Here is a 144179-nt window from a genome sequence, read left to right on the forward strand (position 1 = left end):
AAACTTTACTGCTCCTTCCCTGGACTGCTTCCTACATTCCTATTACAGGCTCCCCCTTATATCAGGACATGTGACTGGAGGTTTCCTCACTACTCTATTGCCAGCTCCCGGCTTTATAGAAGCCCTGCCTGTTTCTGCCCATGTGAGCTTCATCCCCAATTAAGCATCATTGCATCCTAGTTCCCCTCCAGGTGCAGCTTATGACTAATTGGCCTCTCTTGCCTCCAAGGCTAGTTTGGGTAAAACACTCCATCACAGGGCCTTGGAGATTAAGATGCTCAATGGAAGTCCAAAGAAATTGATCACTTAACTCCCTTTGAAAATCCTGTCCTAGAAGGGTAGCTGTACAGTACCATGTAAGTCTTGGTGTTACCTGTATAAATCTGGAGTGTGAATTCACTTACAGTGGTGAATAGGAAGGGCTTGGATGCAAAACTACATGTTTGTTAATTTTATGTTCACCTTCCGACTTTGGGGTGAATCTCTGCAATAGGGTTTGCCAACAGTATGGGTGTGTTGTTGTCACAGTTTCAAGGTAACTGCAACTTTGTCTCCCTCTCAATGGTCCACTCTAGGAGTGCCTAGTCAGGTCTCAAGTCTCTAGCCATCCCCTGTCTCTGGGCAGGGACCTTGTCCCACTCCCTTCTGACCAGAGGGCTTAAGGGTGGTCAGCTCCCAACTTTACACTATGATCTCCAGCAAGCCAGTCTGCCTAAAGGTGAGCACCTGTGTGCTGCTTTCTCTCCAAGGGCTATGAACTGTGTATTGCCAGCAGTTTTCAGTTGCCACACAGTTCTTTCTGAGCAAGCACATTTATTCTTTATGTATGAACATTACAGAGAAAACATATAAAACCAATAGAAGTTCCTATATGCATACTAAAAGCTCACCAGATGTCACCCATCAGTCTTATGTGGCCCTAGTAGTCCAGCCTTTCTAACCCTTCTGCAAGAATTGGGCCCCCTTTGGACAGAAGATCCTGTCCAATTGCTGGACCAGAAAGGAGGACCTGAGGCAGTTTAACTGCAGCTTTTTTATGTCAAATGCCCTTTCTTTGTCTGTTGGTCTCCAAAAATCCCAGTTTGAACGAGTCTATGCAAGCCCTCTCGGGGGTGCTACCTCTCTGAATGAACTCACACAGAAAAATGATAAAAGACAAAAACACCATATCACCCATGGGTGAACACTTTTCACCTCTCAGTCCTCGTCCTCAAATAAAACCTGCACAACACCTTCACAAGATGAGTCTGGGAGTTTAAATTTGTCACTTTACTAGACACTAAAAATCATGTTCTCAATAAAGACATTGGATTTATGGCTTATTACAACAATCCGTAACCCACTAGCCTCACGTTTTTGTCCTAAGCCTTTTAATAGGCAACTTCACTTATGATATGTGTGAACTATTTATGCTAAACAACCTGTTCCACCTTGTATATAGCAGTGACACTCTGAATACCTTTCCCAGACCTGGAGAAAATCTCTATGTAGCTCAAAAGCTTGTCTCTTTCATCAACAGAAATTGATCCAATAAAAGATATTACCTCACCCACCTTGTCTCTTTACAAACTATATGATTCACCTTAATCATCTCCCACTATATTTGGTTCCTGAAGGAGTTGTGGTAACCATTCCAATGGAGTTGCATACGATCTGTGCCCCACAGAGATATATGAACTTAATGCAATATGGTCCCCAAAGATATTGCATGGGATTGCAATATCTTCCACAATGATCACATTTATCTCTTTATTCAGTTCAAAAACAGTTGGATCAGGATTTTCCCCCTAACAAACATGTACATTTGCAGCATAGTACAATTTGCCTCAATGTCATATGATTTCAAGCTTTACCAAAATGGCCCTTGATTATGGGTGCTATTCTATCCTATCTAAATTCTCATCATAAATTACAATAAAAGAAGTTCAGATGTAAATGTAAGATTTACCATTAGCTTGTCTTAGAGATGACAGAACAAATTAAAATATGTTAAACCCATATGAATTTATGGGATAAAAATATACAGCAAGAATTAAAACTTTTAAAAGGCATCATTTGAAATACATAAATAAAATGCATCTCAAATAAAATAAAATGCATCTCAACCCATACCACCTTGGGCTGTTATCTCAGCAGATCTTCCAAGATAAGCAAGTCCAGGTCTGGGACCTAATCCTTCCTTGGGATATGCTAGCAAAGACCACTCTGTTAACCCATATGTCCTGGACAAATTCCTGTAGTTTGGGGATAACCTGGGATGAAAGGCAACCTAACTATAAGATAATATTATTTAAGATGCAATGGTGTGCCCCCAAATAATCCCCAGAAGAGTAGAGAAGTATTTCTTCTACTCTACCCAGTGAGAGACTTCTGAGGAAAAAGGTTTATTATTTGTAGAAGATAGCAGCCTCAAAGAGTACGACTCACACGAGGAAAGGGCAAGAACAACAGTTGTAGAGGACAATAAATGGAAATTGGTAGCAGGATGCTTGTGAGTATTATTTTCCATACTAGCCACCTAGAAAATAGTTTAAAAAAATCTGTGGCCCAGCTCTTTTGAAGTGACTAGTGATTTTGCATTCCTCAGTTCTGGGGCACCCAACTTGATACACCTTAAAGGGGCCTGATTTTCAGAAAGGGGGTGCCCGTTCTAAAAATTAGGCCTCTTTAAGGGGTCTCAAGTTGGACACCTAAAGCAGAGGCATTCAGATCTCTAGTTTATTTGGAAAATCTTGGCTTCTATATCTATACCATCTGTACCTAGCTATACCTACGGAGTAGTAATCTGGGGGAAGAAAGAGATCTCCTTTCCACTTTGTGATTTTTGTCATCTTTTCCTCTCACTTCTCCTGTAATTTTAGTTCTTCAGTCCTTTCTCAACCATGCTAAATTCCCCTTCATTGTGCACGCGCACACACATACATACACACACACATACACCCACCACACACACGTGTTTCTGGTCTTCTTTGTATTCCCTTCCCCATTTTGTTTTTAAAAACTGTTTTTCTCTAAATTATATACATTGAGTTTTATTATGTGCTTTTGCAACACTGCTTTCTAAAACAACCATGCTTTCTATATGTATTACAGCTCTCCATCCATTAATCGCATCATAAAACCAAAGGGCTGGATTGTGGCAAACAGCCATGACCCCACTTTGGGGGTGTGCCAGGAGCTAGGAGAGTCATTGTTTGTGAGACATGTACAAGGCCTGTCAGAGCTTAAAGGAGTGCAGGGTGACTGTGGTCTCTGCACCCCCTAGGAGATGCATCATTTCTTTCCTCTGCGTACCCCCAGGGCCAGCTCCATTTGTTCTGGCTAATTGTTCCCAGCTCAGAGCCATGCACACACACACACATCTCCAAGAAACTACTGAGTTGAGCAGATCCATGTCCCTGCATGCAATCACGTATGTGTGTGTATGTAGGTGACTAGTTTTCTGGTTTGTTGTAGTACCATTTTCAGCTGAATACTGGCTTTGATGGGCATGGAGCTCCCATTGATTCCAGCCTCTGAAGGCTTAATGTGGCCCCATATCAGGTGTGGAAAAGTGGCATCCCATATGCCCAATGGAACCCATGGAGCCAGTGCAATTTGTGGTCAACTCTGCCTGTAAGAGAGAAATGCAGCCCATGGAGACAATGGGTCCCAGCATGTGATGCTTAATTTGGGTGTAGATGGAGGACATAGAATGACCCACTCTATTAAGGGTGAGGGCAGTAGCTGCAATCTGTTGCATTTTATACCACATACCTGTGTCCCTTGACATCTTGGAAAGTTGCCACTGCAGTCCCAATCTTGGCAAAAGATGAGTATTCTTGGAGCCTGATTTTAGGAAGTTCAAGTCAATAGGAGCTTCAGATGCTCAACCCCTCTGAAAATCAGGGTGTGTGTGTGTGTGTGTGTGTGTGTTTCTTGCCAAAGAAACAAAAACCACCTAAATTGTTGTGATTCCTCCTCTCACACACACCCCAGCAGTGACAACAAGTTCTGGGCATTTGCAGCCTGCTTTTCCATTTTTTCAGGAAGCTGAAACCATCTGTCCAAGGTACTAACTATTGGAAGACAAAAGAGGGAAATTATTTCTTATCAACAAACTTCATCATGTTTTAAAACCACAAAAATGCAAAGAATTAGCCAACATAGAAACAGTATGAAAAGAAATATTCAAAATAAAAACAGTTATGTCTGCTCTTTAATCCTTCCGTGATAATTTTTCATGAAATATATTGCTTCTTGCATACTTCTCTTTTGAGTATTTGGTAGAGGGACCTGTGACTTATAATGTCAACTATGTGGCAATGTTTCCGAGATGCATCCTATAAGCATTAGATAATATACTTTGTAGCACAGTTGGGCGGATACCACACATCATTGTCTGTGAGTTCTTGCTTGCATTTTAAAATACATGTGCATCAGCCGTGCTCATACCCTTTTTGTGTTTGGTTTCTACAAACGTTGGAGAGATCAAGGCTTATTTGTGTGCATGGTTGTGAAAATCAAATTGTAAGTGTGTTCATTTGCTCATGGACGATGGCACAAATGGTAACTTATGATGATAAACTTATGATGGTGATAATATTGGGACTATTTGTTTGTGTGTGCCTATAACTGTAACGTGTCTCTTGAAGGAAAAATGTATCTGTCTTCTGCTGTTATAAATATGCCTCTACATTTTGTGCTGTTCATCAGTAAAGGTAATTAATAGATCCCATACAAACTTAACACCGAGAAAGGCAAGAGGATTCCCAGTATTCCTTATCTGAGACCTGTCACAGAGGCAGGAAATGAGTCACACAGGCACTTGACTGCAGCCTTCATAACTAGGGCCACAAATGCACACACACTTGCTTTGTTTCCAGCTTCTGTCTTGAACATTAATATCACCTGAAGTCAACACTGTTCATACTGAGTCAGATTCTGCCACTCTTTTTCATGTAGTATCACTTTGTGGGCAGTTTTGTTGATTTCAATGGGACTGCATAACTAGTAAGATGCTAGTGATCGTTCCCCTCTATTCGACACTGGTGAGGCCTCATCTGGAGTACTGTGTCCAGTTCTGGGCCCCACACTACAGGAAGGATGTGGATAAATTGGAAAGAGTACAACGAAGGGCAACGAAAATGATTAGGGGTCTAGAGCACATGACTTATGAGGAGAGGCTGAGGGAGCTGGGATTGTTTAGTCTGCAGAAGAGAAGAATGAGGGGGGATTTGATAGCTGCTTTCAACTACCTGAAAGGGGGTTTCAAAGAGGATGGCTCTAGACTGTTCTCAATGGTAGCAGATGACAGAACGAGGAGTAATGGTCTCAAGTTGCAATGGGGGAGGTTTAGATTGGATATTAGGAAAAACTTTTTCACTAAGAGGGTGGTGAAACACTGGAATGCGTTACCTAGGGAGGTGGTAGAATCTCCTTCCTTAGAGGTTTTTAAGGTCAGGCTTGACAAAGCCCTGGCTGGGATGATTTAACTGGGACTTGGTCCTGCTTTGAGCAGGGGGTTGGACTAGATGACCTTCTGGGGTCCCTTCCAACCCTGATATTCTATGATTCTATGATTCTATGCTACTCTACATGAGTAAGAGTAGCAGAATCCAGACAATTAGAGATGATGACCTATAGATAAGGTTGCATGACAGTGACCATTATAAAACCCTGTTTTCATTTGCTTATAATTTTGGCAAATTTTAACAATTCTATCTGAAATTTTCCATGGTGGCTTGAGCTGTTTTTCTTTCTTTTTGTTTGTTTGTTGTTTTTTAATTCAGCATAAATGGTTCAGCTATTTTACAGGATGAGGTTAGGGAAAAAATATGTTGTATGGTCCATGATAAACAACTCTTACAGCCATTTTGTTGAAAAGCCCTACCATCTCCATGCTTTGGAGCAGGAGCTTAAAATTTGTCAGGGGAATCACTCTTGTGTCATGGATGTGCTTTTTGCACCAATTCTCCAGGACATCATTCGGTTGCCTTAGAAACAAGAGCATCCTTTCTCTTCCTGCAGTTTCCTGTCTCATTCACTAGACACCTTCCAACTTCTACAGCAAATGTGGCAGAGTCCTACAGACAACAGCCTCCTTCACTACACAACTCTGATTAATTTCCTATGCACTGAATGAGGCAGGGGTCCTGTAGAAAAAAATAGCATGTGATCATGTAATTAAAGACTGTATCATAAGGCGTAAGCACAAAAGGAGTCAAATTAGTGTTGCAAGGACAACCTTAATTCCAGCATTTCATAACTTTTGATTGATTGACTTTGTGAACCTAATGTTCTTTTAATGTAGCTTTTTGTATGTAATTATTATCATGATGATAGCTATTTAAAATTAGCATTGTATGGGGGGGGGGGGGTTGGGTCATTCTACTCTCTCAGATTTAGCTTTCAGCTAAGACCAAACACACCTGTGTGGTATGTCAGCCCAAAAAGATTTTTTTGTGAAAATTATAAAATGAAAATAGGAACTGCACAAGGTAACTAGAAACGTGGGGTCCTGTCTCACCTGCGCTCTCAATGGTTCCCTTCTGAGGCCCAGGCAGTATTGAGGAGAAAGGTGCCTGATGCACATGCAGAGAGGACAAGAGGCACATGGAGTGGTGGGGAGAAGGAGTACATTGGGATAAGGAGCCTAATGGAAGCGGGGAGACAGCAACTGGAAGCTGATGCGGGGGATAGAGAGAGAGAAACGGGGACTGAGAGCTAAGGCAGAGCGACAGAGGGGCTGGGCAAGAAGATGGAGATGGGAATGGAGGAGACAAAGACTGAGAGCTGAGGGACACTGGATTGCTTGCATAAGGAGACTGGGACTGAGTGGCTAGGAGGGAGATGCTTGGAGTGTCTGGGTAAGGAGACTGGGACAGAGAGCTGGGGAGAGATGAGGGCTGAGAGCAGGGTGAGGAGAAAGGGGAAGCTGGGACTGATTGGACAAGGAGACTGGGAGCCAGGAAGGGAAACAAGGAGGGAAGACTGGGAGCCTGTTGGGGGCAAAGAGCTGAGACTGGGTATTGGGGGCAACTGGGAATGGCTGGACAAGGAGACTGGGACTGAGAACCAGCAGGGGTGAACAGAGCTATGGGAAGACAAGACATATCTGGCAGGGAGCCAGGGTTCAAGGGGAGAACTGTGACTGGCTGGGCAAACACACTGAGACAAGGAGCTAGAGAAGGTGTGGGGAGAGACTGAGATGGGATGAGGGGCCCAGTGCAGGATACTTGGACTGGCTGGGCAAAGAGTCTGGGACAGAGATGAGAAGCTGAGGATGGATGGGGAGCTGAGCCACAGCGGCCCAGATCCTCAAAGGTATTTCGGTATTTAATTTCAATGGAAGTTGGGATCCTAAATACCTCTGAGGATCTGGGCCAGAGAGATTAAAGTCAAATGTGACCACTAATTTGGGGTGCCCAACCTGAGTCTCTTAAGACCTGCTTCTTCACAGTATTTAACTTTCTCTAGCACTTGCTATGTGCAAAGCATAGCCCCCACTGACTTCAGTTGCAGCCGCGAGTGTTCAGCTCTTCTGCAAAACAGATCTCAGGGTCTCAAGTTGGGTACCCAGAAAATACGGAACAGACAATTAGTGACCACTTTTGAAAAGTTTGGTTTCATGACTTGCCCAGCATCCCATGAGAACTCTGTGGCAGAAATTGGGATAGAATCCAATTCTGCAGGGCAGCATTCATCTGTCATAAGCCTGAGGACCCCCACCACTACCATCACCACTACCACCACCCCTCTAATATGTTATGTCTATGAAGTATTGTCTGCTTTTGTAATGTCTGGCCTTGTGGCTTTGATCAGTTGTAAAACAGCATAATTGTCTAATTCTATTGGATATCCTGTGAAATGTGTGAGATTTGGAAACATATACAAGCTGTAAATCATTTAACTTTTTGTACTTTTCATTGTCTATTTCTCAGTGAAGACTATTACAAAATTAATCACACCCACACAAAAAAGCATGTATATATATATACACTCCATATGTATCTATATTAAAAATATGATCTAGATTATTCTGATTTTCAGAGTATATGTGCATGTGTATGCATGTATACACACACATCCTCTGTATCTATTTTTATAAAAAAAATACAATCTATTGGTTTGATTTTCAGAAGTGCTGAGGACTCAAAACGCTATTTGAAGACAATGAAAGCCAGAGATGCACACTGCCTCTAAAATTCAGATTCATACTGTATGTGTGTGAAGTTGCATTTTATAATGTATTTATTAGCATGTGTTTTAGATGTTTTCATAAAATCTGAAAATTATTTTTGCTTTCCCATCTAGTCAAGACTTTGAGAAATTTATAGGATGCAGTTAAAAGTCACTTAACTGAAAGCCTATGTAGACATGCTGCTTGATATCCTTTTACTATTTTCTGGGCTTTTTCTTGTGTTTTGCATATTGCACTCTGTGGTCACTTGTGCTCAAAGAAACAAGCACCTTCAACTTGATATTTCTGTCATCCCTGTTCTGAGAAGAATCCTGTTGCTGGTTAATAACATCAATCACTTGGGCCATAAATCTTTGCAGTGGATATGGTCATTTAAATCTCCACCTGCACAAACAACAAGCAGGCACAGAAAATAAGAAAGCTCATAAATCTCCATGCTGGTGATTAGTAATTTTTGGATCTTTAACAAGGATGTTATAAAGAAAGAAATCCTAATTCATTAATTAGAGCTGATATGCTGACAATTTGTTTAGTTTATAGCACAGAGAAAACACAAACAGGGCACAGTTAACATAACATGACGTTAGAGGTTAGTGAATTCCCAACAGATCCCAGAGCTTGAAGATATGATATCTTAATGTACTTATCCTATTCTGAGGAGGGGGTGTTATCTTGCAGCCAATTGGCAAGGACTGGTTTAAAGTTTAGATCTGCACTTCTTTTTCTGGCTTATACAACTAAGGGAAAATATAAATGGATGAAAAGGTAAGAGATACTTTCATTGCTTATTAAAATCTATATTCAATAATATTTTGTTCATCTATAAAAACTCTCATCGGAAGATCTCATACCACTATACCACCATTTACTAAGTTAGCATCACCATATCCCCTAAATGTTATGTTGGTTTGGGAGGAGGGTTTTAGGAGTGTGGACAAAGGGCCTGATGCAGTGCCCACAAAAGCTAATGGGAGCCTTTCTCTTGGTTTCAAGGAGCTTTCAATCAGGCCTGGTGCAATTAAGTTACACATTGTGATTAAGTCTCTTAAGTAATTGTTTTCCCTGGGGACCAGATTGTACGTTCCGCATATACACAGAGGGCACCACCCATATGTGGATCTGCTTCCCTGTAGTCCTGTTCTCTCCTCCCACACATATGTACAACCCAATCTCCAGAGAGATTTATTTTTGGTCCAAGATCTATGTATGGGGAGGGGACAAGATAGGGAAGGAAATACAACACGCTGCATTTACTTTTCTATGGCCCTCCCGCTACACTTGGTTCCAGGGGCAGAGGCATTTAACCATTGACTTCAGTGGAAGCAGAGTTAGGCCAACGATGGGAACTTTTGAAAACTCTACTATATATATTTCAGAAAAAGCTTTACATGGGTCTTAATAACCTACCAGATTACATTTACACATTATGGTTGGGATTATGAAAACACTCAGTATTGACCTAACTCTGCACTCATTAAAAACAGTGGTAAAATTCCTATTGACTTCAATGGCAGCAGAATTAGGCCAAAGCTGAGTTCTTTTGAAATTCCTACTCTATGGGCCACTCCATGCTGTATTTACTCAGACAAACCTCGCAGCCGGTCTTTGGTAATGGATCATGCAGTAAACTGAATATAGACAAATAGACATATTTTTAGAATATAAATGAACAAAATAAATATTAACATAAGTTCCAAAATCTTTGAAATAAATATATGTATTTAAACTGATGTTTTATTTAAAGACAACTTTTTATGCAAACTTTGCAACATTTGGTAAATATTTTTCCTGATTTCATTTCAATTTGCAGGTATATATTTTTATTCTATTTGTTATCTATTTATTCTATTTGTTAAGTGCTTTGCAGATGAAATAAGTTGCACAACATACCTGAGAATTAGGGAAGAATTAATTATTAATTATATTTATTATTGTTGTTATTAGTATAGTATTACTATTATTGTTGTTGTTGTTGTTATTCCCATTTACAGATGGGTAAACTCAAACACAGAGAAATTAAGGTGCTTAGCCAAAGGTCACACAGGAAGCCTATAACTGAATTCAGATCTCCTGGGTTCAATCTCTGTGCTTTCACGAGGGGAGCCAGCTTCTGTGTTTCAGAGTATATCCTAATAGGATGCATTCTCAAACCATCATCCACAAATTTCTTTCAGATGAGCTTACAGGACACAGTTCAGAAGCTATGTGTTAAAAATCCATGGTCAAGTCGGCTGCCTGGTAGATCGGCTGGGCACCCTGATCAGGAGGCATTTTAGCTTTCATCAGGAGTCATGGACAAGGATGACACCAGACGCCTGGGTCATCTAGCAGGCAGGAGGAAGGGCCATGCAGAGTTCCAAGGGGCAGAGGAGGGGGGAGTTGCCTTGCTCCCGTTGGGAAGATTTAACTTACAAGGTTGAGATCACTGGAACTCTTCTTTGGTGCCTGTTTTCCCCTCCTGCTCTTGAGCAGAGGTTTGTGAATGTGGTGAGCAGCAGCAGGCAGTGGCCGGACAGGGCCCCTCCCCTGGGCTGCAGCTGGATCCGCCTCTCTATTCCCCAGATAAATTACTAGTGTCCTCAACAAATTCCTCAGCTTTCTCTCTCACTCAAACACGGGCAACAAGCGGGGGTGGGGAGGGGATCCTCTGTTGACTGCAAACCTATCACACCCCAGGGCGAGGGGAAACGTCTTCTCAACCTGAGCTATTCACCCAACGCCTGCCCCTGAGGAAGCTTTGATCCCTGTGCATCTCTCAGACCATGTCCACTGGCTCGCTCAGCGATGTGGAAGACCTTCAGGAGGTGGAAATGCTGGAATGCGATGGCCTGAAAATGGATTCTAACAAAGAGTTTGGGACGTCGAACGAGAGCAACGAAGAGGGCTCCAATTGCGAGAACGCGTCCCCCCAAAAGGGGAGAGGCGCCTCAGGCAAGAGGAAAAAGGCTCCCACCAAAAAGAACCCTTTAAATGGAGTGAGCCAGGAGGGGAAGCAAGTCCAGAGAAACGCTGCCAATGCCCGGGAGAGAGCGAGGATGAGGGTACTCAGCAAAGCTTTCTCGAGGCTTAAGACCACTTTGCCCTGGGTACCTCCAGACACCAAGCTTTCCAAACTGGACACCTTGAGGCTGGCATCCAGCTACATTGCTCACCTGAGACAGATCCTGGCCAATGACAAGTACGAAAATGGTTACATTCACCCAGTCAATCTGGTAAGTTCCAGCCTGGGCGCGTTTAATAGTTCATCAATACACTTGATGACTGAGGTGAAGGGAGGGGGAAATCAACATGTGTTGTACCCTTCAGACAAGACTGCTGGCAGATCCACTGAGAGTATTTGGGGCGTTGAGTTATTGCGTTTATTAGAATAAAACAGACGCCTTCCGAGTCACCTCCCTCCCCAAACGCTGTTAGTTGAAATCTTAAAAGATCTTAACATTATAATGGCACTAGCTTTTTCTGTGTTCATCTGCTCGAAAGAGGGTGACAGGTCAAAAGCGCTGCAACTGTGCAAATCGATTCAGTACCATCTTTTACACACACCCTGTTGGGAGAGAGACGACGTCCCTAAAAAACCTGTGTAACAAGTTCATTATACACGCAGTATTTATACAAACAGGGTTTCTCGTTCAATGAAGTACTTTAACGTTGTGCAGTATATAGGAACAGGTCCGATTTCTTAACGAATGAGTCAGTCTTCATGTCTTCTTTATTTTCTGGTGTTTACTGATGTAAAATAGCACACACACACACACACAAAACCCCTTGCTTTTTAAAAACATCACCATAGATCTATTCTTTCATTACCTCGGATTTACTGGTCTCGGGATGTTTCTTTTATAAATGAGAACTTTAGAGTAGAAAAAACCCCTCTAAATCCTAGGCGAGAGTCCTCTAATTTCACCACGGATTTAAAAGATGTATTAGGTAATTGTAGCTATTACTTTAGAGTTGGAAGTACAGTAAAGATAAGTGAAACACAAGTTCTCCCTCATATATATGTTTGTGTAATTCATTCTTGCTGTACTGCCAACCGTATCCATAATAGTAATAATTCAAACCACTACAAGGATTGAATACATTTTCCAAAATCGGTGGTTAAAATAGATCATTCTTACTCTTCATTTAGCGTTTAAATTTTAATACATGTTTGGACATTGCATGATAAATGAATTTCATAAAACACTGCGGCTGTTCAATGGGGTGATCTTCTTTTGAGCTGCTTTTCAAACGTTTGGACTCAGCAGGAAAAGAGCCGGCAGTTTGCTATGCACGAGGTGATTTGATAAGGGCTTGAGCTATTTATTTTTTAAATAATTGCATCTTCACTCGTGGGTAGACACAGCAAGCTAACAAGCGGGCAGACTGCAGTCTGAGGGCAACCCTTTTGTACTCCTTGCCAAATGTTTTCGGGGATGCAGCTTTTTATTGCTAAGGCTATGGAAGGAGGCTGCTCTTCCTGCAGCGGCAAAACGAGGGGAAAATAATAATAAAATTTAAATTATGGGTCTAACCCGGCACTCTTTACTCAGCTAAACCTCCCCTTAACCTCAGTGTGACTTTTACCTGAGTAAGAACAGCAGGAGTTGGCCTTCTAATAGAATTACAGTAATCGGTCGGTACAGAATGCTGAGACAGCAAATGGATTTCATTTTAAAAACAAAGGAGCAACATATGAGAGCGGTGCCTTGACATTACCCAGTTTAGGAAGACCGGTGTTGATCTGTCTTCACTCGTACTAATTATGTGCTCATGAAAACGCTATCCCTTATCTAAAAAGCGACAGAGAGTGGTTTCTGGGATGGCTAGAACACGATTCATCACTCGGAGGGCTATATATAATCACAAGGGAGAGAGACGAATGGCTTTGGGAGGTTAAGCGTTTTTATGTGCGTTGCCCCTGAGTACAATCCAATCGCTGGAAATGGCTAACCCAGCACCTGGTTGCCTAGCTCAACCGCTTTTTATTGCTGGTAAACATTTGGAGAGGCTATTCTGCTCGTGTGTTCTGGTGTACCACAGTCGCACTAGACACTTGTAATATCACAGTGATAACCCCATTTTTTTTATCCCCTTGCCCATCCCATGTCATTTCCTGCTACAGACTTGGCCTTTTATGGTGGCTGGCAAACCAGAGAGTGACCTGAAAGAAGTGGTGAACACAAATCGCCTGTGTGGACCTACAGCATCCTGACCAACCTCAAGCCTAGGAGACCATCTTCAGTGTGTGTGTAAGGCGGGGGAGATGGAGAGGGAAGCTGGAGACTCCCCGCTAAGGAACACTTTATAGAGACGAGGAGATTCAGCCTCACTAAAGAGGAGACCAAATGTACATCAGTAAAGACTCCACCCCAAAGATCCCATATATTTAACTTTATTAACGCGTGTACAGTTGGTTGTCCTGCAAAGCAGCCTTGCTGGTTCAAGTGCTAATAGCGAGGAAGATCAAACACAACGTACCAAAATGTGTATCTTTTGTATGATACATTGTGACATATGTAGATTCATAGAATAATTGACTTTGATAGTCACATCTATAAAGTAATTCACGTTAAAGATATATAGATATATTTTCTTCAAACAGGTTTTGCTATATTTCTGTGAATAAATCTTCCTTTCTATTGAAAATAAATACAGAGCGGTCTAATTTTCATTTCAGCGCTGGAGCGTTTTGTGGAATGACACCACGTTCTCGGTTCTCCTGAAAGCAACCACATTTATGTGGGATGATAGATCCGGGAACAAAACTCTTTGACCCCAGATTATAAAGTGTTTATTTTCCTAATTAAGAAGATTTAGACCATATCCTTTGGGGGTCGGGGGATGATGGTGTTTGGGGCCTGATTGCCAGTTCGCACTTCTTTATATTTTGTGGAGAAAGAGAATTACTTCTGAAGTGCGATAATAACCTGGCAGATTGGGGATTCCAGCATTTCTAAAGCAGCCTCCTGCAATTTGAAACTGACCAGCAACAAAATTCGTAGCCTGCTGCTCCATATGTGGTGCTAGAGTTTTCATAGCACGGCCTTATTGCGAAGTACACATTAATATCGATTGTCAAGGCTAACTCCTTATTCTAACTTTAAAAAGACTAACTTTTAGTAACTACGGGGGGAGGAAAATCCAAGGCCTGATCAATTCTGGAAGCAGTTTTCCTCCCCTACAATTTAATTTCGGGGGGAAGGAGTGTTACTTAATGAGTTTCAGAGTAGCAGCCGTGTTAGTCTGTATTCGCAAAAAGAAAAGGAGGACTTGTGGCACCTTAGAGACTAACAAATTTATGTGAGCTCACGAAAGCTTATGCTCAAATAAATTTGTTAGTCTCCAAGGTGCCACAAGTCCTCCTTTTCTTTTTAATGAGTTAGTTATTGATGAAGTGCAGCTAGAGAAAGGATTCCCCCTGGGCCCAGGTTCGTGGTGCCTAGAATTTTTAATTTAAACATCTTCCTCTCTATTGATCAGATAGTCTGTGGGAGATTAAAGTTGAGATAAACAGAGCCCGCCGGGCTCTTTCCCCTGCGCCAGCGGAGTCCACAGGCAGCTGATGTGCCAGATCCCACCGAACTGTTTAATGTTTCAGGGTTATGACCGCACTGTTTACAAGATGTCTTCGGTTATTTATACTGTTATTATTAGCAGAGGGGCTTTAAATTTCCGCTTCACTTGCTATTTCAATATTTTTTTCAGTTCAATTTGATACCTGGCTATTTTCTTTTTTCTTTACGAAAATAGACAATATTGGCTTTCTGGTCGCTGCCTTGTACTGTCTCTGTCTCCGCCAGGAAGAGTTTACCAGGAAACGGGAAATGCACAAGAACAAAAATCAAATCAAAACAAAACAACAACCGCTGTAATGCAAGTTAACGGTCTCATGGGAACCTTAAGGGTTTGGTTTGAGGGAGTCAGGGGAAGACAAGACCGCGCAGAAATATAGCTGATTTACACTAGAGGCTAGGTGGTGATCCGATTCGATATCACTGGGAAGACGGCTAAAAAAATCTAGGGCCAGAACTTTCAGAGTTAGTGGTTTAAAATTAGGCACCTACATTCATATTTCTGGCCTGATCTTGCATGCACGTTTGCCCCTGACTAACTTTGTGCATTCCAAGGCCAGTGAGACCCCTGGACTAAGTCAAGTTAGGTGCAAAAGTTTTTGTAGGACCGGGTTTTCAGCTATCTAATGACCTAATTTTCATCTACAAGCCAATTGAAGTCAATGGGAGCTGCGGACGCTCCGAACCTGTGGGAAACAGACTACTTCTTTCAGTGCCAAACATTAGTTACCTAAGGTTCAATCCTGAACCCTTTAAGTCAACGGCAAAACTCCCCTTGACATCAGACATCTACATCGGTTCATTTTGGTCAAGATAAATAAATTAGATAGTAGCCAATAGAAGTTTTGCTCCAGTGAGGACTGCGAGATTGGGGCCCAGGTATATATTTCTGATTTTGTATCTCCAAACCCTGCGCACTTTCTTCTTTTTCTAGTGATGTTTTGTTAACGTTTCTTCTCTTTGCTCTAGGCTCCATCACACTGTCATTTCCTCCATTTCATTTCTGATGTCTCCGTGTAAGTCTGATCTACGATCCTTATTCAGACAAAATCCCTCTTGAAGAAAGGCGGGTAGGATCCTGCCCTGTTTTACATAAACACAATCCGGACTCAAATGGGAAGGAGTGGTGAGGTCACAGACTCTGTATTATTAGATGAATGCTAATAATAACTTAGGATAATAGCTTTTTGCAGATCGGTTTCCTGATTTGTCCAATATATCAGTGTAGCGAGTTACTGATTATATTTTTATTTTACTAACTTCTGATTTAATTTTACATTTAGATTCACAAATTATTTAGTCTCTCAAGTTTCAGAGTAGCAGCCGTGTTAGTCTGTATTCGCAAAAAGAAAAGGAGTACTTGTGGCACCTTAGAGACTAACAAATTTATTAGAGCATAAGCTTTCGTGAGCTACAGCTCACTTCATCGGATGATGAAGTGAGCTGTAGCTCACGAAAGCTTATGCTCTAATAAATTTGTTAGTCTCTAAGGTGCCACAAGTACTCCTTTTCTTTTAGTCTCTCAAGTGACTCAAATCCACAAATCCAGATTACAAGAGAACTGTGATCTAGTAAATTCATGTAACTAACACTAAACTGATAAACACATTATGGTCTCATAAATACAGCTAAAGAAAATAACTACTTATAACATGTTTCAGAGTAGCAGCCGTGTTAGTATGTATTCGCAAAAAGAAAAGGAGTACTTGTGGCACCTTAGAGACTAACAAATTTATTAGAGCATAAGCTTTCGTGAGCTACAGCTCACTTCATCGGATGCTTATGCTCTAATAAATTTGTTAGTCTCTAAGGTGCCACAAGTACTCCTTTTCTTTTTGCGAATACTGACTAACACGGCTGCTACTCTGAAACCTGTCATTATGCAAGGCACTGAATTTAGCCATATAGAGTGGAAATCTGTCAACTTCATGAAAAAACTCGTAGGCATCCGATGAAGTGAGCTGTAGCTCACGAAAGCTTATGCTCTAATAAATTTGTTAGTCTCTAAGGTGCCACAAGTACTCCTTTTCTTTTTACTTATATATGTTTGTGTAGGATATATATGTATATATATAACCTCACTGTGTGTGTGAATTTAAAGTAATTGTTCTAATACTTTTTAATCATAGTGCTATTTAATTTAACTTTCTTCACATCTTTAACTTAACAGTTGGTGAAATTAAAAACCCAGAGACACATCCCCATCTGGGGCAAACTAACAATCTCCTTGTCTTCAGTGGAGCTATGCCACTTTAAAACACCTGAAGATCTGGTCCTGAATATTTTACTTATTATAGGGTAATTATAAATTGGTCAATCCTGAAGTTTTTGCACACCTAAAGATGATGGGAACCTTGCCTGAATAAAAATTGCAGAACCAGAGGCATGCTCTTACTTCCACAGAATCAACTGGAGTTTTACCATTCCCTTCAAGAGGAACAGAATCAGGTCCCATGACCTTAAACTAGGTGTACTTTATAATCAAGGATCCCTTGAGAGTCACATTTTTATGTTACTGAATGAAACAGAAAAATAATTTTATTGATACTTAAAATCATTAATTGGGTCAATATTAACTACTGCTTGCTAAAGAATTGAAACCAAGTGCTGTTCTCTTTTCACATCTTGAAGTCAATGGGAGTTTTGGGTGTACAAAAAATGCAGGATTGGACCCCAGATTTCCTACATAAACAGGTTCCATTTTTTTACCACTCCAGTTCTCAACAATGACTAAATTCAGTCAATACTTTTCTGCTCCTTTTTTAATCTGGTGATATTAATAGTTCATTAGGCATCAGACATCTACATCGGATCAAAGCTAGGATTTCAAGGGATATTTGCCACTTTAAATATACAAGAATAGGGTGGTGAAAAAGGAAATAATCTCAAATGGAAATATGAGAAATGTAATTGCAATCATGGATAAAAGCCTGCATTGAAAACAAAGTGGAGACTTCACAGACACATAGTAGATACAAGGAGACAGATTCTGCCACCTTTACTTTCTTTGGGTAACACCTTATTCTGCAAGTAGTCCCATTCAAGGCTACTTGTGAAGTAAGGTACTTCTCAAAATGAGTAAAGGCACTGGAATGTGGCCCAGTGAGACCAATTGTGCAGCAAACAAAAAAGCAAATGGTTTTACTTAGATTGAAAAAAATGAACAAAATGTTTTTCTTTACATGTATTTAAGAGATAACGGTTGACATTTTCAAAAACTTCTAAGTGACTTGCAAGTCTGAGTCCCATTTTCAAAAGTGACTCAAGCACTTAAGAGTCTAATTCCCATTAACTCTCACTGAATTGTGGAGTCCTGAGTGCCAAAGTCTCCTTTGAAAATGGGATTTAGGATCCTAAATCTAGTCTTCAACTATTGAACCAGTCCTCAGCCATGCTGCAGGGCTTCGTGTTCAGAGTGTATTTGCCAGCAGCAGTATTTGCCTTCATGAAGCAAGGAGGACTGGACAGCAAATGCTTGTCTTCATTTAAGCCTATGCTGTCATCTCTGTTACTCTGTATGATGGAACCACCAGCCCACAAAACACCAGTAGTATTGTTGCTAGCATACATGGGCAGGGAAGCCACAAATGGTGGCTGCATTACTTCCCCTATGGAAAGGAAGACAGATAGCCTATTGCAGCACAGTCTGTTATTCCAGGTTAGAGCCTGAATTAAGTTTTCTGCAGTGGGACACCTGCGGTTCACAGCTGCAGAGCAAGGAGGTATAAAGGAGTGGGGTTTGAGACAGAAAACATCTCTCTCCACCCAAGGTCAGTCCATTTTTCCTTCTGCAGTCAGGTGCACTTGCTTGCTGTATAGTGCAATCCACAGATGTGTAATGAATATGGAGTTGTGTTTATTCCATGTAAACCCATTGACTTGGAAGCACTGCCTTCTTTTGGAAATTGCACAGCAGCCATTGCCATACATCTCAGGAACAAAGTGGGATAATTTGAACCATTAAACATCACAGAAATTATGTATCTCAATCTTCCAAACCCCCAATACTATTATTGTATTTTTCTGCTATAAAAATATTTCCCCTCACCCTTCTGCCCTACCTGATTTCCCTTTCATCATTCATATCCTTCATGAAAACATGCTTCTTCTGTGGAGCCTTTGTACTGTAGTCTAGACTCAATAATCCAGATGTTTATTAAAACATACGGAGCAGTCTTATTAGACTGTACCCTCAACCTATGCATCACGTGTGTGAAATTTGCTATCTATATCTGAATTAGACTGAGAACTGAGGATAGGGACTGTGTTTTTACAGCACTGATAATCAATAACACCAATGAGATCTAAGGACCAGGTTTTTTTCTTTTTGGAAAATAGGTATTATAAAGAATATGACAGCAATGGCATTGGTGAAGTCACATGCAAGCACATGTTCCTAGGCAGTCAGTCACAAGTGTGGGATCAAAAATGTTCATGCTTCAAACAAATACAATATTTTGCAGTGTCTGATCACAGTATATTGGTTTCACATGGTCCTTTCCCACAGATGAAAAACCTTAGGCCTGGTCTGCACAGTTTTTGTACTGATTTAATTATGGCATTCAGAGGTGTGATTTTTCCACTGAAATAGTTAAATCAATGCAACCCCTCTGTGGATGCAGTTATACCCAAATGAAGGTGCCCATACATTTACAAGAGCAAGCTATATCTGCATAACTATGACCACACAAGGGGTGCACCACTTTAACTATACAGGTTTCAAATGGATATAGCTAAAGCAGTCCAAAAACTCCTTGTGACGAAGCCCTTACTGTCAGAACAGTCTTGAAATTAGGCATTCTTGTGACTTGTAGTTTTGTTCTGAAATTTGAACTTCTAAACTTACTAAAGAAACATTAATACGTGTGTGATGTGTGTACAAATAGGCACAGGCACCAACTGAGGAATTTGAAGTGTCCCTGGTGAGAAAGACATTTGAAAACTATCCCTCCTGATTCCTTAAAGTATGTGAGGTAATTTTCACCAAAAGAGTGACAAAGACAAGCAGATCTGTAGGACACTACACTCTTTTGCATAAACCGTAACCAAGTCCATTTCCCAGCTATAAATATGGATTAACTGTTTACTAGATTCATAGGTTACTAGACCAGAATGGACCACTGTGACCATCTAAACTGACTGGCTGTATAGCACATGCTATAGAACTCCCTCAAAATAATTCCTAAGGCATATCTTTTAGAAAAGTCCTTTTTGGGTTATTTGGCTGTTGTTTAGAACAATGTAGGTGAGGTAATATCTTTTATTGGACTAACAGAAGTTGTTCCAATAAAAAAATATTACCCCATTCACCTTGTCTCTCTAGAATCCTGGGACCAACATGGTTACAACAACACTGCAAACAACGTCATTCCAGATCAGAGAGGCTGGGAGAGGTAGCAAGTTAGCTCCCAGAAGGAGCCTCTGATTGTGTAGCTACCCAAAGAGGAGTCAACAGTAAAGTTGAATGAACAGCCATAGAATGATCTCTCTTCCTCCAGCTACTGCTCAGTCCTTCAAAAGGGAGGGGGAGGAAACATCAGCATCTAGATCACAAAAGGGCGGAGTCAGACCACCAAAGAGAAAGGAAACTTAGCTGAGTGAGCCTGAGAACTGCCGCTGCCTTTGTCTACTCCGGGAAGAACATCTGTGAAATTCTGGACTACAGCAGCAAGGAAGAGGAGGAGGCAGAGACAATGCACGTTCCCAGGGATGGAGCACACACACAGAGATAACTGTTCAACTGGACGGCAGCCCAGATTGCTACAGCTATATACCTCTAACCCTTCAAACATATATGAGACAAAAGCCAGTGTATGACAAACGACCAGAATGACTGTGTTACCCCTGGCTTTTGGGTTTGTGCCTATTGTGACATATTTAATCATCAAGGCAATATTTTTCTTCATTGAAACAACAACAATAATATGCAGTGTCTTTTATACAAACAAAATAAGAGATTGCAGAATAACACCACCACCACTTACATATAGTGCTTTTCACGTTTCTTCTATACTTAATGTTCTCCCAGAGGCAAGATAAAACATTAGTTAACAATGCTTGTTGGGTGAAAATTAATGTAGAAATAGAAAAACACAGTCAGCAACCCATCTACACTAGGGCTCCCAACATTGCTAACACTGGTGGAACGGAACTGGTAATAGCAATTAAAACATTTGTACAATTTCCTTAGTGAGGACAAGGCTTTTGTATTTTCAGAGGAGTACAGCCATTGGGAGTTGAGAGTATTCAGCACCTCTGTGCAAAAAGAATTCAGCATTTGCAGGATCAGGCCCTGGAGAAACTGATGATAGAAATACAGAATCTGAAACTGAGTGAGTGATTCTGAAGAATATAGGAAGAAACTAGAAAAAAACAGAAACATAATCATTTCCCTTTTTCTCCATTTTATCCCACACCACAATCCAGCCACTTTATCAGTGGAAAGCAGAAGCCAAATCTGTGACAATTTAGTGTGCTCAGCATCTCACAAGAGTCATTCAACACCTCTTATGTTCTAGGCCCTGGTTAATATTCTGTTGCTCTTTTAATTTTATTATTCATCTCTTTATTTCCTTGGAATTGCCAACAGAGTCTTTTTGTGCTAAGGATATGATCTGAATGTTTGATTCAAACCCAGCCTGCTGTAAAGTTACTAAAGGAGAATCTTGTCGATAGCTCTTTATTTTTTCCATTTTCTTTTTGGTATAGCACTTCTCTACATTTTTTTCCTGCATAAGGTTGTAAAATAACCTTTTGTTTGCTTGAGTATAAATGGCACTGTTGAGCTGTTTTTACTATTTACACCAGACATATAATCATATGATTGAATACACCGAATGAGAGTTATCATACGGCACATAAAGGAATATCTATCTCAGAAGCATATGAGTATACTGAAGGCAAGGGCAGCAGATAAGCCAGAGTGTTTATACTATTTACAATAGCTATACTCAACAACCAGTGGGTGCCTTCACTTACAAGCCTCTTCCCAGGTGTGTCTTTCTCCCTAGTGGCTGCTGCCTTCTGAGAGCTCCTCAACAATCCCTGAGACACTCAATATAAGCAAAAAGAAAAGGAGGACTTGCGGCACCTTAGAGACTAACAAATTTATTTGAGCATAAGCTTTCGTGAGCTACAGCTCACTTCATCGGATGCATGCGAATACAGACTAACATGGCTGCTACTCTGAAACTCAATATAAGCTCTCTCTTGATGATGATCTCCCCAATAAGACGTTGTTGCCTCCACTTTAAGATTTGGTGCAGGATCTGATTGTCTCTAGATAACTATTATTAAAACAGAGTGCTCACTAGCTCTTTCAGCATAGTCTGGGATACTTAGTTAACTAGCAAGTCCATTATGAAACAAAAAAGAACTGGAGGTGCTTAGGTCTCAATTATAATTATTTTCATTATCATAGCACCTAGGGGCCAAATTTGAGAACAGGGCCCTATTGTACTGTACAAACATAGTAAGAGACTGCCCCACCCCCCAAAAGCTTACCATCTAATAGACAACACAAATGGTGGAAGAGGAAACAGAGGCAGAGAGATTGAAGTGACTTGTCCAAAGTCACACAGCTGATCAATGATAGAGGCAGGAATAGGAACCAGGTCTCCCAAGTTGCAATTCAGGGCACTATCCACTGGATCAAAAAGATAGCAATAGCTAGCCCATGCACTAGATCTTCAAAGGAAAGTGAGAGGGAGCATACAACCTATAGAGAATTACAGGGAGGCAGGAAAGAATTAGTTGTGTGTTGGAAGAAGAAGCAGCCACAGTCCAATTTAGAATGCTGTAGGCGAGCGCAAGTGATCCAAGGTCTTGTAGAGAAGAAACAGGGAAAGATGGCTGTGGGAGAGCATAGGGAAGAGTTTCAAGATATCTGGTTAAACATCTAAACTTTTTACCTAGTTTCTAATTGTGTGCAAGCATTTGCTTACACAACTGCCAAATTTGCATGCAAACTTATCAATCACAGAATTTGTATGCACAATTGTCTGTTTGCACATGCAAATACAATAGCTGTATATGCACCTGCCTGAGTATACTTATGTGGACAAGTAGAGACCGTGTCTTGAAAATACAGCCCAGTATGAATGAGGAACAAGTGGTAAACAGATAGTTGTAAGCTCAAAATAGTATGGGATTAATTTCTTTAAAATACAAAAATATGTTTATAACATCAGGATCATGACTAAGCATCTGTATGGAAGTAACACTAGAAGAAGTAAGGACTTGAAAAAGTAACAGTAGGTTTGTGGAAAATAAATACATTTACAGAGACACTGTTTGTAACACCGGGCATTTAATAACATGCTAAAAAGCAGGGCATTAAAGCCAAAAGTTTAGCTAAAGTGCACTTTATCTTTTTTTCATAACATGAATGCCTAGTTACTCACAAATGGACCACAGATCTCCAGAGATCCTCAGGCATCCTTTGGGATGGTATATATAGCATCCCAGAGGAACTGCCAAGTTCCACAGGAGCACTATAGGAATCTGTTTAATGGCTAAGAGATCTTTTGTAACATCTGAGGTGACTTAGCAGACCACAGACAAGGAATGAAAAGTAACATGATGCACCCCAGAAAACTGCTAGAGATTCCCTGGGGTGTCACTCAATTACAGGATATGAGCGGTTGCTCTAAACTTATAAGAATTCCTTCTTTCAAAGAGTTTCTTCAATTTACTGTGTTTCTTTCATGTACGTTTCTTGCAGTTGCATCCGATGAAGTGAGCTGTAGCTCACGAAAGCTTATGCTCTAATAAATTTGTTAGTCTCTAAGGTGCCACGGGTACTCCTTTTCTTTTTGCGAATACAGACTAACACGGCTTCTACTCTGAAACCTGTTTCTTGCAGTGTGATTGTAGCCATGTTGGTTCCAGGATATTAAAGAGACAAGGTTGGTGAGCTACTATTTTTACTGAACCAACTTCTGTTGGTGAGAGAGACATTCTTTTGAGCTATACAGAGCTCTTCTTCAGTAATGGGAAAGATACTCTGTCTTTCATCAAAGGCAATTCGTCCAATAACAGATATCTCCTCACCTCCCTCTTTAAGCCCTACGCTACCAGCACTCCCACCTATCTTTGAGACTTCACTGACTTCCTGAGGAAACTATAATCCATCGGTGATCTTCCTGAAAACACCATCCTAGCCTCTATGGATGTAGAAGCCCTCTACACCAACATTCCACATGAAGATGGACTACAAGCCATCAGGAACAGTATCCCCGATAATGTCACACTAAACCTGATGGCTGAACTTTGTGACTTTGTCCTCACTCATAACTATTTCACACTTGGGGACAATATATACCTTCAAATCAGGGTCAGTGCTATGGGTACTCGCATGGCCCCACAGTATGCCAACATCTTTATGGCTGACTTAGAACAACGCTTCCTCAGCTCTCATCTCCTAATGCTCCTACTCTACTTGAGCTACATTGATGACATCTTCATCATTTGGACCCATGGAAAAGAAGCCCTTGAGGAATTCCACCATGATTTCAACAATTTCCATCCCTCCATCAATCTCAGCCTGGACCAGTCCACACAAGAGATCCACTTCCTGGACACTATGGTGCTAATAAGCGATGGTCACATAACCACCACCATGTACCGGAAACCTCCTGACCACTATGCCTACCTACATGCCTCCAGCTTTCATCCAGACCACATCACACGATCCATTGGCTACAGCCAAACTCTACAATACAACCGCATTTGCTCCAACCCCTCAGACAGAGACAAACACCTACAGGACCTCTATCAAGTGTTCTTACAACTACAATACCCACCTGCTGAAGTGAAGAAACAGATTGACAGAGCCATAAGAGTACCCAGAAGTCACCTACTACAGGACAGGCCCAAAAAAGAAAATAACAGAAACGCCACTAGCCATCACCTTCAGCCCCCAACTGAAACCTCTCCAATGCATCATCAAAGCTCTACAACCTATCCTGAAGGACGACCCATGACTCTCACAGATCTTGGAAGACAGGCCAGTCCTTGCTTACAGACAGCCCCCCAACCTGAAGCAAATACTCACCAGCAACCGCACACCACACAACAAAACCACTAACCCAGGAACCTATCCTTGCAACAAAGCCCGTTGCCAACTGTATCCACATATCTATTCGGGGACACCATCATGGGGCCGAATCACATCAGCCACACTATCAGAGGCTCGTTCACCTGCACATCTACCAATGTGATATATGCCATCATGTGCCAGAAATGCCCCTCTGCCATGTACATTGGTCAAACTGGACAGTCTCTACATAAAAGAATAAATGGACATAAATTAGACGTCAAGAATTATAACATTTAAAAACCAGTCGGCGAACACTTCAATCTCATTGGTCACTCGATTACAGACCTAAAAGTGGCAATTCTTCAACAAAAAAAACTTCAAAAACAGACTCCAATGAGAGACTGCTGAATTGGAATTAATTTGCAAACTGGATACAATTAACTTAGGCTTGAATAAAGAATGGGAGTGGATGTGTCATTACACGACATAAAACTATTTCCCCATGTTTATTTCCCCCCCCATACTGTTCCTCACATGTTCTTGTCAACTGCTGGAAATGGCCCACCTTGATTATCACTACAAAAGGTTCCCCTCCCCCTGCTCTCCTGCTGGTAATAGCTCACCTTACCTGATCACTTTTGTTACAGTGTGCACAGTAACACACATTCTTTCATGTTCTCTGTGTATATAAATCTCCCCACTGTATTTTCCACTGAATGCATCCGATGAAGTGAGCTGTAGCTCACGAAAGCTTATGCTCAAATAAATTTGGTAGTCTCCAAGGTGCCACAAGTACTCCTTTTCTTTTCACCTCACCTTATGTAAGTTTCTGTCCATTTCATGAGCCACAAGGTGGCAGTCCTGTTGCACATAAGCATTAAGACAGGGCAGAAGATGTAATGTTTCCAATGCTGCAAAAAAGTAAAAATTGCTATAAGAAGCAGTGCTATTCTTAATATTCTCCTAGAGGCTAGAGAAAATATTTGAAGTGGGGAAATCTGCAAAAATTGCTCCTAATCAATTCCTATTTTTGGGGTGAAAATTAATGTGGATGTAGAAAAAGTTGTCCCAATGCTGAAAGAGTTTTTAAAGTAACAATGTTAAATCAGTTTCACTTGTCCTATACACAATCAGTACTCGCAAAAAGAAAAGGAGTAATTGTGGCACCTTAGAGACTAACAAATTTATTAGAGCATAAGCTTTCGTGAGCTAGCTGTAGCTCACGAAAGCTTATGCTCTAATAAATTTGTTAGTCTCTAAGGTGCCACAAGTACTCCTTTTCTTTTTGCGAATACAGACTAACACGGCTGCTACTCTGAAAACAATCAGTACTATTTCACTTAATTTCTTACATAAAAAGTACTAATTTATAGAACAAAAGCTTCAGAAAACCTTAAATAAGAGCAATACATTGCACTGTATAGTACCTTTCAGACAAGGTTCTCGACTCCGCTATGAAGTAGTATCATCTCCGTATTATGAGGAGGTAATTTAAGATACAGAGAGGCTAAGTGATTTTTTTGCCAGGCTCACATTTCAAGTCCGTATCAGAACTAGGAACAAAATCCAGGAGTCTTGACTCCCAAGTTTTCTAACCACTACACCTTAATCACATGTAGCCCCCTGCCAACAGACATTATTGTAATGCTCCTATTAATCTAGTTTTTCTGCTATTACATGTTCTTAAATTATATTTGAAAGAGCAATGTATGGGACTGAAACTGTATGTTTTGGGAGACTGCATATTGAATATAGCGCAATCACACTCTTTATGTGCATAGGACCACAGGACCATTTCTTTCACAATAGTGAAGCCTGTCAGGCTGTAAGCAGTAACATTTTCTGCTAGCTGCAGTCACCTGTAGACCTCTTAGAAGTTCCACTTTCCAGATGCTTTTCTTGACCAGATAAACTTAAAAACAAACAAAATAAAATATAATCCAGTCTCTTCTTTATCCTCTCTCTCATGTTACTTTGGTGTCAATCTAAACCAGATCTGGAAGTCAGAGAGACAGGGTGGGTGAGGTAATATATTTCATTGGACCAACTTCCGGTGAGAGACCAGCTTTTGAGCTTGACCTGATGAAGGGCTCTGAGTGGCTCAAAAGCTGGTCTCTCTCACCAACAGAAGTTGGTCCAATAAAAGATATTCCCTCACCCACCTTGTCTCTCTAATATCCTGGGACCAACAACGCAGCATACAAATTTGGAAATGACCCTGAAGTTAAAAGGGCAGTGGCAAACCCGTTGGACAAAACCACTTTGCAAAATACCTGGAACAAGCAAAGGCAGCGGGTGGCCAGGCTGGGACAGATGCAGCCCGCCAGACTATAACCCAGCTGGGGGGGAGCAAACAGCTGCACCCCAAGTGACTTGCACTGCATTGCCCTCGCAGGCTGCTGAGCAGCGCGTGGAGCCTGGGGGCTCGCCCGGGCCGCCACTAGCAACCCAGGGGCAGCTCAGGCCGCAGAAGGGGGTAAAGAGGCTCGAGCCCGCCCTGTCCCGAACCCCGCAGCGTCCCCACGCGCAGCCGGCTCTGGGCAGTTTAGCGCGACGGGAAGGGAGGAGGAGGAGAGAAAAACCGGAAGCGCGCGCACAGCGCGGCCCTCGTGGCACTTCCGCCGGCCGTTCTATCCGGAGCCGCCTCTATGGCCGCCGCGTTTTGCGATGTTTATTGTCGCGGGGACAGGGCCCGGGACCCGGAACAACAAAGAGCGAGAGCGACGGGGCGCGTAGCAACCGGGCCGCGCGCGGCGGAGCCGGGGACACTCAACCGCCGGCCCACGCGGTAACTGCAGCCGCCGCCGCCCACCCGCGGCGCTGGCCGGGGAGGGGAGGGCGCCGGGGGGCAGGGGCGCGGCGGGGGGCCGGGCAGGCAGGCAGGTGCGGGACGGGGGACCCGGTCGCTCCGAGACCCCTTCCCCGCCCCACAGTCTGGGCCCGATCCCGCAAGAGCGAGCGCTGAGCCGCCCGCGGCCTCTCTGTCGCCCCCCACCCTAATAAAGGCGCCTCTGGGCGCTGGCGCGGGGCTCGGGCTTCTCAGCCCCGTGGCGCTCCCGCCCCTGCTCTCGCCGACTGGTTCCTTCCTGGGCGGTGTGGGGCAGAGATCAGAGCAATGTGTGGGCCCTGCCCTCCCCTCCCCTCGTCCCAGCAGCTAGTGTGCTGCGGAAATAACGGTGTGTGCACAGGACGGTGTGTGTTCAAGCCCTTGGCCAACCTCCCCCCCGCCCTCTCCCTGTCCCTTTCCATGGGAAGGGGAAAGTGAGGAGGAGGAGAACGAGACAAGAACAGCCTCCATGGGAAACGCTGTTTCCTGGCAACCAGTAGAGACTCCTCAAGATGGCAAATACTTAACCAACCCTTCTTCCCCCCCGCCCCCCACTTCCCCCAAAGGATGATTTTTGTAAGTTCCTAAAATAACATTTGTTGGTTAGATTAACCCTGGGTGGTGGCATGTTAAATGAGATACAGAATCTATCCCAGGTGATCCGCGTTGTGAAATGGAAACTGTCAAATGATTTAGGCCTGAATGCTTTGTAGTTTAACAAAAGTTCAGTAAAAATCTAACATGCATGTTTCCATGAAAAGATTTTGGCTAAGTTTTTAAAAAACAAATCATTGCTAAAAACATTGTTTACTTTTGTCTATTTATGTTGTTCATTTGTGTTTTGTACTTCATTCAATTTGTTCCAAAACACGATCTAGTTAGTTTTATTTTTTGGTTCTGATGCAGCAGCATAATCCAACCTAGACGTTGCCGCAACTACTGCAAAGGAATGTTTAACACAACTTTTATAAAAGGCTTTCAAAGCTATTTTGTATATATTTAATGAAAATATTTCTATAAATATTAGGTTTTATAAAGCCTCCTTTCCCTCCAAAACCTAGAGTGGGGCTCTAAAGTGCCTGACAGTGTCCCTAAGAAGAATATCAATGGAACATGTTAACAATTTTGTGCTGCTAAGTAAGTGCTCCGTAAAAGGGAAAATTAACCTCCGAGCAAGTGGTCTCGGATGCAGTGAGTTTCCTAAAGTGTGAACCTGTAGAGAATCACCAGCTGAAAAGAGGAAATACACTGGACTCTCACTAGAACATGGGATTTGAGATCCATGTGCATTAATATGGGGGCCACGTTAAAATGAATTGCAATTACAGTAATTAAATTTGGGATCCATGGCTGCGACTACGTTATATGCGAATTCGCGCTATGTAGACGCGCATTCTAGTGCGGGTCCAGTGTACTTTCTTGACAGTGGATACAAGCAATAATAGTTATATGCAGCAGCACTTAAAGGCCTCAGTAGGAACCAATGCCCCTGTGTGGTAGGTGCTGTACAAATACACAGGCTTTGCCCTAAAAGCTTACAATCTATAAAAAACAAAAATCTAAATAAACACAACACACCAAACACAAGGGGGGGAAATGAGATACAGTGCAAACAAAATATTGCTTTAGGCATTATAATGGCCATCTTTGATCAGGGGGAAAAATTTTCCTCTGCCCAGTTTGACAGCCATATCACGTGATGGTTATGATATTGAGAGACAACATATCTATCATCTGGTATCCTAAGGTAAGGGTGGTACTTTCTTCCTGGCTGACTGACAGTCATCTAATTCGGAAACTAAGAGGAACCTCTGCATGACGACTCTCTCTCTCTCTCTCTCTCTGTGTGAGTGAGAGAGATTGAGATATACAGATTACATATACGTGCACAAAAACATACATCAGACCCAGCAGACAACCAATCAGGTGAAGGGAAAGGTTCATCCTCTTCTTCTAAAGTCTGTTTTTAGTGTTCAAGAAATTGGACTCTTAAATCCTCTCCCCACTGAGACTATAGAAGCATTACACAAGTGCTACTGGAAGTTCTAGGAGTAGGGCCCTACCAAATTCATGGTCTGTTTTGGTCAATATAATGGACGTAAGATTTTAAAAATCGTAAATTTCATGATTTCAGCTATTTAAATCTGAAATTTCACAGTGTTGTAATTGTAGGGGTCCTGACCCAAAAAGGAGTTGTGCAAAGTGTCACAAAGTTATTGTAGGGGGGGTTCCGGTACTGCTACTGTTACTTCTGCGCTGCTGCTGGTGGGGTGCTGCCTTCAGAGCAGTGTGCTTGGCCAACAGCTGTTGCCTTGAGGCCACCCAGCTCTGAAGTCAGCACTGAAGTAAGGGCGGGAAACCAGGACATGCCCCCCCCAAACCTCCCGCCTCCCCCAACAACCTTGTAACTTCCCTGTAACTCCCTTTCGGGTCTGGACCACCAATTTGAGAAGCGCTGGTCTCCCCCATGAAATCTGTATAGTATAGGGTAAAAGCATACAAAAGACCAGATTTCACAGGCGAGACCAGATTTCATGGTCTGACGCATTTTTCATGGCCGTGAATTTGGTAGGGCCCTACCTATGAGCTACGCAGCATTGGTGAGGGATTGATGTTTCCTAAGATTTGAGAGCTGCAAGCTTACTAGTTGGTTGGGAAGCTCTCTGCCCAGAGTAGCTTCCCAACTTTCTGCTACAGAGCTAGAGGTTTAGGGAGTTTATGTGGGTTTTTTTCTTGTGGCAAGCTAACCTTTCCTTTAAATAAAACAGACTATTGTGAAGTCAACATCTGCATCCCCCAAGGCTTACTGAGGTCAGGAATGTTTTCTGTTGAATTCAGACCATCAATTATGTTTTAAGGAACACCTCAGCATTTAGGTAAAATAGTGTCCAAGTAGAGCTTAAGTCTTTGTTTACAAAAGAAAGCAAACATAAAGCATTCTATTACAGCTTTATTTCTATCATACAAAATAAGTGTTGTAGTTTTAATCATTTCATCACATGGATGTTGATACAATAGAATGGCAGTACCACTATTAGCTAACAGCATATGAAGGCCCTAGTTCTGCAGTCAGAGCTGCATGGGTGAACTTTGCAACTACACAGTGGTCTTCCCACACAGATCCAATTGTGGGACTGAGGCCAAAGTGGTTTGCAGAGCAAGACTAGTATCTCCATAAAAGTAAGCGTATGCCATTAAGTCTTTCATTAAAAGACTCTGGTAACACCATAAACCATGAGTAGTTATTCCCTTACATCAGCTAATTCCCTCGCAGTACTTTATAGCATCAAGATTCAGATGCCGAAAGACCTTAAGGCTCATAATCAGTAAACCTATGACAGGTTCCATGTATTACAGACTGGTTTGAACTTTTATTAATTAATTGTTTCTAGCTATCTTAAGGTAGTAGCTTTATCAGTTAAAATGACATGTCAGGTTAAATATTATTTAAAATGTTTCTATGCATGTGCTACTAATATTTTAGGTTATTAAAAGTGAAAAACATAATATCGAATTTGCTTCCCCCCAGATAGGCTGTTTACCTTTGGCATTTTTCTAAGCTAGGACAATAAAAAGCACACTAACTAGTGCTTCTCAAGCACTGGCACAATGTTGCAATACTCTTTAAGTTGACAAAAAGAAAAGGAGTACTTGCGGCACCTTAGAGACTAACAAATTTATTTGAGCATAAGCTTTCATGAGCTACAGCTCACTTCATCGGATGCATTCATGAAGTGATCTGTAGCTCACAAAAGCTTATGCTCAAATAAATTTGTTAGTCTCTAAGGTGCCACAAATGCTCCTTTTCTTTTTGCGAATACAGACTAACACGGCTGCTACTCTGAAACCTTTAAGTTGACAGTATCTTTTTAATACTTTTAGGTCGGAAAGTTCATGAACAAAACTAATCAACAAAATCTAGTGGAGTCTAATAGGGTAGATTTAGGAATTTGGCCTGTTATTATAATAATAATAATTAATTAATAATAAATGCACAATTTATAAAGAACTGGAAACTTTTTCATTCTTGTCCCATTGCTTTACAAGTATAGTTCCTACATCTGAAGTGATAGTAGTGAGCCCTATAAATCTATTTGTTGAGTGATCTCAAAAAGTGCTTTACCAAAGGTACATAAGCACTTTTATCCTCCATTTTAAAGACAGAAAAGCTGAGGTACAGTGATTAAGTGATTTGCCCAAGGTCATATAGCAAATCAGTGGCAGAGTTAGAGTTAGATAGTAGAGGTGAATCATTGACTTCACTGGGGCCAGGATTTTACTCTATCGTGTCCTGCCCCATGTCAGTACCATGTTCACTGGACCATGCTGCCTTGCAAATATGTTATATATAATTTAAAGAACAGTTATATATAAACTCTGAATATATTTTTGCATCTTTCCTCTTGTTAATATTGTTGATTTGCCCTTTTGTTAAAAAGGAATAACCATGAAGCTGAATCTGTATTTCTATCTTGAAGGACGGTGGCCTACCACACTTCATTTCCCCGGAATCTTTTCATTGTTCTAAGTATAATGTTATACTGTACTAAAATGAATGTCTGAAGATTTTGTTTTAGATTTCCTCCTTTATCCAACTTCTTGGACTGTTACTAAGACAATGACAGCTCTCCCCCCCACGCTTTTTACACCACAAAAGGGAACTCCCTTGTTTTATTCAATGTCATTAGATCATGTAATGAAAGACGTTATTATTATGCATATGTAAGAAAGGGTGAACAAGAACTCCAACTATGAAATTCCTGTCTCTTGTGGCTTCATATTCTGAAAGAACACTAAAGTAATAATGTTTTGTATTAAATAGATTGTTCAACATGCTGTTGTTAATGAGGAAACTTAAATCAGTATTATACATCTGAAGTAGTTTACTGTGTAAACACTCAACATTGAAATATTAAATGTTCAAGTTTGTTTGTTTTTTCAACCAGTGGAAGGTGGTTTTAGTCTTTTACATTGAGCTCAGATATTGCTTGTATAACAAATGTCACTTTTTACCAAGTAACTGTCACAAGCTGTAGACTACAATTATAAAGTTATAGTTAAAATTCATTTTCAAATTTCCAGTTATGTGCTTTACATCATCTGAACTTTCAGATTATTACTGATGAAAATAGGTGCATTACTGTTACAATATAAAACTTCAGCTTGCCAAAATCTGCACATTTAAATTGTTCTTGATAATATTCTTGTGGATGAAATCACTCTGACTGGGCCCCACAGTATATTAGTGGTGTTACTGGTAATTTTCAGCTCCCACATTGAGCTTGTGGGATTGTTTGTTTTTGTGATCTCGCCACCTTGTATCCACTGTTCTTAACCACTTCTATTGTATAGCTGGCATTTATCTCTAAAAGATGGGTGTTTTGTGATAAAAAGTTGGAGGCATCTCCCAGGAAAGCAGTTATATTATTTAACAGCTGCTGTGGTGTGGTTAAGTAAGCATTATACTGTAATAGGCCATCAAAAACAGACATGATAGGGCATTAGGAAGCTTAGGGATATGTATAGTTCTCAGTAGAAAAATATTAGTTACCATTTTTCTTCTCCACATCCTATATCATCTTCTGTGCTTTCTCACTATTCTTTTGACTTCGCTTTGATTCTTTTACTCTCTCTCCTCTGCCTCCTTTTGCCTCTGTCTGACAAGCCAAGAGCTATGACATAATGTTTCAGATATGGAGCCAGCTGCAGAGTGAAATAGACAATGATCACACAGCAGCCAGTTCCATATGTAAAACACATCTGTATTTCAATGTGTCACTACTATATGATGGTTGCTGCTTCTCTTTTAGAAAAGAAGTACTTGTGGCACCTTAGAGACTAACAAATTTGTCTGAGCATAAGCTTTCGTGAGCTACAGCTCACTTCAGGTGCCACAAGTACTCCTTTTCTTTTTGCAGATACAGACTAACACAGCTGCTACTCTGAAACCTGCTTCTCTTTTGTTATCCAGCTGTAGTCCTCCATTCAAGGTGTGTCTGAGAAGACTATTGGTCAGAAGTTTGTGGCAGGGTGCCATGCGATAGGAGGCCAAGAATGCATGCCAAATTAACATTAAAAGTGCTTAGGTGAAAAGTTGATACTAACAATCTTGGTTTCCTTCTTGCTTATTTCTCATAAATATTTTGATCTTGCCTCTGTAGTTCATTTAGCAAGGGAATATATGTGATGGGCTTCTTTTGCATGTGGCAGTTTCTTGTCTCCTGGCCGCCTGCTTTTTTGATAACATGAATCAGTGTAGAGAATTTATCTTAAGGCTGACAGCTTTTCTTTCATTATACTCTTTGCTGTTTGTTGTGTTCATTCAGTATGGGGTGTTACTGGATTTTCAGCTAATGAATCAACAGTGTTTGATGTACTATGGCTAAGGCTTACAAGTCTGTCGAGGAGGTCACGGATTCCGTGATTTTTTCGTTACCGCCGCAACTTCAGGACTTGGGCTATCAGTCCCCGGTGGTGAGGCTCAGTCTGTCATCTCTGTGCTGGAAGGCTCCAGCTTCCATGAATTCTTGTTTATTGCCTGTGACCTGTATGTGACTTTTGCTAAAAATAACCTTGACAAAATCTTAACCTTAACTGTGTCCTCCATCTCTTGAGTTGTGGTCCACTTTAGCTTTTGAATCTTTCCTTGCCAAATTCTTGCCCATTTTGCCAGCCAGTAATTTTTCAAGGATTTTCCTAACAAGCAGCATTAAAATTTTTACTTTTCTATATTTTCTGGGAAAAAGTTACGAAAATAAATTGCAGTGCTTCAGTGAGACCCTTAGTGTGCGTCTACACTGCAGCTGGGGGCATGCTTCCCAGCCTTGATAGACAAAGATGTGCTAGCTCCACTCAAGCTAGCACACTGACTAGCAGTGCAGACTTTGTGACAGTGACTGTCACCCAAGCTCAGACACTCCTGATCTCCTGAGTCTGAGTTCAGTGGATAGCATGCTAAAAATAGCAGTGGAGACATCGTTGTGGCACTGGCTAGTCACCTGACCTTGGACCTGAAGGATTAGGCATGCCTAGGCTCAGGTGGTTAGCCGATGCCATAGTGGCAACACCGCAATTATTAGCAGGCTAGCTGAAGTGGAGCTAGCTCTTATCTGTCTACTGAGACTGGAAGGTATGGTCCCAAATACAGTGTAGATATACCCTTAGATATATATCTTCTCTCTTCCTTCCCCTGCCTCCTCTCTGCTTCAAAAAACAAAACTAAAAACACCCCCACAAAACCAAAGGAGCTGACTTTCCTATCCAGTTTTAGGGAGGAGGGTGTATGCTGGTAAAAATGACAAAAAACATCGAAGCTGTTATTACATAGTTCTATTTGAATTTTAATTGTTAGTGGCAATATTGTGTTGAAATAATTTGTTTTAAAAAAACAAATCTGAAGTGGGGAGTGAAAGTTCAGTGTATTACTAGTAGAGCACTTGAACTCAGGGATGTTTCAGAGTCAATTTATTTTAGTTGTGTTGATCTGATTTTTCACAAATGAGAAACTGAACAATCCTTAAGTATGACAGAAGTTGGTCTAATAAAAGATGTTATCTCACTCACATTATCCAATATGCCAGTATTTGGTGTTTGTAGGAGAGAAGAATTCTGAAGTAGTTTCTGGCATATAACTGGAACTACTTTTAACCATCAAATGGTGAAAGTTTCTTTTTATATTGTAGACCAGGGGTGGGCAAACTACGGCCCACGAACCACAGCCGGCCCATCCAACCATTTAATCTGGTCCTCAGCTCCCGCCAGGGAGTGGGGTCATGGGGTTGCCCCACTCCGGCCGGGGAGTAGGGTTGGGGGCTTGCTCTGCTCCACGCGGCTCCCAGGAAGCAGTCGGCATATCCCCCCTCCGGCTCCTATGTAGTACGCGGAGGTTTGGCCAGGCAGTTCTACGCGCTGCCCCATCCACAGGCGCTGCCCCCACAGCTCCCATTGGCTGTGGTTCCTGGCCAATGGGAGCTGCAGGGTTAGCGCCTGCGGACGGGGCAGTGCGCAGAGCCGCCTGGCCACACCTTGGAGCCGGAGGGGGGACTTGATTCTGGGAGCAGCTTGCAGTAAGTGGCAACTGGAGCCTACACCCCGAGCCCCTCCCCCCCGTGCCCCAATCTCCTGCCACAGCCCTATTTCCCCTCCCACCCTCTGTACCCCTCAATCCCAGCCCAGAGCCCCCTCTTGTACCCCAAGTCCCCCAGCCCCATCCCAGAGCCCGCACCCCCAGCCAGAGCCTTCATCCACGCCCCAGTGCCCCAATATCTTGCCCCATCCCTGATCCCCCTCCTGCCCTCTGAACCCATTGGTCCCAGCCCAGAGCACCCTCCTGCACCCCAAACCCCTATTGCGGCCACACCCCAGAACCCATTGGTCCCAGCCCGGAGTACCCTCCTGAACCCCAAACCCCTAATCCCAGCCCCACCCTAGCTGGAGCCCTCACACTCCTCCCCTGTACCCCAAACCTGTGTCCCAGCCCTGATCCCTCTCCCATCCTCCAAACCCCTCGGTCCCAGCCTGGAGCCCCCTCCTTCACCCCAAACCCCTCATTCCCAGCCCTTCTCAGTCCTCACCCCCCCCACACACACACACCCCAACCCGGAGCCTCCTCCTGCACCCTGAACTCCTCATTTCTGGTCCCACCCCAGAGCCCTCACCCCATTCCGCAACCCTACCCCCAATTTTGTGAGCATTCATGGCCCGCCGTACAATTTCCATACCCCGATGTGGTCCTCAGGCCAAAAAGTTTGCCCACCCATGTTGTAGTCTTACATTATACTGAAACACAATGTTAAGAATATAATAGAATGGCATAGTGTAAGCGAGTGCCTCTCCTCCGAGTTCATTCATAGCATTAACTATACACAGGAAAACTAATTTAAGGATAAAAAATACTTTTCAAAGTCAGTTTATTCTTTTAATGTATTCATGTTTTGTGCATATCTTACAGTTTCAAAGACAATGAGAAGGCTTATAGTTCCAAAGCATAAACTTTGGCAAATATTTGATCCTTATATTTGGAATTAAATTTCATCCGTGTAATCATCATTAACCAAAACAGTCAAGAGAAACAAATTTTTCCTTATGTTTAATTTTATCCTGCACTGACTTGAGGAAGGAATTGAGGAAAGATTATCATTTATAGGTGCTATAAAGCTTTTCCTTTGTTTCATAGAAATACTAATCCATCTTCATATTCAGCTTTTAAAAATATTTTTGTTGAATGAACAGCATAGTATAATTAAGGTATCTTATTCCTTTAATTTTTTTCCCAGTTTTATATCTAATTAGTTCTTTCATGACAATTTCTGACAATTATAAGTTGGTTTCACTGTATTGAAATATCAGTGTTAATAAGCAATAGGTTTCCTGTTTCCTGAGAGACAGGATGCAAAACTTCGTGGTTAACACAGACCATAAATGAGTTAGAATGGCATACAATTTATTCTTCAGTTCCAGATTCTAAAACTGTCTCAATTAAGGAACTAAGGTACATGAAAGGGATGGTTTTAGACAACTGTGTGACATAGTATTTTTAATTGTACCGTTTTCTTTTTCAGAATGTGATCTTCTTCATGATATGCTGGTGGGGAATCTGAGTTTTCAACCACCCCAATGGATGCAGACGGTGATGTTGCATTGGACATTTTAATCACAAATGTAGTATGTGTTTTTAGAACAAGATGTCATTTAAACTTGAGGAAGATTGCATTAGAGGGAGCAAATGTAATCTACAAGCGTGATGTTGGGGTAAGAAATTTAATGTATCTCAAATGCCAAACTAGACTAACTTTTATACATGTTTATCAAACTAGAGCTCTGTCAATATCCATATGTTGGATATAGTTGGTAGTGTGAATTCCAAATCAATGTAGCAGAACTGTGTTTAGAATGACTGGATTCTCATCTCTTTCACTTCTTCCAGTTTCTTTCTTGTTCAGGTTTGCCAGGCTTGTATCTGTTCTTGGATACAAATTTGAGGAGACAAATATTGCAGTACTTTGAAGCCATAAGAAATGTTGTGAAATTAAATCTATGCAGTTTGTTTCTGGTGCATTCTTGCCCAATATTAAAGTAAACAGGGAGAAAGTCTTGTTCATCTAGTCCATTGTTTCTCAAATTTTTTGATCCCAGGGACCAGCTTGCTGCCTTTCTATATTGTGTCAATGAAGTTTCAGGGACAGGCACAAGTCCATGGACTGGTCGTTGAGAAGATCTAGATCTAGATCCACTGATCTAGTCCATCTTCCTGTCCATGCAGGGTTAGTTGGGTTGGCGAGAAAAATACCCGTTCTGACATGCCAAAAATTTGGCTTGAATCTTATTTATTTATATAGCCCCCTATTGTAGATGTGCACATATCTGTGCAGGAATAAAGTAAGACTCAGATCACTGCCTTGAGAAACTTAATCTAATGTGTACAGCTAGCTCCAATGTATAGAGGAACACCTTGTTAGAAAGGTATTATACAATCTTGTGTTTATTAATTCTGGCATGGTCGAGCATGAGTGGTAGCAGGAAAGTGCCCAAGTGGTGATCAATGTTGAATGCTAGTCAAAGAACAAGTTTTGAGGTGGGATTTTGAAGCAAGATAGGGAGGTTGCTAGGTATACTGGAGTAGGGAAGCTATTCCAGGTATAAGTGATGGTGTGAAAGTATGGGCAGCTTCACAGGGTAGAGAAGGAGACAAACACAGTGAGAAATCAAGAGGGAATTAGCAGAAGAAGGATGCTTGGGGAAGCAAAAGAAAATGAGATCTGAAATGTAGACAAAGTGAAGTTGTGTAAAACTTTGCAGATGAGATCAAAGAGTTTGAATTTGTGCAGAAGGAGACAGTGGAAAGAATCAGAACAGTGATGTAGTCCTAGTGACAGGCAAAGATGATGATAGCACAATACTACCAGCCTTAAAAAAGTTTATTTAAATAATTTCTGTTCACTTGAGCCACCAGCCAGCCTGTTACTTTAATACTTGCTCATTGGCTAAGATACGTCAGATTTATTTTGCTCTTTTCAGGAGTTGATATTGATTTAACTTCGGAAGGCAAGGAAGGAAGTCCTCAAGGCTAAAATAGAATAAAAGGATTTTATTAGTATAACACTTGTTTTTTCTGTATCAGATCGCACATATACTAAAACCTATTTTTCTTCTAATTCTTTCAGAAAGTATTAATGAAGCTTAGGAAACCTAGGATTACGGCCACGATTTGGTCCTCAGGAAAAGTTATTTGCACAGGAGCCACAAGGTAAATTCCTTCTTTTGAAGGAGAGGGAAAAAATTGTTCCTGGATGAAACTCTTGTATACGACATTGGAAAATTCCACTTATTGTCATGAAATCTATTGCATATATCATTGGCAGTTCCGGTACAACTACCTATTATGAAGGTTGCATGACAGTTCCCATTATAAGAGCCTGTTTACAGTTGCTTATAATTTTGCCAAACTTTAACCCTTTGGGCAGAATTTTTTGTGCTGAATGTCTGCTTCAGGCTGAATTTTTTTGAAAATTTCAACTAAAACAGTTCAACCATTATTTCTGAGAATGACACTAGGGAAAAATACATTGTTTTACCCACATTTAAAAAAAAAAAAAAGAGAGTCTGGCAACCTTTTCTTTGAAATACTCTAGCATCTCCATGCTTTGGAGCAATGACTTGAAATTGGAGTGTGGAGAAGTGGGGTACTTTGTGTCAGGGAAGTATTCTTTGCTGTCCCTGTGAAAATCCATCCCAGTTTGGTCAAGTTCTAAACCCTGGGGGGGGGAAAAAATCTCCATTTGCACATTCTCAATAGAGCCTTTTTCAATTTTAGCAGCTACATTCCCTGAAGAGTTGGTCTCCACTTGGCATACTCCAGCTCAGAACTGAGCAGGACTTTCCCTGCAATTGCTGGGTTGCTGTGGGCTGTGCCAGGTCTGGGTCCTGGCACCTGAACTGGGAGCCTGTCTCTCTTGTGTTTTCCATGACCACCTGCAGCGTGGAGCAGGTTGCTGCATGGCTGCAACGCAGAGGGGACAAGGGACTAGATTGGGACAAAGAGTCAGAGGGAGGGTGGGAGGGAGAGTGGAACTGCAGGCTGGTGGAGGGGAGGGGTGGAATCTGGGTCTTGGGACAGGGAGGATAGACTGGCTGAAGAAGGGGACTGAAATGAAGCAGGGTTCTACAGACAACAGTCCCCTTCAATACACAACCCAGATTTATCCCCAGAGCAGGTCCATTCTGTGAACTGAATGAAGCAAGGGTCTTGTGGAAAACATAGTACTGATCGTGTAATTGAAGACTGTAACATAATACAGTGGTTCCCAGACTTTTTACTAAGGCAACCCATCAAATGCATTTTGTCTTTTTGGGGGACCTACCATTACCCCCTCACCTCCCTTTCTCAGCCCTCCAACTTCCTACTCCCCCCCTCCCTCCAGCCTCTTGCTCAGCTCCCTCTTGTTCCCTTGCTCTTGCTTTCCCTGCCTTGCCCCATCCTGCAGCCCCAGCTGGTCCCTCTCTCCCTCGGCTGGGCCGTGATCACTGATGATGATGGGCGTTCGCTCGTTACCAAGTATGATCATCTTCCATGGGAATTATGGATCCTCAAATGACTAATAAGGCCTGTCCTTGAATCACAAATTCTGTTACAATGAAGACAGATGTTTTTGGGCTCGGCAGGAGGCTGTTGACCATGACTGGAAGCCAGTCTCTCCTTCCTCCTGCGCCTCTCGTCTTCAGCTTGTCAGCGAGCAAGTTCAAACTGCAGGAGACCAGCATGTAGGACTTCACTCCATTTTAAGCGATCCTGGGCAAGTGTCTCCCAAGTATCAATGTCAATATTACACTTTTTTAGGTTGTCCTTCAGCAAGTCCTTATAACACTTCTGTTGTCCACCCACGTTACGGTACTCTTCTTTCAGCTGAGAGAACAGGACCTTTTTTGGGAGGCAATGATCTGGCATCCGGACAGTGTGACCAGGAATTGTTAACGGATGATCATTGCCTCGATACTGGTGGTCTTTGCCTCTTCTAGAACACTAATATTGGTGCTCCTGTCTTCCCCTTTGATCTTCAGAATCATACGCAGGCAGCATTGATGGTGCCTCTCAAGGACTTTCAAGTGGTGTCTATAGGTTGTCCAAGTTTCGGATCCATACAACAGTGTTGGGAGAATAACGGCTTGATTAAATAAGAAGCTTGGTGTCTGTTCGAATGTCGTGATTTTCAAAATCCCTGTGCCGTAAATGAAAAAAATCTACGCTGGCACAGCTCAGGTGATGTTGAATTTCTGCATCAATATTTGCCTTTGCTGAAAGATGACTTCCAAGGTAGAGGAAATGATCGACATTCTCCAGGGCCACTCCCTTGATTTTGATAGATGGAGCAGGTAATACCTCATTTGGAGAGGGCTGATAGAGCACTTTAGTCTTCTTGATATTAAGAGTGAAACCAAGACAAGAGTAAGCATCGGCAAACACATTCAAGATAGTTTGAAGATCTTTCTCAGAGTGGGCAAAGATTGCGTTGTCATCAGCATACTGAAGTTCCATAATAGATGTTATGGAAATCTTATTCTTGGCTTTCAGCCTGCTAAGCCTCAACAGCTTTCCATCCATTCTGTAAATGGATTTCAATGCCAGGTGTAAACTTCCCAGCAATTAGGTAAAGAATGATGGCAATAAAAACCGCAGACATGGTTGGAGCGATGATACAGCCCTGTTTGACTTCTATTTGTACTCTGAAAGATTCGCTTTGGTAGCCAGTGCTGCTCAGAACATCGCTTTCATGTTATCATGAAGCAATTTTAGGACATTAATGTATTTATCAGGACATCCAGTCTTAGAAAGTACAGTCCAGAGGGCACGGTGATTCACTGAATCAAAGGCTTTAGTTAGATCAATAAAAGCCATGTGCAGTGGTTGGTTTTGCTCCTGATACTTTTCTTGCAGCTGCTGTGCTGTGAAGATCATATCCACAGTTCCACGACATGGTCGAAACCACTCTGTGACTCTGGTAAAATTTCTTCTGACGGGCAGAAGGCGGGTTGCAAGGATCCACGCCAGAACTTTGCCTGCAATGGCTAGGAGGGAGATACCACAACAATTTCCACAATCCACTTTATCCCCTTTTTAAGAGGGTGACAATCAGGGAATCCCTCATTTCACTGGGCATCTCCTCCTTTATCCAGATTTTAAGGGTAAGCAGGTAAAGCTGCCAAATTAGCTCTGGTCCACCGTCTTTGAAGATTTCAGTGGGGATTCCATCTAGACCTGCTGCCTTGTTCTTCTTCATCTACTTGGTGGCATTGTGTACCTCATAAAAATTGGGAGGGTCTCAGAGCTCATCCCTAAATAGTCATTGAGGGATTTGCTCAAGGACTTCATCTGCAACCATTGAATTATAGTTAAGGAGATCTTCAAAACGTTCTTTCCAGTGAGAATTGATGGCTTCGTTGTCCTTCAGAAATGTGGTTCCGTCCTTAGAGTAAAGAGGATTCATACCATGATGAATTGGTCCATAAACAGCTTTGGTGGCACTAAAGAAACCACATGTATTGTGCATGTCCAAGAGATGTTGGAGTTCTTGTGCTTTCTCAGTCCACCATTTGTTCTTGAGTTCTTTGGTTTTATGTTGGACTTCCGGTCTCGCCTTGGGATGGGCTTCTCTCTTTGTATTATGATTTATGTCGTTCTGCCAAGCATGAAATTTCATTCTCTTCTCATTGATGAGTTGCTCAATTTCAGCATAATTATCGTCAAACCAGTCCTGAAGTTTTCTGGTTTGGTAGCCTATGGTTTCCTCACAGGCATTGATGATTACTGCTTTCAACTGGCTCCAGTGTTCCTCAGTTTCTTCTGGAAACTCTGATGGGAGCTTTTCTTCTAAGACTGCTTGGAGGTGGTCACGTTTAATAGAGTCCTTTAAATCTTGAACCTTCAACTTGCACCTGACCTGCTTCTTTCGCAGCCTCCATTTGGGAGCGATCTTTATTTTCATTTTGGATCAAATAAGGGTATGATCAGTCCAACAGTCATCAGCAGTTGTCATTGCTCTTGTGCGAAGTACATTACTACGATCTCGGGCACGAACTATGACGTAGTTGAGGAGATGCCAGTGCTTTGACCGTGGGTGTCTCCAAGATGTTTTGAACTTTTCCTTGTGTCAGAAAACAGTGTTCATAATAATAATTTCATGTTCAACACACTTGGTCAAGAGCAGAATTCCATTTGAATTGCTTTTGCCAACTCCTTCTTTCCCGATTGTTCCTTTCCACAGGTCTGAGTCTCATCCAACACTTGCATTGAAATCCCCCAGAAGGATGATCTTATCTTCTGTAGGGGTCTCCAATAAAATGGTTTCCAACTGAGAATAAAAATCTTCCTTTACATTCTCATTGTTGGTGCACAGGCGCTCGCAATAGTTGCCTGTTGATTTTTGGTGAGATTCAATCCGAGTGTCATAAACTGCTCATTGATGCCAATTGGTACCTCAGAGAGGCACCTTACGAGTTTGTTCTTTATAGCAAAGCCCACTTCATGAAATCGGGGTTCATCTATAGATTTTCCCTTCCAGAAGTAGGTGTATCCTCCTTTTTCCTCTCTCACCTGTCCTTCATCAGCTCTTCTCGTTTCGGACAAAGCAGCAATATCAATGTTAAACCGACTCAATTCACGAGCAATAATGGCTGTACGTTACTCTGGTCGGTCGCTGTTTGAATTGTCCATCAAGGGACGTATGTTCCAAGTCCCAAAGTTGAAAAGTTTCTTACGTTTTCGACGGCTGAGGTGGTGATCCTGCTGGATGCGGCTGTCCAACCAGGAAAAAACAGAGGCAAGACTATTTTTAGGGTACCTTTTCTAACCCCCCTCCGCATGTGGGGTGAGCAGAGTGGATTCGAAAAAGGACTGCTCAGTTGTGGGTGCAGCTGCAGAGATGCTCAACTCACCTCAGTCCTCAAGCAAGATGACTGTATCACACACCCACTGCCTGTGTGTCAATCTGTGAGCAGGAACATCCAGATTTCACTGTCCTGTTCCCATCACCACTCGCCGATTGCGACTGGACTTTTGACTTGTGCAATGTTTTCCCAAAAGCTGGAAGATGCCTGTGCGGGACTTCCTTTAAGATGGGGAGACTGGTGCACAACAATCACCACACTATCCTTGACAGATAGAGGACTTGAAATCAATGGCATGGACACCATGACGATTGGAGATTCTCTGTCTGCTGCAGCCTTCATCCACCTTCACAGCCATTGTAACATTACACAACAGTTTCACCTCCATTACACAACAGTTACACCTCCGTCTGCTCTGCTGTTAGGGACTTCTTGGATCATACTTTGTCTGGAACCTCGCCCTTGACAGTTCTGCATGGGTGACCATGACTCCAGGCAGCATCGCTCTCGGGGTCATTCAGACACGCAAGCCTTTCCATGACTATAAGGGTGCTGACTGTACAATCACACAATCACTACCAGGCTGCTGACTGTCCAATTCTGGCTTCAGCTGCTTCCTCCCTGCTGCTGCTGCCCAAATCCCTCTCACTACATTGCTGCCTTCCAGGGGAAGTGAGATTGCAGGTGGGGAGAGCACCTCTGGGCCACAAGTGACCCACCTAGATGCTTTCCAAGACTCACTGGTGGGTCAGGACCTGCTGTTTGGAAAACACTGTCATAATGCATATGCTCAAGGGGACTGATTTCATATGTACAGGCTATCTTAATGCTGGCACTTCTTCACTTGATTTTGTATTTTAATGTTCTTTTAATATAGTTTTTGGTGTGATTACATATGTAAGTATGTGAACGTGTGTATGTATACATCTTAAAATTTTAGTTTTATTGCAGTAACTATTTGTAAAGCTAGTCGCTTATCATCTCTCTCCTTTAAATTATAGTGAAGAAGAAGCTAAATTTGGTGCCAGACGATTAGCTCGTACTTTGCAGAAACTAGGTTTTCAGGTAATGATCCTTTTGATAATAACCTTCTCTTTTAGGGGTGAACAATAGTGTATGTATGTATTGTTATTGATAGGGAATAGCATGTTTGGACCTTTCAGAACTGATGGTCAGCAGAAGAGGTGCTATAAGAATTTCATAACCAGCATTTTCTCACTCAAATTCTCATTGTGTAGCAATGCAAGTTATCTGGATCTGATTTACCTAGATTTCAGTAAGGCATTTGATACCGTGCCACATGGGGAATTATTAGTTAAATTGGAGAAGATGGGGATCAATATGAACATCAAAAGGTGGATAAGGAATTGGTTAAAGGGGAGACTGCAACGGGTCCTACTGAAAGGCGAACTGTTAGGCTGGAGGGAGGTTACCAGTGGAGTTCCTCAGGGATCGGTTTTGGGACAAATCTTATTTAATCTTTTTATTACTGACCTTGGCACAAAAAGTGGGAGTGTGCTAATAAAGTTTGCAGATGATACAAAGCTGGGAGGTATTGCCAATTCGGAGAAGGATCGGGATATTATACAGGAGGATCTGGATGACCTTGTAAACTGGAGTAATAGTAATAGGATGAAATTTAATAGTGAGAAGTGTAAGGTTATGCATTTATTGATTAATAAGAATTTTAGTTATAAATTGGGGACGCATCAATTAGAAGTAACGGAAGAGGAGAAGGACCTTGGAGTATTGGTTGATCATAGGATGACTATGAGCTGCCAATGTGATATGGCTGTGAAAAAAGCTAATGCGGTTTTGGGATGCATCAGGAGAGGCATTTCCAGTAGGGATAAGGAGGTTTTAGTACCGTTATACAAGGCACTGGTGAGACCTCACCTAGAATACTGTGTGCAGTTCTGGTCTCCCATGTTTAAAAAGGATGAATTCAAGCTGGAGCAGGTACAGAGAAGGGCTACTAGGTTGATCCGAGGAATGGAAAACTTGTCTTATGAAAGGAGACTTAAGGAGCTTGGCTTGTTTAGCCTAACTAAAAGAAGGTTGAGGGGAGATATGATTGCTCTCTATAAATATATCAGAGGGATAAATACAGGAGAGGGAGAGGAATTATTCAGCTCAGCACCAATGTGGACACAAGAACAAATGGGTATAAACTGGCCACCAGGAAGTTTAGACTTGAAATCAGACGAAGGTTTTTAACCATCAGAGGAGTGAAGTTTTGGAATAGCCTTCCAAGGGAAGCAGTGGGGGCAAAAGATCTATCTGGTTTTAAGATTCTACTCGATAAGTTTATGGAGGAGATGGTATGATGGGATAATGGGATTTTGGTAAGTAATTGATCTTTAAATATTCAGGGTAAATAGGTCAAATCCCCTGAGATGGGATATTAGATGGATGGGATCTGAGTTACCCAGGAAAGAATTTTCTGCAGTATGTGGCTGGTGAATGTTGCCCATATGCTCAGGGTTTAGCTGATCGCCATATTTGGGGTCGGGAAGGAATTTTCCTCCAGGGCAGATTGGAGAGGTCCTGGAGGTTTTTCGCCTTCCTCTGTAGCATGGGGCATGGTTGACTTGAGGGAGGCTTCTCTGCTCCTTGAAGTCTTTAAACCATGATTTAAGGACTTCAACAGCTCAGACATGGGTGAGGTTTTTCATAGGAGTGGGTGGGTGAGATTCTGTGGCCTGCACTGTGCAGGAGGTCGGACTAGATGATCAGAATGGTCCCTTCTGACCTTAGTATCTATGAATCTTGCAATTGTATTTATTTTAGTGTATTTGGGGCTCTCACTTGGTAGTTCAGCACCATGCTTCCTTATCAGCTAATGAACAGAAATTTGTTTCAGGAGGTTGGGTAAATTAACCACCTGCATATATAAATATACAATATATAATGCCCTCCTTATACTCAAAATCTCTAAAAGGATTGCATTGAAGAAAAGTAGAAATTTGCCCCATCCATTTGTAAAATATTCTGAATGGCATAAATATGGTTGTCATACAAACAGACACATTTTCCCAATGGATCTTGTTTTAGGATAGTCATTATGGTAAACAATTCCTAACTGCTACAAGTTTGATTTTTTTTTTTAAATTAAACTAAAGCAAGTTGCTATAGTCTAGTTAGCCAGACTGCACTGCAACCAGGATTTACTCCTAAACTAGAACTTAAAAAGTGGAACTCCTCCTTGCCTGAGCTTGGATCAGTTGCATCTACCAGTAAGTTGCAAGGTCTGCTCCTGTAAATGACTTAGATGTGGCTGATAGAACCATTCAGTTTGGTGTTTGTTCCTTGAGCAGAAGGGCATATAATGACATTTTAGAACTATCATGCAAGCAATTGCTCTAATTTAATTAAATAAACCATACATTTACTATCAGGCAAGTAGCTAGACATCAGAGTGATGATATGAAAGTAAGAATGGCCTACTTCCAAGGTTGTTTAACATATAAAATGACCACCAAATTTTAGAGGTGGGCAACCAGCCCACAGCAACTCTTACTATCCTGAGTGCATTAAATCAAACTGAAAAACTGAGTGATGGGGCTATTAAATACTGGATATCATGTAAAAGTGAAAATGATGGAGCAGAATGTTAAATTAAGTCAGATGAAATGTATACCCTGGTAAAGCTTTAGTAATGGCTTTATAGGATAAAAACTGGTTCATTTAGGTGCAGAAACAGATTAATGTGGCCTAACTTTATTGTAAGAGTGAACGTTATAGGCAGAGCACATGTTGATGTCTAATTAATATTGCACAAGCATTTCCATTCTAAGGGGTCATTTTCATCTGCTTGTAATTTAACTGTTCAAACTGAAATTTGGTAGACTCATTCTCAGGCTGCAAATTATTTTTTTTTTAAGTTTGTGCAAAAATGGGTCTTCATTGGCCATGTCTGTGTTAACAGCTTCAGAAAATCTCCCACCATTGCATTGACTTTGCTGGTAATTCGCCACAAGCATTTTACCACCATATTGTAGCATTTTGTGGCTGTGGATAAAAGGCTATTGGAAGCCAGCAGTTTAGCTTTTTGTTTCAAAAAGAGAAAGGAAATGGCTTTCTGTGAACTAGCTACTGGAGAAAAAACAAACAAGCAGTTTTCTCTCATTTTCTTTTTTATTCTTAACTCTGGGAGCAATTGTTAAATAAAATAATGATAAGCTGTTAATATGAACTGATTATGTAACACCTTGGTGGGGTCTAGTGACACTACAAACCAAGCTTTCTTCATGTCATTCATTTTGGTGTTTCATGAATAATTTGGTTTAGTTAATTTTTAACTTATTTACACATGCTTAGTACAGTAATATAGACCATATATGTTCATTCTAAATGTAATTGAATCTACATGAGAAGGCAATTGTGTGTTTGGTTGGTTTTTTTTGCTAGACAAGTTATTGGATTACAAATATAGTTCAGAACTAAGTTAGGTATTTAAAAATCTACCCTAGTTCTGTTTGGATTCCTACTCTTATCAGCTTTGTGTTAAACACAAGGTTTTATTGATTGAAATAATCAAATTATTGTCAGAAGATATCTTTTTCATATCAGATATCATAACCTTTCTTATTCTTGTTCTCTTTCTCTCCCCAAAAGGTAATTTTCACAGATTTTAAGGTTGTCAATGTTTTAGCAGTATGCAACATGCCCTTTGAAATCAGATTGCCAGAATTTACGAAGAATAATAGACCTCATGCTAGGTAAGTAGGTCTTAAGAGAATTCTTATCTTTTTCTTCAGTGTATCAGCTTTTTATTAGCAAATATAGAAGTATCTTTGACAATCTTTTCTGTTTTCTAGTTATGAACCAGAGCTTCATCCTGCAGTGTGCTACAGAATAAAACCTCTCAGAGCTACCTTACAGATTTTTTCAACAGGAAGTATCACAGTAACGGGTACTTTATGATGCCAAAATAAATATTTAACTTACTTTTTTTCATGGGAATTCAGTTAGACTTTCAAAGCAACAGAGAGACAGGCATGTGAGATTTCATTTGTACTTAATGCTGCCAGATAATTTGTCTTTCAGTGAAAATACTTGAATAACTGTGGGAGAATGCAACAAAATACCTTTGTTTTATACACGTGGACGTAGTCAGTTTCTGGGGAGATGAGGCATATGAGGAAACTGAGCTAAATACCAGAGACTGAGAATATTTGCTTGTTTAATTACAAATTGTAAAACTTTAACCTTCCTTCTCATTTTTCTTCTGTTCAGTCCCATAAACTACTGCTGTTTAAGCAATAGTTACTATCGCAGGCATGCACCTTGAGACGAGAGAGGCACAGCCAGTATAACATGGCAACATCATCCTTTGACCAACAACTAGGAGGTGTTAGAGATTGCCCTATTTCAGGTTTTAGTTCTAGTCTGTCAAATGCTTGGGTAAACTTCCTCTTGCCCCTTTTGGATGGAAAAATTACACACAACCTTGGCTGGAAACTTAAAATGAAACAAACAATTAAAACAGTTGTGGGGAAACCTCTTCCTAGATACCAGACATCTAATGGATTTCCTCAGTGATTGGAACTTTTTTGTTGACTTTGGTCCTGAAATAAAATAAATGTATATGTATGTATATGTGTATTGTGACGGGGCAAGGCCAGATGGCTATAGAAACGTAGTGGGAGATAGATATATTAGCTCCAGGCTAAACAAATCCCTGGTACCATGTTAAGTGAAATGGAAGCTGCTCCAGGTCAATTAAGACACCTGGGACCAATTAAGTACTTTCCAGAAGGCAGGGAGAAGGCTAAGTTGATTGGGACACCTGACGCCAATCAGGGGCTGGCTGAAACTAGTTAAAAGCCTCCCAGTCAGTCAGGTGGGGGTGCATGTCGGGAGCTGTGGGAAGAAGTTGCGCTGTCGGAGAGGCTGAGTAATACACACCATATCAGGCACAAGGAAGGAGGCCCTGAGGAAGTGAGGGCTGCTGTGGGGGAAGTAGCCCAGGGAATTGTACATATCATGTTTCTAAAAGGTCAGCTACCATAGCTAATACTATTAGGGTCCCTGGGCTGGAGCCTGGAGTAGAGGGTGGGCCCAGGCTCCATCCCCTACCTTTGCCCCCTGTTTAATCACTGAGACTGTGCAAGGAAGGATAACTTCTCCTCACCTCCCTCGCTGGCTTATGATGAAAATGGCTCAGACTGTGACCCTTGTCTCTAGAGAAAGAAGGGTGACGTGGTGGGCCACAGTGAGCCTCTGAGGCTAGCGAAATCCGCCAGGAAACGCGAGACCCACGGAGGCAAGGACAGAGCTTTGTCACAGTACATATATCTTTTCTTGGAGGCTTTGTGCCACCTTTCCCACTCCCCTTTATTCCTACTCAGCATCCTCTGCCCCGTATCTCAAGAAGGACTTTACCATGTTTCCCAGATAAGCACAAACATCAGCTGAGAGCAAATACACCACCTGCTAAAATGGGGAAAAACATGAATAAAAAAGATTCAAAAACTGTGGGAAATTAAAATAGAACTCCAACACACATGATCTGGAATTAGCCCATGCTAAATTTCTGTTGATTGGAAATGACAGACAAGATCATGCTTAGGGACACTTGTATTCGGGACGGGGGGAGGATATGGGATCCTTACAAATACCTAACATTTTATACAATACATTTTTTTAACTGCAATAATTATAGCTAAAACCCACAAACATCCAAAATGGAAACCTACCAAAAATGTAAATGTTCCTGAAAGCTAATTTGAACTAGTGGCAGCCAAAGATAGAAGAAAAATTACTTTTCAAATAAATGAGAAGCTTGAATGTTCCCCAGAAATGCAGCCAACTTATTGAACTGTGATTTAACTATTTATATTTTGTAACTAAAAATCTCTATTAAAATTCAGGAGAAATACTTTTTTTTAAAAAATGACGTGTGTGGGGAGAGTTACAGGCTTGATGAAGAGAGAAAAAGAAATGAGGAAGCTGATGGCAGTGTCATCAACTCCAGCTTTCCTTCCCCTAAAATGCGTGTTAGGTTTCCTCAACTTCTGTGTCTCTCTCTCTCTCTCTCTCCCTGTGCTAACCTCCACAATCCTCTGTCTTGCTGTGGAGGTTCCCCTCCAGGTCTTCAACCTTGGGAGAATCACTACTATCCTTGCAAGACCCATGTACCTACTCATGCTCTTTCTGCTTTCCACAGCCTGCTGGATGTTACTGGGCGTTGCTCTCTAGAACTTATCATTTCTGTGGTAGCAGACAAATTGGAGGGAGGTGCAGTGCATTCAGTAGTGCCTGCCTGGAAAGCAGAGCATGTTGACTGATAGGCCTCGTATAATCCTCACAAGATTTGAAAATATGAGAAGGATCCTCTTCCTGGTCCATTTTCTTATTTTCATAAATGTACAAAAAAGCACTAAAATTATGTTTCCTGAAATTTGCATATAAATAGAATATACAATGATTTGTGATCTCTTTAAAGATCACTACATTAGGAAGAAACTTCTGAAGTCCTCTTCTCCTTCCTGGTGGAAACCATTAGTTCATTAAGTCTGGTATCCTGTCTCTGACAGTGGTCAATAGCTGGTGCTTTACAAGAAGGCAGAAAGCCCTCCCCAAATTCACACAACCAAACTGGCAGTGTTATCCATGAGGCAGAGAGGGACCACAGCAGTAATCAGTGTATGCCATGAAACATGTGACTTGGTTACCCTTGTCCTAGTTTTCATTTATACAAATTTTGTAAATGGTTTTTAAATTATGCAGGCCATTAAAAATCCAATTGTGATATTTGATACTGACTTTGAGAGGCAGTGAATTATATAAATTGTCTGAAATATTATTGTACTTATCTTTATTTTGCCTAAAAATACTGGCTTTTTTCATTGGGTGACCCAGAAGGCTTTATGGGTTGCAAAATTTTGAATAAATTAATGAATTCCTTTCTAACTCTTTTCTCTTCTGGGGTACGTAATCCTAGTTTTTCCATCTACATGATCCAAAATACCTTTAGGAAGGGATAAAGGGCAGGCATCATCTTAACTGAGAAAGTCCACAGACACAGTCTCAGGTCACCAAAAGTTGGCAGTACTATAAATGGGGGCATGCTAGCATTTGATACAATTTTAGTTGTATTTTCTGCATTTTCTACACTTTTTAAAAACACTGCTGCAAATTAGGCAGACCCTTTTTACTGAGCCTCCAAAGTAGTTTTCCTCAGAGGAAATCACAAGTTCACACACTATCAGTATGGATGAAAAGTTGACTATTTTGGTCAATACATCACTATACTCCAAGATTAATTTTGTCATTCTGCTCAGTCATTTCAACCTTCATAATTTGTTACACAGTGACTTAGTGCCACCAGCAGACACCACCGACTCACTCTCCATTTCTGTCTCCAAAGCAAAAGTAAATTAGTTTAGATCAGTGGTTCTTAACCTTTACTGCAGCCTGCATGCCTTTGGTTCTCAAAATATGTTCTCGCACCCCTTATAAAAAATCGTTGAAGTAGGTCAGTTCTTTAAACCTAGATATATTTTTGTTTGTATATTACAATAATTGTTAAAAAATGTATAATGTTAATAAACACATAGGTTTGATGAAACAAAGTAGTTGTACTTATGTGCCTGTGCTTAATTTGTGTTTTCGATGATTTACCTTCTAAAAAAATCTGGCATGTCTCGCACCCCCAGGGGGTGCGTGCACCCGAAGTTAAGAACCACTGGTTTAGATGATAATTTGAGGATTCTTCACGTTTGAGGAGATAACTGTTAGCCCAAAATCTGGTTGTGTCCTGAGATTGATGGCAGAGGTATTAAATAAGCCAAACTACAAAGTTACAGACCCATCAAGTTTTTGTTATACTGAACTATCGAATAACTATGAGACAGAAGTTAAAATCCATCACTTACAAATAGTTTCCTTGGTTAGCTCAATGAAATGAGAAATTGAAGTGGCCATCCTTTGCTGTGGGTATACAGGTTCTGAGGACAGTAGCAAATCAGAAAGCAAATGGTATGCTTTCTAACCCCATTCTTGCTGGGATTCTTCTATTCCAGTGTACTAGACAGTATATAATTTCTTATGAGATAAAAGTGACAGATGTAGAGTTATTATTTTCTAATCTAGTCGACAACCAGTTCAAATGTCATTACGGGCACTAGAAGTTGCATATTATTTTCTTCCTCTAAGTACTTAGTAGCTTTCTTGAATATGAAAAAAGTTGTGTCTACAGTATAAAGTTGTGCTAGCTAATATACTCTGAATGGTTTTTGAGGTACTGTTACATTCTTGCTTTTTTAATGCCCTGACTTTTTCTCCCTCTTCTCTCTATTTTTTTTAAACGTCTCAGGGCCAAACGTAAAGGCTGTTGCCAGTGCTGTGGAACAGATTTATCCATTCGTGTTTGAAAGCAGGAAAGAAATTTTATAATTCACCACTTAATGGTTAGGTTCCCTAACCAAGCACCTTTAAAGACTGCTGCACATTGGACTAAAAGCAAAAAATGGAAAACTGGACCAACAATAGCTGAGGAAATACAGACTCTTTTACTTGTTCATGGCCACAGTGTAAACTCCAGTCCCTTTGGATTTTATTTTGAACAGTGCTGTATTGTAAAAACGAAAGTTTACAAGATATGAAATTGCTGCTTTTAAAAAGACGTTCTATTTATTTTTGCAGTAATTTCTGTGTATTCATAAGCAAACCTGTCACGATGTGCACTACCTTTCAAACATTTTTTTAGTTTGAGCTTGTGTTTTATTTTGTGAATAGTCTTTTACATTTTTGTATGCTGAATATTGGGCACCAAAGAAGCTGTAAAAGTTATCTTTTTCACTTGATGAATGTGCACAAATAAAAATTTGGAAAATATCTCTCAATACCTGTTGTTATATTCCTTTCCCCTTTTTCTATTGCAATTAAAATTGTATAGTTGCAGATTAATTTGGAAACAATGTAAGTGTAGCCTTTTGCTGATATTTTTGTTCCTACTTGTAGTGTGTGGGTCTAAAGTAATATGCAGAGGGCTAGACTGAAATCAGTGGTAGTTGCATACGTGTATCAGAGGGTAGAATTTGGTTTGTTATACTCTTAGTTTTCAACTAAATGCCAGATTTTAACAGTTTTCTTGCTGTCGTGTTGAAGAGAATATGCTTCGAAGCATAATGGCCGATGAGCTTTCATCTTTTGGTGACGGAAAAAGCTTACATTCGAAGAAACCTCAGTAGAAAAAACAAGGAGCCCTTGTCTACTGGGTGGATGTGAAAAAGGAGCCTTCACATGGGCTTGTTCCTGGTGACTGACCATGAGGGAAAGATCATCTTCTTGGAGATGAAGTGAAGCAATGTAATTACCATGCTAAGCCAGTCCTAGGCTATTTCTGAAGGACTAACCAAGTCCTGTGTCATATTGGTACTGTATAATAGTATTATCCTGACAAGAACTGCCAACAAGCAACAAAGCTTGGCTCTAGCATGTAATTTCATTGGTATTAATTTTGGACTTGAAAGCCAGTATTAGTCCTGTTAATACATGCACGTGTGGAACACAGGAGGGGTGAATACTTTAAGTAAATGAAAATGTTACTTTTAAAAGTTACAATAAATATGTATATATGGTCTATTTCCCCCTGTCTGAACCCTCAGAAATTAACACAAAGTGCATATTCGGTGCCGCAGGTCGTGTACAACCTTAACTTAAGTCATAAAAAATATATACTGTGAACTTCCATAGTACATGAAATCCATAAATGTGAACAAAAATAGAGCACCCTAAAGAAATCCTAGCTAACACACAGCAGCCTACCCTTTATCCTGCATGTGGGGAAGAAATGGAGGGAGTTGGGAACAGCCACTGTGTCTTCATGTGGAAATGGTAGAGGAAGGGAAACAAACAGTAAATATAAAGTCAAGGTTGGTAGAGGAAAAGAATATCCAGCTGTCAAAAGGCAGAATGAATTACTGGTGGCCAAAAGCATTAAGTGAAATAAGAATAGTTTTTATAGTTGTATCAAGGAAAGTGTGTGTGAGGATAGAGAGCATGTCTGGCCTTCAATAAATGTGGGAAACTAAACTGAGTCTAAAAATCACAGAAATGTTTTTTTTTAAAATGTATCTTTAAGCAAATGAAAAGAGAAATATGTCTGTACAGATGTTGATTAAAAGGAAGTTAAAGGAATACTTGCTAATACAAATTGGCATGTTTGTATAATATCTTATGATTCTAGAGTGTCCTGAACCACTGCGAATTATTTGAAAAATCATGGAGAACAACAGCGGTAACAAAATAAGGGAGGAAGGGGGAAGCAAATGTGGTAGCCAGTCTTGTTCGTTACTGTTAAGTCAATGTGCCTAATAAAATTATGTATCTGTCTTAAGTATTTATATTGAATTTATCATATTAAGAAATTAAGCAGCTCTATATCTGTCTGAAGTACTTACCTGGTCCCCAACACCATAAGCATTTGAGTGCCTCACAATTCTTACTTATCTTCACAACACCCCTGTGAGCCAGAGAAGTGCTGTTATCCACATCTTACAAATAAAGGAACTTATGCATGTAACTGCCTCTCTAGGCACCTAAGTCTAACATTTCACAAAACCACTGCTGAGCTGCCACCTAACTCTGTAGGTACCCAAGTCCCCATATATGCCAGCAGGAATGTACAGAGCTGTCTTGCTGCCACACACAAACCTCCCCCCACCACCTAATGAGCTGCCGGGAGCATCAACACCTAAGCCTCAGCAGAATTTTCAAATGAGGTTTTTCACCCACATCACCTGTTGGGCCTATTGGGTAGGTGTACTCAGAGCATTACTAGCCCCAACAAAACAGCTGGGACTGAGGAGGTTGGGAATTTGTGTGTCCCTTACCAAGTACCCAATAGCCTGGTCATTGGATACTTACCTGGAGTGAGAGGAGACTCAGATTTGAATTCCCACTCTGCCTGATTTGGAGCAAAGACTTGAATCCAGGTCACCCGAATCCTATGCGAGTGCCCAAACTACCAGCTTATTAGTATTTGGGGTGGATTTCTCTCAGTCTCTCCTGTTGAAGATTGGTATAAATAGTTAACTATTGGAGAAGGGACTTGAACCCAACTCTCCCATAGCCCATGTGAGTACTCTAACCACTGGACTATAAAATTAGCCTCTTGTGTTTTGTTGCCCAGTGACTAATTATTTATCCATCGTCAACAGAAGAGAGTGAGAGATACCCACATCAGAATTCCTTATAATGTGGTCTGCACACTCACCTGGAATCAGGCAGGCCTGGGTTCAAGTTCCTGCTCTATAGCAGAGCAGGTAAATACTGTAGCCACTGGGATATTGGCTATAATGGGGTAAGGAGGCCAAATCCCAAGTGGACATAGGTTCTAACCTCCAACCTGTCACTCAGGCACTTAAGGCCTACCTCAATCAGAATTAGTGCTGAGGTATGTTTGTGGCTCAGGGCCTTCAGCTCCACCCCTTTCTTTCCTCTGCATTTCAGTGCTGGCTAAGTTAGACATCTTGCTGGATTCTGAGCCTCTCCTTAGGCGCTTGACTCTACAAGTATAGGGAGCCTGGATGCCTACCTTGGGACTGTGAATTCCATAAGATGGCAGAAGACCTAGGACTTAGGTGTTGGTCCACTTTGTGAATCTATCCTTAAGTGACTTGCCCAGGGTCATACAGAGAAAATGTGGCAGAGGAAGGACATGAACCCAGGACTCCCCTGTCCCAGGCTTTTTCCCTGATCACTGAACCAATTGTTCATTACTGAAAAATAACTTATAGGGACAATTTTTTAACTCTATAATTTCTAAAACAGTTTATGTAAAATGTGTCATTAAAGAAAAGCATGATGGTATAAAGTTTTTAGTGGTGCTAGTTTGGAGGAGCTGCATAATTCACTTTCAGGTTCAGTGTGTGCGAGGAATGCAGCAATTCTGAATTCATGTTGATTAAATAACAGGACAATGAGCAGTAAATATGATGAGTTTCTAAAGAACAAAATCATGGTATAAAATCTGGGTTGTGATCCTTCAGTCCTTAACTGCTGAAGGAGAGTTTGGGGTACACAATTGCAAGAGGTGGCTTTGTTTGCTTCTTTTGTATCAATTAATAAAACAACTGGGTGCAGTCAGTGAAATATTTCTGGATTTTCATTAAAATTCATTTGAGGAAAAATACTGGCTTGGATATTAGTAGTTACTTGAAGTGAAAGCTGCCTGATGGAGTTTGAATGAAGGATAAAGAAATATAGCAATGTATCAAGATGGGAGAAGGCATATGGTGGGCTGCTTCAGTGATCCATGTTCATTTTATTTAATATCTTTATTAAAAATCTGGAAGAGGGGACAAAATGTGTGATAGTTAAACTTCCTGATAATTGCAAATTGGGAGGTTGTGTTAAGACAGAAATAATACAAAAGGCCCCTATGATTAGATGTATAGATCCTTATTTTCCCCTCCACTTCCATCCCAAAAGGGACCCTACTTAGGTGGACCATGGAGATGGAAATGCCAGTTCTGTGCCATCATATATCATTCACTGTGACCTTGTGTAAATCCCCCTACTGGAGCTCCAGGGGGATGGGGCTGTATAGAGCTTTGCCCAAAAAAAGGAATGCCACAGTCTACATTATCTCATTTTGGAGATGTTGGATGTCCAGTTAGATAGCTGCAGCAAAGTTAATGGTGGCTTTGTGCCCGCACCCAGAGAATTTATTTATTTATTTATTTATTTTGCCAGCTGCCCAGTCAATGGGGAATGTGAGGTGAGAGCTGGAGCACAAACGTGTCTAGTCCTTCGTGAGAATGGGTTGGGAGTAACTGTCATAGGATTTTCTCAGCCAATTGTCTTTTTTTCTGGGAACACTTGCAGGATATAACACCAATATTCAGTGGCAGACATCTATTTAGAAAATAGTAATACTGCAAAGGACCAATTGGTTGATAATGGAAAGTAAATTACACGAGACCTGTAAAAAGAAGATAGTATGGTGCTAATAATAAACCAATACAGCTTCAGACTACCTGCATAGAGGTATCGTGAAGCTATGGAGGCACAAATCTGGAAGCTGATGGTCTCCTGCCAAATGCTATTGCTAAGACTATACCAACTTAAGAATGCTGCATTCATTCCTGGGCACTTCTTAGTAATGGAAAAATGTTGACAAATTGGCAGCAAATCATCCATCAAGTAACAAGAATGATTGAAGGACTGAAGTGAATGACTTGGGGGAAAAAATAATTTGTCCAAAGCTGCCTGACTGGAATATGATACTGATAATTCTCTACAAGTGTAACCATGAAGAGGGCTTAGAGGTCTGTCTGGGTAGAGCTCAGTGCAGGATCAGTGCCTGTCAAAGGCTAGCTGGCCCTTTGAGGGGGTCAGCTCAGCTGCACCTGTGATGCAGTAACTATTCTCCTGCTGATCCTGACTGGTGGCTTGATTGCAACTATTAGACAGCTGGAAAAGGAAGGCTGACAGACAGAGAGATTGGGGGAACGCACCTAGAAGATTGAGAGTTCCCTCTCTTTGAACTAAGTCTGTTAGAAGTTAGGTAGCAGGATAACTGGGAGAAAGCTGTACGAGGGAGGTAGCTTCTGTGGTGGGTCTTGAAATAGGAGTTAGAGTCTAAGAGAGGTAGCCTTGGGACTCCATGTTCAGCTAAGGAATGGTGCCTAGGGGTAATGTAAGAGGGATGAAAAATTGAGCCTAAGGGAGATAGAAGCAGTTTAAGTTAGTGGTGTTAGTTGGAATTTGTCGGGAATTCTAGAGTAGACACCTGGAAGCCCCTTCCTTGAAAAAAGGGTGAACCTAGAGAGGCCAGGGAACATGGGAAGGTAGAGACGTTCTGAGGCTCTGAGACAAGGAGTGTAAGGATGACAGAGACCAGAGTCAGAGGCTGAAGACCTAACACAAGGTCACGGAATAATGTATTGGTAGGACTTCCTGTTACCCCTGGAAGGGGAGGGACTATAAGTGGCTAGAGAGCTGATTCATGAGAAAAAGTAGGCCATAGTAGGGCTGGAGTGGTGTTTGGCAGTGGGTTCCAGGTGATGAGAGCCTGCTACCCAATCCTGAGCCATGAGGGGGTCTGCTGACTGAGGAATCACTCTCCTCCAGTTCCAAAAAGATAGAAATGAGAAAAGTAGTTGCACGTGGAAGTCCAGAGAACAGTCTCATATAAATAATAGAACACTGTTGCATTACATGTGGCCCAAACCTTCTTTTCTAAAAGTACATTTGTGTAAATGTCTAGGAGCAACAGGAATATTCTGTGACTTTGTTTAATTTCACTGTATTTTTTTAACACTGCAGTGTTTGCAGCCCTAGCACAATATTTTGCTAATGCATGAGAAAATGAATCTGTCTCTTTTTGCTTTTCTGTCTGGTGTGTGTTTAACACACAAACAAAACATAAAACATAACAGCCTAGATTCTTTATTATCCAAGTGGTGAGAAACACAAAATAAACATGGCATAAACAGTACACTATAAACTTTAATATTCTTCTATTTCAATAGTCCAAAGTGAAGAATTTAATATAGGGAAAGACACTAGTATTTTTAAATTATTAACCCGCCTATACTGCCTTAAGGGAAGGAAAATTCAGGCTGAGTTACAGTATGGCCAACCCTAAGAATTTGAAAATCATGAGTCTGAACCAAAAATTTCCTGAGACTTTCAAAAGGTGAATAAATTATGGGTTTTGGTCTGCTTTCTGGCTTTTGCCCACCCCCTTGCCATCTTCAAAGTGTGTATAACAATGGCAGGTTGTAAATTCAAACTGAAATGCACAGAAAATGTATGTGTGCACACACATCCTGCTGTCCTGGATTCCACTCTTCTCTAGCCCTCCCACTTCTTAGCGTCTCACTGCCAAACTCCAGCTGTCCCACAATTCCTCCCCTCTAGGCTCCAACAGCTGCCTTCCGGCTCCAGCCTGCAGGTGAGGTTCCTACCTCTATTAACTCCTCCTTCCTGAAATGTAGCGCTGTTGGAGGGAAAGGGGGAGTTTGAGGAAGCTGCTGCCGAGCTCAATAGAAGGGATGGGTTCACCCTGTTGTGCTGTACCTGCTCTGGGGCTCTGCCCCACTCAGAGAGCACAGCAATACCTCTATTCTCAGCAGTGACTATAGCTCTAGTCAAAAAGGGAAACTGCAGATGACTCAGGCAAAATTCTTGATCTGTCTGATTGATCAGGATTCAGCCCAAAACTGACACAGTAATGTGAATATTGACAACAGCAGTGTCAGGAAAAAATGGTCAACCATAAGATCTTATCAGTCTCTGGAGCAATGATCTAATGGATTTGCTGGAAGCTCCAGGGCCTGTGTCTTTAAAACAAGGAACGCTCTGGAAAATATCATGGTATTAAAACTCCAGTGTTGGCAGGAGGATGGACTACAGCTGATACTTCCTGTACAAAAAGGTTGGGTAGGGTTTTGATGTCAATTCTCTTAGAGATCAGGCTGTAGCCCTCCATAGTGTGCAGGATAAGGTGAAGCTCTGATCAGTAGGCTCACATCCCGAGGTAGCTAAATTCCTAATAGCTGCTAGTAAATTGTATCTTTGACTATTCTCTAGCTTTTCTATGGGATTTGAACTTAGTATTCAATTCTTTAATATATGCACTTCTTGAACCCTTAATGGAAAGCTTAATTGCTTTAGAACCTATATCCTGAATAGGCCTATAGCTTTGGCCAGATGGCTCAGAAAATTACAGTTCCTCTTGTGCAAAAAAAATCTGTTTTTTCAATGAGATGAGAGTAGTTAAAGCAGTGCCACATTTTTTGCCCAAAGTTGCATTACAATATCAACTGAAGGTATCATTTCTGATTCCTTGACTAAATCCTGGTCATGAGGAGAAGAGATTCCGCTGTATGGTTGCAGTGAGCCGTCAGGATTTCCCTAAAATAAAAGACTTGATACCCATCTGTTTGGGTGACTTATTTTTCTTCTAAGAGCTCACTCTACAAGAACATTAATGACCTTCTAGGCAAAGAGAGTAGAAGTCTCTCCACTTGAGCAGTTCAGGGTAAATCACCATGTCCACTCCATATACTTTTGTTGAGTACTGGAGGCTGCATTTGGTGACAGCTACAGCTTGACATTTCTAAGCAGTTCAGCCAGTTAATTATGGTCACCACTGAATACAGATTGAAATCCTATGTGTCTCAGCATGTAAGAGGGCACTGGAAAATGGCAATTTGTGTTCTGCTGATTTGCTTTTTCCAAGTACTCCTTTAGCAGGTACCAGCCCAGATAGCATCTCAAGTCTAGAAGTTCAACAACATAGCTTTAATTGCTATTGCTGCTGTTTTAAAAGTTAATCAAGCTTATTGCTCAGCAAAGCAGTGAACCATGAGCCAACTGGTGCCTAATGTAGGGCAAGTGGTGATTGTTTGGGGAAGATCACTTTCATGTTCCTGACTCTGGAAAACTAAAGTAGATAGTGAAATCCAATACAAGTTTCACACCAGACCTTGTGCATGCTGGGGCCAGAAGTGCTGAGAGAGTCATGCAGACCTCCAGCATAGCCAGATGTGAATACAGTAATAAAGCTGCTAACTGCTAACTGCACTGCACAGATTCTTCCTTTTATATATTCCAGTCTAATGTGACCTGTGCTGCAACACACAGTGATCTGAGAGTCAACTCTGATTGTTCCTGTCTCCAGTTGCTAGGATAGAGGAGATATCAATCCCTTCCATCTCCCTGAGGGTCCCCACAAGTTGAAGAAGTTAGGAGTGTGGCTATCCTTATGTTAAATATTGTAATTGTTTTATTTCAATACCCATTCACCTCCCATATTTCAGAGGTGGGTTAATTTGGAGGAGGTGAGGAATGTTGGCTTTACTTATTTTAAGCCATTCTAGTAAACTTTAAACTACAAAACTCTTAAATGTTTTTCTTTCAGGGGCAATATAAAGCTACTAAAGAATGGAATACAGACTAAGTGTTGTGTAGTAGTATCAATATTGCAGAAACTGTCTCGGTTGCCCTTGGACAAATATCCTTCTCCAGTCTAGTAGAATGGCTCATGATGATCTCTCTTGGGAAGTTCTATTGGCACTAGTTTCTCTCTGTGTTGGCCCATCCAACAAATGGAGCTCTTTGTATACTTCCTGAAAGAGAAGAAATATTTTGCATTCAATCAAATGGGCAAAGTTTGTTCTCCCCTTGTAAATATTTCTACCTCTTTGGCTAGTTCAGTGACACAGAAATAAGTTTTGATTACAGCTGGTGACATAATGCACAATCATTTGCTAGTAATACATTCAACAACTGCTGCAAGGATTTGTTGAGTAGATTTATTCAATAAACAGTTTTTACAGCTTATCACATAAAACATTATTTGCTGAGTTTCAGAGTAGCAGCTGTGTTAGTCTGTATTCGCAAAAAGAAAAGGAGTACTTGTGGCACCTTAGAGACTAACAAATTTATTTGAGCATAAGCTTTCGTGAACTACAGCTCACTTCATCGGATGCATTCAGTGGAAAATACAGTGGGGAGATTTATATACATAGAGAACATGAAACAATGTGTGTTACCATACACACTGTAATAAGAGTGATCACTTAAGGTGAGCTATTACTAGCAGGAGAGTGGCGGGGGGGGAGGGAGGGGGAACCTTTTGTAGTTATAATCAAGATGGGCCTTTTCCAGCAGTTGACAAGAAGTCTGAAGAACAGTGGGGGTGGGAATAAACATGGGGAAATAGTTTTACTTTGTGTATTTTCCACTGAATGCATCCGATTAAATGAGCCGTAGCACAAGAAAGCTTATGCTCAAATAAATTTGTTAGTCTCTAAGATGCCACAAGTACTCCTTTTATTATTTGCTGAGTAATGTAGGAACAAAGACTGTCAAATGCATTGACTAGACTGTTGGGCTATCACTCAGACAGCTTTAGTTTTGACACAGGTTTCCTACAGCTTAAATTTTGTCTGTGTAAGTATTTTAGTTACTTTACTATTTATTCAGAAACATAGATAGATATCTTTGGAGCTTTGACGAGAAAGACATGGTCCCATGAACTGTGGGAGCATGTTACCCTACTTCTCCACTAGGTGGCAGTTTGGGCTTTTTTTTCTTTTTAAATTGGAATTAGATGGAGAAAGGAAAATACTTTGTTATGCCATGTGTAACAGACACTTGGATGTTGCTAGCTTTGATCTTTGCAATGATTCTTTCTCTTTCTGCAGTTTGTTTAATGATAGAGGAGAACGGTGAGAGCAAAGGAGACTGAGTCCTTAAATCTTGTCCAATAAATATGTATTCCTCAGACTGGTAGTCAGCAACTACCTTATTGTATTCTCAAGGAATGCATTGATTTTTAAGGTCAGACGGGGTCATTATGATCATCTAGTCTGGCAACAGAATTTCACCTCTGAATTCCTACAGTGGAGGGAATTATTCTTTCCTCTATGTAAGTGAACATTTTCAAGCCAAATCACTTCTGGTTGAACTACAGAGCATCTTTAGAAAGACATCCATAGAATCATAGAATCATAGAAGATTAGGGCAGGAAGAGAGCTCAGGAGATCATCTAGTCCAAACCCCTGCTCAAAGCAGGACCAACCCCAACTAAATCATCCCAGCCAGGGCTTTGTCAAGCGGGGCCTTCAAAACCTCTAAGGAAGGAGATTCCACCACCTCCCTAGGTAACCCATTCCAGTGCTTCACCACCTTCCTAGTGAAATAGTATTTCCTAATATCCAATCTAGACCTCCCCCACTGCAACTTGAGACCGTTACTCCTTGTTCTCGCATCTGCCACCAATGAGGACAGCCAAGCTCGTCTTGATTTAAAGATTCCAAGTCATAAAGAATCTCTCTTGATAAGTTTCTCCAATGGCTAATTACCCTCACTGTCAAAAATGTCTTATTTCTTATAAGATTTTTTCTCATTTCAACATCCAGCCAGTGGAACTTGTTATATCCTGTCCTTCAAATTAGTAGTACCTAGTGAAGGGACATAGAGCAGCCGCAGAGATGGGATAGCAATAGTCTACTCAAATTCAGATAATGGTTGGTTTGATTAGCCAAAAGAATTCTATGGGACCAGGATTTCACCAATAAAGACAATAGCAAAATTCTCATTGACTTCCGTTGGGCCAGGATTTTACTCTATGACATCTGTAACATTACCCCATAAGAATTACAGTGGTCAACTATCTTTTTCTGTAATTTCCCTACCCCTTTTTCCATGATGTTGGACTCCTTTGAGGCTGATCTTCATTAAAGCAGCCAGCTGGTGTGGCTAAAGGCTTCTCACCATCAGCGGAGTGAGGCCCTGAAGCAGCCTTCCAACTGGAGTAATGGGACAAACAACTGAACTAGTTTTTAAAATGGAGCATGATAAATTTGTGAACAGGCTTATATGATTGGATTCCCTATGAAGCCTCTGACCCAGGAGGTCTTTTGCAGTCCTGTGCCCTATGTAGAGTTGCAGCCCATCTCGAACACATCAGGAAAGTCCTGAGTTTTACACCTCAGTCCTGTGTATCCCTGTTTCGGGGACACACACAAAAATTAGTGCACTGTTAAAGGGCATCAGTTAACTTCTGATCAGTGAAGCTCCTACCTAAAGAATGTGGATACAGCATATAAATATTATAGAACTGTAACTCTATGTGCCTATGAGATTTGGGGGTTCATTGTTAAATATGGAATCACATAGGACCTTCTCTGCTTATACATTATGGAAGGGAGCAGATGGAACTCCATCAAATAAAGGATGGTCAGAATGGGCTAGGCAGAAGGAAAATGTCCAAGTAACTTCATTCCCATGTAGCCATCTAACTCCACTATTGCTATGCTGGAGTTTGCCCCATACTACGGAGTAGGGACATACACAAGACTTCCTGGTAGGTCTTTTTTGGAGAGATTTCCCCAACAGATCTGCAGACCTGAGCAATTTGGAACGTTCTTTCAGATCAGAATCAGATCAGAATTTGTGTGTGCTTAAAACTCATCTGAACCTCTGAAGCTTTGAGGTCCTCCCCATCATTAAAGGACAGATTCACTAGTGCACTCTTCCTCTTTTGTTCTGATACAAAGCAGCTGGAGTGTACTGGGAGAACCTGAACTCTAGTCTAGATACTCTTACTGTTTACTTATTCATCACAATGAAGTTGATAATGGGAGGCTGTAAATCCTCTTTTTGGGCCTGGTCCTTCACTATTGTGGGGTTTGCAACTGACTTCAGTGAATGAAGGAACCCTCAAGGAGTTTGATCTTCCAAGTAAACCCAACGTAATTTTCTGTTTATTAATCTGGCAGTTTCTGCCACAAATTAATTGGGAGTGTGGTGGGGATGTAAATACACTTGATACTTACTGTTTAGCTAGTTCCATGGATATTTGCTCTAAAGAGCATCCCTTTGTCTCTGGTATAAACACAATGATGAAAGCCAGTGATGCTAGACTCATTATTGAGTAAATGAAACACACCCATGGCAGACCAATTAGGTCTATAAAAGAAAAAAATATGTTTTGTTAGTATTACAAAAGGGTTTTTTAAGGCAGTCCCATTGAAATCAGGGTTGACAGCATTGAGCCCTCGTATTTGTAAGTAATTGTTATGCCACAAGGAAAACTTAAATTTTTAATTGTGCCTGGTGTAGGTGTTCTGGGAAAATGTGTATAGTGGGGGTGCTGAGAGCCATTGAACCCAACTATTAACCTTGCATATAATGGAAGGAAACCACTTCAAGTCAGGGGATGTGGCAGCACCCCCAGGACCCCTAGTTCTAGCCTTGTGCAAGCAAACTAAGAAACCACAAATAGAATTCAGCAATGCTCTACTGGCTTGACTTTTAACTGCTATCCCCCGATAGCAGGTCTGGTAACCACTGGTGCTGGTCTGAAAGTTCAGAGACTCTTTGAAATTCCTCCAACATGTATTTTTGATATGAACATTTTATGAAACAAAAATAACATATTTCACACAGTTGTAGTTGCCGGCTCTAACTAATCCTTTCATGCTGGCAGTTTCCAGTACTTCCACGGCTGACAGTCCACTTTGTGCCAGTAATGGATCTAGGAGTTAACTCCTGCTGGTTCCAGTGAATAACCAGGTTTTGAAAATACATTTGGAACAATGGAGAATACAAGAGATCAGAGTCACAATCTTCTAGCATCTGTCAATTTGTGTCATGAGCTGAAAGTTAAGGCTGACACTCTGGGCTGTATTATACGCTCATATATGCAAGCACAACTCCTGTTTGATTCAGTGGAACCTGAATGCATCTTCAGACTGAAGACTAATAGCCAAATTTTGCCTGCCTGTGTAAATCCAGACTAACTCCACTTTTGCTAGTCAAATTCTTGTGGATTTACACTCATTTAACTGAACAGAATTTGGCCTGAAATTTCTCTTGAGTTTTAACCAGGGAAAAGCAGACTATTTTTCCTTACCCTGTTTTAAGTCTGGATCGTACCTCTTCTTGATAACCTAATCTCAGCACTCCATCTAACATTACTGAACTCTACCAAACCTGCAGCGAGTTCCAAGATAATCAGCTGAGAGCTGACTCTGCTTCTGCTGAACTCTAGTAGAGCTGGTTGAAACTTTGTTCTGCAGGAAATTCTGACATTTGTACATTTGTTTTTGTTTGAAATGGTCTAAAACCAAAACATTTCTAAACTTCTGGTGAAATAAAGTTCTGGAAATAAACTGTTTGAGGTTGATCAAATCATTCTTATTTTGTTACATTATAATTTATAAACAGTTTTTTATTTTTCAAAACAAAAAATCATAACATTTCATTCTGATAAGGTTGAAACATTGTTTCAACCTTATCAAAACACTTTTTTCCATTTTTTTCTGAACAGAACTTCATCAAAATTGAAACTTGGCAGGAATGTGTCAATTTTGATTAAATGGAAAAACATTTCACTGGAAAATTTTCTACCAGCATTACTCTAGAGTAAAACTTCCATTAACTTCAGAGGAAACAGGATTGAGTCCTAACTGTTATTTGTATAGCTTATTAGTGAAGAGGTCTTTGATAGCCAGAGTAAGAGACCTGTGGCCAGATTCAGAGGTAGTACAAGTTAGTCTCTTACTCTGAATCCATTATGCTTCCTCAGGTATATTTACCCCCTACTTACTGACGTGTGAGCGGAAGGCAGTCAGGACTGCAGATGAAGTCTAAATTGATCTAGTGTACTCTCTGTGGGGTCTGGAACACCCACCAGCAAATCACCTCTGAATTTGGCCCTTGCATTTTATTTCTAATATTTCAGTGACTGTTATGTTGTCCATATCGAAAAGATTCATTATGCCTGTGATGCAGAGGTGCATTGGCAGTTCACTACTGCATCAGCAATTCTTGTCAGGCCTGAAAAATTCAATACACCTCACACATTGCAGTCATAGTGTTTATCTGTAAAGAATATTGTGTGAGATATCAAATGAAAGCCGGTGATACACTGGTCATTAATATCATTGTGAAATATTAACATTGTGTATTAACACTATAGGAGGAATTATGGATACTTACCGATATTAAGCTTTAAAATCTGTAACCAAAGGGTGAAACAGGTTTTCTTCCAGACAAGAGGGAGAACAGTTATCTCCCTCTTTCTGATATAAATTGAGCATGGTGATGCCAGAAACATTGGACAGTTCATTTTGTGTTGGAGGTAAACAGAAGGAACAAATTAACATGAGGATGAGAAATCAGCATAGGAAGACATTGGAGTCTGATCCCCAGGGGTTCATCCTGACTAGTGAAAAGGACCAACTTTGGGGAATATAAGGAGAAGCAAAAATATGCTTTGGTTATCCATCACTAAGAGGACAAAGAGGTCAGTGCTCTTTGTAACCATGAATGGTGGATCCACGAACGGTGGGTTGGTGTCACTAAGAAATGGCTGTAGTTGAGAAGTCTGCCTTAGACAAGGATTGTAGCCCATTAAGTTTGTCACTAGAAAGTGTGATAATACATTTGTTTTATTTGTAACCATTTTCTGTGTATTATCGCTGCTTAGTATCACCTAAGTTTCTGTTCTTGGTTAATAAACTTCTCTGTTTCATCATAAGTACATCTCTGTGCTGTTGTGATAAGTAGAGTGTGAATTCCTGGTTAAATCAAGCCTCTTTAGAGCCAACGCACTTGGTAATTTCTGTGAGCATCCAGTGATGCGTTAGATGCTGCAGGGAGATGCTTCTGGAGTGTTCAGGAACTGAAATGTACCAAGGGTTAACCTGCAAGGCAATGTTAGGACTGGCAGAGTCCTGAGGGATCTGTGAGGCTGGCTAACCAACTGGAGTGGCAGGAAATTGTCACTCAGTTTAACATCAACAGTTCCCTTTTATGCTGAGGGACAGGGCTAACAGGATGACATACAGTGCTAGACACCCTGAGAATGCATCACAATGCCCGGTAATGGGCATATACACTCAAGACGAAACAAAGAATTCTTACCAGTTACAGTCAAAAATGTCAAGGAGATGAGGAGATTTATACCCCAGTTCATGCTAGAGGTTAAAGCCATGGCCCGTCCTCTGATCCCACCAGGGAAAATTTCACTCAGCACTAGCCAGGTCACTGAAAGGAAGGGGAAAAAAGACATTATTCTTGAAAGGATGCCTGAGTGCCTAAAATTAGGGACATAAATCCACAATTATGTACCTGAATGAGTGACCTGATTTTGTTTTGTGGTGCTGAACACCAGCAGCTCCCACTGGACCAAGGCCTGAACTCCAAGCTGTGTGTGGTACCTTAGTCATGTGACTCACATTCAGTCAATAAAATGCCTGTCAACTGCTATACTATAGGGTTTTCAGGGGCAACCCAACACTAGAACAATGTTTTCCTGCTTCAAGCGTGTGCATAACACTACATGTCTGAAAAGTGTGAGGCAAGGTTTGACAGTGCTCTCCCTACACAGCTGAATGTGAAAGAGGGAACTGACTAAACCTCTCTCTCAGAATACAGGTTAATGTATGTGGAGGCAGCAAGACAGAGTACCCATTGGTTTGTGAGTAGCACTGCATGTTATGTTGAATTATGAATACCTGCCAAAAATACAGTAAGTTTGCTATTCCAGCCGTATGCTATATATATAAGCTTTCTTTCCTCTTGAAGTAAAGGTAGATATGATTAATATATTTCTATTCTTGTTTTATGAGTCTCTTGCCTTTGTCTTTCATATAATATTGTATCACTCTAATATCCATGTACACATAAAGCCAAATTCATTTACACACAGTGATTTTAATTGGATTGCACAGGTGGAACTGAAGACAGAGTCCTGATCTTTGGCTGTGCTGTGGCTGCTTTATGCTTCATACCACCAATGCAAAGTGATCCAAAAACTGGTTTAGCCAGACACAAGAGGAGAACCCCAGTGAACCCTAAGCCCATCTGTCCCAAGTAAGACTACTAGGCCTTTCCTGTGCCTTGACAATTCATTATTGTCATAACAGATCCTTTAGGTCATTGGCAGCAGAGCATAACTTAGATCAGCCGGAGGATGGTGATAGCTTATGCAGGAGGAGTGGACAACATCAGGAGAGCACACAGGTGGGGCACATGCATCTAAAGGTTTTTGATCACAGCCATGACTCTGGACCAGAACTGGGCCTTGAATTATTTTTTTTCTGTAGAACACTAAATGCTTGTTTCCTGTTCACTTACACTAAATCACTGAAAATTACAATTTTAAAATAGAACATTGCCAGTGCTTCCCCTTGGGCCGTACACCACACTAAGTATGACTAAAGGGTTCCTTTTTGGCCGGGGCAGAACTCATTACACCACGGCAGTGACAAAGGTGAGGAAAAGAGAGATATTTTTGGGAGGAAAATGTGGATAACCTGAACTTTGCTGGCTCCGAGTGGCTGGATTTAGTATCCAGGAGAAGTAGAGAAATATAAGCCACTCCTCTTGTCTTTGTAGCTTAAGGAATAACTCCACTGCTGCTCATGACATGTTGGTCAGAGCGAGCAGCGTGCTGATCAACAGTTTGGGATCCATTCCTGCAGCTAAAGAGGCAGGGCACGCAGGACACAAACCGTTGAAAAATGGTGCCAAATGCGGACGGAAGCACAGGGATTGCTGGGATGTGAAGCAATGCACCATGGGGCATGGGACAGGACTCAGGATGCCCCACAACCCCCCTCTGCCTTCCCACAAGTCTTAGCGGCAGAAGAGAAAGAGGTGCTCTGTGGGATAGCTGCCCAGAGTGCACCGCTCCAAATACCGCTGCAAGTGTGAACACGCTATTGCACAGGCAGCTGCCAGTGTGAACACACAACAGCGGTTTCCCTTCAGTGCTCTCTTAGCAGCGCTGTAACTGCTGGTGCTGTAACTCTGCCAGTGTAGATGTGCCCTAATATGTTCTGTCCATCTTTTCCCCTAATCTGAATAGTAAATAATGAACGATTCTTGGCTTTTGACACTTCTCTGGAATTGCTATCACCGTTTGTCCTTTTGCCAAGAAGCAGCAGCTGCAGGAGGCACAAAGGGGCTGTATTTTCCTCTTGGGATACCAGTAACTAGGTGTCAGCTTCTGTTTGTTGTCATAATTAATACTGAGACCTGTGACTCTAGTCCCCATGCAAAGCTCTGAAAATCGAACCTGCCTGTCTCTAAAACCACTTCTGCAGCGTAACTGACTGCTTCACCTGCACTCACTTCAGCAGATATGTTCAGCACTATAACAATAAGCCCAAACCTCAACTCTGGGTCAGAAAATAATGCCCCTTCCCCACCATGTATAGCATTTCAGCATTGCTTCAAGTGTGCATTATAGTAATAATAGAACAGCATAAATCTGGACAGTCCTTGGGTGGTGTGAATTCTGCAGAGAGCACAAAGCTGTGGTTTTTCAACTTGAGTGTGAGCCAAGGAATAACATTAAGAATAGGGGGTGCATCGACGCTGAAGGTGTCATTTCCAGGTAGGGGAGAGACTCATCTGCTAGCTTTGATTGAGCTAACATGCTAAAAATAGCAGCGTAGCTGTGGTGAGCTAGCTGCCCTGAGTACAATCCCAGCCAGGATCCTAGGCACTTACTTGGGTGACTAGTCCATCCCATCACCTGTGCTGCCATGGCTCTGCTGCTATTTTTTGCGCACTAGTGCGATCAAAGGTAGCACATGTACATTTACCTGTGGTGGGAATTGTGCCTTCAGCTTGAGTGTTGATGCAGACTAAGCATGAGCCTCTGTGCTGAGGGCTAAACCCTGTGCCTATTGAAGTCAAAGAGAAAATGTCTCATGGATTTCAATGAGCTTTGGGTGAGGCCTAAGTGAATATATGCCTCAGCCCCTGTGTGTTCTCTCACTTACACTCAAGCGTGGAGTGCAAAAAAAAAACAAAAACAAAAACAAACCACACCAAACAAAACCACATACCAGCGGCAGGGTGTGGTAAAAATGAGCATATCTGAAGAATTACATGGCTTTAAGTGTGATCCTCAATCCGCAAATGAGGCACTTGACTAAGAAGCCCCCTCTCTGACCTCACTCCTGCTAGGACGCAGAGTGGCTGCACAGCCGTGCTTTCAATGAGAAATTGGGCTGGTGCATTCAGGTCGTGTTTTCCCTTCCTGCACCTGTGTTGTGCAGAATCAAGTTCTTGATGGGCAGATTTAAAAAGAAGAGTACTTGAAATAATTCAGGGTTTTAGCAGCATAAATTGTGAGACGAGATTAGGCGGATTTACGGTTTAGAAATGAAAGAGTAGAGGTATGCAAGACTGAAAGGAATGGAATGGTCTGTTAGCAACAAGAGGTCCAAACTGAAGATAAGAAGGGGATTATCCCATAAGCAATGTCAGCAGAATATCTGTAGGCAAAGGGTGCTTAGAGATGTAACAAACTTTCAGAGTCAAGGAGAGAAATAAGTGAGCAAATAAAACAGCAGGCACGATGCTGAAACTGTGCAGAGAAGCAATGAATCAGAGGGTGCAGCTAATGAGTGAAGTTTGCTCTGAGGGCAAACTCTCCTTAGGTCTATCTCCAGTGGGACTCCTGGCTCTAAGCATTTCCAAAGAGTTAGATGATCAAGTACTTTGCAGTGAAGGACATCTCCACATTTTGCTAAACTACCTGGGGCCAGATGCTTCTCTGCTTACTCTCAAAAAATAGTATGCTATTTCACAGGAATTTCCACCGATTTCAATGGGACTTCTTGCAGAGTAAGATACAGGCCTTTGGAGTACATGTAATGGGGTCTAGATTGAACATGTAGCTCTGTGACTCTGTGGGCCTGTCTACATGAGGAGATATACTGGTATTATACCTCTACAGTTATGCCACTTTAACTCCCTGTGCAGACACTCTTATTCTGGAATAAGAGACTTTTCTGGTTTAGTTTATGCTGCTTTCAAAGAGTGAGTCACAATTCCTTCCCTGGCTTGCCGTTATTTCCCCCTTGGAACAAATCAGATATTGCCCCATACTAGTAGCACTTTACTTCTACCCATTCCCTCTCCTTCTCCAGTTGCTCCTCCACCATCTAAATGGATATCGAGGGAGGGGAGGGGGAAGGAGAAACATCTGCCCAAGAAGTCTGCCCTCTCTCCCCTTCTACAGACCAGTGGTGCTGGTAGCCCATGCAGAGGAACAAGGTGGAACATTTCCCCCCTTATTCTCTTGCATGGATGGGAAACATGACAATCCTGCCATAATTAATTATTTTGTCTATTTTCTTTTCTTTTTTCTTCTTAATTTTTTTTTTCTGTGTTGGGATCCAGGAAGTACTGGTAAAAGACCTCCCCCCAGCCTAAGGGGAGGATCCACAGGTCCAGGATTCAAAGTGATTCGAGGGACTACTAATGATATAACAGGAATGGGAATGTGGTCACACGGCTAAATGAATCTTTTTCTTCTGAGGCAGATAAAACATACTGTGGAAAATCACTCTTGTAAATTGTGTGATGAACTTACAGCCATGTGACCCTCATTAACATCACCCGGTACAGTGTTTTGACACTGACCCCAGAGAATTTGATTATTTGCAAATATTTTAGCAGCAACTCCTGAGAAGGACAACGAAGATTGCTAGAAGTATGCTGAAGCTTACAAACAAACAAGTGCAAAAGCTAGGAATGTTTAAATATTAATGTTTAAATGAAAAAAGGCAGAGTTAGAGGCAGTTTGTTTTATTCCAAACCAGAGAAGATAGTTAAGATGCATGAATAATGGGAAGAAATTCTATGGCCTGTCTTGTTCAGGAGGTCAGACTAGATGATCATTATGGTCTCTCCTGGCCTTAAAATTTGTGTAAATGAACACTATCCTCCTTTTTGGCTCTATCTCCATAATATGATAAGAGTGGTCACTCAAGATTAATAATCAGTAAATATGGAACAAGTGAAAGGATATATTACTCTAATCAACTATTAGAATTCATAGCTGTAAAAGAACATCAAGTCAAAAACTGTGTCTAGATTTGAAAAAGGACTGCATTTAATTACCTTTGGTAAAACTAGCAAGCTAAGACAAGGATAATCAAATGTCATGCCTCAGTGTGTATCCCAACTCCTTGGGAGATCAGGAAATAAACATTTTGCCATTCTCTCATTCTATAGTTTTCTAGGTACATTGATGTTTTGAGTATCTTATTTCTGTTTTCCTCACATGAAATGGGCATTAGCTATTGCTGGAAGCAGGATACCGGAATTGATAGACCAATGGTCTGGACTGGTGAGGCAAATTTTAAATTTACTTTTTTTCCCCTTCTGCTGTGATAAATTCTGTGGGCCAAATCCTTGAAGTCACATATGGAAGACAATCAGGATTGTGGAAAACAGTGTTCAAGTCCTTAAAATAATTAGTCTGTGTCCAAACCATGAGCATCAATGATATGGAGATAAGCTGAGCAATAATATAAGCACCCTTTGCAGAGCCCTCTTCTGAATCATAAAATATATACTTCTTTCTCATTTCTCCTTCTGTCTGCTCCTCCAATTCATGTTAAAACAGAGTAATTAAACTTCCCTATTGACATCCCATGACCTCTGTGCTAGATACTTGATAAGAATTGTATCAACTCTAGTGTGTTTGGGAAGCAATACAATATTTTTTTTCGAATATATTCAGTTATATGTAGAAGAAAAAGAATATTCATGAATGTGGATTGCTTCCCTATAAAAGGTGATTACTGTTATGTAAAAACAGGTCTGTTCTATAAGAACATAAAAATTGCCATCCTGCATCAGGACTCAGGTTCACCTAGACCAATATCCTGTCTGAGAACATGGCCAGTACCAGATGGTTCAGAGGAAAGTGTAAGAACCCTCGCAGTAGACAGATATGGAGCAATTTGCCTCCCACATCAGGTTTCATCCTAATCTCTAATAGAGATTGGTTTAAACCCTGAAGTATGAGGTAAAGGTTCTCTCTGTAACCTTACTGCACAATCTGTTTCCTTTTTGTTCTTGTCCATGTCAGCATTCATGCCGCCCCATCAACAAACAGCCCAATTGGCAGGCAAGCACACAAGAATGAAAAAATAAGCTTCAATGGAAAATTGCTTAGAGTAAGTCACATACTGTAGCTTAAGAAATGCCTTTCTTATTAAAATGGGGAACATGTATTCCTACTTGGGGTGTTTGTTCTGAATATTGAATCTAGGATAATCCTTGGAGGCATTTGCACAAGAATGGCCATAGAAGCCAGAGGCTCTAATTCATAAACAAGTTATGCACAAACTACTCAGGATTATTGCATATTTCACTCCAGAAAAGTATGGAGACAAAAAAATACACAACTTGGGTGGCTGAATGTACCTGTTTTTCTAGTACAGAAGACAGGGTACATTCTACTCCTGAGGAGACTGCAGAACAGAAATGACTGCTGATTGAGACCCAGGAACAGGGACAATTCTAGTTTTATGCTTTCAAACAGAAAGTGTATTCTTTTAACAGGAAAAAGTATGAATGTTTTTGATGTTTCCTTCCTATGAAGTGAGGTTGTTCTGGACATATCTGTTCTTGATTGTCTTCTGAGCATCTCCCCTTGAGGTTTGATCCTACAAGTCCCATTGAAGGCAAAGTTCTGTGCATGGAAAGTTTATAGAGTTGGGCCTGATATGGGCAATACTGCACATGCTTTTTTATTTTTTCAGAAAAGCCCATGTATATATTCCCCATAGCAAACAATCACATTGAATGAGTTAGATCTTTCTCACAGTTGCACTGCTGTAAATCCAGACCTACCTTATGAGTCAGTTACTTTGGAGCCTAAAACCCCAATCCTGCAGACAACTCTATTTGTGTTGGCTTCAGTGGAACTACTCTCATGCTTTAAATTTAAGCCCTCGCATGTTTGTAGGATCAAGGCCTCATACAGCAAAATGCAGCAGCAGGATTAAGCTAACTTCATATGCCACTAAAATGCTCTTGGCATTTGTTTCCTTGAAAAACATGTCCCCTTGAACTTTCTACTTTGGATAAGCTATAAACTTGTGACTTTTAAAAAAAAATACTTTTTTGGCATCAAGCACCTTGTCACCTTACAATACTTGAGATGATGTGTTTATCTTTGCAGGTGAAATCTAGTAATGTGTTTGCATTTAGCATCCTATTGAATTAAAATTGCTCTGGGCTTTTGTACTAAGCCTGCACAAGATCAAGGAAATTCTGAAATATCATCTTCCCAAGTGTAGAAACTGGACTGTGTTGAATTTGACACACTTTTAAAAAACTTTTTCACAGAATGACCACATACAGACGTGCTCCAGTGAATGTCAAGTGAAATTAATGTAAAACCTTTACTATGATAATCAAAGGCCACTGTTTACTGAATATTTGAATGTAACATTTGACCTACATTACATGAAGGGCAAATGTTAAATTCAAACATACAGTAACTAATAGCAGATAAAAGGTTTGATAGCAGATAAAAGGTTCTCTATTTTTATTTGTTGCTGCCTGGCAAAGGAAAATGTCACTGTCACATAAAAATAAAATGTCAGCATGAATTGTTATTACAATAATATATATATGAATGAGATGATCTGCATGCATTTGTAAAATTCATTCAACATGAGTTTGGGTCAGTGGCATTACTATTGCTGCTACTAAATAAGATTCAGCATATATGTAGTGCTTTGCCTCTTCAAAACACTTTACATGTTAGCTAACCAGGTCCTACCCCTCTCAGCCCCTGCGTGCACCTCCTACACAGCTCCCTTACATGCAACCTCCCACTTTGCACAGTGGAACTACACGGGTTCTGCTCCTAAGTAGTGCTCTATGGCCTAGCAATATGGAACTGGATTTCCACCTACCAGAGGCCCTGCTTATGCAAGATACTTAAGCACATGCCTAACTTTAAGCACAAGTAGTTCCATTGAAGTCAATGGGATTACGCAAAGCTTAAAGTTACTTACGTACCGTGCTGAACTGGGGTCAGAATACCTAACATTATAGCATCAAGTTGTAATCCATTGTATTGAAGGTCTTTTATAGATATAGGCAGCTAGCTTCAGTCCTCGTCAATTTTCTTCTCACAAAGCCAAATTCTGCCCTTTGTTACATGTGTGCACTCCATTGACTTTAGTGGGGTTACAGGGGGAGCAGCATTGGGTTTATGCTCTCAACATGCAACTCATTTGTTTGGAGGTAGCTAAAGCCTTAATCCTTTAGGGCGTTGAGCACTTCAATCTGATCTAGTAAAGCTCTTCTTCCAGTTTAAGTTTAAGCACTTGAGTGGGCCCTTTGAAGTCACTGGGAGGGAATACTCCTGTGCTAAAAGCTGGGCACCTGCTTAAGTGATTTGCTGAATTGGGCCAGATTACAGCACATTGCAGAACTGAATCCTAATTGAACTAAGGGAAAACTCTGGAATCTCAGCATTTTTTAAAAGATGATTTCTATGCAATTTTTCAATACTCTTATGCGTAGATTAAGTACATCTCTTTCTTGCTATAAAATAAACAATACTTAGTTATTCCATCACATTGGCTCAGATTAATCTATTTTAAGGGCAGTTTAGAAAACTCACACTGCTCTGTGATGTTTATAATTCAGCTTCAGACTACCTAAGCATAATTCAAACTAGCTGGCACTTCACTTGCATCAAGTATTCTATGAAAATTCAAACTGAATGCTGGCAGATGGATGGTGTTCAATCCAGAGCAAGGGTTTTCTCTTGTGTTTTGGCACCCGCGCTCGCTACACTGCAGCCTATCAGCCTGTGGACATGATATGAAATGAAGATTTAGTTGGGGATTGGTCCTGCTTTGAGCAGGGGGTTGGACTAGATGACCTCCTGAGGTCCCTTCCAACCCTGATATTCTGTGATTCCACTGAATGCACCCAATGAAGTGAGCTGTAGCTCACAAAAGCTTATGCTCAAATAAATTTGTTAGTCTCTAAGGTGCCACAAGTCCTCCTTTTCTTTTTGTGATTCTATGATTCTGTGAAGACTACATGTGGTGTTATTTGAATAGCACATGAACAATGAATTGGATAAGTTCTATCTGCATCAAATCCAAAACAACATCAGTGTAGTAGAGCAGAGCAAACTCTCAAATGACTTTGCTGTACATGTTGGCTATGCTATGAACCTCAAAATAAAAAGATGAATCAGTTGTTTTCTAGGAAAAATAACCCTAAAATATGCCACTTTTTAATTTTGTTTGAACATGGGGGTTTCTATACTGTAAACCAGCGGTTCTCAAACTGTGGGTCGGGACCCCAAAGTGAGTCAGGATCCCATTTTAATGGGGTCGCCAGGACTTGCTTCAGCCCTGGGTGGCGGGGCTCAGGTTACAGACCCCCTGCCTGGGGCTGAAGCCCTTGGGCTTTGCCCCCCCTCCTCTCCAGGGCAGTGGGGCTTGGGTGGGCTCAGGCTTCAGTCCCCTCTCCTGGGGTTCTGTAGTAATTTTTGTTGTCAGAAGGGGGTCGCAGTGCAAATGAAGTTTGAGAACCCTGCTGTAAACCGATTAAACATATGTTTTCCAGGTTTGAGCATTCTGGCTCTAATCCAGCAAACCACTTAAGCACATGATTAACTTTAAGCACTTTGCTCTTTTTAAAGTCATGTAAACGTTGGACATTTTATTTGTATGAACTGTAAGGCAAGATCATGAAGAGTTTGTAAAACTTATGAACTCATAAATACAATGCTTCAAACAAATGTACAAGGGAACACTGCATGAATGATTAACATTAAATGTATGTGCACTATAAACAAATATAGTAAATTGATGTCTTATAAAAGCTTGAAATGTTACTTTGTCTAGTGTCAGAGATATTGATGAGGGCTGTAGCACACACATCTTCTACCAGTGTCGCCCAATCTACTGTAAGGCCATGTGGCTTATACTATTTTGTAGCTGAATAATGTCCAACTAAAACAACTGCTGAGAGTAACGGGTTATGTTTAGAGATGGGCAAAATTTTAAGGCTGAAACTTTTTTCACTGAAAAATGCAGATTGGGGTTGTTTGAAATATTTTGTAAATTAATGTCAAATTTGCAGAATCGTTTCAATCAGGAAAAAAAACCCTGAAAAAATCAAAACATTTCATTTTGACATTTTTGAAAAATGTTTCAATTTTTTTATTCAAAATGACTTGTTTTGAATGTTAATTGTTTTATTTTTAAATGCATTAATGGAACATTTCATTTGATCCAAACAAACATTTTTCAACTTTGCACAGCTCTAATGATGTTGCAAGTGACACTGCATCCTCACTCACTTATTTTCATTACCAGATTTTCCAATTTCTTGAAGGAGATGCGTTGTCCCCATTTAAAATTTGATCAAAGTTGGGTTCTGCAGCAATATGTTAGGGGTGGAGGGAAATAGTGTCTTGATCATAAATATAAGCATGGTGTATCACTCTTGTCATCACATCAGTGGGTTGATCAAAGCCAGAAGTGAAGCTGGCTATTTTGTTCTGTTTTAAATTTGCATCAAGTGTTTAGGGAATATGCTAAAGAAGTGTACAAAACAAGACACTTAGCATCTTCAAACCATGTAACAAGTAAATCTAATGATTACAGATGTGCAAAATGCAGTGGACCAATATTATCCCTGATGTAACTCCAATGACTTCAGTGGAATTACTGCAAGGATCATGGTTTCAGTTTGCAAGGGTATGTCAGTATAGACAGATACTTGTTTTTTTTGGAAGTTAATTATTCTAAACCACATGAAAACACATGAGGTGTGTGTCCCCACTGAAGAGGACTACTACAAAATAGTAAAAAGCTGGATGGGGATTTGTCCCCTTCATTTCCTCCAGTGGTTAATATTTCACTGCTTTGACTAGATTTCCACACAAACTGCCTCCTGCATCTTGCCTTAAGTCTTTGGATTCACATAAGCTCAAAAACTCCCAGCAAAACTTATCCAAAACTGACATTTCCAGATTAAGCATACATTATCTAGGTTTCACTCAGAATTTGGCTTCTATCTCATCTGAATTTCAACCCATTCTTGTTTCAGAGTAGTAGCTGTGTTAGTCTGTATTTGCAAAAAGAAAAGGACCTTAGAGACTAACAAATTTATTTGAGCATAAGGTTTCGTGAGCTACAGCTCACTTCATTGGATGCATTCAGTGGAAAATACAGTGGGGAGATTTATATACATAGAGAACATGAAACAATGGGTGTTACCATACACGCTGTAACGAGAGTGATCACTTAAGATGAGCTATTAACAGCAGGAGAAAGAAAACCTTTAGTAGTGATAATCAAAGTGGGCCATTTCCAGCAGTTGACAAGAACGTCTGAGGAACAGTGTGGGGTGGGGCGAAGGAAATAACATGGGGAAATAGTTTTACTTTGTGTAATGACCCATCCACTCCCAGTCTCTATTCAAGCCTAAGTTAATTTTATCCAGTTTGCAAATTAATTCCAATTCAGCAGTCTCTCGTTGGAGTCTGTTTTTGAAGTTTTTTTGTTGAAGAATAGCCACTCTTAGGTCTGTAATCGAGTGACCAGAGAGATTGAAGTGTTCTCCGACTGGTTTTTGAATGTTATAATACTTGACGTCTGATTTGTGTCCATTTATTCTTTTACATAGAGATTGTCCAGTTTGACCAATGTACCTGGCAGAGCGGCATTGCTGGCACATGATGGCATATATCACATTGGTAGATGTGCAGGTGAACGAGCCTCTGATAGTGTTGGTGATGTGATTAGGCCCTATGATGGTGTCCCCTGAATAGATATGTGGACATAGTTGGTAACGGGCTTTGTTGCAAGGATAGATTCCTGGGTTAGTGGTTTTGTTGTGTGGTGTGTTTGCTGGTGAGTATTTGCTTCAGGTTGGGGGGCTGTCTGTAAGCAAGGACTGGCCTATCTCCCAAGATCTGTGAGAGTGATGGATCGTCCTTCAGGATAGGTTGTAGATCCTTGATGATGCATTGGAGAGGTTTTAGTTGGGGGCTGAAGGTGATGGCTAGTGGTGTTCTGTTATTTTCTTTGTTGGGCCTGTCCTGTAGTAGGTGACTTCTGGGTACTCTTCTGGCTCTGTCAATCTGTTTCTTCACTTCAGCAGCTGGGCTGCTGGCCTCTCCTGAGATATAGGATAAAACCCAAGTGGTTCTTACACTCAAACTAGTAACCCCCTTTCCCTTTGTGCCATGGATGTGGGCTAAATCATTGGAGTGCTGTTAATCTTCAATGCTTTTCCACTGTTCCCTGTCTGCCCAGAAGGACAGACATGTTGTTGTACAATTCACTGAGATAGAAACAGAGAGTGGCGCAGCTTATTGCAGAATAAAGGACCATGAGATATGCCCCTAGAAGTCCTAGCAATACACATGGGTGAATGCAGTACCAGTGTGAGGAGACGGGTTATGTCCAAATTGCAGCTGGAAGCTGTATTTTCCAGTTTGAGGAGACATATCACACTAGCTCTGATCAAGAGAGCACACTAATAATATAAGTGTAGCTGTGGCAGTGGGAGGGGACCCCCCCATTAGACACACATCCAAAATGCTAAGTAGATATTTGGCTAGCAGCAGCAGCAGAGGGAAGGGAGAGCCACCCAGGTATGTAGCTAGCATCTAGCACAGGAATGGAGCTATGAGACCCTCTCATCCCTTATGTTGGTCTCACTGTGCTTCTAATTTTAGCACGCTAGCTCATGAGAGCTAGCTCAGGCATGTCTCCTCAAGCTGTGAATTACGTCCCAGCTCGAAGTGTAGATGAAACCTCAGTAACTCAGGTATGCCTCAGTGTGGCTGCTCAGACCTGAACTAAAGTAACCCTGGTGCTGACCACCCAGTTAGCTCTGCAGTGATGATATTAGTGAGCAAAAATCTTCTGTTCAATGCAAATTAATTTGAAAGGACACTTAATGGAGTCCAAATAGAATCATTTTTATCTTACTGGGCCCATTGCCCAGCCACAGTAGCTAGGTTGGGTGCTTGGGAGATGGGTGGGCGTGAGTATAGGAATCCTCTCTCCCTACAGATCAGCTGTGGTCTTGCTCCATGACCACTACTGCAACACTGAGGCTGCACTGGACCTCCCCATACTTCCTCCATGTCGGGGTGGGGACAGAAAAGGGGAGGGTCCATGTAACTGCCTAGGCCCTCCCCTGTCCCCTTTACCATACTCACAAACACTTTCTGCATGATAGGATGCAAAGGCCACTGTGAAATTGATCTCAACACTGCCCTTCCCTCTGGTGCAGTGATTGCATTGCCATGATCTCTCCACAGACACAGAGGCATGATTAGATCCCATTTGCTTAGCTATGCAACATCTTCTGACTCTAGAAGTTAAGGGGAAAAAATGATGAACTGAATAATCAATATGTAATTCCGTTCTAGTCTCCCAATGCTGAATAATGAATGGCTGTTGTTAACAGAATGTCCATTTATTTCTTGGTGAAAATGTCAACTTGTGAACATTAGGCTTTATTAATTTTTTAAAAAGCCCACCCCTGAGAACAAAAACTTAAAGTTGGCTTTGCCTCTGCAATTTTATAAAACTGCTTACTGGGAAGTTCATTTTCCTCTGAAGCCCTGTAAAGGATGTACAATTCCATTCTCAGGATAAGGCTCCCAGATATCAAATCCCACGATGTAACTAATGATAACAAATACAAATATAGGGCCTGATCGTGCAAATGCCTACATTTGTAATAGATCTTCAATGGGAATAATCAAGGTAGTCAACAGTACTTATCATAGTTAGTGTGTGCAAGATCAGGCCTATGTAGTGTGTGTAGAGACAGAGCCAGAGATGAGATTTTATTGAGGATAATATTTGGGAACGAAGGACCAAGTTCTCAGCTGGTGTAAATCAGTGCATCTCCACTGAAGTCAAGGAAGCTGCACTCATTTATACCAGCATAGGATGAGGCCCCAAATGTATTGCTCAACAGCCTAAAAGCCTCTACATCTGCAAAGAGAACAGGCTAAGATTTTACATTAGAAAGAGGAGTCATTTTGCAAAAATATTTAGAGAACATGCTGTGGGGGTGGTGGTTATACACACGGACATGCACACGCACACACACACACACACACACACATATATATATAACCAAAATGCAGAAAATTATTTATGCTCCCCTTCAATAAAAGCATAGAATAAGTGCCAAAAGATGTTCCTAAACAGCAGAAAAAGTCCCTCCACCTATACCTTTTGGAAGAAGTGATCTGCATTTGGTGTTTCTATAACAGAAGTCAGTGTTGTCAGTTTCACAGCTTTACAATCTCTGGGAAATGTGTAGATCTCATCTGGACAATTACTCTTCCCTGCAATTTCAGAATCGCATGCAGAATTTCCCTTATCTGTGTTAGTTTTGCCATTGCCCCAAACTCTATTAGCTCTGTGAATTGCTCTTATGTCCATGGGTTTAATTTCACTTGTTGGAATAAATTCAGACCTTGCCATACATTCTGTGCTTTGTCCATTTTAGCGAGAGGCCATCAGGAACTGGTTATGGCTACCTGATAATCTGCCCTGGCCTTGGCCCTGCTTCAGGTTTGAACTGGTTCAAGGTTGCTCTAACTTAGGCCAGCTAGGTACAGTCGTCTCCAGATCACACACCAGTTGGCTAAAACTGCATTTCATGCTATGGCTATTCTCTCACTCTCCCCAAGCCTGAGAAAACCCCTAGGCTGGAGGATGTGGGGTGAAATGCATAGGAGCTGGCTCTGCCAGCCCTTTTGTTTGTTTCTTTGTGAATTCCAGATGCTGGAAATATCCCCAGCAGGGGATTTACTGGAGTTTTCCATTCTCTTTGCACAGCGTGAGCATCAGTCCTAAGTGGCACAAAGGGAGCAGATTGGGACAAAGAATCTGATCCTTTGTAAACGAGTGCCATTCCATTACTGTTAGTGTGGAACTGTACACACTTATATCAGGTCTGAAAGTGCCTGTGTTGTTTGGGGGGAAAACACCAGGCTGATGTTGCATGTTTTTTTGTTTTAGACATGTTTTTAACCAACAGGATTATCACACTCAAATTCATGGGTCTCATTTAGGAAAATAATCTCATCATTAGGAATTTCCATTGCCTCGGTCTTACAACTTAATGGTGACCAATGGAGGAGTTTACTTTTATTTACAACAAAGAACTTTTTATTTCTGTCCCCAAATGGTTATCACATCATAGATATGACTCACTTTTCTATTATTATTCCAATTAATTTTCTTTCCTTTAGTATGTGGCCATGAGCAGATACCCTCTATGGAAGACGTTTGTTTCCTAGTCTATATTAAATACATTTTCACTATTGCATCCAGCAATATAGGCAACGTATCTGTGATCCATCTACGTACAGCATTAAACTCAGCATCCCACTTCTGTTCTGTGTTCTGTTTTAAGCATAGTGTTATCTGTAGGCTCAAATTTCTCAAGTCCTATGTGTATGGCAAGTTCTTATGCCTGAACATAGGTCCTGAGGGCCCATATCTCTTTGCAAACACTCACTGAAATCAGACAAGCTTCCACCTCACTCACCTTGCCTTTGCAGCTTCATGTTAACTATGGATTGATAATTATCTGCTGTGCAAATATTTTTGTTTCCTAATGAAGGGGACTCCTCCCCATTTGACCTTTTTGAAATGCCAGATGTTGATGACAAAAGATAAAGGTGTGTCAAGTATGTCTAACATCTGCACCTTAGTTAATAGGAGCTGATGGTGCTTATGTGAGTAGCGTCAGTGAGACAATGTGTGCTGTCCTGCAGTGTGGTGCAACACTGATTTATTGCACTTGTAATATACCCTAATCATTGTCTGAAACCGAGTGTAAGCAAAAAACTGGATCGCACTTCATCAAACTTAATGCAAAACAGAGAAATAAAGCTGCCCCTCTTATCTTGCATAAGGGCTTGTTTATATAAATATATAATATATTGGAATTAAACTAGGACTAGACAGCTGCTCTCTTGTCTACAAACTCTTTTATAATGCAAAAAGGCTTTAATCTATCTGTTTTCATTACGGTTGTGCCTGAGTGCTTTCATAAACAGTATTAGAGAGTAATATTTAGCAAATCAGTTCATAAGAAAATCTAATTGCTTCTGGTAATTTGGCAAAAAGAAGAAACCACTTAGGTACAAAAATAAAACAAAAAATGGCTACCAAGAAAGGCAATAATAACTGGATCTCACACTAGAGCCAAAAGTCCTTGCACAGTAGGAAAAAAGGAAGATGAAAGAGCTGGATTGGAATGATGGATTCACATGTACTCTCCATAAGGATTTGAACTACACATACTCGAAATATCATATGCTTTCTAAATAGACAAAAGGCTATTGTGGCCAGCTTTGCCCGGCTGGGTGAGGTGGTGGGTGCAAGAAACCTTCTGCCCCTTTCAAGGGCAGGCACAATTCCATCTGCCTGGAGGTGCTAATTACTCAAGAGAGAATAGAGATGCCAAGTGAAATCAGCCCCAGCTCTCCTTCTTCATATCAACCAACAGAGCAAGCCAGACATGGAAGGGAAGTTGCATGCTGCACTCACTGAAAGGGTAGTGAAACCTCCACTACAGTCTGCATCATCTGGGGGCCCCATGCAGATTGTCTGGCTTTGTCAGTCAGAATGTTCTGGAACTTATACTGTGGCATGGCCCCTCCCTTTCCCACATGTGACGTGGTTTAAAAGTAACAATTTGGTAGACAGTGTAACAGGTTGAGGGGATGAGTAATCCAAACATTTTAAATGGGCCAATTTATATAATTGAGGGATTTTTTTTAAAAAAAGCTAACACTAAGAAAATTTAATTTAACAGACGAAATCTACACATTTGAAATATCTTTAAAGGGTTTGAGCTGCACGCAGAAGAAGCCAGGAGTTACATATGAAACTCAATCCTTATCCTGCCTTTCAGCCATGGCACATATAATTACAATATATATAAAACCCTCTATTATTTATAGACTCCAACAATTACTTGGTAGAGTTAATCTGAGCTTTCTGTATTTAATCAGTTTTAGCTGAGCCTTGGACACTGAGTTACTACACTGCATAGATACACCACCATATTTTGATTTACTTCATATACAGTGTACATCGCAAACATGCCCTTGTTCAAACCTATCTACTTTAAAGTCCCTAGAACTCAAGCATCTATAGAAAGCAACTCGATTGCATCCCCAATGCTGGAATAAGTTGCCCCTTCCAATAATCTATGAATAAAATAGATGACCACATTTTGTTTCATTTGAAGAAACTTTTAATTCCTTGTTTTAAGAAAACTCATTAATGGAAAAGGAATTGAAATTGTGATGCTTCCCTACTGGTTGCTACTCTAGGATTAGTTTGTGCTCTCTGTTACACTGGTGTAAATCTGAAGTAACTCTTCTAGTGATGTTACTCAGGATTTATACCCATGTAACTGAGAACAGAATCTAGTCCTTAGACTAGTTATAATGTACTGAAGTATGCTGGAGTAACTGTCAAACTGCTATCCTTTAAGTGTCTCTTGGCAATGAAAATTTATCTCAGGCAGCTATGCTAGTGAGCTATTTATCCTAAATAAATAACTGTTGTTGGGTTCTGTCTTCACATTTTTGCCTTTTGTATGACAGTAGGGTTGTTATGCTCCTGGTAAACTCTTTATCTTAATTAACTTCAAGGAGTACAGTATGTTTCCAAGCCAAGTTTGTGTCAGGGCACACAGGCACAGAAAGTCTGTTAATAAATAATAGGCTTTGTGCATGCACATTTTACAATCTGGTTTTAAAAAAGATCAACCCTATGTGAAAAAGAAGGAGGAAAAGAGTAGTTTTAGTCACTGGGAATGGGAATGGCAGGAAAGTTGTCTTCAGTCATTAGTGAGGACCCTGCAGTGGTGTTTCTTCTAAAAGCACACTTTGGTTTAAATGGATATTTTATAGATTGAACAATTCTTAACTTTTTCTTGTTTATTCTGTTCAGGATAGGAAGTGTATGGGCCAAGAGAGTTTACTCAGTAGGATTAAATGTTTTCCATTTCCTAGCAGTAAGTTGGGTTACATGGTCAGCGTGGCTACATGCTCCAGAACCTCAGCTGGAGTCAATCTGAGTAGCTCCTGTTGATTTGGGAATGCTATGCTCATTTGAAGCATCTAGCATAATACGTTTTTAATTTGGGTTTATGAGGCGTCACAGTATAGCTTATGTATTATCATTTACATGGTAAGAAAAGAAAAGAAAAGAAAAGAAAAGAAAAGAAAAGAAAAGAAAAGAAAAGGGGTGGAGTATGGAGGAATTAAAAATGGTTCTAGACACAGTTAATGGGATAAAGAGTTTTTCACTTACAGGTCGCTGATTCAAATCAACACCAGTTGGCAGTGACTGAGGGTGAAATCCTGGCTTTGCCATTGACTTCAATTGGGTGAGGATTTCACCCTGAAAGTTACTGTCACTTGGATATTCTATAGACTTGTTTTAAAATTTCTCAACCTACTTTGGAGTGGTAACATGCCCTCATCACTATTAGCGCCTCTAGTGGCAATCTTAGCAGAGAGGTCAAAGACTGACTGGGCAATGGAGACTGAATTGCTCTCTCGCCCACCTTGATTGGTGTCTCCAGAGTCTGTTGGCAGAGCATCATGGTGGAAACACATACTGCTGCTTAGTGTGATGTTTGTTCTGTGGATTGAGAACTTCAATTTCCAGTGATGTCAACATGGGCATCTAAAACCAGTGCTTAATTTACTTTTAAATAAACAATTAAAAGGAATAAAAATATGAAACACTTACTTGGTCCAAGACCTATGGAAAAAGCAGCAACATAAACAAGCAAGCTGGCCAAAGACAGCCATTTCAGAGCAGCTGCAACTTCTACAGTGTCTATTACTATGTGGGATCCTCTTTGGCTTGCTGCAGAGGTCCTTCCTCCTGCCAAGGCTGTGCTGTTCTGCTCCTCTGTCTTAGCAGTTTCAAATTTTCTCAGCGTGGTTAGCGATGTTCTGCCCTGGGAAGGCATACCAGCAAACTGCTCCTTGAGACTCTCATTGCTGGCACTCACGTTTCCTGGTCCATGAAAAATGGAATCTTCCAGGATCTGGTTTCTACAGATATTAGTGAAATTCATGTGTATATTAAGATTTACCAATCCCATGGTGACCAGTGACACTGCCATAATAGAAGAACCAATACACAGAAAGGTTTTGCTTCCAACCTGATCCACAAAAACAGTGGCTGGGATTGTACTAACCACTTTAACCACTCCAACTCCAGTCGAGGCCAGGCTAGCTGCTTCATTGCTCTGGAACCCAACTGACTTTAAAACAGTGGATGCATAAAATAAAATGTTAGGCTGCCCTGTTGTTTGCACAAAAAACACTAGCGTGAGGCCTATTAGCATTCGGGCTCTCATGTTGTCTTTTGAACGGAACAGGTCCAAGAAACTGTACTGATGTTCATCTTTCAAAGAAGACTTGATCACAGTGAGTTCTTTAGTAGTATTTGAAGTTGCCCTTAGCCTTCCCAGTACCTTGCTAGCAGCTTCATCGTTACCCTTCATAACAAGAAACCGAGGACTCGGTGGAAGGAAATACATAGCAATAGCTTGCAAGGCACCTATTGGTATCACAAGGCCAAACATATACTTCCAGCCATGGGAAACATTGGTGAATACATAATTTGAAATGTAGGCAAAAAGAATGCCAATCACAATCATAAGTTCATTTAATGATACAAGCAGACCTCTTCTATGCTGTGGGGCTATCTCAGCGATATATACACATGTTGCAATTGAGGATAATGATGTTGAAATACCAATAGCAATCCGTCCTACAAGAAGTATGCCATATGATGAACTGATTATCAAGATCAGGCTTCCCAGTACAAGTAAACAAGATGCTATAATAATCGCAATTCTCCTTCCAAATCGGTCTATTAGGAATCCACCAGTAAGTGATGCTAGTAAGGCCCCAATGAGGAGCGAGCTTACGACTATTTCCTGTTGTTTGCAAGAAAGTGCTAGTCTACTGCTTAGCTGAAGAAGAGCCCCAGAGATGAGTCCCAGTTCATAACCCATTAGGAATCCACTGATGGCAGCAATGGTAGATGATAGAAAAGTCAATGTTCCACATCCTGGAATTACAGAAGAAAACCAAAATGAGCTCTGTACCATTCTAATCATCAATAATAAGTTATTTTATAAACCTGTCCTCAAAATCTTATTCTAAGGTCTCAGTTTTGGGGGAAACAATATGATCAAATGAAGAAAACCTAACAACGTTGATCATATCAAGTGACATTGCTGAAAGCAGGAAAAAATTCATCATGTAATGCACTTCGTTTTTCCCCTTTATTTTTAGTATCTCTTAAGCACCTGATCCCAAACCCGTTGAAAGACTCCCATTCAGTTATAGAGTTTAATGCCAGGAGGGAGCACCAGATCATCTAGTTTGACCTCCTGTATATCACAGGCCACCAACATTACCCAGCACCTGCATATTAAACTCAACAACTGAGACCAGATCTATACTACAGATCTATATTGGTATAACTACGTTGCTCGAGGATGTGAAAAATTCTCACCCCTGAGTAACGCAGTTATACCAACTTAACCCCCCATGTAGACAGTGCTGTGTTGGTGGGGAAGTTCCCCTGTCGACATAGCTGCCGCCTCTAAGGGAGGTGGATTAACTATGTCGCTGGGAGACGCTCTCCTGTTAGCATAGTAGGGTCTTCACTAATGTGCTACAATGGTGCAGCTGTGCTGCTGTAGTGCTGTACATGAAGACAACCCCTGAAATTAGACCAAAGTATTACGGCCCACAGGAGACTAGACTATTATGTGCCACAGACAGAGAATAGGAGGGACCAAGGTGCACCAGTGCCTGGGGAATGAGTAAGTGAGATATACGCAGATAATCTTGGCCAGTGACCCACACCCACTCAGTTCAGGAGAAGGGGGGAAAAAAAAAGGTCACTGCCACTTGCTGACTCCATATATGGCGATCCGTTAAACCCTGAGCATGTGAGCAAAAACCAACCAGCCAAGCACTTGAGAGAGAAAATGTTTGGCACCACCTCAGAGCCCTGGTGCTTTCTGTCCAGTGTTCCATCTCCAGCCATAGCCATCCCTGATGCTTCAGAAGAAGAAGATAAAAATAAATTGGTGCTGGGGGAAATCCCTTCCAATCCTAACCCCTGCAAGTGGTCATCTGAAGCCCTGACACGTGAACTTTTAGAAACGTAAGACGTAAACAAGAAGTGGGCCAACCGCAGGGCTGTTAAGCCCTATCCCCTATCATCACAAGCAACCACATCAGACAATCACACTCATAAATTTGTCCAGCTCTCATTTAACTTCACTGGCTTTTGGATCAGACCCTAAATAAGTAAGTCTGCCCAACAATGACAATGGAACAGACAACCAATACAGAGGCTTTTGCTAAGAAAGCATTTTTTTCCTGTTAAATTTCCAACATTTTTCCTGAGTTGAATTTAGTCGCCACGAAAGGCATCAGACTGTCAGCCCTAGAACCCTTATCCACACAGTTGGTATATTATAGACAAGAATAGTTCATGCTTCCTAACCAAAGTGCTTCAGTCCCACCTTGGAGGGACTACCTCTACATGTGAAAATATAGTTTATCCTGGACTCCCATTAAATCTTTGGCCTTGCTGAGAATGCTACGGTTGCTGATTCCAGGTATGTTCCTTTGTGATATGGACACTTATCCACTGGAAATCAGACTAAGTTTTGCTGCTCCATATAGATAGATTGGATATTTCAGATAAGCCAAATTTTGGGGTGCAAACCTCTGAACACTTTGGGATTCACTCATCATTAATCCTTGAGTTCTTTTTAACAAAAAGATCAGATATTTCACATCAGAAACAGCACTAGGCATAAACAGACTAAGCAGTTGCTTAGAGCCCCGAGCTGCTCAAGGGTGCTCCCTATTAATTATTAGTATGTGCTGTGTGTGGGGAGGTCCCTAAAAATATTCCTGCTTAGGGCTCCCAGTGGGCTAGCATTGCCTCTGTTTCACATGGTTTCTGATGGCTGCATCATTGGGAATAAAAACCAGATGGTGATAGAATAGACAAAATGGAGAACATATGCCATTGTATCTCCACTTTAAAATAAACTGTGTTTTATACAACTGAGATTCATTGTTTATTACTACAAGAAAGATGTAACTGATCATATTCTGCTTGTTGTGAAGCTTTTGCACCCTAGCCTTTGATGGATAATTCTAGTTTATTATTGTTGGGGGTTAATTCTTCCACTCAGCATAGTTGTTGTTTTTTTCTCAGCATGATGTTGGCTGCCACACAATTAGAGCCCAAGTGAACTGACTGCTGATTTTCCAGTTAGTTGCAGAGATCTCATGGACCAGTGAGAAGTGGCTTCTGCAACATAGCACAGTATTTCAACTAATTCTTTTGGGGCAGGTTTGGACGAGTAGTTCAGTCAACTTGGCCTGAGAGTGGTGTATGGTAGAAAGATACCTAGCCCACCGGAAAGTAATGGATAGCTCTGTATTTAATGGATAGCTCTGTATTTATTTTCAATTGCTGTGATCTCCTTTGCACTGTACACAATACTTTTTTCTCCATTTAGGCCTACAGTATCCAAGAACAATAGGTTTATTGGCAGCACTGATTTGTGTGAAGTTACACTGTGGGCCAGATCTTCAGGGGACATAAATTTGCTTCAACTGAGCTACCCCAATTTACACCTGCTACAAATCTGGCTCCTGGTATACATATATGATACAGGTGTTAACCTCACTGCAGAAATTAACATTCTCCCACCTTTGATCTTCTGCTTTTAATACATTAGTAGTGTTGGGGGAAAAAATCCTCCAGTTAGGTCCCGGTGGAGGAATTCAGTGGAGCAGGAATAAGACATTACTTGTGCCTCCGGGGGTAAATATTATGGTTATTTTAAAATAAATTATTTTTGATTTTAAAAAGTATGCCAGTTTGGTGTGGCCCTCAGACAGCCTTGGAACTTGCCAGTGCGGCCCTCAGACAGCTTGGAACTTGCCAGTGTGGGACTCAAGGACACAAAGGTTGTGCACCACTGATACATGCCAATGTTTAATAAGAATAGGATGGTTATTGTATTGGTAATTTTAAATGTTAGCTTTGTTTTTTCACTCCTAGTTTGAGAACCTCCTCTAAGGCCTGAGGCTCATGTATTAGACCTACTCAGTTTTACAAACTTGCGGCAACTAGTGTTGATCTACAACTCTCACCTTCTCTCTCTTCCCCGAAGCAGGTTTTGGAACAGCGAGTTATACCAGTCGAGCAGGTTTTTAATTTTTAGGGAAGACTCTGATTCCCGTTTGTTGTCTGACAGTGACCCCCACCCACCACAGTTCTGCAGATGAGCCAATCATCTGTCAATCCTAACATCCTTTTGAATTGAATTGTGCTGCCTTTTCAAAGTTGGCCCTTGAATGTACAGCACCTCCTGGCATGAAAAGGGCAAATAGAACATTCTACAAACTCAGTAGCAAACTCTCTCAGCAGTTCTATGTGAATCACATTTAATCAGCAGTCATTGCTTTTCCCTGGAGCCTATACACATTTTTATTATTACTGGGCCAAATCTTAATGTCCCTTACTATATTCAGTCCTTACTTGGGCAAAATTTCCAATGGGTTAAATTCTGAGAGCTTTATTCAGCTTCCACTCAGGCCAAGTCTACATGACAGAGTTATATCGGTATAACTGTGAAAAATCCATACCCCTGAACAACGGAGTTATACTGACCCTTGGTGTAAACAATGCTCTGTTGATGGGAGAGCTTCTTCTGTTGACATAGCTACTGCCTCTCATGGAGGTGGATTAAGTATGCTGATGGGAGAAGCTCTCCTGTCGGCGTAGTAATGTCTTCACCTGCGCTACAGTTGCGCAGCTGTAGCACTATATATGAAGACAAACTCCAAGTCTTTCCCTGACAAAATTCCCATTGACTTCCATGTGACTTTTGCCTTAGCACTTCCAGTAGTTTTACAGACACTCCTTTTAAATGCAGGCTTTTTGTGATATTTCTGGGCGGAGAGGGTTTTAGACATTCCCTTTAAAAAATACTTCTTTAAAAAATATATATATTTCTTTTGTTTTTGTGACAACCCTAAAATATATATAGCAATTCACACTCATGTGCTACTAATATATATATTTTAATGGGAGGCTTCCATAAAAAATTCTGGATAAACCCCATGGCCAATGGGTGGGTGACTAAAAATAAAAAGGATTGAGAAAGCTATTCATTTATTTTTCCATTTCAATAAAAATGCTTTCTAACAACCAAGGAAGAAGTCACCACTGCCTGGCAAACAAACTTATCTGTAAGAGCATTTGCTAAAAGGTTTATGCTTTGTTCCTGAAAAACAGACTGAGGATAGTAACAGTATAGCCTAGAGTTCAGCATGTGTAATTTGAAATTTAGGGTAGAGATGAGGGATGAAAATGTTATGGAGGGAGTGCATCCTTCTCCATAATTTTTTTAACCTGTCATTTGGTGCAATCTGAGCCATTTCAAAGGTAACTGTATATTATAAGATGCACGGGTAAGTCATTTCTGGCAGGGGAGATTTACAAGCTTTCAGAGAAGGGGTGATTCCATCAGAGGCAGGTAAAACCATCCTTATCTGCCCTTCAATTTGTAGCAGGCTCCTGACTATGGAAATTTTGGAACTCTGTCCAGCAAATCACAGCAGCTTCACATCTGAGATTATTCCAGGCATGGAGATTCCTCTTGTGCACAAATGTTTCTACATTGTTTTTTTAATTATTCCACAACGCACATTTCAGTTTCTCTGTCTCCATAATGACACAATTTTTTTAAAAAAATTGTAAATAAAATTATTTTGTTGTTATAATTTATTATTTGTAGTACACTAACACCCACAATGCAGACAGAAGGAAATTGCTGCCCAAACAGGTATGTTGGTTATGGGATGTGGAGTCTTTCATCTCTGTACCCTTGCTACAAATCCAGCCCACTGTCAGAGTGTCTGGAAATAGATGAGTTTTTTTCAATCCCCCACCTTCCTGAACTGCCTCAAGGGTAATTTGGAGTGAGAAAGTCTCCATTTCCGGGAAAGAAGCAAACAGCTTTTGGGAAGGTTATAATTTTTTATATTTTTAAATGTTTGCTATTTGCAACTATCCAGAGATTTGGAAAGTTGGGTGCAGTTCTGTCAAAAATAGGTTAATGGTAAATAGGTCAGGCAGTCAAAAGTGCATGATAAAAGGAGTTCATCACATAGATATGATTACCAAACAATGGGATTCCCCCTCTCCAATGAGACAAGGCATTTGTTTGTATCCTTGGTAGATCATGAGATATCAAACCTTAAAACAGCAACATTTGTATGCAAAATTGATTTTCCCCTGGTTATCTCTTTCTTCTCCCTCTCAGAGCTGGACATTGAGACTGGATAGTATAAGGAGAGCCTGGTTTTACAGGTGGAAGGATATGGAAAAAAAGTATTAACAAAAGTTTTTAAAATGCTCAAATATGTTTCTAAAATAGTGTTTCTCTAAAACACGTGGCACATGCAGAATACATTGTGTATACATTGTGGTGTGGTTTGTTGGCGCTTGTTGGGAACGGCTGCATAATTCATTCTTGGGTCTGGCTTTTGTAAGCAGGTTGGCATCCCAATTTCATGCAATAAAACCTTTATACCATCATGTAGTCAGTCTCTCCCTCTAAAACTGAGTGTGAAAAAGATACGTCATTGACCTGTTCTGTTGTTCAAGGCTTCTTTAGACCCAGCATGAGGCCAAAGGGTAGGCATGAAATATCTTTGTTTTCTCTTGTTGAATTGCCAGTTCCTAAATTTACTTGCTTTAGGCCCCAGCCTTATAACTGTATTCAAGAGGGTTAAACAATTGCTGAATTGGGACATGAGTCATGTAGCAAGCTTAATTTGAATCTCATTTCTTTCCTTGTCAGATAACATTTTATTTGTACCCCATATAATAATATGCATTTTTACTATCCAAAATTTTTACTAGATGGTGTAGCAAGTTCAGAAGCACTGTTCATTTTGTGAGCTTCATTTTAAACCTCAGGTATATGCAGCACCCGTTGTCATGTACCTAAGTAATTCAGTTCCTGCTGATGGCAATATTCACCACACACTGTGAGAACACAATAGAATTCATATACAGAACTATATTTGCTATTTACATGGGAGGGGGGGAGTTTTACTTTCCCATGGAAGTTAAAACAGTTCAGAAGGATATGGGTCCTTTAAACTGGAGATTACTTTCAGGCCAGCTGGTGGAATACATATTTCATATATTCATAATTCTGCAGCCCTCTAACAATATTTTTTTTAAATCTTGCTGAAAACACAGTTCTTTAAAACTGAAATTTGTACAATTGTTATGTCCCTGAAAAAGAAAACAAAAACAAAAAGAAAACCCAACCCAATTCCCACTTTGTGACTGCATAAGTGCAGAAGACTGAGGTGTTGGAAAGTATGGGGTACTGGGTACATTGTAACCTGAGATTATGTTGCATAAATAATGCATAGATTGTAAAAACAATAGTTCAATGTGTCCGCAAACTGAATGGCTTTTTGTTCATTAACCTTAGCTTCCCTGCGATCCCAGATATCAGTGGATATTGCTGGCCTCATCAATAACTTTTTATTACATGCCAACAATATTATTTGTGCCAACAGTATCTTAACATATTTGGGCTAGTTAGTTCATTGCAATTTATTTATTTCTAAGCGAACATTAACTCAGGCGTAGCCCTCTCTGGCTTACAGCAATATTTTCCTTCTTCTGCCTCAGTTGTAAATCATGGTAACAGAATGTAATGATTTTGTGTCACCTCCTTCTGATCTCAGTAAAAGAATCTCTAGATGTAAAAAATGTGTTACACCAGAGATTGGGAGGAACTGACAGTTAAAACAGCAAAGTGCAGATGGATTAAAGTTGTTCTATGCTTGCAAATATTTTTTTCAGTAGTAATTTCATATTGGATTCCTAGTCTGCAGACCCAAAGTCTAACTGCCATAAGCAGGTACAACTCCCAGTGGAGTCCATGAGCTCCAGTGATTTCAAAGGGAGGGTTGAATTTGGTCCTTAGAGTGCATGGGTCGTAATAGAATAGCCATTGTGGGCATCAGTGGCTCTTTTGATCTTTCAGGTGACTAATCTGCAAAAGGAGAAGTATTTACACATTAGAGGGTGCATACATGAGCTGTAGGATCAAGGTCTTCAGGGGGAAGTATTTCAAACACCCTCATTCAAAGAGAAAGGTCACACTTTGTTTTTTTTCAGAGTAGCAGCCGTGTTAGTCTGTATTCGCAAAAAGAAAAGAAGGACTTGTGGCACCTTAGAGACTAACAAATTTATTTGAGCATAAGCTTTCATGAGTTACAGCTCACTTCATCGGATGAATGCATCCAATGAAGTGAGCTGTAGCTCACGAAAGCTTATGCTCAAATAAATTTGTTAGTCTCTAAGGTGCCACAAGTCCTCCTTTTCACTTTGTTTTTTGCTCACATTTTCCCTCTCTTGCAATGCCAGGAATTAGGGGGCAGACGAAAGGTGTTAATTTAGACTCTCCTGGCTTTTGCCAGGCTATTTTCTTCCAAACCCGAACATTAGTTACACATATTTGCTCTACTGTCATTCAGTCACAGCTGGCATTCAAACTGTGCCACATTACCTGTCTGAGTGGGAAGCTTGTGTAGGTTGGTGTTGCTGCTGCCTCTGTTATCGTCACTCTCCCCTGTTCTCATTTTCCTGCCCTGCTGGTTGAAGTCCTCCGCATTCTGCACAGGTACCATTGCCCTTTAACAGCTCTATTCCACACTTCAGGGTAGAAACACTTCACAGGGAAATTGTCCGTTCCATGCTGCCAACAAACACACAGGTTATTTTCCTCATGGCACCGTGATACAGAAGCTTACAGAGTGTATGGCACAGAGTGATTTGTGAACAACTTTGTTTCTATTTCAGAAGGCTTTTCCCTTTCTAGTGACACAGGCTGTTGCTATTCTTGGTGGCCTATCACAGGCAAGTGGGAGGGCCATCTTGCAGAAGAATTGTTTTTGCCTTTAAACAAACAGTTGAAGCCATTAGGCATTCACACAGAGCTCAAGGCACATTCTTTAGCCATTAGCTTAAAGGATCTCTCTTATGTTAATGTACCTTTAAAAAAAAATAAAAACAGAGAAGGAACATGAAGGGAGATTTAAACTATTTGCTGTGTCAGCTAAAGTTAGGGCACTGAATACACACAGATGGTGTCAATTAATTCTTTTGAATGATGAACAAATTATTGAGATAAATTCTAGAGAGCAAAGCAGTGTCAGTCTTTCAGCCTCTGAGTGCAGTGCCCAGTAGTAGTGATGGTATATTTTTAGTCATTTCTACCATGCCAGAGTTGTGCATGGCACTTTACAGATGAATAAAAAGACAAGCGCCGGCCACATGAGTTTAGAGTCAAAGGGCCCAATCCTGGGCACTGCTAAGTACCCACAATTCCCATGAACTATAACCGAACAAAAGGGCAATAATAAACAAAGGGGGGGGGGGAGGAGCAAGACAAGGGTTACAACTGTGAAAGATGAGCTATGTACATAGGGCTAGATTGTGCAACCCTCACTCAAGCATCAGTGAGGCTAGCTGCTCATGTAGGCATGCACCAAGTGAGCCGCTAGTGTGGTGTACACTTTTAATTTTGTTTCTTTTTTGTTTTGTTTGTTTTTGTTGCAGTTAATGCATTAACACATGGGGATTGAATGGGAGTGAAGGCGAGGGCAGAGGTGGAAGGCTGGTAACTCTTGCACTCGTAGCATTTTCAGGAAGGAGCATTCCTAAACATTTTTCACCTTAATTAAAAGAGACACCAAACATCCCTTATCAGTCTTTGCTTGACAAGTACATTCTACAGAAGAGAAAATAAATGTCTTTTCTGAGAGGTGGGTCACAGGAAAGTCTAGAGGCAGGAACATTTGGATTCCAAAATAACAAAGATTCTTGCTGTGGCCTTATTTATTTATTTATTTATTTTTGACGTACATTTGGCATTGTGTTTCAAGAGTTAGACTAATCCTTCTCCCACTGGTAAATTTTTTTTTTTAGAAAGAAAATCATATAAGAGCATATCAAGGAGTCAGCAGCTGTTGGATGCTGTCAGAGTCTGTCAAAAAAAAAATACTCACTACTGCCAGTGAGATATGTTTACATATGGTACATTTAAAAAAGAAAAAAAATATTTCGTGTTTATTTTGAATTTTTGATAAAAACGGGATGCTGTTTTTATGGGGGGGAGGGAGCTGTAATTTTGTTTTGAAAAATCTGTTTTAATTATGAAAATGAATAATTTTATCTATGGCAAAATTTCCCTGTGACAATCTGAGGGCCTGCCCTGCTCCTTGAGCGATTCTAAAATAGCTCCCTCCCTGAACATGACTCTTAGACAAAACTCTTGGACTCTTTTTTCAGTTAGACCTCTAAACAGACCCTTGTTTCTTCTAGTGTCCAAAATCCCTAGCCCCTCTCTCTTTAATGAATTTGGGATGCCTGAGGGCATTATCCTATGTGGCATATTAGCTGCAAACAAGTCTCTCGTCTTGGATGCTTATTTTTAGGAGCACATGTGCGGCTCAATTTCCCTTTCTTGACTGCTAGCTTTTGGGGTAGCCAGATTCTTTGTTTGACCTACTGTAATGTTTCAAACCCTGAGGTGATATATACCATAATACACTGCGTACCCAAGAGTATATGAGATTTCAGTTTAGTGGTAGCTGGGGCCCCACAGAAAGGTTATCAGAGGACCTTCGGGCCCTCACTGGTATCTAGCAAAGGTAAGGGTTGTGTTTGTGAGGAGGACCTAGTAGAAAATCATAAAGGTAGAATAATAACCATGGTGGATTTCCACCATCTCATTCTCCTTTGGTGGTGGGGCTAATCAAAACTTTGTCAAACCTTAACATTTGGGTTCATGGAGTGAGTGATGGATCAGATCTGAAAATATGGCCCATCAGTAAGTAATCATATATGTCAGAGATTACACTGATTTTGTTTCTGTGGGTTATCATTATGTTTGCCTTCCAACTAAGAAGAGGCTGTTTTGCTGGAAACAGAGACAGCCCCTGAGGAGTTAGAAGGATGGGCTGAGAAAACAGAGGAGGCAGCACTGAAAGTACTATAATTAGGTTTATCTCCTCCCTCCTCACAAATGTCAAGAATTTTTAGAGCTTCTACCCTTCCTCCCCCATCAAGGTGTACTGCAAATCTTCATAAAATATTTACCCCCTGCTTTGAGCTGATTCAGATTCAGCAGTCTGTGCAGGTATTATTTACTTTTTGTTTATTTTTTACAAGAGTTGGAGAGAGACCCTATGACTGTATCCCTTTTCCATTCTTCATTTCCCTTCCACACGTATCTGTCCATTTAGAGTGCTAAAGAGAGGCATATTTATTGGTGAGCCAGGAATGGCGAGGGGCTGCAGGAGGGCCAGGGGCTCTGGCAAGATGCAGCCCCCACGTGACAGTGCAATGCCTGCCTTGAGCCACTGCTACAGCGTCTGCTGCTTACGAAGCTCGGTGTATGTCAGGAATGGGGTGGGTTCTGGGGGTCCACTGGCAGGGGTGATAGCTATGTCACCTCGACACACTGGGGTCAGTGGTGCCGGCTGGGGACCGCCTTCAATGGAGCATAGGGGTACCAGTTTAATAATGCTACGTAGGGCTCCATAAATCCTAAGGATGGCCTTGCTACAGAGGGCTGGCTGGTCATATAGTGTTGGCTCCCCCATCTTATTTCCAATGGAGAAAAACAGGACATATGTGAGAAAGAAGACAAAATGAAGAGCAAAAGCAGACAGTGCATTTAACTCTTTTCTAAAAGATCCAAGCACCATATTAAAGGCAACTAAAATACATTAAGTACTTTCCTTATATTACTCTCCCATGTATGTAACTAATGTAATTGCCACATTTATGTTACACAATCACAAACTGAAGGGGAGATGTCTGTACTATTGTGAATGGAGTGAGGAGAGTCCACAAGATCATCTTGAATAAGAGAGCCGGTCTTTATTTGACAGGTTTCAGAGTAGCAGCCGTGTTAGTCTGTATTCGCAAAAAGAAAAGGAGTACTTGTGGCACCTTAGAGACTAACAAATTTATTTGAGCATAAGCTTTCGTGAGCTCACTTCATCGAATGCATTTGGTGGAAAATACAGAGGGGAGACCTTATCGTAAAGGCTGCATCCTGGACATGACTGATTGGGTCCCAATCTGCAGAAAGATATAGAGCAGCAGTTCCCAACACCCAGAGGGTTTGCAAACAGATGATAAGGGGTTGAAAATCCAATCACTCTGTCCTTCTCAGATTGCTCCATGGGAAGGGTCTCCTGGTGAGAACTGGCTAAGGAAAGGGCATTCTGGTATGGAAAAGGTAACAGAGGGGGATCCCAATATGGAAATGATTAAGAACCACTGGGATGGACTAACAAGTTAACCAGGCACCATGCAACATAATAAGAAGTGCCTGTCTCACAATGCTGCAGCTTCGGAGCAAACAGGAGGTCATGCTGTTCAGAAAAAAGGAGGAGGACTGAAGAGATTGCCATTAATAAAGCAAAAAGGTGAAAATGTAAGCCAGTAGCACTCAGAGGAAGCATTTGTTTCACTGGTATCCAGATGGCATCAAAGTCATCAGCTGGGCTATTTTCTTATATTTGCTTTCAGAAATGAATCTTTTGGCTGACATAACAGCTTATAATTAGAAAAATAATCACAATAGAAACTGAAGAATTACTTTTAATTCTAAAGTGCTGAATAAGGGGAATCTGCAGGCTTTGGGCCAATGTTTCTTGCAGATCCCGCCCTATGCAAATGTTCCTGGTCCCAGCTCCTCTCTTGTCTACATTTCCAACAGTCCTATTTTGTGGGATTGGAAACAGGGGGCAGAATGCACTCCCATAGAAACACCTCTTTGACTTTTCGAATTTGTTCCCTTCACATATTTTTAAAAGAGGGGTAAAAGAGTGCACCCATCTTATCTCCTTGGGCCTTCATATCTAGCAAGTCACAGAGGTGAGGCAGTGGAGCACATTTGCTCAATTTCTTCCAAAATCTGGAAGTAAAATTTGGCAACAAATCCTTAAGAAAATATGCTTGTTGGGCCAGTTCTCTATGGGATTCCTACCTCCTTGAGTGTCAAGCTTTTTCTCTCAAAAGCAAAGGTCCACCTCCTGGGAATAAGATCAGTCAGACAGGCATGCCTGGATCCTGGGAAGGGGAGTAGGAGGAAGGGAAATAACAATTCAGAGAGAGAGAAAAAGAAACAGCAGAGAAAAGGAAGAAACGGAACAAGACAAACCAAGACAAACATGCAAGTACTCCAGAAAAAGAACAGTATAAAAAAGCACAACCAGCCTCATCTCTCCCCCTTGCCATTAAAAGATGAGCTGAGGCATTGATGCCCACTCAGCAGTGGAGTTTGGCAAAGATCCAAGTTGAAAGACATAAAAAGAGACAGAAAAATATCCCAAGAAAAATAATTAATCCATCCTTGAGAAAGTATGGCTGTAAAAAAGAACATGCACTTATTATTATTTATTAGTTAATATGATGTAATTCAACAAAGTCATCCACCCCACCCCAAAAAAAGCTTTTTACAAACCTATGTTAAGCTTCATGGCACCAATTTGAGCGAGGTAAGTCTCATTTTCCCCACGTTGCAGGTGAGGAAACTGAGGCACAGATGTTATGTGATTTGCCTTAAGAACAGCCACGCAGAGACTCTGTGGTAGAACTGGGAAGAGAACCCAAGTGCCCTCATGTTGAGTTCTGTGCTTTACCTAAAGGCAGTTCATTCTCTCTCTCTCTCAGAGAGGCTATTAAGTTATATGTACTTATTTAATTCAATTATATATATTTTAAAAAACCCATAACAAAGCCTTTCTGAAAAGTCCTTGACATCTGTTAAGCAAACAAATAACCAACTCAACCCAGAAGCTAACACCATGCTGCAACAATTTCCCTTCCTTCTCCATTAGTAAAACACCTACTAACTTCCTACTGCACCTACTGTTCTCACAGCATTAGAAGTGCCTTGAATGTGGGCTGGGGCTGGGCCAGTAGCATAAAAACTGAAGTTCTGGCAAAAAAAACAAACTGAAGGGAAAAACTACAAGGAAGCAAAATGCAATGAAAGAGCAGACCTAGCAATTTGAGCTTGGAAAAAGGAAATAAAAGCTGAGGTTTACTTCAAGTTTTACCTTCTGTGGCAGTGCAGCCTTTCTTTCAAATAAAAGGAAAGTGTGCGTATCCTTGAAAGTCACATATAATATTTGCTGAGTCAGGTGCCTGTGGTTATCAGCACTTACAGCTCCTTTCTCTTCATATCAGCCATCTTTAGGAGCTCTCCCTTTTTGTTCAGATTAAAGAATAACACATAGAAACTGCAGTTGCACACATATAGTCTTGAAAAAAAATCAAAGTGAATTCAGGCTGAGTGGACCTCGAAAAATTTAGTTTAGATACTTATCCAAATCTTATCTGAGCCAATTTGCCTCAAAATGCCTTAAAAACAGGTTTTGGTGGTGAAATTTGCTTTACGGGGCTGTAAAACGATTAAAAAAATTAATTGTGATTAATCGCACTATTAAACAATAATAGAATACCATTTATTTAAATATTTATGGATGTTTTCGTTATTTTCAAATATATTGATTTCAATTACAACACAGAATACCAAGTTTACAGTGCTCACTATATACTTATTTTTTATTACAAGTATTTGCACGGTAAAAAAAAGAGAAGAAATTGAATTTTGCAATTCATCTAAGTACTGTAGTGCAATCTCTTTATCATGAAAGTTGAACTTACAAATGTAGAATTATGTACAAAAAAACCTGAATTCAAAAATAAAACAATGTAAAATTTTAGATCCTGCAAGTCCACTCAATCCTACTTCTTGTTCAGCCAATCACTCAGACAAACAAGTTTCTTTTCATTTGCAGGAGATAATGCTGCCCACTTCTTGTTTACAATGTCACCTGAAAGTGAGAACAGGTGTTCTCATGGCACTGTTGAAGTCGGCATCGCAATATATTTACGTGCCAGATGTGCTAAAAGATTCATATGCCCCTTCATGCTTCAACCACCATTCCAGGGAACATGCGTCCATGCTGATGGTGGGTTCTGCTAGATAACAATCCAAAGCAGTGTGGACCAACGCATGTTCATTTTTATTATCTGAGTCAGATGCCATCAGCAGAGGCTGATTTTCTTTTTTTGTGGTTTGGGTTCTGTAGTTTCCGCATCAGAGTGTTGTTCTTTTAAGACTTCTGAAAGCATTCTCCACATCTCGTCCCGCTCAGATTTTGGAAGGCACTTCAGATTCTTAAAGCTTGGGTTCAGCTGTAGTTATCTTTAGAAATCTCACATTGGTACCTTCTTTGCGTTTTGTGAAATCTGCAGTGAAAGTGTTCTTAAAATGAACATGTGCTGGATCATCACCTGAGACAGCTATAACATGAAATATATGGCAAAATGCAGGTAAAACAGAGGAGGGGACATACTCTTCTCCCCCAAGGAGTTCAGTCACAAATTTAATTAACGTTTTTTTTCTAATGAGAGTCATCAGCATGGAAGCATGTCCTTTGGAATAGTAGCCGAAATATGAAGGTGCATATGAATGTTTACCATATCTGGCACGTAAATACCTTGCAATGCCAGCTACAAAAGTGCCTGTTCTCACTTTCTGGTGACATTGTAAATAAGAAGAGGGCAGCATTATCTCCCATAAATGTGAACAAACTTGTCTGTCTTAGCGATTGGCTGAACGAGAAATAGGACTGAGTGGACTTGTAGGCTCTGAAGTTTTACATTGTTTTGTTTTTGAGTGCGGTTATGTAACAAAAAAAATCTACATTTGTAAACTGCATTTTCAGTACTTGTATGAGGTGAATCGAAAAATACTATTTATTTTGTTTATCATTATTATTTGTAATAAAAAATAACATACGCTTTTATTTCAATTACAACATTCATGAAAATGTAGAAAAACATTCAAAATATTTAATACATTTCAATTGGTATTCTATTGTTTAACAGTGTGATTACTTGTGATTCATTTTGTTAATCGTGATTCATTTTTTGAGTTAATCACATGAGTTAACTGATTAATTGACAGCCCTACTTTTTGCCATCAAATTGGAAATACCTTTGGCTTAATTTTTCTCTGACCTATGTAGTATATATGCAGTATTCCCATTGTAGTTAACAGAGAAAAACTGGTGTAAAACTGTAAAAAGTGATTATTTGTGGCCAATATGTTACTTCCAACAGTAGGTGAATGAAGGACTTATTTTATCCAACCACTTCAATGCAGATTGGCACTATAAGCTTAGCTCACAGAAGTATGCATTTTACATATATTTTTGGGGAGGGCCAGAGAGCACAATGGAGTTAATTACATTTGGAATTTTAACAACTTTGATTATGCTGGATATTAGTTAAGGCCCAGTCCTGCAATTTGATTTGCATTGGTGCTGTAATCTGCCCATGTGCTGTTGCTTTAAATATGGGCTTTAAATCAGTGAGTTTATAATGACACCCACACGCTGAAAATGAGGCCTCTTTAAGGTGTCTCAAGTAGGGCACCCAAAAATGGAATCTCCCCAAAAGACTACTCACTTAGAAATTTACCTCAAGGTTTTTGTAATTCATAACATGTAAATATGTTTCTTCTGAATATGGTCCTCATGTGATGCATCACTGAATATTCTCACTGCCCTTCATTATCAAGAGAAATGTAAATTACTAATATGTATTTTGTTTGCCCAATAACATTTATGCCCCTCCACCATTTGTTCATCATTTTGACACAAAATGTTCATGTTTTTAATTATTTCCATAATGTATTTTATTGAATATCTAAAGCAAAAAAAAATTGGTAAATGTCAGAAAGTGGTATTTGAAGTTATGGCAATTTTATTGACCATAGTTTGCAATTTAAAAGAAATTCTACATGCAATGAGTAATACTGATTTCCAAAGTTCAGCAAAGTTTTCAAAAAGGTATATGCTAAAAGGGAATGTTATGTTCCATAAACCTCCTGTCTCAAATGTATGGGTTGTTCTACAATGTGTATAAATGTACAAACACAGTGCACAATAATGTTAAGTAAGGGATGTATGTTTAAAATAGTCTGGTTTTGTGAATACTTCTTTGAGATAGTTAACTAATAGCTAATGATGAAGGAACTTCAATAGAGTTGGAAATTCATGCTCAGCACTTGCCATCTGCATTTCAGTCCCCTTTAAGGTCTCAAATTGGGCACCTAAAAATAAAGTCACCCCAATTCACTAGTCACTTTTGAACATTTATTTCTGTAATTCTTAACAAGAGTTATCAAAACTCTCAGAAGGGCACAGAAGGGACAGAACTCAGAGAGAAAAGAAGGAGCAAGAGTCCTGCACAGCAAAAGTGCCAGCGTGTCACCCTGACTTTTTCTTGGAAAGAAAAACAAACATTTTTTTCCTAATCTAATCTCTTATGCCAGCACTTTGCTATTAAACTAGTGACTACTAGTACCAAAATTATTAGAATATGAGCCCTGCTGGGTGAAGGGGAGCATCCAGGTGTGTTAGGACCACAGGCATCTTCATGCTAATAATACCTAGCTTCTATTCATCCATAGATCTCAAAGTGCTTTACAAAGGAGTTAACTATCATTATCCCCATTTTATGGTGGCACAACTGAGGCACAGCGAAGTGACATGACTTATCCAAGATCATCTAGCAGGCCAATGACAATGTTTAGAACAGAACCAAGGTCTTCTAAGTCCCAGTCCAGTATTCTAGGCACTGTCTCTGTATTTATGTTTTAAAATAGAGATGAGCAAAATGCTGCGCTGGCAGTATTTTGACAAAGGGCTCCCACAAGACATTACCTCCTCCATAGGTGCCAACTTCTCCTGGCACTGGTGGGTGCTCGAACCCTCCTGCCCTCAGCCTGAACCCTGCCTCGACTCCACCCCTGCCCTGCCCCCATTCCAACCCCTTCCCCAAAGTCCCTGCACCAACTCTGCCCCCTCCCTGCCCCATTGGATTCCTTCCCCAGATCTCCGCCCTGGCCCCGCCTCTTCCCCACCTCCTTCCCTGAGCGCACCACGTTCCCACTCCTCCCCCTCCCTCCCCAGCTTATTACTCCACGAAACAGCTGTTTTGCAGTGGCAAGCGCTGGGAGAAGTGGGGACGTGGCATGCTAAGGGGAGGAAGTGGAGGTGAGGTGAGCTGGGGCATGGTGGGGAGCTTGGCTGTCGGTGGGTACAGCGCACCCACCAATTTTTCCCCGTGGGTGCTCCACCCCTGGAGCACCCACGGAGTCGACGCCTATGACCTCCTCAGGCTGTGGTAAGACGCATGAGCCAGGCGTAAAGCAGCGAGGGACTGTGGAAACTATTCATTTGTTTTCTAGTTTAAACCAAAAAAAGCTCTCTCTTATAACTATAAAGAGTAAGGGGATGCTATTTTGGCAGACAAACTTGTATTAAGTGTAATTCTCTAGAAATGTTTAGACTTTGTTCCTCAAAAATTATGTTGAGTGTATTGATAGTATCTACTTGTGTTGTTTGAAACAAGTTTTGTGCATGCGCTTGTAGGGGTGAGGGAGTTAGGGCAGAGGGGAGGGAGTACCTTGTAAAGGGAGCTGGGGTGGAGTATCATCCTTGAAAACACTCTTCCTGAAAATATCTGACATTTGATATAGTCTGCTATATTCCTCAGACCAAAATTGTCTCTTCAGAAGTTTTTTTTTTTAATAAACCCTGGGGCTACATCATCTTTGGCAGAGATGGTTAGCAATATGCAGGGAGGGAGTGAACTCCCATGAGGGAAAAGGAAATTACCCCAACCCTCCCTTTAGTTTAACAATATGATTTTAACAAGAGGCTCCTGTGAGCCATTGAGAAGCCCCGCCTACATACAGTTGGATGGAGGAACCAGTTTGAATAAAATAAAACTCAGATTGCTTTGAAGTTTGCAAAATTCTGATAACATTTTTATTATTAGTCTGCAGTTCAAAACCACAAGCAAAGTGGATTCTTCACTGGATATATCATCCCACATATGCCTCCAGTCCCTTCCCTCTCTCCTGCTCACTTGAAATCAGCCACTTTGCTGTTATACTCTGCCTACAGCTCCTCACCTCAAATCTGTCATTGAGTCTCTCTGACCCCAATTCCTCTGCCATCACCCCTAAGCCTACACACTCATTGGATCTTGTTTGTAAATCTGTATTTCATTAGGCTGGCCTACAACTCTGACAACTCTAAAATTATCAATATTCCACTTCCTGATTAGGATACCAACGTGAAAAACACTCTAAGCTTAACTGTGGCTTTGCCACAAGCCCCAAGCAAGGGACAATGCATTGTTGTGCTGCCCTTTTGGAGCAGACCAGGAGGCAGATTGTAACAGAATTTCCCCTATTGCTCCAAGGAGGAGGTGCCCTGTGCCAGTGTAACACTGACAGACCCTGGTCATCGGCAGGCGGATCGAACTTCTGCTCCTGTCGGTGGGTGCTCGACCCCCCCACTGCCCCTGGCCCCACCCCAACTCCACCGTTTCCATGAGACCCCGCCCCTGTACCCATTCCAACTCCTTCCCCAAAGTCCCCGCACCAACTCTGCCCTCTCCCTGCCCCTATTCAGACTCCTTCCCCAAATCCCAGCCCCGCCTCCTCCCTGAGTGTGCCACATTCCCATTCCTCCTCCCCCGCCCTCCCAGAGCGGCCAAACAGCTGTTTGGCGGCGGCTGGGTGGGAAGCGCTGAGAGGTAGGCAGAGGAGCGGGGAGGTGGGGTGGGGGGGCAGGGGAGCTTGGCTGCTGGTGCGTGCAGAGCACCCACTAATTTTTCCCCATGGCTGGAGCACCCACGGAGTCGGCGCCTATGCAGCTTACTTCCTTCGGCATATCTGGGAGAAGTTGTTTGGAGGAATGAAGATTCCATCCACTTCCCTTCTCCGCCTGCCACCTACCAGGAAGGGCCTGCCTTGGCTCTGTACAGCCTCCTCTCTTCCTCAACTGTGGTATGGGTAGCTGGTGCAAGGGAGTATATGGTGTCTTATATCCCATTATTCCCTTGCACTGCTGCAAACTCTGATTTGGCATAGTATAAATGCAGATAGCTAGATATGACAAATATTCCAGTTAATGTGGTGCAAACAAAGCTTTATAATTCCAATAATGCATCTGTTCTGGATGAGATAGATTGGTGCAAAGCGTGGATGAGAAAATACTTTGTAGTTGCTACTTAAGGTTGCTATGAAAACTCTTCATGCCATGAATACAATGCATGCAAAAAACATTCTTGCCTATGACTGGAACTATGATTTTATTTTTTCACTGTTCTTAGCTGCAGTTGCCTTCATAGGATATGGGGGACAGCAGGCCCATTCTCCTTATCTAGTATCTTCAGCGGATATCTCACTCACTCTCTGCCTGAATGTGAGATATATATATAAACCAGAATAGTATCAGATTAAGAATCCATTGTAGCTACTCTGAATATAATCAAAAGGTATTTTTTAATTTTAGATTTGGGACACTAGGCTTTAAAGTTAGCGAAGCAGGGCGTTTAGGGATCTCTTCTATTATTCCGCAACCTTTGTTATTGTGGGAGGGCGAGGTCAAATCAATGTCTTTGACAGTTCTGTCAGATCTGAAAGCGGCTCAAGTTGTGGTTGTTCTCATCTCTTCCAAGAGTGAGTTCCAGCTGTGTGCCAGACACTGAGAAAGCATCCTCTCTTCTGGGAGGTGATCTTTATTGTTCAGTCGGTCCCCTGGGCAAAGGTATCTATAGTGCCCACTACCTTCAGACAGAGCAGGAAAAAGGAAACAAATATTTTTTAGGCATGAATTGAATCACTTGATGGTAATACAGAGACCTCTCAATGAGTTTTATACCTACATTTTGATAACATGCTGAGTCTTTCAGAGGCTATGATCCTTTACAGCTCCGCCCTGTGGCCCTACTGGGAAATACCATCAGCTGCTTTTAGGATCAGAATGCTATGTGGAATTTTTTCACTTGCAAGATCTTTCGCTGTGCTCAGATACTATGATAAGATATGTTTTGCAAATGATACATGTAGCATGAATAATAACAGTTATAGAGTGAGAGATAAAGAGAATCAGAGTTTGGAGAACACAGAACCTCACAAAATCAGATTTATACCTATACTCTTCAGTTATTTAGAGCCCCAAGCTATTTAGAGTTCCTATTGTAAATGCCAATAGGAAAAGTCAGTTAACGTTTTAAGGTGCTCAGATGCATACCAAACTGAACAAACATTCAGGCATATTTAATGAGAGACATTTTTGTTTCTGTGGACTATTGTCTTGAAATGGGAGCTGCTTTGAAGGGAAAGATGTAAAATATAATTTTTTCTTCCACTGGGTGTCACCAAAACTATAATTTTACAAACAGACTATGGGAATGGCTAGCACAGAATATCTCAATAACATTTCAGTCAATGAATGGGCACGTTACTTAGGGTTTGGCTACATGGGGAAATTGACCAGCAATAGCTACTCCAGATTAGCCACAATAGCTATTGTGGAATAGCTGCCTGGTTTGGAGACCCTATTACAGAATAAAAGTGTTATTATTCTCAATAAAATCTATAAATTATTCCCTGTCAAAAATTATTCTGGAATAACTAATTTATACCAGACTAGCTATAGCAGAATAGTTACTCTGGAACACCTGTACCAGTTAATTTCCCCTGTTTACACAAGGCCTAATGCGCCTTCTTCTTCTTCTGGTTTTTCATATCAGTACAATTAACAGTTGGAAATAATTCAAAAAGAAGAACATTTCCTAAAAAAGAGAGTAACTGCTAAAATGAGTATTTGTAATTAGAGTTTCTGTTCCGCCTCTCCTGTGGCCAGTGTCGGGTTTACAATGGCACCAGTGGTGTCGTGGAGCTGGGTCCATGCCCAGAAGGGGCCCCAGCCTCCTCCGCTTGCACTGTGCCCTGAGAGCCCGCCAGCCCGCTGGCTCCCCCCCACCCAACCCCGCCCACCACTTGCTCCTCTCGGCATGCCCCCCCTTGTGCACGCCCCTGGCTCCAGGACAGCATGACAACGTCTGTACTGAAAGGAGAAGAAATGATTTTATGGCCCTGCCTTTACCGCCCTATGCATTACCTGAAGCTCCCTAAAGGGGCTGAGGTCATGTGGCAGACTCGAGGGCCAATATATAGGTTCAACTGCTGGAGAGTTTTGTCTCTGTGAATAACCAAACTTCAGACTTCAGTACGCTTTGCCAGCCGGGGCTCAGTCTCCCACACATCCTGCAGCTCATGACATACCAGCGTCTAACCACAGCCAGTGGAGTCAGCGGTGTGTGACCCGGGAATTTACCGGCCCTGATGTGAGCGGGCCAGGAAACAAAGGGAACCTCTGCCGCACGGCTGTGTGCTGCTCAGTTGGCGTTAGAGGCAGGTGTGGCTGCCAGGTTTTGTGCTGCTCCACGTGGGGCGTTCTATGTAAATTATTTAATGGGATACTTTGCATATTTGTAAACATTTTCCCAACCTTCCTCCCAACAGCCTCCCCTTTCCTGACCCCAGCCCACTGCAGACCCCACCCTATTCTCTCCCTGCTCCTCCGCCCCCTGCAGGCCCCCGGCCTTTCCCACCCTACCAGCTGCCGCCACCACGACCTCCTCCCTGATGCACCAGCTGGCTGAGCCCAGGCAAGGGGAGCAGTGAGAGGAGAGGCAGAGAGGCCACCTGCCTCCCTCAGGCCAAGTGCCACAGCAGCCCCCAGTGGCTAGGGGGTGAACTGCAGCTTTTGCTGGCCACGCAGCTGGGTGCGCGTGGGTCCCCCTAGGCTGTGGGGTCGTGTGAGGGGGCAGGCTGCCGAAAGCCTGGACTGTGGTGGCAGCCCTGGGTAAACGCAATGTTAATAAAAATGTAACAAAGGAAACTGCCTCAATTTCTCAGCCTAGACAAAAAGAAAAGGAGTACTTGTGGCACCTTAGAGACTAACCAATTTATTAGAGCATAAGCTTTCGTGAGCTACAGAAGTGAGCTGTAGCTCACGAAAGCTTATGCTCTAATAAATTGGTTAGTCTCTAAGGTGCCACAAGTACTCCTTTTCTTTTTTGCGAATACAGACTAACACGGCTGCTACTCTGAAATCAGCCTAGACAGGAGCCTGGCAGGGAACTGCAGGAGATGCTGCGAAGAGTCCAGATGTTCCTGGAAGCAAGTGGTATTGCAGAGAGAGTCAAAGCCTACATTTGGCTACCTAGGGTCACACGATAAGGGGATTAAGCTTTGTAACCATGACTCAAGTCAGGTGACTGGGCTGGGAAATAAAGCAAGGCCAGCATTCCTATCTACTACACCAGTGGTTTTCAACCTGTGGTCTGCAAACTATGTCTAAGATTTCCAAAGGGGTCCGGTGAGATGAAAACAAGTTAGCACTTACATACACTTACATAATGTCTTTAATCTTCAAAGCACTTGGCAAGCATTAGTTAATTTTAATTTAACTGGGCAGGTGCTGAGGGTCAGCTAATGTTGATTCTAGCAGCAATAACATCTACAAGGAAATCTCCATGGTTACAAAAGCACCATCCTGTAGAGTACAGATGCCTCCTGGTCTTCCCTCGACTCCTACACATGCTGTATCTGCCCTCTACTTCCCAAAGTCCTAAATTCATGAAGGAGCATGGAGAGGCTTCTGTAGGATCCTGGGGTGGTAGGGATGTGCAGAGGAGCTGCTGCTTCCCCAACTTCTGGCTACACGTCCCTCTGACATTAGATTTTGTTTCCATCAACCTATATGCACGGAGAACCATGAGTGCTAAATGGTGTATCTGACTTAATCTGAGAGGACAGAGAGTAACAGCAGGGATTAGGATTCAGGATTTCCCATCTCCTGGTCCTGTGCTCAGAACACACCACCATGTCCATCCTTAAAAGAAGAATTAGTACTTCTGTCTTTTGGTTTGGGCTCAAGCCAAAACTGGCAAGGAAGAGTTTCTTCACTCAGATTAATTGGACTATGGAACAGACTACTCTATCATGGCCTGGATGCACAAAGTAGAAAAAGGCAAAGAGGGATACAGTATACTTAGAATCAGAAAATAGAGTAGAATACATCTGCTAACTATCATGATACACTTGCTGGGAGATTAAACATGAACTCAATAGATATTTGGGGGGGCAGGTTCTGTCTACAGATCATGCTGCATTGTAATTAGACTTTAAAATTAACCTCCTTTAAAGAGTTGTCCCATAGTGCATCTATTACTTTGAGGAGTCCAGTAAAGTATTTTTTAATTAAACAAATGCTCTTTACACTCATTTCTGATGGAGAATTTCTAATATTAAAAATTTATAATTCTGATTTTGGAATCTTTTAGACAGCAGATACTACATTTAAAAGGAACAGGGGGAAAGGAAAGCTTTTAGTTTTAAGCAATTAACTAGCTTTTGTAATGATTATTTTAATTTAAGTAGTAGTGCTGGTCTGTACTCTCTTTTCAGATTGTGGATTTCTATAATAAACTAGAAAGAAAGCTCTCTGGAGGGAATGAAGCTTCCTGGAAATATCACATTTACATTCACAAATTAATATCCATTTTAAATCCTGACAGTGTCATCAGTGTAGTCTTTATCTGTAGGCTCAAAGTAATTATTTTGTTTAACTCTTCACCTTATTTAGGATCATTGCAAAAGACTACGGATTTACTGAGACTGTAAGCAGAAAATTTAAACCTGTAAAGATAGATATTCTATATTTAGGAAGGATAATGGAAAGCCTTGTTCTTAGAGCTAAAATTTAGGACAGAGAGCACAATGGAAACAGATTAGTGCCAAGCGATTTGCTTATACAGCAGGACTTGTCAATTTGCCATTCATAAATATGAGGGCCAAATTTTTGTCTTAGGTACCTATGTAAACTGGTATTATTATAATTTACACTGATATAAATAAGAGCAGAATTTAACCGTAGGTTTTTATTCTGTTCTTTCTGAAAACCAGAAGTGTCAAGGAGTCTGATTTAAATGAAATTTATTTTCTTTCAACCAAACTGCAAACAAAAATTATTTAAAAGGGTACTTAGAAACTCCAGAAATAGCAGAGAGCTTGGTAGGCTTTTCAGCAAATTTCATGCATGGTTAGAAAGTTTCATATATGGGAAAACCTTTCCATAGACAGGAAGTATGAGATTTGTACCAGAAATATTGACATTATACCAACCTGTGGTAGAAATGGTGACCACTTTAATAACAACAGAAACACAGTGAGACATATAGAACAGATAGTTAAATCTGCACCCCTATTTGTATGGAGTACCGTTATATTAAAAGGATGCTGTTTGTCATGTTAGAAATCATGGGCCACATCCTTGGGTCCTGCCAAGCTATTCTCAGTGTTGGACTGAGCAGGAAGGTAGTTGAGAGGGAAAAAGTAGTTTAAAGCCCTATTTTGTGGGCTTAAATTAGCTTTAAGTAGCACATAAACTTGGTGCTGATCTCTGCATATGGGTGAAAATCACCCACACTGAATGATGAAGTGAGCTGTAGCTCACGAAAGCTTATGCTCTAATAAATTTGTTAGTCTCTAAGGTGCCACTGGTACTCCTTTTCTTTTTACTGAATGAATAATACCTGCACTCTAAATGATTCTGCATGAAGTACCCATGTTCCTACCTGTGAATAATAACTATGCACCAATTACATTCTGCCTGGGAGATACACAAATGTGTAGGGAGGTGAAGAGGCACCTTTCCCCCAGAAATCTCATTCAAAAGTATACAGAATTGAGGGCCACATTCTGCTGAATTGGAATTAATTTGCAAACTGGATACAATTAACTCAGGCTTGAATTGAGACTGGGAATGGATGAGTCATTACACAAAGTAAAACTATTTCCCCATGTTATTTCTCCCCCCTACCCCACCCCCCACTGTTCCTCAGATGTTCTTGTTAACTGCTGGAAATAGCCTACCTTGCTTGTCACCATGAAAGGTTTTCCTCCTTCCTCCCCCCTGCTGCTGGTGATGGCTCATCTTAAGTGATCACTCTCCTTACAGCGTGTATGATAAAACCCATTGTTTCATGTTCTCTGTGTGTGTGTGTATATAAATCTCCCCACTGTGTTTTCCACCAAATGCATCCGATGAAGTGAGCTGTAGCTCACAAAAGCTTATGCTCAAATAAATTTGTTAGTCTCTAAGGTGCCACAAGTACTCCTTTTCATTCTGCTTTCAGTCACACCCATCTAAATATGCAATAACCCCATCACAGTCAATACAAGCAGTCTGTATTTATTTTTTATGCGTTAAATGCTGCCAATGTGCAGCCTTTATCCCATTCTCGGGCCCAGTGTCATAGTGAATTATACCCAGGTAAGCAGTTTTGCTGTGTGGAATCACACAGATTTCATATAGATTATGGGTAAAATTTTCAAAAGCACCTTACTGACTTAGGATCATAAGTCCCACTGAAAATCTCCTAAATCATTTACATGTACTTTTAAAATTTTAACCCTGTATGTCAGGATGGAAGCATAGAAGACAGACACATAGAAGAGAGAATGAAATGGGAAATCAGAAGAACAAGTAATTTAGGCCCAGATCCAGCAAAGCACATAAGCATGGTCTTAACTTTAAACACATAGTTACTCCCGTGACTTCAACTTGACTATCCACATGCTTATAATAAAGCCTATACTTAAGTGCTTTGCTGGATCAGGGCCTTAGAAGGGTTTTGTTAGTTTGCTTGTTTTGCTATTATTGGTTTCAGAGTAGCAACCGTGTTAGTCTATATTCGCAAAAAGAAAAGGAATACTTGTGGCACCTTAGAGACTAACAAATTTGTTAGTCTCTAAGGTACCACAAGTACTTCTTTTCTTTTTGCTATTATTGTTAACTCACTACTTGTGGTCATTTACACCAGTGTAACTGAAAGCAAAATTTGTCCATAATCCCATGCTAGTGTTATGCATTCATTAGGATCAAATGGTAAATCCCAAAAGCTATTATTAGTTAGAAGTCTGCAGTTTGCATAAATATATATATATATCTTATACTCTAACTGCTAGATCTGTTTAATTTAGCTGTATACACAAGGGAGGAGACATTCCTACAGAAGTCCATCTACTGTAGATTAAGGATAGCACAATATATGGTAGAAAAAAATATAAGGTATAGGATTTCATTGCTGCAGTTAAAATGCCATTACCAAATCTGTATAGACCTGGTGACCATAAGTGCACAGAGTCAATGGGCAGGCACCTAAATAATATGTGGACATTGGAATTAAGTTTTTAGCGTTATCATCTTAGCTGCATTACAATTATAATTTATAACTGAGTGACAGATAAAATAGAGAGAGAGGTATAATAGGTCTCATTTTTATTCAGCTACTGTAGACAAATGTTAAATATTAAACTATAAGCAACAAATATTACATTGGAATGGCCTGGGTACTGCAGGTACCCATATGACTAATACTGCATGCAGAAACATCATACATCACCTGTGAGCAATGTGCCAGGCCTGTGTGGACAAGAAAATTGGGTTCCTGAACCCTGATAAAGGAAATGGGGTTTATTTATCAATTAAAATAATTTCTTCAAAAAATCCCTGATGAGCTATAAATCTTTTTTACTTCGCTGCTTGAAGAATAAGTGTAGGACTATACTATATTAAAAAAATGTATTTGCTGCACTAGACAAAAGGCGTTTACAAACATATGGGCATGAAGAGAGGCTGTTCACATATCCACGACTGGGAAGAATATCCCCCTTTCTGGTGACCACATATACCATGTTGGCTTTGGAGGTAGTTAGTACTGGACTTAGTATTGATGGACAAACATTCAGAAGTTTGGTTCAAAAATGCATCAGGCCAGATTCCAACTTGCCTGCTTGCATTTACTTAGGCTTTGGCAGGGTTTGAGATTTGGCCTGTTGAGAATTATTGCGTGTTAAATAAAAAAATTTTGATAAGAAAAATGTCTTAAAAAGGACTAACAATCATCTAGTGCTACAACAATTGTGTACTAGTCATATAATTTAAAACATATCATGTACCTGATTTTTCTCTTAATTACACAGGCGACAACCAGCTGTGAAGTCAGTGAGGTTACATCAGTGTAAAACTGGTAAAAAACGAGATCAGAGTCAGGCCTATTATGTTTGGTTTTTTAATTGTCAGTTGGCAATCATGATTAAATTTAGATACAATAACATTATCAAGGCAAAATGGATTAATGTGGTTTTGGGAACCTTAACTGAAGCATCACCAGATTTCCAAAATGATTGTTAGAACTGGCTCCATAATGACAAAAAAACCCAGATGTGTGAATATATCTAAGATAAATTATTTAAATGTGACTCACACTTATTCATGAGGCCCATATTATTTGTTACTTGAGGCTTCATTTGAAAACTTATATTCATGAAAATGTTCACAAATCCAACAAATCTATATTGAAAATTCATCATTATTTATTTAGTCATCAGTGTTACACCATGGGGAACTTTATTTAAAAAAATCATATTCACAATATACAGGCTTTTTAAGCACAAAAAAAGGGAAAGCTATGGTTTAAAATTTATTCTCATGAGTCACCAATCAATCCTGACCATAAACTGACTCAGCAGATTTGGGTAGTCAGGAGCTTTGTTAAGCTCTCTGCAAAATTCTTGCATTTTGGTACTCAAATGCACTCATTCTCCTTTGACTTTCCTTAAAATTCTCACAGTGTTGAAGAGCGTTGTCTTCCAGAAGACACGGATCATGATATCTTGCATTCCTAATGTATTCTTGAGCTGGTCGTTCATATGCTTAGGGATCACTCCAATAATCACCGGGATTGTCTTTGTTCTAGTTTTCTATAGTCGGTTCACTTCATGGCAGAGTGAAGTTCTGTAACAGCCTTTTCAAGAGGAACAGTAAAGGCAAAAAACCTAACTGATGATAAATTTGTGGAGGGGATGGTATGAGGAGACTGCCTACAATGGCATTTAGCCAATCTGCAATTGCTAGTAGTAAATATCTCCAACAGCTGGTGACGGGACTTTAGATGGGGAGAGCTCTGAGTTACTACAGAGAATTCTTTCCCAAGTGTCCGGCTGGTGGGTCTTGCTGATCTCCTTATTTGGATTCAGGAAGGAATTTCCCCCCAGGTCAGATTGGCAGAGACCCTGGGTGTTTACTGTACACTGCCTTCATGTGGCAATCATTCTTCATAGAGTTTTGAAACTCTAGAAAAACATGACAATACCTTGTTATTCTTAAAGGCACAACCATGTAATCCATGATATTTCATTTGCATGATTCACTGGAAAAATATGTTGACACTACAGTTATTATTGACATAGTTTTCAGTATATTAGGCCATATCCTCAGCTGGTATATAGTGGCTTAGGGATTTACACCAGCTGAGGAGCTGGTCCTTTGATCCAAAGTCAAGATCCTCTCACAAAAGGTTGGATAGCCTTTCTCTTTGTCTCTCTCTAGAGATTGTGGGAGGTAATTGGCTATGCTAATATAAAATCAGCCTCTCAAATGAGCATATCCATAATGATTTTCCTGGCCCAGGAGCAGTCTGTGAATCGTTTGGTACAGGAGAAGCACTGGGCCAAGAAATCTTTTGTTCAAGTTTTTTCCTTGTTAACTTCTGCTATGAAAGTAGTTTTTTCCAGTGTCATCCCCCCTCTATTTCCTTCAGAACGAGATGCTAGTGTCTGCTCTCTCCCATCATGGGAAGGTCATTTGTGATGTTATGATGATTCCGTTAGGCTGCTTGAACCCAGATGTGAGGCATGTTAAGATTGTTCTGGCACCGGGTTTATTTGGTTGTAAATTACCTCGAACAGCCCTTGAACCTGGCTTTAAACCACCACATAGATAGGACAGCTAATATAGTGTTTGCTACCTCTGCAATGTTTCCTGTGTGGTGACCCTGGTCATTTGAGGGGTTCATGCCCATGCACTGCTGGTTTAGGGGTCCCTGGGAAGAATGTGGGCAAGGACCCCAGGATAGTGGGGAGGGGGCTGTGACATCAAGGGACCAACAGGAGAGAAAGTCTGCATCTCCCTTCCTTGCTGTATGTAGTCTGCTGTTGTCCAGGTAGCAGCCCCCTCCCAGAGAAACCCTCTGTTGTGACCCCAGAAGCAAGTCCTGGATGTTGAGAAGCACCTCCCTGCAGAGGAAGCAGAGACAGGTTCTAGACATGGGGGTGAAGGACAGACCGACAATATGGATTTATGTGGGACTATTTCTAAAAGGGCTAAAACTTCATAGGCCCCTAAGCTTCTGACAGTGGCTGAGTATGGAGCTGTGTGCCCTAAAGAGGAAGATAGTCTTGTGTTGGGTGGTAACTCCATGCCTAGAGCTCCCAGTGGGGTACTCTCTTCCCCTGGCATGGAGATTCCTCATGATGCCATGATGATGCTTGGTCCCAGGCTGGGGCTGCACTGCCTACCACTCTTGGGAGCAGCTACTCCCACTGAATCTCTCTCCTTCATGAATGATGAGAATGTTACAGTGGTAGCTCAAAGGCTCTTCTGTGCTAGTGGAGTCTAAGGGAGGTGAAGAGAACAATGATGATCTCTTTGACTCCTCACTGGTTCCTGATGTCCCAGCCAGTCAGATATCTAGGGTATAGTGTGAAGGAGATTACTAATAGCACTAAAGGGAAGCAGGGAATTGAGATTGAGGCCTATTTCCCTGATTTGCAATGCTTTGTTCACTCAACTGCCCTTGTTTTAAGAGAGACCTCGGTTGATCATAGGAAACATTTCCTTCTCAAAAAGTTGTTGAGCAAGATGAGGAAGTGTGCGGGGTCATTCAAGATAAAAAGTCCACCCCATGGCTCGCTTTCTTCAAAGTACTTCCATTGTATCTCTCTGCTGCTTGGCTCTTTCCTTCTCGTCTCTATGCTGCTGCCAATTTTGGTCCCCTAAATATTAATGGATGCAGGATTATCATAAAAGGGCACAACTCTGAATTTCTCAGACCAACATGGACTGATGTTGTCCTTTTGCAAGTAATACACTCAGACCCTGATTATAAGGGGAACTAGTTGAAGGAATGGGAAGGGGAAACTTTCTTGAGCCCTGGCTCCAATGTCACTGCTGGGGTAAATGTTCTCTTTCCCCAGAGTACAGGGGAGGAGATCCTTTCTGTGAAAGAGATCGTGCAGGTCTAGCTCCTCCAGGTGGAGACACATATTGGCACTATTGTTTTAAAACTTTTTACTGTGTATGCCCCTACCCTGGGGTGTTATCGTGTCTCCTTCTGCAGACACTTGCCCAGGCCATGCTTGGCTGTGACCATGATTCTATTATTGTTCTGGGAGAGGATTTCAATTGCTCTGAAGGTTATGTTTTAGACAGGAACCATAAGGAGCCAAACAGTCAGTCAGGGAACTGTATTGTCTCTTGCAGACCTCTGGGCTAGTAGATGTTTGGAGGTTCTCCCACCCACTGTTAGGCAGTACTCTTGGCTGAAGGCTACTCCCAACCAGATCTCAGGGGCTAGACAGGATCACTTTTATACCATGAAGACGAGTGTAAATATGTTTGTTTGGTTTTCCACATCCCCCACTCATTTGTCATATCATCATTATGTCTCTGTCAGTGTGTGTCTCCCTCTTCCTACCTGTGCTTCCCACTGGCACTTTCATACCAAATTATTACAGGACTTGAATTTCACCCAGATGGTTGCTGTGTTTTGGGAGCGTTGACAACAGCACAAGGCCTTGTATAAATTCCTGAGACAATGGTGGGATGTGGGAAAGGTCCAGATCCAGCTGTTCTGCAAACAACAAAGCCAGACTGCCACATGTATCAGGTCATGAGCAAGCTGGAACAAGCCATCTTTGGCCTTCATGGCACCTTGATGGAAACCCAGTACAGCTTCACGAAATCTTAACTGAGAAGTACTAACTTCTGAGGTGCTTGTTGGAAGAGAAGGTGCAAGGAGTCCTGGTTCAGACCCATTTTACTCAGCTCCATGAAACTGAAGTTCCCACAAGATTCTTTTGCAGATTGGAGTTTTTTTGCCTGTGGCTACTGGATGGTCATCTGATGTCTGATCCTGCTGAGATCTAGAAAACAACTGTTTCTTTTACAGTACACTGTAGCACTGGCAATGGAGAAGCCGTACCAGGGGTTACCCCATCTGACTGGACACCCCAATGTTACTGCAGGAACTCTCCGTTGTAGTCCAACTTTCTATAGGCAAGGCCCCAGGTGTTGATGGGCTGCCATCTGAATCTTACAAGCATTTCTACATCTTATCAGTCCTGACTTTTTTCTAGTGCTGCTGGAGTGTAACTGGAAGAAAGAGTTGCCCCTTAGTTGTTGCAGGGTAGTGATCACTCTGCTGCACAAAAAAGGGGACCTCTGTGATTTATGGAACAGGTGACCTATTTCTCTTCTCTGTTCTGATCATAAGATTTTATCCAGAGCCTTAGCCAACCAGCTGAAGGACAGTCTGGACTCTTTGATACCCCCCGATAAAACACATTGTATTCCTAACTGCTGTATTTTAGATAATTTGTTTTTAATTTGTGGTGTTTTTGCTGTTAGCAAACTTTGTAATCTGGGTGTAGGGCTTGTTTCAATGGACCAGGAAAAGGCCTTTCATAGAGTTAACCATAGTTATCTTTTTAAAATGTTAGAAGCTTTTGAGGTTGGGCCAGTGTTCTCTTCTGATATTTCTTTATTGTACCGTAACATTTTTAGTGTCCTAAAGATTAATGTGGACCTTAGCCACCGCTTCCCAGTTCACAGAGGCAACAATCAGAGATGTCCTCTGTCTAGGATGCTGTATGTCTTAGTTTGGAGCCATTCCTGCACCTTCTCAGAAGCCGTCTGACTGGCCTTTCAGATGGTGCCAGGGGTGTTGGATGCTTTCCTGGTTCATCTGTCAGCCCATGTGGATAATATCTCAGTTTTTATCATGCCTGAGACTGATGTGCAGGCACTTTGTTCCTGTTTACAAGTGTATGAACAGGGTCTTATGCCTGCATTAACTGGGAGTGATAGGGTGTACTCCCACACTGGCCCTGAAAGTATTGAATTAGACCAGGTGGGCTCAATCAGCCAATGAAGCTGCAAAGAGGGAGATATAAACTGTGTGGAGGGCATTAATTAGAAGGAAGCTCACCTGTGAGGGAACAAGCAGGGCATCTATAAAGCCAGGAGGCTGGCAGCAGGGTGGGACGCTGTAGGGAAGAAACCTGCAGTCTCTCTCCTTGAGGTAAGGGAGAAGAAAGGAGGAGAGGAACCCCCTGGAAAAGGGTTGACTGGGTAGGCCTAAGAGAGAAGGCCTGACTAGGAAAGCTGGAAAATGAAATGCTTGGAGAAGCAAGGTAGGAAGTGGACCAGGAGTGAGGATGGTAAGGTTGGAGTAGCTGCAGACCTTAACTGGTCACTACAGGAACCTGGGCTGGAGCCCAGAGTAGAGGGTGGGCCTGGGCTCCCCTACCATCACTGCAGAGTGGTGTTTGTATGGGGCAGTGAATGGGAAGTCTGCCTGCGTTGCTGCGGGAGTGATGTAGTCAAGGCATAGAGTGACCAGGCGTCTGGTTTTTGACAGGAACACCCAGTCAAAAAGGGACCCTGGTGGCTCTGGTCAGTACTGCAGATGGGGCCATTCAAATGCAGTTCAGCGGAATTGCAGAGCTAAAGCAGGCTAATCCTTAACTGTCCTGGCTCCGTGCTGCACCCCAGAAGAGGCCAGCAGGTCAGGCTCCTAGGCGGGGGGGCCATGGGGCTCTGCGCACTGCCCCCATCCTGAGCACCATCTCTGCACTCCCATTGGCCAGGAACTGTGGCCAATGGGAGCTGCAGCAGCGGTGCCTGTAGGCAGGAGCAGCGTGCACAGCCCCCTGCCGCACCTCTGCGTAGGTGCGGATCTGCTGGCGGCTTCTGGAGCTCAGTGAAGTCTGTGGTTCCATGACAGGCAGGAAGCCTGCCTTACCCCCCTCACTGTGCTGCTGACCGGGAGCTGCTGGAGGTAAACCCATGCCCAGCCCTAAGCCCCCCCCAAACACAGAGCCCCCTCCTGCACCCCAAACTCCTCATCCCCTGTCCCCACCCCAGAGCCCACACCCCCCATACCCCAACCCCCTGCCTCAACCTGTAGCCCCCTCCTGCACCCCCAGCTGAAGCCCTCACCTCCTCCCACACCGCAACCCCCTGCCCCAGCCTAGAGCCCCCTCCTGAACCCTGAACCCCTCATTTATAGCCCCATCTCAGAGCCCACACCCCCAGCGAGAGCCCTCACCCCCTCCTGCACCCCAACCCCCTGCCCCAGCTCAGTGAAAGTGAGTGAGTGTGGGGGAGAGTGAGCCACTGAGGGAGGGGGAATATAGTGAGCAGGGGGCAGGACCTCGGGGAAGGGCCGGGACTACGGTGTTCAGTTTTGTGAGATTAGAAAGTTGGCAACCCTAGCAAGACAGTGGGCATGAGGACTGCCTGACACTGCTTGTGGAGAGAGACTTTGAAAAGCTCCCCTGGAAGGGGGATCACCGTGTGACCTGGATGGAGGGCTGAATCATGAAGCAGCCATACTGCAGCTCCGTGAGCTGGAGGAGAGCTGTGACGGTGGAAGAGAAGAAAGGCAGAGGGCAGAGATAATCCCCAGAATAGCCAGAAAGAGGTGCCAACCAGCAATGATAGAGGAGCCCGTGACACTCAAGTAAGAGCAATTTTATCTTACTGGGCTCTTGATAGCACAGTTGCCCCAACAATTGCAATGGGACACCTCTGGGATTAAGATGTTAAGGGTCTTTTTCGGATCTGAACTATACATGCTAAGGAACTGGGAGGGGGCTGAGGAGAAGGTGCAAGGCCACCTGTAGTAATGGCGCTGGCTCCTTCCTGGACACTCTTTTTAGGGGCAGGTTTTGATTGCCAACAATCTTGTTGTCTCAACATTGTGGCACCAGCTAGTGTGGCTGGACCCTGCCTAGGGCCTTTTGGGTCAGATTCAGTGGCATATTAACCATTTTTTTCTAATCATTACCACTGGTTGTGCCCTCTTTGCTGCTCCTGCCATTAGATGAAGGGGCACAGCGACTCATTGATTTGGTCAGCAGCATGGCAGCCTTTTGCCTCCAGTCCATGCACCTGTTGCTGTACTCTTATACACTGGCTCCCTGCAGGCCTGGCAGTCCCTTGCTTTTTCTCTCCTCCATTGCACTGGTGGAATGGGCTTTGATGCTCACCTATTTTTGTTGGAACCTGGTTGATTAGTTTCTAGATTTGCCTTCATTCTATAATGGCCCTTTTAACACCTGATGACTTCTGCAGAGTATGCGATCGGACCAGGCATTTTCCAGTTTATGACTCTTGGAAGAGCTGCTGTTTTTTAACCCACTTTTTCCTGATGAAGTACTTTCCTCCAGGAGCCCATTTTCTGCCTTTACTCAGGCTGTGTTGACCAAGCGGAACCACCTGATTGTTCCTAGTTGGTTAACCGAGAAGTCAGGACAGCTCTTGCTATTTAGACCAGAATCTGGCCTGTGTGTTTTTTGGATAAGGTCCTCTCTGAATTCCAAGTGGTGCTTCCTCTGTAGGCTGCTCAGTATTTGTAGGAAGTTTTTTCAGGGATAGTACTTCCAGGGGAGAATCCTGTGTGCTCCCCTTCTGTTGATGAGATCCTTGAGCAACCAGGCAGATTGTTGTCCTGGAAGGGTTTGGTGAATGTTCTATTTGCAACCATGACCAAGAAGGAGCTCTATAGCGTGTGTCAAGCTGCAGTATTACGACACTCTCTCTGATCTCTCTGATACAGCCTGGAGGATGCCCCTGTCCCTGGTTGACTCTATATCTCCGGCTTGGAGGACATTGTAAAAACTACCTCTTTTTAAGTGCTCCCGTATCTTGCAGTGGAGTGTCCCACATAGTATAGTAGCAATCAAGCATTTTGTGCTCCATATTACCCCTAAGATGTCTGCACTGTGCCCCTTATGTTTGGCTTCAGACACAGTGTTCAATTTTATCCTAAATTGCCCTCCTTTGATTCCTCTTTGTGTTTTTTTGTAGCAGCTTTTCTGAGAGTTAGAACTGGTTTTCTTCACGCCACTCTCTGTTCTTGGAGTGAGATACAGTGCTCACATTCAGCCATTTTCATTCCTAGCTAACTTTTTGCTGGGTCATGCAAAACTAGCTGTTTTGAAATCTCACCAGAACCTAATGGCCAGGGTAGAGCGGTATGATGTGCTAGGGCTGTTCTGTGTACTGATTGTAGTCTGGCTGCAGATTGATTATGCCTTGTATAAATTGACTTGTAACCTGGACACTTTTCAGTTGACTTTGTACGTTAACAATATTTTGAGTGAACTTGTTGATGATGATCTAGTGATCCTTGTATAATGTTCACTTAATAAGAGTTTTGCTTCATTTTATTGATATATTTTGTATGTATATTGTAATTTTATAACATTTTAAAATAGTTTTGAATGAAAGTTTATGCAAATAAAGGTGTTTTTGTCATCTCTCTCTCTCTCTCTCTCTCTCTCTCTCTCTCTCTCGCTCTGTCATTCTCTTTTTCCCCTCTCTTAAATATTAATTGAAATTAAACATGTCCCTAAAATAAAGGATTTTTTTCTTTTAAAATCAGTTTTTAAATCTATTTGTTTCCACACATTTTAATTATCTTTCTATGGCTCCCTGCTTGGAATATCTAGAACAACAGAGACTCTATTTTTTGCAGTCCTTTGCAGGATATGAGAGTAGGAGTTACTCCTATCCAGGGAAGTAGGGGAGTTGGAAGTGGGCCCCAGCATTTTTCAATTACAGGTACTGAGTGCTACAAAGTGATAACTAAAGTTGGGAATAGGCCAGAACACTGGCTGTGAACAGTTCCAAACTTTGCAACTGACTCTTACCTCTATAATGGGCTGAAACAAAACCCTGAATCTGAACATCCCTGACATTAAAAGTTTAGATCTATTTTCACATTTTCTGGCTCACTCCCTGTTTAACATTAACCTAACCCAGCATGCGTGTTTCATAACTGTCACTTAAAATAAATATATGGGATTCCATGATTCTTTAAGAAAAGATGTTCCCTTAAATAAAGCAGGTGACATCCATGTTAAGATCATCTTCATTTATCAGGTTTCAGAGTAGCAGCCGTGTTAGTCTGTATTCGCAAAAAGAAAAGGAGTACTTGTGGCACCTTAGAGACTAACAAATTTATTAGAGCAGCATCCGATGAAGTGAGCTGTAGCTCATGAAAGCTTATGCTCTAATAAATTTGTTAGTCTCTAAGGTGCCACAAGTACTCCTTTTCTTTTTACATTTATCAGTGTATCTCAGCACAGATGGACACCAACCAAAATTGCATGACATATATTTTTTTTTCTACAAGTCTACACAAAAGCTGTTTTTAGAATATATAACTAAATCTAGATAGTACAGCTCTCAGGAGGATGTCTACTCTATATAATATATATATAGTATGCCTGGGGCAAGGACAGCTGCACAGCTGTCGTCAGAGATATGTGTGCACGTTTGCATGAGCTAATGAGCTGGTTTCACTGGGAGCAGCAAAAATGGTAACTGACATGCTATAATATATCTTTTGAGCAATTTATGACCAGTGTACTATTGATCTTCCTTTATGCTAGAAGAGTGTCTAGCCTAGTTTTCTGACCACCAGAAGAGCAGTTCAGACAATTCCACTATAACAAATGCTTCTCCATAACTTTCAGAAAACAGGTCATGAGGACAGACTTCTAAGGATAGTATGAGTTATTGACAAGCACTGAAATGAAGAGATGCAGTCTAAAGGTATAGCTACACTACAAAATTAGGTCGAATTTATAGAAGTCGATTTTTTAGAAAGCGATTTTATAGAGTCGATTGTGTGTGTCCCCACTTAAGACCATTAAGACCAATAAATTGGCGGAATGCGTCCACAGTACTGAGGCTAGTGTCGACTTCCGGAGCATTGCACTGTGGCTAGCTATCCCACAGTTCCTGCAGTCTCCGCCACCCATTGGACTTCTGGGTTAAGATCCCAATGCCTGATGGGGAAAAAAACATTGTCGTGGGTGGTTCTGGGTAGATGTCGTCTGCCCCCGCCGCATGAAAGCAATGGCAGACAGTCGTTTCGCAGCTTTTTTCCTGGGTTACCCGTGCAGATGCCATACCACAGCAAGGAGCCCACTCACCTCACCATCACCACATGTCTCCTGGGTACTGGCAGATGTGGGACTGCATTGCTACACAGCAGCAGCTCATTGCCTTGTGTCAGCAGACGGTGTAGTACGACTGGTATCTGTCCTCGTCGTCTCCTTGGTGCTCTTGGCCTGTCTCAGTGAGGTCAGTCGGGGTGCCTGGGCAGACATGGGTGCTCCTGACAGATCTGGGTAAGGTCTGTCAGTGGTGCCTGGACATAAATAGGAGTGACTCAGGTCTGTCTCTTCTTTAAGTTTTGTCTAATGGAGACTCAGTCCTGCCTAGACTATTGGCAGAGGGATAGCTCAGTGGTTTGAGCATTAGCCTGCTAAACTCAGGGTTGTGAGCTCAATCTTTGAGGGGGCCATTCTGCCTCAGGCTGCTCTCCCAGCCAGCAGCACCGTGAGCACCGAGGAGACAATGACAGCTAGCAGTTGTACTGCACCATCTGCTGCCAGCCTACCCCTTGCTCCTCTCTCCGTGAAAGCAATGGCCAACAATCATTTTGTGCCTTTTTCCGTGCGGGGACCATATTGCTGTCAGCATTGTCATCCACCCGCTGCTTCCACTGCCACTCTGCTCTCCTGCTCACGTCATACCACGGCAAGCATGGAGCCCGCTCAGATCACTGCGGCCATTGTGACAGCTCTAAACACCACGTTCATTATCCAGCAGTATGTACAGAACCAGAACCAGAACCTGCAAAAGCAGGCGAGTGGGCGACAGCAGTGCGGTGAGGAGAGTGATGAGGACATGGACACAGACTTCTCTCAAAGCACGGGACCCAGCAGTTTGTCCATCCTGGTGGCAGTGGGGCAGGCTCATGCCATGGAATGCTGATTCGGGGCCCGGGAAAAAAGCACAGACTGGTGGGACCGCATAGTGTTGCATGATTCCCAATGGCTGTGAAACTTTCACATGCGTAAGGGCACTTTCACGGAACTTTGTGACTTGCTTTCCCCTGCCCTGACGTGCCAAAATACCAAGATGAGAGCAGCCCTCACAGTTCACAAGCGAGTGGTGATAGCCCTCTGGAAGCTTGCAACACCAGACAGCTACTGGTCAGTCAGGAATCAATTTGGAGTGGTCAAATCTACTGTGGGGGCTGCTGTTATCCAAGTAGCCAGTGTGATCACTGACCTGCTGCTATCAAGGGTAGCGACTCTGGGAAATGTGCAGGTCATAGTGGATGGCTTTGCTGCAATGGGATTCCCTAACTGTGGTGGGGTGATAGACGGAATGCATATCCCTATCTTGGGACCGGACCACCAAGGCAGCCAGTACATAAACCGCAAGAGGTACTATTCAATGGTGTTGCAAGCACTGGTGGATCACGAGGGATGTTTCACCAGCATCAACGTGGGATGGCAGGGAAAGGTACATGACGCTCGCATCTTCAGGAACTCTGGTCTGTGAGAACAGCTGCAGGAAGGAACTTACTTTCCAGATCAGAAAATAATCATTGGGGATGTTGAAATGCCTATAGTTATCCTTGGGGACCCAGCCTACCCCTTAATGCCATGGCTCATGAAGCCATACACAGGCACCCTGGACAGTAGTCAGGAGCTGTTCAACTATAGGCTGAGCAAGTGCAGAATGGTGGTAGAATGTGCATTTGGACGTTTAAAAGCACACTGGTGCAGTTTACTGACTCGATTAGACCTCAGCGAAACCAATATTCCCATGTTTCAGAGTAGCAGCTGTGTTAGTCTGTATTTGCAAAAAGAAAAGGAGTACTTGTGGCACCTTAGAAACTAACAAATTTATTTAAGCATAAGCTTTCGTGAGCTACATCATCGGATGCATTCAGTGGAAAATACAGTAGGGAGATTTATATACGTAGAGAACATGAAACAATGGGTGTTAGCATACACACTGTAAGGAGAGTGATCACTTAAGGTGAGCTCTTACCAGCAGGAGAGTGGGGTGGGGGGTGGAACCTTTTGTAGTGATAATCAAGGTGGGCCATTTCCAGCAGTTGACAAGAACGTCTGAGGAACAGTGGGAGGGTGGGGGAGGGGAATAAACATGGGGAAATAGTTTTACTTTGTGTAATGATCCATCCACTCCCAGTCTCTATTCAAGCCTAAGTTAATTGCATCCACAGTAAGCCACAGTCTTTTGGCTTCTTTAACCTTCCTAACATGTGGGAATGGTTTCAAACAGCAGCGTTCTCATTTCACATACCAAACACCCATTGGGTTGGCCCTTTAAAATGGGATAGCCATTTAAAAGAAGGGGCGGCAGTTTTCAGGTTAACGTGCAGCACAAAACCAATTAACCTCCCTCCCCTACACACACACACACACAATTCTCTGGGATGATTGCTTCACCCCTCCCCCCACCGTGTGGTTAACAGCAGGGATGATTTCTGTTCAGCCAGAGGCAAACAGCCCAGCAGGAACGGCCACCTCTGAATGTCCCCTTAATAAAATTCCCCTATTTCAACCAGGTGACCATGAATGATATCTCTTTCCTGAGGATAACACAGAGAGATAAAGAACGAATGTTGCTTGAATGCCAGCAAACACCGGGACCATTCGCTGCCAGGCTTTGTTATGCAATGATTCCAAACTACATGCTGCTGGCCTGCCGTGGTAAAGTGTCCTACCATGAAGGACGCAATAAGGCTGCCCTCCCCAGAAACCTTTTGCAAAGACTTTGGGAGAGCTTCATTGAGATGTCCCTGGAGGATTTCCACTCCATTCCCATACATGTTAACAGACTTTTCCAGTAGCTGTACTGGCCACGAATGCATCCCAAGTCTTCAGGGCAAATTAATCATTAAACACACTTGCTTTTAAACTGTGTATTATATTTACAAAAGTACACTCACCAGAGGTCCCTTCTCCGCCTTCTAGGTCCGGGAGCCCGCCTTCGGTGGGTTGGGCGGGTACTAGATCCAGGGTGAAAAACAGTTCCTGGCTGTCGGGGGAAACGGTTTCTCCACTTGATTGCTGTGCTTCAACCTCCTCCTCCTCATCATCTTCCTCATCCCCAAAATCCGCATCCCTGTTGCGTGAATGGCTAGAATGGCATGCAGCTCATCATAGAAGTGGCATGTCTGGGCTCTGACCAGGAGCTGCCGTTTGCCTCTCTGGTTCTTTGGTAGGCTTGCCTGAGCTCCTTAAGTTTCACGCGGCACTGCTGTAGGTCCCTGTTATAGCCTCTGACCTTCATGCTCTTGGAGATTTTTTCAAATATTTTGGCATTTTATCTTTTCAAACGGAGTTCTGATAGCACAGATTAATCTCCCCATAGAGCGATCAGATCCATGTTGGAGCTCTTTTGTTATTCTGGGACTGCATAGTCACCTCTGCTGATGAGCTCTGCATGGTCACCTGTGCTGATCAGCTTGCCATGCTGGCCAAACAGGAAATGAAATTCAAAAGTTCGCGGGGCTTTTCCTGTCTACCTGGCCAGTGCATCTGAGTTGAGAGTGCTGTCCAGAGCGGTCACAATGGAGCACTCTGGAATGGCTCCCGGAGGCCAATACCATCGAATTGCGTCCACACTACCCCAAATTGGACCCAGCAAGGTCGATTTCAGCACTAATCCACTCGTCGGGGAGGAGTATAAAAACTGGTTTTAAGAGCCCTTAAAGTAGGAAAAAATGGCTTCATAGTGTGGACGGGTGCAGGGCTAAACCGATCTAACGCTGCTAAATCCAACCTAAACTCGTATTGTAGACCAGGGCTAATAAACTTTGGCTGCAGCCCTGCAAACACTTATGCACATGCTTAACTTTATGCACCCAGGAGTGGCAGCCAGGGATGTTGGGATACCCCTCAGTGTGAAAGCATGAGAGGCAATTTATAATGAGGTGTGTTCCTGAAATCTCTCTCTCATTAGGGAGGGTCTGAGCCAGTATTCTCTGAAGTCAATGAAATGATTCATCCTGACATTAGTGGGTGCCTGATCAAGCTCAAAGTCCATCACACCAAGCAATGAAATCTTTGTAGGAAAGGGCAAGAGGAACTGAGGGTGCCCGCTGTTCCTGTCCATTGTTGCCCATGTGCTGCCATCTAGAGTTGGATGTCAATGCCTAGTATAGGGAAGGAGCAGGTGAGTACAGTTTTAATAGTAATGAGGCATTTTGTGTCTCACAGATGTTCCTGAATTCTTCCATTTCCGAGCTGCAGTAGACAAACAACCCTTGATGCAGCTGGTGTGTCAAGTGTAAACATGTCAGCAAGGTACTCTTGCAATGGTCTGAAAGATGGGTGTGACCAGTGATGGATGTTGCTAAAGATGCTTCATCTGAGGTGGGACTTGTCTATGCAGCGGCACGTTATCGGATCAGAGAATTGTCCATGATTAGACAAACTCTATATGGAAGAGAGTTAGAACTTTTGGTGAAAGCTCCTTTGGCCCTCACCTATTGGCAGCTTAAATAATCAAGTTGTGGAAGAGGAATATGGAATTATTCCATGACATATGAGCTATCAGCTCTTTATATTACTGAATACTAACAACTCTTCCAATCTTATCTTTTCCAGAAAGAAATTGGACTATATATTATAATGACCACTGGATGTCACTCTTGATCTAAATTCAGTTTCACTAGTGCAAACTGTCTCAGCAGAAAATAACAATGAATGCCTGGGATAGAATTAAACCAAGGTGACTGGTTGGCTCTGAGGATTGGTAATGGGATATCATCGATTTCTGCACCTCTGGGTAATTGTAGTTAGCAGATAAGTAGCAACTAACAGTTGTTACAGCTTGTCAACTGCTTGATGGTCAAAGGAATTTATTATTTAGTGTCTAGTGAACAGGCACCGAAAGTGCCACCACAACAGTTGGTACTCCATAGCATCCTTTTTGACAGTCCCTTCAGGATGGTTCAGGACTGAATGGACACGGATTCTGAATTTCCATCTTACCTCCAATGTCTTTATGTAACACACAAGAAACTATGAATATTAAACCACTTGAACGCTTAAAGGCACCAGGAATGTTTCTGACACCACAGCAAGCCCCCGGCCATATTTCAAGCCCTTGCGCCAAAGCATAGAAGCACTAGAGCATCTCAACAAAATTTTACAATTTTTTTATCAGGACAAAACAATATATTTTCCCCTACTCTCATGCTCAGAAATGTATGGACCATTTTTGTGGAAACTTTCCCCCCAAAAATCCAGTCTGAGGCCCACACCTGGTATGAAAAATTTCAGGCCAGATAGTTAAATTTGGCAAAGTTATAAGTAACTATAACCAGGATGTTATAATGGGGAATATCAGGCAACCTTAACTATAAATAGTGCTAGCCTATAATAATGTCACACACCGTATCACACAAAATACTTTAGAAAGAGCATGTGTGGAACAAAATATCCTAATCTTAGGTCATGGAATACCTAATTCATTTTCAAAGGACTGCATACACTGTACAAAGAAAAGGAATACAGCCTGGACTAGAATACCTTTATTTTGTGTACTTAAATATTTGTCAGTGCTCCCTTAACCTAATCCACCAAAATAAATATCCAGACCCATAGTATCCCAATGAATACAATTATGAAGTGTGTTGGTAAAAGTTGTTGGGTCTGCAAATTGCCAGAACTCCATTAACTTTAAAAGAATTGAAACAATTTATTGCATTAGTCCATTAATTCCATTTTATAGTTGAGCCATATCGAGGATAAGGACTTGCTTAAAGTAACACATGAAGCGTGAATCGTGATTAATCGCACGATTAAAAAAACTAATCGTGATTAATCGTGAGATTAATCACACTGTTAACCAATAATAGAATACCATTCATTTAAATATTTTTGGATGTTTTCGATATTTTCAAATATATTGATTTCAATTACAACACAGAATACAAAGTGTACAGTGCTCACTAGATATTTATTTTTTATTACAAGTATTTGCATTGTAAAAAACCAAAAGAAATAGAATTTTGCAAGTCAGCTAAGTACTGTAGTGCAATCTCTTTATCATGAAGGTTGAACTTAGAGATGTAGAATTATGTACAAAAAAACCCTGCATTTAAAAATAAAACAACGTAAAACTTTAGTGCCTTCAAGTCCACTCAGTCCTATTTCTTGTTCAGCCAATCACTCAGACAAACAAGTTTATTTACATTTGCAGGAGATAATGCTGCCCTTCCTCTTCTTCTTCACAATGTCACCTGAAAGTGAGAACAGGTGTTTGCATGGCACTGTTGTAGCTGGCATCGAAAGATATTTACATGACAGATGCGCTAAAGATTCATATGTCCCTTCATGCTTCAACCACCTTTCCAAAGCACGTGTCCATGCTGATGATGGGTTCTGCTCGATAACAATCCAAAGCAGTGTAGACGTGTTCATTTTCATCATCTGATTCAGATGCCACCAGCAGAAGATTGATTTTCTTTTTTTGTGGTTTGGGTTCTGTAGTTTCCACTTTGGAGTGTTGCTCTTTTAAGACTTCTGAAAGCTCCACACCTCATCCCTCTCAGATTTTGGAAGACACTTCGGATTCTTAAATCTTGGGTCCAGTGCTGTAGCTATCTTTAGAAATCTCACAGTGGTACCTTCTTTGCATTTTGTCAAATCTGCAGCGAAAGTGTTCTTAAAATGAACAACATGTGCTGAGTCATCATCCGAGACTATTATAACATGAAATATATGGCAGAATGCAGGGAAAATAGAACTTGAAACATAAAATTCTCCCCCAGTGAGTTTAGTCATACATTTAATTAATACATTATTTTTTTTAACGAGTGCCATCGGCATGGAAGCAGGTGCTCTGGAATGGTGGCCGAAACCTGAAGGGACATACAAATGTTTGGCATATATGGCACGTAAATACCTTGCAATGTTGGTTACAAACGTCTTATGCAAATGCCTGTTCTCACTTTCTGGTGTCATTGTAAATAAGAAGTGGGAAGCATTATCTCCCATAAATGTAAACAAACTTGTTTGTCTTAGCAATTGGCTGAATGAGAAAGAGGACTGAATGGACTTCTAGGCACTAAAGTTTTGCATTGTTTTGTTTTTGAGTGCAGTTGTGTAACAAAAAAAATCTACATTTGTAAGTTGCACTTTCACGACAAAGAGATTGCACTACAGTACTTGTATGAGGTGAATTGAAAAATACTTTTTCTTTTGTTTATCATTTTTACAGTGCAAATATTTGTAAAAAAATAATAATATAAAGTGAGCGTGTACTCTTTGTATTATGTGTTGTAATTGAAATCAATATATTTGAAAATATAGAAAAACATCCAAAAATATTTAATAAATTTCAATTGGTATTCTATTGGTATTGTTCTATTGTGCAATTAAAACTGTGATTCATTGTGATTAATTTTTTAATCACAATTAATTTTTTTGAGTTAATTGCGTACGTTAACTGCAATTAATCGACAGCCCTAAAAGTAATTAAATGTGATAAACTCAGATTTTCCCTTTGGATATGGCTGCCATATATTACATTCTGAGAGAGTAAAGTGCAGACAGGATATTCACCTTTCTTTTAATAATAATAAAAAAGATATGCTTGGAAACACCAAAATTTGTAGTCACACTTTCACTGCAGCTATAGTGTAATGAGCCAAAGAATTGTAAAACATGCAGAATTACAAATGGATTTTCTAAAAAAAATCCCAAACCACTCATTAAAAGCTGCACAGATGCCTATGACTCATTTAAGTCCCCCTTTTCTTTATCACTACCTTCTCTAGTGTTTTTCTTGAAAGCTAAAGGAAATATTTAGATTGCTTTTGTTATTTTAGAGCTGCAATTCAATGCGTGCAACTTCACACTAATGCTGAGAAGACACAGTAAGGCAAAGGCAATGTGCACTACAAAATATACAGGTTTCAGAGTAGCAGCCGTGTTAGTCTGTATTCGCAAAAAGAAAAGGAGTACTTGTGGCACCTTAGAGACTAACAAATTTATTAGAGCATAAGCTTTCGTGAGCTACAGCTCACTTCATCGGATGCATTACAAAATATACATTATTCATTTTTTTTTAACAAGTGCAGTTTCACTTTAATCATACACTAATTGATTAAAGATATTAGAAATATTTTGATAATATCTTAGTAATTGTAATCCTTGTTACAACAGTGTTGTGTGTGCAAATTGTGCATTGGCAGATTTTGCAGGTGTTACTTGTGCACAGCTGAAAGCGTTATGTTGTAAACTCATTGCTTTTCTGCAATGTTAAGTTAATGTATTAAAATAATTAGCACAGATGAGCCAGATCCTTAGCTGGTGTAAACAGACACAGCTCCATTGGAGGACCTGGCCTTTTATGTATGTAGAGGTTATAGCTGAAGTTAAAAAGCTTTAAGTTCATTTGTGTAGTAGGTAAGAAAAGAAAGCTTTAATTGTCTCTTCCCTTGTAAGTTTCTTCTATTAAAAAAGTTTTGCTCATACTACTTTTATTTGAATGGCTTTATTTGCAAATAAAGTTGCCCATATGGGTTTTGTGTGCAAAGTATTGGCATGATCCTCTGAGGCGCTAAGAACCATAAACTGTTGAAGTCAATGGGAGATGAGGACAGTGAATAAAACACAGATGTTCAGCATCTCACAGGCTCACACCATCTATTGCTTACATGCAGAAATGAAAGCTGAGTTGGGACCTCACTGAAAGTTTCCTTAAAATGTCTTCTGCTGAAAGTTGAACCATAGTCCCTTTGAGGCCACGCATTCAGTGGCAGGAGCTCATGTTGTTCAGCTCAGTTTCAGACACATTCACACCCCAGTAATTAAATACTTGTTCAGTTGAGTTTGCCCCAGTAGAAAAGTCTACCTGAACAAACACTAGAACATCCACATGAGCAGTAGCATTGATGTAAGCAGGCCTGAAGTGTTTAACCAAATGCGTCATGAAAATCTACTCTGATTATATTTCCATTACAGGCTGGTAAGATACCTGAGCCCTACCTACACTAGTGCTTTGGCCCAAGTACAGCATTGCTGTTGTAATGTATTGATTTTGTAGTGTAGATGAACCCAAAAAGTATCTATGAAAGGGCATTAGGAAGGATTGAGGCCAGAACAAACCCCCTCAGCATCAGGCATCATCTCCCATTGTAATTATTCTTAGTGCTTGTGTATACTAGAAAGTTGTCTCACTTTAGCAGTATAACCCTTGAGAGCTAACAGTTGTACTGATGTAGGAGTGCTTGTAATAGTATAGCTATTCCCATAGGGAAAGAATAACTATACAGGTAAGGCACCTTTACATTTGTGTAACTGCATCCACACAAGGACTGTTATCAGAAATCAGACCCCTAATCAAAATAGCTATGCCAGTATAACTTAACTTTATTTTTGACTTCAGCCAAGGTCTAGTTTAGACTAAAGATAAAGAGCCTGGATTTGCTTTTTAAACCCTTGAAAAGGCAAAAACTTGACTGAATTTGTGAAGGTGTTTTTTAAATGAAAAAAAAAAACTTGACCGTTTATAGAAATTTTCTCAAGATTTTACTGCAAACCAATGGGTTTGGTCACCAGAAAAAAAAAAAAGTACATAACTATGTTAATTACATTACAGTGATGGTGTACATTATAAGCCAGGCAGTAAGTTTAAATATACATCTAGAGTTACAACTGAATGTACAGACTTTTTTTTTAAACAATACATACAATGCAACCCTTCCCCTCTTCCCCCCCCCCCCCATAATGCCCACTTTACAGATGACAACTTTAAAAAAACAAAGAAATAAACCAACAGCTTTGACCAACTGCAGCTGGGGCATTTTGGCCCATAAAAACCTTTCTAAAAATAGAAATTTTTCATAGCAGCAATGCTTTCTTCAAGCATTTGGATATAATTAATTGTGAGCCCATTTCAATAATTTTAGTTAACTGTATATTTACAAAACAAAATCAATTTCTACACCTAATTTATCTTCCAAATATGGAAGAAACAAACAATGCCCCACATTGTAGTGTACTGCAAGTGTCACATTGATGCTTTAAACTAAGTCCCTCTGTAGTATGCATATCACACTCATACCATTTGTTCACATAGTAAACCCACATAACTGTACTGAGAAACACTCTACAACAGGAAAAGTTTGGAGCTTAACTCGATCTCATCAGAAAAAAAAAAGGCACGTTTCATAAAATCCTCGTCACATCCAGGTCTTCAGGCAAGGCTTTTCAGAACATTATTTCCAAACAGCAGGTTATTATTCCTACAGTCTACCATAGCAGGCTATGGCAACAGTCACTTCTTATGTTCTTTCCCAAGGAGATAGCACCACTTTGGGGGAAGAACGAATCAAAATGCTTGTAAGCTTGTTTAGAGGAGTTATGTGCTGTTTAAAAAAAAAAGCTTCCAGCTGTGTAGTTGAAATTAAGGCTGCAAAGCTGCCACGGTGGAGATGTGCAAATTCTGTTTCAAGATGACTGTTCAACTGGCAGCTCAGCCAGAAGGCCAGTATAATAATTAAAAACCAAGAAGAAAGGAAAACAAATGGTCACAGGAAAGAATCCATGGGTGGGGCATACGAAAAGCCCAGAAAGGCTTCAGCAGCTTCCTGGACACTAGCAGTAATGAGGACACTGTCTGAAGATTGGCCAATGGAGTTGGGGACTGGCTCATCGGTAAACTCGGGGTCAAAGTGTCGCAGATCACTTGGACCACTCTGTGGAAAATAAAAGAAAACAAGTGTTTAGTCCCCAATTTCCATTTTTCATGATTTCACAAATCAATTCAAAATGTGAAGACTCTTGTAGGAGACTCACAGTGTTATTATCTCGGACTCCCTGTTTAACAGTCTTGGACAATTTTAGATTGACTTTTTTGTTTTGAAATCTTGCTGCATATGGTCTCACTAAAAACAAGGCGATTCATTTTCAACGTATTGCCCTCCAACTAGCTCTGTGCAATAAAGCAACGCAAAATAATCACTTCACTCTTCTATACTGCAGTTTATGAAGCGGTGCCTTGGCAACTTGCAGTAGTAGACCACATTTAAATCAAAAAACTTTATCTAAATAACCAAGGTGTGCTTGTAGTTGTATATTATAATTTGACAAGATAGAAAATCTGTTTCGGGGCAGTTATTTAATTTCTGTCTCTTAGTTTCCGCATTTGCAAAGTCAGTAAGAACTGAGTTCCCGGGTGTGTTCGAGAATAACCAATGTTTAAGTAGAGCCAATCTAAGTGCTAGATTTTGCTATCCAAATATTTAAAAATCTATCAGTAATCATTTTTCTGCTTATCTCCTTTAGTTAGAGCAAAAAAGTATAGCTACATTTTAGCCAGCTGCAGATGGCCTTTGGGCCACACCCTGATGTAAAGGGCAAAAAGCCCTCTCTACATTCTATAATTAGATGTGATACTTACCACATTTGGGTTAAAAGGAGGTGTAATCTTCTTATTAATGAGATCATCCCAGTTAATTGGGGAGAAGAAGATGTGATTCTTAATCTCCATCTGTTAAAGAAAAATTAGATTAATTCAGACAAGAGTAATTGAATAAGAGTGGTGTGATTTAATTATTTCTTATACCATAAACAGGAACTACAAAATTGTACTTACGAAGTCCTCCTTAGCACCAACTCTCTTTGTCCTATCCTTTTGTAACAGCCCTTCTAGAAGGTGTCTAGCAGAATTGGTAATGTTTGGTTTCAATTGCAGGGGTTTGTTCAAGATATTGTCATACATTTCTGCTGTGTTCCTACTGTAGAAGGGGGGCTGTGAGAAAGAAATAAAAAAGGTAAATAAGTCTAAGTGCTTAATAAAATTACACATGTGCATTCTATTGTAATACCATGAGCTATTGTTATCTTAATGCCATGTGCTGCCCTTAATCCATACACAGAATTCTTAATGAGGATGAGGGCAGGGTCATCATCTTAACTGAAGCCATAAGTGTAGGTAATAAGTCTGGAATGTTTTCCTGTAAGAACTAGAATAAGCTATACACGGGCAACTAAAATATCTGTTACTTACCAGTCCATAAAGCATCTCATACAAAACTGCTCCAAGGCACCACCAGTCAACAGTCCTGTCATAGGGCTGCTTATGAAGAACTTCAGGAGCAAGGTACTGTTAAATAGAAGAACCAGAACCATAAAATTAGCCAGAGGCGGAAGAATCTTAAGACAGAAACAAAATCCACAAACAAACAAACCTATGCTCTTGAACTACAAGAAAAGCCTCCTAAGCCTATAGTTAAAATGTCATTTATATACACACACAACGGCTAGCTTGACAGCAGTTCCCATTGCATGGGGAATCATTCACCGGAAGGCTTTCATTTTAAGGATCTTACTTTCTCCCATTTATCTATTCCATTGTAACTCTCCATCGGGTGTGCACATTTACTGTTGCCTCATCTATTCTTATCGTACAGTTTATAGACAAACGTTAACCATTTCAGAAATCAGAACTAAGCATACCTCAGGTGTGCCACAAAACGTGGAGGTAGTGCCATTGTGTTCTATGTTCTCTTTGCAGAGTCCAAAGTCAGTCAAGATAATATGCCCCTGAGAATCTAGCAAGATGTTCTCTGGCTTCAAGTCCCTGTAGCAACAAGAGTTTAACAGAAATGTTAGTTCTTCTCAGTTAAAAAGTATTCTTAGTATTTTATGAGCATGTGTATAGATTTTGCAAGTCTTTAAATTCAGAGAAAGTATTTTGAAAGTAGATGTTTTAAACTAATATATATTGAAATCTACTTTACACAGATAAGGTACAAAATATGCAAATTTATAATCATGCCTAAACTGAATTACACATTGCTTACCGATAAACTATGTTCAGAGAGTGCAAGTAACCCAGCGCACTGGCTATTTCAGCAGCATAAAACCGTGCTCTTGGCTCCAGGAAGCAACGTTCTCTCTGGAGATGGTAGAATAACTACAGGAGACAGAAAGAACAAGTTCTGTAAATGGTGCCAAAGCCTGTTAACAATGCATTTAATTAGACTTGACATATATAGCTAAAAAGAATAATAGCAGGAAATGGCCTAATGATCCTCTAGCAGTTTGAAACCTGGCAGGCGGACCATGCTAAATCTAATAACTTTTCTCCTTGGAACTTTCTTTTTCATTTTTTTTTTTTTAAAAGATCTATACCACTGTGCACATGTTAGGAATTATTTCATTCACTTGCTGCTTACTTCTCCACCATTGATGTAGTCAAGGACAAAGTACAATTTGTCTGCAGTCTGGAAAGAAAAGTGGAGCCCAACCAGGAAAGGGTGTTTCACATTTTTCAGCAGGACATTGCGCTCTGACATTATGTGTTTCTCCTAGAAATAGAAAAGAAAAAATAAAATCAGTATTTAGTTACAAAATTTGCTAACTTGTAGTAATTAACTATATTTGGTAGCTGCATCGCTGTATTGTGAACAAGGAGATGCTTACCTCCTTCTTTTTCAGGATTGCTTTCTTCTGCAGTACTTTAACAGCATAGAATTCTTCTTCCGCCTTATGCCTTGCAAGAAGAACCTGAAAGTGGTTAATAATCCCAATACTTCAATATGTTGGAATACAGAGCAGAATATAAACACAGCTGGGAGAGACTATAACCAAAGCCCTTTATGCTACCACTGAGCGCTATTACCACTCTGTGCTACCAGCTGCATGTGGAAGCATCTTGCTAGCAACATCTAGCATTATCAGCAAAATGCCAGCCAGAAAAGCTGTGCATATCAACTTTAAAGGTTTTTTTTTTTTTAAATGGCTGATACTTCTGGCTTCAAAATCTACCCTCCCCAGACTCCTGCATAACGGATCAACCCCAATTAATTATCCTCTCCTTAACTAAAGCACCCTGCCCCACCTATCCCCTGCAGGGCAAGCAACTTCCTCCTCAAAGCTGTGAAGTGCCCTCCTGACAGTGAAGCACTGGAGAACACATGTAGAGATTTTGCCACTCTTGTTACTAAAGCATGCTGGCTATAACCCCAACCCTTAAACAATTACATGCAATAGCAGCTAACTGACCAAATTAAGGTGGAAAGAAGTAGAACGTACCTTTCCAAAACTTCCTTTTCCGATAACTTTTAAGAAATGAAAGTCTGATGGCTTGGCGTGTGGGTTGGATGATGGACCAAGATTGATCTGCTGTGATGGGCTGGGCTGTAATTTTATAAAATACATTTGTTAAAAGATGTTTATTGGAAATTCTTGGCCACAAAGGGTTTTTATATAAATCTAATCATGGATTTAAATTTGAGTTGGGTACATTAAATAAAGTCTATGTCCTTTTTCCCCAAAGTTAGCATCAGATTACATTCAACTGTTTTTGTACCACCTCAAATGATAAATTATGAGAACAATGCGCCTTACTTTAAAATCTCAATTAGGACTTGGCTTAGGTGATATGTAATAATGTATCATTTAAAACAGAAAAGGTAGGGGTTTTATTCTAAATTGGTAACTCCTTTTTGAAGTTACATCACTGCAGTATGAGCTGAACTAAAAGGGACTTGTTATGTTGCTAATTTACAGAAAAGCTATTTTTAAACATGTTTCTGTTACTGAAAATGTTTCACACAATGAAGACTACTTACTGGAGGGGAAGGATTAGCATTCATAAGTTCAGGCTCTTCAGGCTGGGAGATCTTCAAAATAGACTGAACTTCAGGGCTGCAAAGATTAGAGAGTACATTACTGGAACAGGTTTCAGAGTAGCAGCCGTGTTAGTCTGTATTCGCAAAAAGAAAAGGAGTACTTGTGGCACCTTAGAGACTAACACATTTATTTGAGCATAAGCTTTCGTGAGTTACAGCTCACTTCATCGGATGCATTCAGTGGAAAATCCATTATTGGAACAGTTCCTCTGTGCAACAGGAAGACACATCTCACCTCTAGGGGGCATGTAAGCATTCTACGTATTAAGAATACGTTTCAGTCTGGCAGACTACTGGGACAGTCTATTCATTTCAGAACTAAAGTGAACTAGGAAAAAAACAACAAACTTCTGCAAAGACACAAATAGTTTGTTCTGTACTTAAAAGTCAGCGATGGGATGGGCGGGTCTTTAGAAACCAAAACTAACCCGTGCTCTCTGGTTTTATCTATGGCAAGTAAACTCAGTAAAGTTTCAGAGTAGCCACCGTGTGAGTGTGTATTCGCAAAAAGGAGTACTTGTGGCACCTTCGAGACTAACCAATTTATTTGATCATAAGCTTTCGTGAGCTACAGCTCACTTCATCGGATGCATTTGGTGGAGTACTCAGTGGAAATTTCCGATGAAGTGAGCTGTAGCTCAGGAAAGCTTATGCTCAAATAAATTGGTTAGTCTCGAAGGTGCCACGAGTCCTGCTTTTCTTTTTTCAGTAACGTTTGTTATATAACTAATAGTCTAAGAAAAAAGATTCTCTTGTGACAATCATTAATACATAAATCTTTCCGTCATTAAAATGCAAGTCTCGCTTTTCAGATCGATACGTACAAAACTGCCGCTACTTACTGCTTGCACGGGTAGGAGCTGGTGGCTATTTTTTGAATGAAGTCGTTTAGCCCCATTCGTCTCTGTTTCATGAAAGCTGCAAAGCAAAAGAAAAGCGTTACGATTGGGTATCCAAGCCCGCCGTGTTTTCAAAAGAGAATCGGCCACTTTGTTCTGACTTTCCGGTTCAAATGCACGAGGCCATCCAAAACAGCCGTACCCCCAGCGAAGAGACCCGGTCACCCTATCTTCCTTCTTCAGACTCACCGATGAGTATTGCAACAACCCCCCGCATCTTTGAATACGTTAACGTGGCTCCCGAAGCGTCGGCTCTGACGGTCATCGCTGAGCTGCGGCTGCGGCTGCGGCTGAGTGGGGAATAAGCCAAGCCGCCGAGCGCCTTAGTCCGGGGACGCGCAGCCGGGGATCAGCGGCCCGGCTCGCCGAAGGGGTTTATGTAGAGACCTCGGCGAGGCGGGGCGGGGAGAGGGAGGAGCCGACGAAGAACAACAATGCGGAAGCGGGAGCCCGGCTTGCAGGCGCCCCGATCTGCTTAGGCTCCGGCAGCCGGCGCCCGGCCCTGGGCGCGGCCCCGCCCTGCCTGGCTTCTCTGACGTCCGAGCGAGCCGGGGCAGGAGCCGGCCGGCAGGAAGCCGAGCGCTCTGCGGCGGGGGCAGGGCCGCGGCGGCATTCCGGGCTGTGCAGTGCCATACAGCGCACGACGGCGCTGAGATCAGCTTCGCCCAGCGCCGGCGGCTGGGGGGGGGGGCAGGTCCTCTCCCGCCCCGCTGCGCACGGACAGGGAAGCATGCGGCGTGCTGGCTCCAACGGCGCAGCACCAGTGGCCTGCCCCTTTTCGCCCGCGTGCGGCTTCCATTTCCACGGGGCTTTGCACGGTGACAGATCTGACAAGTTGGCCGCTTTTGAAAAGGATGCAAGAGGGGTGTGTTCCCGCCCTGGCTTTTCTGTGGCCTTCCTCCGTTACAAAGCCTGCGCGCTCGCTAGCTCGCTCTGGCGACTCTCTCTCGGTAGAACGAGGTTCCTGTGCGTTATGCCCCTGGCCCGGGTTTTGGTTTTTTGGCCCCCCCCCCCCCTTCAAAAAGTTCAGCCAGGGAGCCCTTGGGAGTCCCTGTGGCTCCCGTGTATATCGCGCTGAGCCCGATGCATCTCCATAGGGGGAGGCAAAGGAATGGCCAGTAACTAACTGTCCCTGTCAGCAGCTTGCAAATGTTGGCACCTCCTCGACTTCAAAGGGGGACCTTTGTCTCTGTGGCTAGAGATCAGTCAGCTGCTGTGATTCTGTGTCACCCGGGTCACACCGTCCGACTCATGGGGAGAGCCACCTGCATGCACCACTCGTAACTAACCCCCATCCCACCCCAACTTACAGCAACACATTTAAAGGGGAAGGATCGGAGCTTCTTACCAGCCCTAGTTAGAAGCAAACCCCCCCCCCCCCCCGTTTTCCTGCACGGCCAACTCCTCCAGCCTGAGCTATTTTTTGCTGTGCAATGGGATTGCGGCTTGTTTTTTGCCTTTGTGCGCAGGAGACTGTCTTTCGGCAGCAGCAGCTTGAGCGGCTGCCTGGGGTGACGGGCGATCAGAAGCTCTGACGTTTCCTTGAAGGAGCCGCAATGACTCAGGAGAACAAGATTTCCTGCCCGGCTTTGAGGAGAACAAACACATGGCCCTTGTGTGCATTGCCCGGATCCCTGCCGGGACGTTACAGAAAATGCTTTTTAATGCTTTGGGCCGACGAAACATGCAACCCGCTAGGACTTGGGAGAGGAGGAGGGGAGAGGAAGGGAAAGGGGGGGGGGCAGGGATGTGGCGCTCATGGAGGTGCACATACAGTTTGCGTTTGCAAAAGAACAAAAAAAGGCCTCCTCGAGCTGAGATTTCAACGTCATTGGCGAACAGTCTGGGCCTGGGTTCATTGCTGCCTTGCAGTGGCACGGGGAAACACGTGGGTTTTGTTGATGAAAGAAGGCTCTGCGGAGGGACCCCTGGTGAGCTGGCGTGGGGGTGACCCGCAAGGCTAGTGGAGTGGTGGGTGTACTTGGGAGGGTGACTGGCAGTCTTGCAGGGTGAGGCAAGCGTGTGTGGAAAGGGGGCTGCATTTCAGCGCCAGCTGCGGCAGGCCACATCCCGAGGCACTTCATTCATTGCAGTTTTGAAGCAACGAAAGGAGGACTTGTGGCACCTTAGAGACTAACACATTTATTTGAGCAGAAGCTTTCGTGAGCTACAGCTCACTTCATCGGATGCATTTGGTGGAAAATACAGAGAGGAGATTCCACCAAATGCATCCGATGAAGTGAGCTGTAGCTCACGAAAGCTTCTGCTCAAATAAATGTGTTAGTCTCTAAGGTGCCACAAGTACTCCTTTTCTTTTTGCGAATACAGACTAACACGGCTGCTACTCTGAAACCTGTCAGTTTTGAAGAAGTGTCCTCAAAATTGTGAAATTCTCCCCCCCCCATCAGAGGCGGGTGGGACTTTCCATCACAGCCGGATTCTTTGTGCATGTACTTCAGCTTGTAATGTGACTGAGCTGCAACGTGCCTCTCCCAATGAATGTTGCCCCCTGTCTGCAATCCTTGCCCGCACCCCACATCACCATTGGCCGGCATGCCCCTACAGCTCTTTGATTCGCGGCGGGGGGGGGGGGGGAGAGGACTACATCAAGATATGCAGTTGTTCTCTGCTGCTCTGAGACTGCAATTCGCTTTAAAGAGAGAGTTGAGAGGTAATGGTCATAGGAATGGCTCGGGGTGGGAAATTGCGCCAGCCGTACGCGGAAAGTCGTTCAAAGACAGCACAGTGCTGGAAAAATGTTAAGGCAAGAGAATGAAGGAGTTGCTGCCGGCCGGCTCCCCAGCCTCACGTGTCTCTGGAAGGGCTCCCCACACCCCTCCCCAGACAGATCCGGGACCCTTGAAATTGGGTCTCCTCTCCTCGCGTGTAAAGGGCTTTCGGAACGACAGGAAACAGCCACGCCAAAACCACAGCTGGTTTTGGGGAGAGGCGGGGTCGCACAGCTGGGGCAACTGCTCAGTTCTTCCGAGCTCCGGTTTCTTCCACTTCTTGCTTTGCCTAGCTGGGTTGCAAAACTGCCTCTCCTGGACTAATCCGAGGTGGGCAACGTCGCAAATTCCAATCATCCGCTAAAGCGGCGGAGAAGCGAGTCAGCTCGCCCCGTTCGTTGCCTTTGTTCTCTGGATTCCCGTAAAAATAACCCCTTCCACCCTCGCCATACGGAAAGCGGGTCGTTCTCAAGCCCCGAATCCCGCCCTACGGATTGCTCGGGGCCGGGCACTGCTTGTTGCCCGGGCTGCTCCCCCATTGTTTTCCTCCCGGCTACACGACGTAGCGCTTTGCAGCCCCGGGCAGCCCAAGCTGTCACATGCAACGGAGATGCGCACCTGCCGAGTGCCTGCGAGGGCCAAAGCGCCCCACGCCCCCGCTATGCTCTGCAAACTGCCAGCGCTTTCGCCTGCCCCCGGGGCCCCCCGGTGCACCGCAGCATTCCTCCCGCCACATGCCATTGCTGCACCCCACAGCACCCCCTCTCAGTCCCCCTGCGCCCGTCCTCGCCCCCGCCCCAGCGCCCACCCTTTCCCTGCGACACCTCTGCCAGGGTCTCTTGTCAAGCCTGCCCTGGCTGCACCGCAGCTCTCTAGCGCCTTCCCCCTCCCTGTTCCTGCTTGCAGACACCCGCTGTCAGCATGGCTCTGTCGACGCGTCGATCACTGCTTCCCCGCAGACCCTCCTCT

At 41.7% G+C, this 144179-nt stretch overlaps 4 protein-coding genes across 9 annotated transcripts in view; 2 read left to right on the top strand and 2 right to left on the bottom strand.

Moving 5' to 3' along the window:
• Positions 1–10764: 10764 nt before the first annotated feature.
• Positions 10765–13811, top strand: TCF21 (transcription factor 21). Its single transcript, XM_038396121.2, has 2 exons — positions 10765–11394; positions 13287–13811. The coding sequence occupies exons 1-2, from the start codon at positions 10945–10947 to the stop codon at positions 13374–13376; spliced, it is 540 nt and encodes a 179-aa protein (XP_038252049.1). The 5' UTR covers positions 10765–10944; the 3' UTR covers positions 13377–13811.
• A 13540-nt stretch (positions 13812–27351) lies between these two features.
• Positions 27352–53330, top strand: TBPL1 (TATA-box binding protein like 1). Of its 4 annotated transcripts, XM_043511004.1 has the most exons (8): positions 27392–27563; positions 30371–30478; positions 37163–37352; positions 38765–38847; positions 44483–44546; positions 48099–48202; positions 48302–48396; positions 52804–53330. In XM_043511004.1, exons 3-8 carry the CDS (start codon positions 37218–37220, stop codon positions 52881–52883), a joined length of 561 nt encoding a protein of 186 aa, XP_043366939.1. In that variant the 5' UTR covers positions 27392–27563; positions 30371–30478; positions 37163–37217; the 3' UTR covers positions 52884–53330. The 4 variants fall into 4 exon arrangements, 2 of the variants coding, with proteins under 2 accessions (XP_038252736.1, XP_043366939.1); XR_006279980.1 differs by lacking the exon at positions 30371–30478 and having other exon boundaries at positions 27352–27563; positions 48302–49090; positions 49773–53330; XR_005292135.2 differs by lacking the exon at positions 30371–30478 and having other exon boundaries at positions 27352–27563; positions 48302–48479.
• Positions 53331–58876: 5546 nt separating this feature from the next.
• On the bottom strand, positions 58877–95948 carry SLC2A12 (solute carrier family 2 member 12). Its single transcript, XM_038393711.2, has 5 exons — positions 95499–95948; positions 86582–87919; positions 67884–68006; positions 64790–64922; positions 58877–61573 (listed from the first exon to the last, which is right to left on the bottom strand). The coding sequence occupies exons 1-5, from the start codon at positions 95617–95619 to the stop codon at positions 61474–61476; spliced, it is 1815 nt and encodes a 604-aa protein (XP_038249639.1). The 5' UTR covers positions 95620–95948; the 3' UTR covers positions 58877–61473.
• Positions 95949–134454: 38506 nt separating this feature from the next.
• SGK1 (serum/glucocorticoid regulated kinase 1) overlaps positions 134455–144179 on the bottom strand; it is a 10191-nt gene continuing 466 nt past the window's right edge. The window contains exons 1-12 of one of the 3 annotated variants that reach the window (XM_038398029.2): positions 140671–141951; positions 140425–140500; positions 139523–139598; positions 138984–139088; positions 138372–138455; positions 138125–138256; positions 137750–137862; positions 137403–137526; positions 136954–137049; positions 136540–136695; positions 136345–136434; positions 134455–135640 (exon numbers count right to left, since the gene is read on the bottom strand). In XM_038398029.2, coding sequence (XP_038253957.1) covers positions 135473–135640; positions 136345–136434; positions 136540–136695; positions 136954–137049; positions 137403–137526; positions 137750–137862; positions 138125–138256; positions 138372–138455; positions 138984–139088; positions 139523–139598; positions 140425–140500; positions 140671–140746 — 1296 coding nt within the window. In that variant the 5' untranslated portion in view covers positions 140747–141951 and the 3' untranslated portion in view covers positions 134455–135472. Of the gene's footprint in view, positions 135641–135745; positions 135830–136344; positions 136435–136539; positions 136696–136953; positions 137050–137402; positions 137527–137749; positions 137863–138124; positions 138257–138371; positions 138456–138983; positions 139089–139522; positions 139599–140424; positions 140501–140670; positions 141952–144179 lie in introns of those variants that run through there. The other 2 variants (XM_043511006.1, XM_038398030.2) reach the window with 2 other exon arrangements.

This window comes from Dermochelys coriacea, chromosome 3 (genome assembly GCF_009764565.3).
Source record: "Dermochelys coriacea isolate rDerCor1 chromosome 3, rDerCor1.pri.v4, whole genome shotgun sequence".
Taxonomy (NCBI): domain Eukaryota; kingdom Metazoa; phylum Chordata; order Testudines; family Dermochelyidae; genus Dermochelys; species Dermochelys coriacea.

Bases quoted from the DNA above. Each gene is read 5' to 3' on its own strand.
- TCF21 (XM_038396121.2), top strand. From the start codon at position 10,945: ATGTCCACTGGCTCGCTCAGCGATGTGGAAGACCTTCAGGAGGTGGAA. The intron at 11,395-13,286 runs GTAAGTTCCAGC...TTCCTGCTACAG, and splicing joins ACATTCACCCAGTCAATCTG to ACTTGGCCTTTTATGGTGGC.
- SLC2A12 (XM_038393711.2), bottom strand. From the start codon at position 95,619: ATGGTACCTGTGCAGAATGCGGAGGACTTCAACCAGCAGGGCAGGAAA. The intron at 87,920-95,498 runs GTAATGTGGCAC...CTGTAATTCCAG, and splicing joins CAAGCTTCCCACTCAGACAG to GATGTGGAACATTGACTTTT. The intron at 61,574-64,789 runs GTAAGTATCAAG...CTTCTCTTTCAG, and splicing joins TCCATGGAACTAGCTAAACA to GAAGTATACAAAGAGCTCCA.
- TBPL1 (XM_038396808.2), top strand. From the start codon at position 37,218: ATGGATGCAGACGGTGATGTTGCATTGGACATTTTAATCACAAATGTA. The intron at 37,353-38,764 runs GTAAGAAATTTA...TAATTCTTTCAG, and splicing joins TCTACAAGCGTGATGTTGGG to AAAGTATTAATGAAGCTTAG. The intron at 38,848-44,482 runs GTAAATTCCTTC...TTTAAATTATAG, and splicing joins ATTTGCACAGGAGCCACAAG to TGAAGAAGAAGCTAAATTTG.